The sequence below is a fragment of the Martes martes genome, assembly GCF_963455335.1.
Source record: "Martes martes genome assembly, chromosome: 15".
Classification (NCBI taxonomy): Eukaryota; Metazoa; Chordata; class Mammalia; order Carnivora; family Mustelidae; genus Martes; species Martes martes.
The window spans coordinates 3,874,333-4,018,511 of record NC_137903.1 but is presented as its reverse complement, the minus strand read 5'-3'; the positions used below and the strand labels follow the sequence as shown (position 1 = coordinate 4,018,511).

The 144,179-nt window shown below is 45.4% G+C and overlaps 4 protein-coding genes and 1 long non-coding RNA gene across 5 annotated transcripts; 4 read left to right on the top strand and 1 right to left on the bottom strand.

The window, feature by feature from the left end:
* The first annotated feature begins 1,453 nt into the window (after positions 1 to 1,453).
* Positions 1,454 to 11,065, top strand: LOC308355734. Its single transcript, XR_013967994.1, has 4 exons — positions 1,454 to 1,867; positions 7,293 to 7,376; positions 8,729 to 8,930; positions 10,579 to 11,065. It is a non-coding gene; the product is annotated as an uncharacterized lncRNA (long non-coding RNA).
* A 27,409-nt stretch (positions 11,066 to 38,474) lies between these two features.
* Positions 38,475 to 41,381, top strand: AIM2 (absent in melanoma 2; the record flags this gene model as incomplete). The annotated part of the gene is given in 5 exon segments (XM_080823911.1): positions 38,475 to 38,596; positions 40,667 to 40,743; positions 40,746 to 40,771; positions 40,775 to 40,846; positions 41,328 to 41,381. Coding segments are annotated over 5 exon segments (351 nt in total).
* Positions 41,382 to 50,151: 8,770 nt separating this feature from the next.
* LOC308355592 (gamma-interferon-inducible protein 16-like) lies at positions 50,152 to 107,710 on the bottom strand. Its single transcript, XM_080823910.1, has 15 exons — positions 104,982 to 107,710; positions 99,734 to 100,018; positions 98,508 to 98,641; positions 97,898 to 98,065; positions 96,509 to 96,931; positions 94,936 to 95,124; positions 93,586 to 93,712; positions 67,240 to 67,524; positions 65,938 to 66,068; positions 65,182 to 65,349; positions 61,025 to 61,192; positions 57,512 to 57,679; positions 53,025 to 53,444; positions 51,482 to 51,667; positions 50,152 to 50,475 (listed from the first exon to the last, which is right to left on the bottom strand). The coding sequence occupies exons 2-15, from the start codon at positions 99,996 to 99,998 to the stop codon at positions 50,407 to 50,409; spliced, it is 2,901 nt and encodes a 966-aa protein (XP_080680036.1). The 5' UTR covers positions 99,999 to 100,018; positions 104,982 to 107,710; the 3' UTR covers positions 50,152 to 50,406.
* A 23,084-nt stretch (positions 107,711 to 130,794) lies between these two features.
* LOC308355720 (olfactory receptor 10C1-like) lies at positions 130,795 to 131,739 on the top strand (the record flags this gene model as incomplete). The annotated part of the gene is made up of 1 exon (XM_080824161.1): positions 130,795 to 131,739. One exon carries the CDS (start codon positions 130,795 to 130,797, stop codon positions 131,737 to 131,739), a length of 945 nt encoding a protein of 314 aa, XP_080680287.1.
* A 6,159-nt stretch (positions 131,740 to 137,898) lies between these two features.
* On the top strand, positions 137,899 to 138,849 carry LOC308355715 (olfactory receptor 10C1-like; the record flags this gene model as incomplete). The annotated part of the gene is made up of 1 exon (XM_080824156.1): positions 137,899 to 138,849. The coding sequence occupies one exon, from the start codon at positions 137,899 to 137,901 to the stop codon at positions 138,847 to 138,849; it is 951 nt and encodes a 316-aa protein (XP_080680282.1).
* Positions 138,850 to 144,179: the final 5,330 nt, after the last annotated feature.

Sequence of the window (144,179 nt, the reverse complement as noted above, 5' to 3'; positions counted from 1 at the left end):
TGCAATCCACTCTGACATCCTCTGTCAGCCGGCGAGTTCAATTTATGTGTAGGGGAGTGACTGACGTGTTTGGACTTGGTGTTACTATTTGGTTTCATATTATACTTTTCAGTCTAGCTTCGCATCCTTCTTTTTAAAATCCTTTCCTAGGACCAATATTCATACATTTCCCCTGAACCCTGTTTCCTGTGTCTGTGGCGACATGCCATTTTCTTAAAGTCCAAGCAAGTTGTTTCCTGATGTAGCCTTTTTGTCTGAATATCTAGCAACAAGTTCTTTCTCATTTGTAAATTGGGGTGAAATTCACAGACTATAAAATTAACCATTTTAAAGTGAGTAATTCTACAGCATGTTGTACATCCATAATGTACAGCTGTCACCTCTGTCTAGTTCCGGAATATGACATGTTACTTCTTGCCCTGTTCTACGATGTACAGATGGTTCCCAGCTTATGATGGTTTGACTTACAGTGTTTCTGGCTGCATGATGGCCCACAAGCACACCACACATCAAGTGGGAACCGTGCTCTGTGTTTTGAATTTGGGTCTTTTCCTGGGCTAGTGATGTCCAGAGACACCCTCTCATGATGCTGGGCGGTGGGCAGTGGCCGTGGCTCCCAGGCAGCCGCAGGATCCCCAGGGTCAACCACCAACACACTGACCACCAGCCCGTCCCCGTGCAACCATTCCGTTGTTCACTCTCAGTACAGCATTCAGTCAGTTACATGAGCTGCTCAGGACTTTATTATAAAACAGGCTTCGTGGTGGGTGATCCTGCCCCCTCCCCCCGCTCCCACACAGGCTCCTAGAAGCCTTCTGAGCTGAGCGCTCGTCAGGGGGCGCGGCTGAGCTGGGATGTTCAGTAGATTAGGTGTAGGAAATGCACTTTCAACTCATGACGCTTTCCATCTACAGTGGGTTTATCAGGATGCGACACTGCTGTAAGTCGAGGAAGAACTGTGATTTATTAGGCTTTGTGTTGGGTTGTTTTAATTTCATTAAAAAAGAAGAGCTCCGGGCGCCTGGGTGGCTCAGTTGATTGGGCATTTTCCTTTGGCTCAGGTCACGATCCCCGGGTCCTGGGATCAAGTCCCACATCCGGCTCTCTGCTCAGTGGAGAGCCTGCTGCTCTCTCTGCCTCTGGTGCTGCCCCCCGACCCCTGCTTGTGCTCTCTCTGTCAAATAAATAAATAGAACCTTTAAAAAATAAATCCTTAAAAAAAAAAAAGCTCTTTACACACACCCCGCATCTCCCAGAGGAGATGGGGTCTGCCCTCGTCCTCACGTCCTTCCACTGTGCTGTTGGAATAATCGCACGTCTGATCTGATGAATGTGCCCAGTCCTCCATCACCTGGCTGGGGTTGTTGTCCTGAGCTGGTGTCAGCAAGGACACCTTCTTCTAACTGAGTCTTGTCCTACTGACTTTATTTTTTTTTAAAGATTTTATTTATTTATATGAGAGGGACAGAGAAAGACAGAGAGACAGAGAGAGGGAGAAGCAGACTCCCTGCTGAGCAGAGAGTCCGACGTGGGGCTCGATCCCAGGACCCTGGGATCATGACTCAAGACAAAGGTAGATGCTTAACCCACTGAGCCACCCAGGCACCCCTGCCTTATTTTATAATTTTTAAAACTGAGCTGTGACTGACATACAACATTGCACTGGTTTCAGATGTGTGTTTATTACAGACACTGAACGCTGGATCCCAGGAAAACTCCCAGCGAGGGTTGTGGCTGGAGGCTGATGGGCTCCCCGCACCTGCGTGCATTAGGGTGAAGGTGTGTGATCCCCACACACGGAATGGGAGCTGCCAGGGCCCGGCGCCCTCACCCTCGCCCCGCGGTCTCCCCTTGCCTTCCAGACATGGTAAGTCTTGAGCGTATGTGGAAAGGAGGAGGATGAAAATGGATGACTTCTTAGCCACTAAAATATCAACCCACGTGCAGTGAAGGGTCTGACTTCAGTCTTCTGCGTGGTACAGACCCCACTTCTGGAACCTGACGGGGCAGGGATTGGGAGAGGGACAATATGTCTTCCGCATGTTTTGCTTGTAGGTGACGGAGGTGGGTAGGGTCCGCTGGGGCTTCGGACTGCCGTCAGTGAGTGTTTCAGGGAGGCTCCCACACCCTGGCAAAGGGCTGCTGGTGGTGTAAGGGTTGTGCGCTGGTGTCTTTCTCTTCCACTGGAAAGTGGGGGGCAGCTGTGTCAGGAGCTCTGCATAGTTGGTTTTTTTTTTTTTTTTTTTTTTTTAATGATACTTCAAGGCCCATAGACCATGGTACTGACGGCACAATGGAAGGGTCCAGAGGATTGTAGTGTTGGGGCGTTTTGTGAATAAATGGTGCCTGAATGTTTTTGGCAGCTCAGACTCTTGTTCCCAAAGCCTTCATTGGAGAAGGCTTCGTAGGCTGGCTGAAGGCCTCCTTCCTGTGGAGGAAGGGCCACGGTCTTGGTCTCATCCACCTGCTCAGACATCGGGAAGAGACTGAAAGGATAGCTGTCTTGCCCTGTCACTGCCGAGGCCTCTGTTCTGTGGGCTGGTCACTGCACAGCTGTGTCCCATGACTCAGCAAGGTCACGGCCACCCCGGGATGACACACACCGCGGGGTCTGGAAATTCTCTCTTCTTCACAGCTTCTGTGATGGACTTCCCTTCTTCCTTGGCCGTGGGGCTCTCCAGCAGTTGTCTGAGTATTCGGAGGTCTCTTTGAGGTAAATGGACGGAGCACTGAGAGGAGCAGTGGCTCCAATGACCTGAGTTTAATTTATGAGTTCAGTCACTTTATTTCATTTATTTTTTTCATTGATCTTCTTGCCACCTGACGCGTATTTTTTTGTTTGTTTGTTTCTCCCACTAAAATATATTCTGAACTGTATTGTCATTGGTGAGTGCACAGCAAAATAAATTAATAATGAAAAAAATTATATTTGTTGCATTAAGGAGGCTCTTTGGGCCGAGTAAAGGGCAGTAGTGTAGAACTCACTGAGGGAGCTATCAGCCAAGCCTCCCTGTGTCCACCCATGGCCAACCCATCCTGCTCCTTTTCCAAAGGATAGAAGAAGACTCTCTTCTGGGATGCTGGTGGTCTTGTGGGCTCCCGCTCTGTGGAGCCAGAGTCTGTCCTGCCCACGCCTCTAGGAACTTGGCACGAGGTCTGCGCGTACCCTTCCTTCTGACACTGGAATGGTTTCTGAGAACAGGGAGATGTTGCTCTGCATGTGACTTTCCATGTGCTTTAAAGTAAAAGCCAGAGGACTGTTCCGTAGGGTCACCCATCATCCCGGTTTGCCTGGCTTGTGGCTGTTGTCCCAGGGTAATTATTAATGCCCCATTTTTACTCTGAAGTGGGTCCAGTTTGGACAATGCATATGTCTCTTCCTCCCCTAAGGCCCTCCATCACCTGCCCCCATCCCTCTCTGATGTATTTCTCCGTCTTATTATTTCCCCTTCTTGCTCGCCGCAGCCGTCCTCAGCCCCCCACTGTTCCTTGAGCTCATGGTTGTGCTCCTGCCCCCAGAGCTTTCACATGAGCTGTTTCTATTTCTGGAACACTCTTCCATGGCTTATCTGCATAATCAATTTCTTCAAGTCTTTGCTTAAATTTTACCTTCTCAGTGAGACATAGGTTGACCATAGGCCTTGTTTCTGTTCCCTCATGTATCAGAAAAGACCCCAAATGCCTCCCATAGTAAACGTCAGTGCACGTTTGTTGAATGAATGCGTGAAAGAATGAATGAAAACTCAAGTTCTATTTACCCCAAAGACTTTCCAGGTGACTGTCTAGTTGCAAAGATCCAAGGTGTTGGGATGCCTGGGTGGCTCAGTTGGTTAAGCCGCTGCCTTCGGCTCAGGTCATGATACCAGGGTCCTGGGATCGAGTCCCGCATCGGGCTCCTTGCTCGGCAGGGAGCCTGCTTCTCTCGCTGCCTCTGCCTGCCTCTCTGCCTGCTTGTGTGTATTCTCTCTCTCTCTCTGGCAAATAAATAAAATCTTAAAAAAAAAAAAAAAGATCCAAGGTGTTACTAGCTGGTGGTGACTTCCTAGTGTTTCCCTCAACTGGATATCTTTTTCATTTTTATTTCCCAGAGGAGTACTGGAACATTTTACAGCCTTGGACTTGACCATTTTGTCACAGACCAGTTTAAGGGAAACTTGGAAAAGAGGCAAGTGTTTAGAATCCCTAGAAATAATCCCACAGAAGCATCTCTCTATTTTATCTAAAAGATAGGCTAAACCAGCAGAAACGGTTCTAAAAGTAAAAAAGTATCAATGTTGGCATCACACTATGTGGTTTATGGAGCTCTCCAATCCCACTGTCTTATTTAATCCTTATAATAGCACGTTGTATTATCCCTCTTCAGTTTATGAGGAACCATAACCCAGAGAGAATAATGACTTCCCGCAAGATATATGGCTAGTTATGTTTAAGCAGAGTGTTTAAGTGGCAAAGTGACTTCCCATGCCTGGTTTAGTGCCTCACTATGTTTGATGTCCCTTTCTAATGACATCAGGACACCTTTTCATTAGTCGTGCCTTCTGGGGTCTTTGGGGAAAGCATGCAGGAGATAGAATGTCATGACCCACAGCACATGACAGGATGCCATCCCTGTCCTAAGGCACAGCTGAATAGACACTAAAGGAGAAAGGCCAGGGGCATTTTCCATCCAGATCCAAATGGACACTTCATGAAAGGCTTTCATAAGAAACAGAAAAAATCTCTTCCTTATGATATTTCACAGTCCCATCCCAGGGTCCCTCTACTCTTACAACCAAGACAACTGTACACATAACAATAGTGATAATCGTTACCCTGTACTAGACACACTCCGTGTCATGAACTATTCTAAGTGCGTGTGGTAATTCACTGACATCTCACGTCAGCTCTACATAGCAGACATTATTATTTGCCCATTTCCACAAAGGTCCTAAAAGCACATTTGAGCCCATCTCACAGTTAGAGATTGGAAGAAAGGGAATTTGAACCCATGTGGCCCAGAAAAGTGCTCCAGAAAAGTGCTGTCCAATAGAAATATAAGCCCCATGTGGTTTTTAATCTTCCAGTAGTTACATTAAAAAGCGAAAAGATGGGGCGTCTGGGTGGCTCAGTGGGTTAAGCCTCTGCCTTCTGCTCAGGTCCTTATCTCAGGGTCCTGGGATCAAGTCCCAAATTGGGCTCTCTGCTCAACAGGAAGCCTGCTTCCCCCTCTCTCTCTGCCTGCTGCTCTATCTACTTGTGATCTCTCTCTGTGTCAAATAAATAAACTAAATCTTTAAAAAAAAAGTGAAAAGAAACATCCATGTAATCTAGAGGATATTATGCTACATGAAGTAAGTCAGATGGAGAAAGACAAATATGATATGACAAATACAAAAGACAAATATGATTTCACTTATATGTGGAACCTAAAAAGCAAAAACAAAGGCAGAAACAAACCCATCAATACAAAGGGCAAACTGGTGGTTACCCCAGGGGTGGGGGAGTGGGAAGAGGGACAAAATAGGTGAAGGGGAGTGGGAGGTACAGGCTTCTAGTTATGGAATGAGTAATTCCCAGGGATGAAAGGCACAGCGTAGGGAACATAGTCAATGGTGCTGCAATGCCATCATCTTGGGACAGATGGCAGCTACATTCGTGGTGAGAAGACCATAAGATACATAAGGTGTGCAATCACTATGTTGTAAACCCGAGACTAATGTAGCATTGGGCATCAGCTATAGTTCAATAAGAAACAAATGTAAAAAGAAATGAATGAAGTGAATTTTAAAGATGTGTTCAATTTTAACCCAATATATCAAAACTTGAATTCTTCAATATGCAACCATATAAAAATTATTAATATAATAGTTCACAGTTTGGTAGTAAGTTTTCTAAGTGCAGTGTGCATTTTATTCTTTGAGCACATCTCAATTTGGATTCTAAATCTTTATTAGGGAGGGCACGTGTTGCATGGAGCAGTGGGTGTGGCGCAAAAACAATGAATACTGTTACGCTGAAAATTAAAAAAAAGAAATACTTAATCTATATTGAGATTTCATTAAATGCGTATAGTTGAAAAAGTAGATTTCCATATTCAAATTATTTCAATCATATCTAAAGTTTTCCAGCAACTGAATTGTGTGAGTTTTTTTCTTTTTAAGGTTTTATTTATTTGACAGAGAGAGATGGTGAGGGGGGAACACAGCAGGGGAGTGGGAGAGGGAGAAGCAGACTTCCCACCCAGCAGGGGGCCCGATGCAGGACTCGATCCCAGAACCCTGGGATCATGATCTGAGTTGAAGGCAGACGCTTAACAACTGAGCCACCCAGGCGCCCCCGAGTATGAGTTTTTAAATTAAAATTAAATGCAGTGTATAATTCAGTCCCTCTCTGGTACGTTCTGAGTGCCCAGAGCCCCCTGTGGCTGGTGGCCGCTGTGCAGGGGGCTCTGAAGCCCATGCCCGTGCCCATGACGCCAGCCTGCTCTGGTTTCTGGGAGCGGCCCCTTGCCATCTTGGCTTGGCCCCATTTGCCCCATTCCTGAGTGTTCTTATGATCTTCTTCTCCTGAGCCTTCCGGATCTTCAGACATTCAGCCCATAAGTCCCGTCTTCATCTTTAGCATTAACGTCAAATGTCCTGAATTACACAGATCCCACATCATGCTTGGAGAAATGTAAACAACGTCATAAAACTAATAAATAACTATGTGGGTTTTCCTTACTCGCTCTGCTTAACATACAGGAGAATTCCGGGGAGATCGGATTATCTCTTAGCCGTCTGGGGTGGAGATAATAGCCAGATTAGATTGCATGCCAGAGCCTTTGCTTGACGAGGCTCTGGAATCACTCCTTTGATGTCCCCCGAAAGCCCTGCACATCCCCCTTGAGTTGGTGTGGGTGGACTCGGGAGAGGGAGAGGATTGGTAAGAAACGGAAGAGAGGAAACTAGCTCCCCTAGAATTCCCGTCCCTGCTTCCGACCTGGCCCTCGGGGAGGACGTTCTTCTTCCCTCTGCAGCTAAGAGGGCAGAGGAGAGGAGCGATCCGTCCAGCGCCAGCAGTGTGGCTGATGTAACTGATAAAAGATTTGCTTTGATTTGGTTTTACCCAGTTTTAAATTTAAACAGCCACCTGTGGTGGGGGGCATGCATTTTGGAGGGCACACAGGCCTTGCGAGGCGGGGGACCGTGGCCCCTCTTCTGTCCCAGTCCCCGGCACAGGTGCCCGGGAACACTGTAGACGGTGCGACTCTTACGGGCTGATCCCTGCTGTGCTGAGATGGAGGCTAACTGCGAAGGAATTCTGTTTCACAGGGCTTGGGGGTCTGTGCTGAGGAGCTCAAGAGACTGAAGTTTCTACCGTGTGTGTAGAGGGCGTTCAGACGTGCGAGGCTCCAGGTAGGGGAGTTCCTGACAGAAAATGCTGCTTCTGCCTCTGCTCTGAACATTCTTTAAAATGCATGTTCATGAGTAGTCTGAAGCTCTACAAAATAAGAAAAATGAAGGCTATTCTCCCTGGGCATGGACGACTACCTCTTAGTGATGTGAGCCAACAGGGTTTGAGCCCTACGACGAGCATCCATCTAAGTGACTTATACGCATTAATTTACACGACCCTCAAGTTCCACCATTCTCTCCATTTTACAAATTAGGAAATTAAAACCTGGGACAAGTGCTTTGCTTGTGGTCACTGTGCTGAGTCAGTGAAATGCAGGAACGGGATTTGAACCCCTGCATTGAGGCTCTGCTCTCGCTGTGTTGCCTTGACAATCAGTAGTTCGCCCTCACCGTGCTCATCCTTCCTACCGCGGGTGTGCAATGGGCTGTGGCCTCGTGTGCATGCCTGTGGGGTGAGCGTCCCAAACTCTGTGGTTTCGTGCTCAGCCTGGCAGGTGAGGGGCTGAATGACTAAGGCGTGGGGTGACACACAGTCTGGAGGGATAATAATTCACCTTGGAATTAGAGCCTTTGGTTTCTTACTGATGAAGTTTTGGGAAATATTACTTACTTCATTTGGTTTTCAAAATTACATAAAACATGTGGGTGGAAGGACTTTATAAAGCACGGAGTAGGATGCGTAGTGAAGAACCTAAAATGCGGGCACATCGGCCGTTAAGCAGTGCCAGAGCTCAGAGATTACACAATTACAGAACTTAGGGGGTCACCGAAGATTTGGGGGGAATTAAGACCTTTCTATACCCTGCAGTTCGAGGATTCATCTTCCTCTAACGTGAAAGAGAGGCCTGAGGTCTTTATTGCAATTTCAGATTTTCTGCGTCTTAGAGTTGCCTTAATATCAGAGGAACCAAATGTCTGGGAGATAACCCAGATCACAAGCACAGAATAGGTTAAAGGATGAGGGGAGACCTTTGTTTATGTCGGTAAAGGCCAGGGCAGCCCCTTCCAGGAGATGAGTCACCCACAGTCCACGTATATGGCCGGTGCGCTCATGGCTGCGTCCATCCCCGAGGCTCCCAGCCTTCCTGGTGACCGGCTCCGGCTCTGACCTCAGCGAGGAGCCCTGCGTGTGTCTCCGTGAAAACACCACCTGCTGTTCTGGTTGTGCTCACCCCGCACGGAAGAGCCAGGAGGCCACGGGCATGACGCAAAGTGTGGAGAGGCTGCCCAGCAAAGCAATAACTTAAAAATGTCTCTGAAAGCTGGAAAAGGAAGTGATGGATGAACAGCATTGGAATCCACAAAACATTTGCAGTGAAAATAAATGGCAAAATTGATTTGTTAAATCCTAGGTGATTCTTCGCCGGCTTTACATGCGTGGCCCAGCCAGCAACCACTGAGCTAGCCTGGGGGGCCGGGTGACGGTGGCACGTTGACCTGTTCCTCTTCACAACATTCCTGCAAGGTGGACGAAACACCTTTCTTTTCTGATAAGACTCAGAGAGGCTCAGCCATACGCCAGAAGCCAAGCGCTGGTGCCTGGAGGATATGAAGGTATGTTGACATTGTACCGACCCTGCTCCTGTCCCTGCACCGGCGCGCCAGCCTTGAGTCCCAAGTGAGACGTCTTGGGTGACAAGCTAAAGGGGGTGTCCCCAGCATGCAGTGACACCGTGGGTGCACAGCAGAGGCGGCACACCAGGTTCTAAAGACAGGGTGTTCCAGGAACCAGCACCCTCTCTTTTGGTGGTAGACCCTTCTTAGAGCCAAGACCTATTCCACCGAGATGAGTTACAGTCTAGTTTATGGTACCGGGGAGATTTTATGAAAATGCACGGGTGTGATGTGATGGCTTCAATTTCATTGAGATTTAATATGTGAAACCGTGGTCCAAGTCCATACTGTCTGCAGTCCCTTCTCTGGTTGGCTCCTCCCATCACCAGCGTGGCCTTGACTTGAACAGAAACTTCTATACTCATCAGTACAAAGGACAAATTCAGGCTGCGATGTTTTCTTTTCAGTGTTCTTACCTCCTCTTTGGGGAATTCTTGCTGGTATGCAATGTACAGTGTTGCCAGTTAGGTCATTAAAATTTTAAGTGTTTCTGACCACTGCGGATTTCCGGGCATCCATGATGGTGCTTCAAGAATGGGTCTTTCCACCTCAAGGCAAGGGTGGTACTTAGAGAGCTCAAGTTACAGACACTTGGGCTATTAGACGAACTAGGCTCCTTTCTTTTTTTTTTTTTTTTTAAGATTTAATTTATTTATTTGACAGAGAGAGATCACAAGTAGGCAGAGAGGCAGGCATAGAGAGAGGAGGAAGCAGGCTCCGCGCTGAGCAGAGAGCTCGATGCGGGGCTCGATCCCAGGACCCTGAGATCATGACCTGAGCCGAAGGCAGAGGCTTTAACCTACTGAGCCACCCAGGCACCCCTACGCTCGTTTCAATACAGGCTGTGACGTAGGAAATAAACAAGGGGAGGTGACTGGAGAGTTTTCTAGAGCACTGAGCTCGGGGGAAGACAGAGACAGCAGAGGTAGCTGGTGTGAACAGAGGGCTGCAGGCTCGGCTGAGCTCCCTTGTTCTGCCTCTCCCTGCCATGGGCACGGATGGAGCCCAGAGCCTGAGGCTCAGCTGCATCCCTACCCAGTGAGTCAAAACAGAACCCAGGCAACCGCCACTGGCCGACTGACGTCCATGCTAATGGCGCAAACTACTCTCCATCCCGACTCCAGCGTGTCCTGCCCTGGGGAAAGGATCGAGTCCCTTAGGATGCAGAGGAGAAAGAGAGAGGACAATCCAGACGTGTCTACACTTCGAATTAGATTATGTTAGATTATATTATGTTAGATTGTATTGTGTTAGACTATATTATGTTAGACTGTATTATGTTAGATTATAAAACATGTACAACAAAACACTTCTCTTCCCATAACTATGCTGACTCGTAGCCAGTGAGGAAGATGGTCTGAAAGGCTCGTCCCAGAAGGGTCAGGGATCCTGTCTCTCTGGATGGTGGATTATGAGGGTTGGCTTTTTTCTGCATTTGTTTGGCTACACTTTCTGATTATCGGTCATGATTTCAATTGCTTTTGTAACAACAACAAAAAGAAAACGGCATGAGCTTAATGAAAGGAAAAGTAAAATAAATTTTCGTATTCATTGTTTTACTTTTTTTTTTTCTTGCATCAACGCCTAGAACAGGAACAACTGGCTGAAAATAAGTTGAACAACGAAACAAAAAGGTGGAACAAAATCCTGAACTTTGGAAAAAATAATTTTAAAAATGAAAATCTTTATAAGTAGTTGCAGAGGAGTTTGTGCTGTGCCTAGCTGCGGAGACTTAAAAAAACCATTGAGAACATTTGACTCTTCAAAATTATTAGATACGGCGTGGATAAACACGGCTCCTGTTTCAGATGCAAATAGTATGACACAGCAGAACGGATTCCTTCGCGCCAGTCACCCAACTCATAAAATACCGTATTCCTGTCACTTCTGAAACACCCAGGTGGCTCTCCAGTCCCAGCCGCTTCTTGCTCCCCGGAAATAACTACGATCCTGAATTTTGTGGGTCTTTATCTTTCTCCTTTTCTTTCAAGTTTTGTATCAACAAACAGTTTGTTATTTGATACGTTCACTTTGATGTGTCAAATAAATGGAATCATATTGTGCAATTCTTCTGCAGCTCGGTGAGACGGATTTGTGTTATTATCAGGACTGTTGCCACAGGTCACAGTTGTGTGATACCCCAGTGCACGAATCTATGAATATACCACAATTTATCTGTTCACTTGGCAGTTGGTTACTTTTTTTTTTTTTAATCGCTTTAACAAACTGCTTCTAAAAATCCTCTAGGACTTGGAGTGCTGTGTCATAGGATAGGTGTATCTTTTTTTTTTTTTTTTAAGATTTTACTTATTTATTTGGCAGAGAGAGACACAGTGAGAGAGGGAACACCAGCAGGGGGAGTGGAAGAGGGAGAAGCAGGTTTCCCACTCAGCCGGGAGCCCGATGCGGGGCTCGATCCCAGGACCCTGGGATCATGACCTGAGCTGAAGGCAGAGGCTTAACGACTGAGCCACCCAGGCGCCCCATGGATAGGTGTATCTTTAAAATTAGTAAGCAGCGTGTATTTGTAAACTGCACATCTGGTAAGGGTTAATATCCAAAATAAATAAGAAGCTCATATACAACTCAATAGCAAAACACCCCACAAACACTCCAATTTCAAAATGGGCAAAGAACCTGAATTGAGACTTTTCCTAAGAAGACACTCAGATGGCCAACAGGTACATGGAACGATGCTCAACATCACCAACTATTAGGAAAATGCAAATTAAGCCATGGTAAGATATCGCGTCACACCTGTTAGAATGACCATCTTCAAGAAGACAAGAAATAACAGGTGTTGGCAGAGGCATGGCGGAAAGAGAGCCCTCGTGCACCGGTGGCAGGAATGCAGATCGGCGCAGCCTCTGTGGAAAACAGGAGGGAGGTTCCTCAAAAAATTAAAAACAGAACCACACCCGAACCAGCAATTCTATTTCTGGGTCTAACTCTGAGAGAAACAAAATCACTGCCCTGGGCAGATACGTGCACCCCTGTGTTCACTGCAGCTTTACTCGCAGTAGCTGAGACAGGAACACAAACCAAGTGACCATCGGTAGACGAGTGGGTAACGGAGACGTGGCGTATCTGCGATGGTATTATCCAGCCACACGAGAGGGCATTCTAGCTGAGATGAACCTGGAAAGCATTGTGCCGAGTGAAATAAGTCAGAGAAAGACAAATACTATGTGACCTCACTTCCAGGTGGAATCAGAAAAAAGCCAAACTTGAAGCAACAGAGGTCAGGTTTGTGATTGTTAGGCGGGGAGTCGGCTGGGGGACTTGGGCAAAGGGGGTCAGAACGGTACGAACATGTAAGATAAAAACATTTGAAGGATGTGATGTCCCGCATAGTGACTGCAGGTGACAATACCGTATCATAGACTTGAAAGTCGAGAAGAGAGCAGATCTTAAAAGTTCTCATCACTAGGGAAAGGACTGCGACTCTGGATGTTGGTGGACCTTAACTGGGTTTACTGTGGTGATCTTTTCACAATACATACAGATGTTGAATCATTGTCGTGGGCATTACCCTCGTAGGTCAATCATATCTCAAAAATTGGTGTTAACAGGTAACGCCACATTATGCTCCAAACACTGTGCCCCCCACCAGGCTTCTGCCCGCAGTGATAAGATTTCCTGTTTGGCCTCACGCTCGCCAGGGTTTGGATCCGTCAGACCTGCAAGTGCTTCCCTGCGAATCGTGAAACTCGGTCTCACCGCGGTTGATGTGCTGATTTCCTGGATGCCCTGTGAGGAGGGTAAGCGGCCTCTGCCGTGTTCGCCTGTGCCGACTGGCGCCCACGACCGTTGCTCGTTTGTCTGCTGCGGGGCTTTCGTCCCTCTCGCAGATTTACCGCTTGGCACGTTCTGCACACGGATGTCATTCAGTTATGGGCCTGCACGCACCTTCTCCCTGTTTCTGGCATGTTCTTTACACTTTCTCTGATATGTTTTAATTAACAGAGGGTCTCTATTGTAATGTAATATAATTTATCAACATCTTTCCCTCTGGTTTCCATCCTGGATCCTGTACCCCTCCACGGCCGTGAAGCTGTTGTTTTATGTTTTCACCTAAAAGCGTTATGATTTTGTCTTTCTCACTTCGGTTTTCAATCAACTTGAAATGGATTTACGGGTATCGTTTCCTTTTTATTTTGTATGGAAATATGCAATGTACGATTAACACAGTTCTTCCTGGTCAAATATGCGCGGACACATTTTGCGTTTTTTCTGTTCCATAACTTAACTTGATGAAAATTAATTCTGCCAATTTCTGGTGTATGAATTTTCTGGTGCTTTTAGGTTATCTGAGATCTCGGTGGTGCCAACCAACATCTGTAAGCTTCCACTTCCGTCCCTAGGTTTTCAAGACACCTGCCCAGGGTTCTCTGAGGCTCTGAGGGAATGATCAACAGCTAGATCACAACAGAATCCTGGTACCCCCCCCCCCACACACATATTGTTTCTCTAGTTCTCTAGGCTGAATTCTATCTACAAATCAGTATTCTAGATGTGCACATTTCAAAGTACCTGCAAAGGCACTAATCAGTATCAATAATTTTTTTTTTTCTTGGTAACCTGTTGCAAGGATTAAATCCAGTTTCCCCCCAGCATCTCACCTGCCTGGCTACATCATCCCTCCAACCCGAAGGAGCTGCAGATGCCTTTGAATATTCGCAGAGCCAGGGAGGAGAGCTGCAGGAACCCGCCAGGACTCGGCAATTTTGTGTGCTGCCGCCAATGCTTTTTCTATTTGTAAATGTCATGGGGGTGTGTGTGTGTGTTTGTGTGAGCATCTCTGTAATATTTTTTATTTATGCAGAAACAGATTGGTATTTGGTTAAGATTTTAGGCTCTGGAGAAAAACTTCCTGGAATCAAATTCTGACTCGTCTACTATGTCCTTGTGACCTTGGGCAGGTAACTACCCTCTGCACCCTTCGTTTCTCTAGCTGAACAATGGACACCAGAATTGTTCCCATCCGCAGGGCTGTGGTTGGGCCTGGAGAATCCCCGAAAAGTCATGAGGATGCCCCACCTCCCTCTCCGCTTCCCCACACGGGCTGTCTGTGTCCCCAGGCCCCATGTGCCCCCCTCCCCCAGAAGAGAACATCGGCCTGTTCCCGTCTGAGGCTGTGGGGCTGGCGTGTCGCTAATCTGTGTCATGGTGGGGCATGTTCGTGGAGCTTAATTTCTGCCTAGTTAGGACGGAAACGGTTACGTGCCGTCAAACGCTCGCAGCATATGTATGCGCGGAATGTATGGCAGGTGGTGACTTCCCGTTTCCAGATCACACAGTACACGGGCCCCTGTGTCACGTTCCTCTTCAGTGACCTTCGGTGGCTGGACTCGCCATTCTGCAGGTCGTGTTTCAGTTTTTACTGTTCGGCTTGGGTTAGGATGAATGGTCACTTACGGTAAGTCTGAGTTCACTCGCGCGCTTCCTACGTTAGGTGCCGGCAAGTGCGTCGCTGCGTTAGGACCACTTGCTCTTTTCCAGAATCTTTAAGTGGTCGTAAGATTCCAGCAAATCTAAGGCCTTCACATCGACTGTGTCCTTCCTTCGTGTGTGAGCAGAAACAAGGGTCTCTTGAGACTGTGCGCGGCTTCGGACAAAACACCCTCTTTGCCTCCTCTGCCCCCGTGACCTTGAAAACCTCCAAGGCCACCATTCGCCTCCTGTTCTATGTGTCCCATGTGTCCTTGAAGCCCCCTTCATGACAGAACGTCTCTGTAGATGAGATGGGTTTAGATATCCACTCCTTTACAATGGGTTCTCCAATGGAGAGGGACAAAGACACTTCTTTTGGTTTGGAAACTGCAGGCATTTTGATGAAAACACACACACACACACACACACACACACACACACACACACGGCATTTAGCAACACTTCATTTGCATTGCAGCCCTCCCAAATTACTTTCCGAGTGAAAAAGGTACCCAGAGAGGAAAACCTTGAGCTGATTGCCTTGATTCATGCTATCCTCCAGGCTGCTCCCGCGACAGAGATAATGAGGATGCATGTGACGCAGGTTTCTCCCGTGTGTACAGTGTTGTTCATTGTCCTCGGCGACACGCTGTCTGCGCTCAACCATATAGGGTGGCCTCGTAACTCATGAGTCCTCAGGGATCACAGGAGTTCCTCCTCTCCTTCCCCAGAGGGCACATGGGAAGGAACCCAACCTATAAAATGAAAATGGAAAGACAGGGTCCCCCCAGGCCCATGTGACAAGTGTGTCACTGTGCACCGACTTAGCCCCGCTCTTTTCAGGGGCCTTCCAAGCACGCATGGTAATAATCCCATTGAAGTCCCGTCCTCCATGCTTGTGAGTAAAGTTTATCTCACAAATTTTTTCAACTGTGTTATTTACATTACTTTATCTTTTCCTGAGTTTTTTTCCTGCTCTCCTAGGGCAGAAGAGGACCTCACGAGCGGAGTTCTATGAAGCTTTGGATTGAAATTTCTCACTCAGCTGATTCGTCCTTCCCCCCCTTCCAGCCTGTGTTTCCATTTGAAGAAGAAGCTAGAGGGAAGGAAGGTCGGTGGGAAGTTACCCCAGAAGAGCTTGAGTCTTTGAAGCCGAGACCCTTCCCGCTAACGTGGTTGAGCAGAGCATTTCCTAGTGAACATCTTCAGCATCCCCTGAAAAGAGAGCTTTACCCCAAAAGGGGATCAAAACTCGCTGGCTCAGAGGTTTCCTCGAGCCGCCGCTACGCCTTACCCACATCTGATGCTGACACTGGCGGGAAGATCCCAGACCCTCATCACACCTGAGAACATCAGACACTCAGCTCAGGGCAAAAACGAAACAAAAGTAACCTTCATAAGACCTTGTAGGAAAGACAGAGGTTTCACTAGGAAGACTTAAGATGAAGTTTTGGACTCAGCCTAGAGTGCTCATAGAGAATATCTAAGTAATCTAGAGATGAGACGCCTGGAGGCCAGGGAGTTCAAGGGGCACAGGGGCCATGACAAAGTGCTGAAACGTGAGGTCAGGGTCCCCTCCGGTGGGGGGAGGCAGGGGCAGGGCTCCTTGCCTGACTTCCAGTTCATGAGTTCTCTCTACCTCAGGCAGGTGCTCTTCTGGTAAAGACCTTCCCCGGGGCCCCTGGGCTCCACGTAAAGGGGCAGCGTTTGTCACACGCCTGAGGTGGGGGCTGAGTGTTGTCTCAGGTTGGCTCCCCAAGAAACAGACAAGATTGGCCTGTGGGCTGGCTCTGGGAGGGTGCACTTGGGAGCCCCTGAAAGGAGCCAGGGGCAGGGCAGACCGGGCAAAGGGTGAAGGTGGACATAAGGAGCGGGGGGCCTCAGCCCATCTCCCGGGGTCCCTGGTGTCGGGTAGCCCGCAGTTGTCCCCAGCCGGGTGAGCGGGCTGGGACTGTGAGCCTCCGCTAGACCCGCGGCTGTAAGTCGTCTCCAGAGAGGGCGCACCCTAGAGTCGGCAGCCCCCTTCGGCTCTCTGGGCAGCCACTGTACCGAGCGCCGTGGCTAGGGGCTCCGGCACCCGGGGGGCGCTCTGCAGCCTCCAGACAGGCGCAGTTGGGATTTGGGATTTGGAGGCTCGGGGAAATGCCCTTGGGCTGCTCCAGACCCTGAAGAACCGAGCTGAGTGGCCCCGCGCTTTGTGCGGCATTCCAGCTGTCTCAAGAGCAAAGGAATGAAACTAGGAGGTGTCTTTGTGAGGGAAGAACCAGAGAGAGAGACTGAGTAGTTCGAAGCCGAATGCAGCTGGGTGGGACAAACAGCCCCAGATAGAAGCCTCCGGAACTCAGAGGCGCCTCTGCGTCTCCCACCTGCTCTTGCTGGTTAGAGTGTAGTTGTGCGCGCTGCCGCCGGGCGGCAGTGTTGTGTCACCCGCAGGGCCGGGGTTGGCAGGCTGGAGAGGACACTGCTTGCAGCGTCCTTCCCAGAACGCTAATCTGCCTGACGGGGTCCCTAACCTCTGCTTCCTCACCTACAGGAGCGGGTGCAGCTACTGCTCCCTTGGCACGGGGTTAGCAGCCTTAACGGAAACCATACGTGAAGCACCTGGGCAGGTGGCCGGTCACCCAGGCCGGGAGCTGCTGTGCAAACCTGTCCACCTCCCACGCAGGACCGTCCTTTCTTAGCAAGGCCACCGTGCTTTCTCTGAGTAAAAGACAGAGGAGGGGAGAGAGACTCAGTGGGTTGGATGACGATGAAAATCCAGCTGATGAATGGAGATAGCAGCTCAAGAACAGCTACTCCGAGCCGCGCACACGAGGGAAAAGCGCCAGAGCACGTGTGGAGCCCACAGTGTCCAGGCGTCCGGGCTCCGTCGAAGACCAGCAGTTGCCTCCTCGGGGGCGTATGCTTTGGGATGTCACTGGGAAAACCAGACCGAAGCTGTAGGTCGTGCCCAGACCCAGGCCTGCGTGACTCCCGGGGCTCCCGGAGTCTGCCCGCCTCCACCCAGGAAGCAAGGTCCTGGCCCTGTGGTCAGGAGAGGGACGGTCCAGGTGTCCCAGACACAACTTCTGAGTCTGCCATACACAGACGTGACACCGTGCCGCCAATTCCATCACCCCCGACAGTCCGTGGGCTGAGGACGATAAGGTCAAAATCCCCAGTGCTGTTCTGTCCCTCTACTGCCCACCTGGTGTCCCCAATGTCCGGCTCTCCCAGCTGGTCGCAGGCTGCCTTCCCGCTGGTAAATGAGAAACAGGTAAGTTTCTGATGACCCAGAAAGCCTGAGGGAGCCAAGAGCCCTTTAGCTCTGCAGGCATCTCCCCGACGGTACGACTTGTCACAATGAAATTCAAAACTGAGCTCTGCAGAAGGAAGGAGCCGCCTGCGGTGGCCTTTCATAACACACATGGTGTGACAGACAACCGTCATTAAAAATCCATTAACACATGATTGATACAGATGTTGAGATTTAAATACCCACATCGCCGTCCCGGTCCCCCCTCCTCCCTTCTTAAGTCAGGGCTGCCCCCGCCACTCCTTGCGAGGGTGGGTTCCTTCAGGGGGCTTCCCGGTGGTGGTGTTGGAAGGGTAACCAAGCTTCAGGTATGGTGGTCACCCCAAGTTTTCATCACAGTGTCGCCTGGCTGCTGGCATTCCTGCCCTACCCCTGCCCTCCCCACCCCCGTCTCAGCCGAGTGGCTAGTTTTCCAAGGACCGACATTGGCCAGCAGTGGGGGCCCAGGAGGGGCGAGGCCGTGGGGTGGGAGACTTGCTCCCTGTGGGAAGGGAGGCTCCACCCGCCGGGTCAGGAGGCGAAGGCTGGGAGAGGCTCGGCCATGCTGGTTCAGGGTGCACCGAGGCTGGGTTTTCATCCTCCGCTGGAGGGAAATGGGCAGGGTGAGGTGGGCACGCAGGCCCGGAGTTTCAGGCCAGCCGGTGGGGGAATCTTGGTCATTTGGGTGAATCCTTCTTTACACACAGCACGAGAGAATCGAGTATCTAACCCGTGACAGTCTTACTACATTCCGGTGTCTGTGCTGAGTTTCTACTCGTGTTTTTCAACACGATAGATTCAGCTTCTGCCCCTACAGAGTTTCCGTTTCGGCGGATGCGGCAGACAAGACATAGGGCCTCATAAATCGGTACATGACAGTGACAGTGCAGATGTCCCTAAGAGTGTGTGGTGGCTGTGCGGTGCCTGCTCTCTCCGATCCTTCGCTTCGTGCTTTAAGTGCACCGACTCTTGTAATACCGTGTGGAGTCGGCGCTCTCGGCCTTGGACGGGTTAAGGGACTGGCCCAAGGTCACACGGTGGGTGGTGTGGGGCTTTGCACCCCCGCGGCAGGTGTCAGAGCCCGTGCCCTTCTTGGCACAGGATCGGCCTTGGAGAAGTCCTGGGTGGGATGGGAATGAACTGTAGGAGCCCAGAACCTGGACTCAGGCCGGCAGGATTTGAAAATACTTTTGGAGAAAGTGAACTATGAAGAGTGAGCGGAAATTTGTGCAATGCGGGAGGGCGAAGGGTGCGGAGTGGCCTGGAGCTTAGTGCCCAGAGGCGGAGGGAGGTGGGGAAAGGCCTGACCGCTGCACTCAGAGAAGGCGGCGACCACACCCCCCCAGCCAGGGCCCGCGCTGGCCAGGAAGAGGCACGAGAACACACGCAGTCACGTGTGTGGTCCAGGGGCTGGGGAGGCTTGACGATCGGCTTCCAGGCCCTATGCCGTCCTTCACCGGCTCTGCGTCGGTAGGTGGTGAGGCAGCGGCCACAGAGCAAACCAGACGGAATCACGGCAGGTGGGTGACATTCGGAGAAAATGAACAATTCTCTAGTGACTCCTGGAAGGATTTCTAGGTCTGAACCTTATCTTCTTGAAAGTCTGTCTGGCCTTCCGGGACTCCCCCAGCTCCTGCTCCTTTTCTGTCCACTCTGGCCTTTCTCTGCAAGTCCCCCTCGCCGACTCTTCGTCCTCAGCCCAGCTGCAAACTGTCCCAGCACCTGTGGCTCCCAGGCCTGCCCCCTCCTTACTGGTGAGCCCGGTCCTGGCACGCTCCCCTGCTCTACGCCATCGACTACCGTCTGTATTCTGATGGAACCCATGGCATTACCTGGAGTGTCACCCTTTCATCCCAGCTCCAGGCTCCTGGATGCCATGAAGCGTCTCCATTACACACCTCCCAGGGACCTGACTCCCAAGGCTTCCAGCACGGAAGCCACGTGCTCCCCGACCCCCGGAGACTCCTGCACGCCCCCTTTCTCGGCAATGACCCCATCATTCGCCTACTTTCCTGAGCCAGAAAGCTGAGAGTGATTCTTGACTCCTTATCTCTTGGAATGTGTTTATAGCAGACACGTGTCATGTTTGTGGGTGGCCAACGTCTTTGAAATAACTCCCATGTAGAAGTTCACCTCCGCTTTCAGAAGTCGAGTTCTCTGTTCCTCTGGCGGCCAGAAGCACGCTCACACTCATGGGCTTGCCGGGTCCTTCCTGCCTTCCGAGGGAGGCTGGGCCTGGAGGTCTTCGCCATGAGAACCAGGCTCCATGTGGGGTTTCCAGCTGGCTGATGTGCCTGGTTTCAGACACGCCTGGCTTTTAGGGGACAGCAGCGATGGCAAGGTCAGATCCCTGCTCTGGAGGTGCGTTAGGACACGTTTCAGGTTAAAGAGAAGAGTGTGCAGTAGGAGACGCAGGGGGCTTGTTCATTCCGCTTTGCTGCCTGGTTTGGAGCATCCTTGCAGATCGGGGGCAGGTGAGATGATAGAGGCATAGTGGTAGGTGAGGTGGGAAACGAAGGTGGAAGAAAAATTATTAAATTTCCTTACTACCTATAGTCCATTGCTAAGTCCTTGAAACAGGCAGAGTGACCTTCCTCTAGGGACTCAACTGCCTCAATGTTAATACTTCGTTAAGGGCAAAAGACAATCCTAGCCTGAGCCGTTCCCCCCAACCCCCAGGATCCTGTAAGTCTACTTTAACATATAAAATTTCCTTTGGAAACTTCCTTTTTCCCTACCCATTAAGATACATGTTAGCAACCCTCCTCCAGGCATGTGGCCCACCGATACACACCTGAAGGGTCTCATGACTCAGGTTTTATTAGACGGTAATAAACGCCCTTTCCCAACAACAGCTCGCCCCCTCAAGACCCTGGAAACCTTGCTTCCCAATTCCTTGGAGACTTACGCTCTCCCTAACCCCCTCCTGAATTGAAAGTATATAATGGGCCATCTCTCACGACCCCAGTGCCGCTCTTTCTGCCCACGGGCCCTGTCCCCATGCTTTAATAAAACCCCCTTTACGCAGCAAAGACGTCTCAAGAATTCTTTCTTGGCCATTGTCTTCGAACCCTAACATTCTTTCCTACATCAGTGGGTTTCTCTGAGTTTGGACTTGACTGTGCTTCAGGCGTTCCCGGGATCAGAGAGGTGAAGAGTTTCTAATGACGCTGCTTCGTATATACGCATTAAATCACATTATACACATTTTTAAAAAATGACAAAGGGAATTTTTTTTTAAATAAAATAAAAATTTGAAGTAGATCTATGTTTTGCAGTAGAATCTCGCGCTGTTTGAGATCTTTGCTTCCTCTCTGGTGCAGAGTTGAGCTAAGCTCGAAAGGGCCAATTTAATTCCGTTTTACTGTCACTTTAAGCTGTGTCTCTGAGCCCATGTTGTCCTTAAGCCTCAGCTTCCCTGGCGGTTTCCCTACGCTGGATTTATGACACGGTTCTTTATGCCACAGTTCCCCTGGTGGGGTCCCCATGCTGCCTTATGGGGCAGTGACCCAGTTTACATGACTGAAGCCCCACCTAGTGATGTGGTTTTGGAATATAGGTGAGGTTTGGTGGGGTGAGGTCTGCAGCCCATGGCCAAGAAAGAAGTCTTGAGGCGTCTTCCATGCAGAATGGTGGTTTATTAAAGCAGGAGGACGGGACCCGTGGGCAGAAAGAGCTGTTGCCCCAGGATTGTGAGGGGTGACTGATTATATTCTTGGGAGTTGGGGGTAAGGAAAAAGGGAGGTTTTCAAGTTTTTGTATGTTTTCAAGTTTTTGTATGTTAAAGAGGACCTACAAGATATTGGAGGCCTTGAACTGTCAAGGATGATCTTCCCTCTAGGAGAGCATTAACATGAAGACAGTTGGGAGTTTCCTTCTGGAAATTAAGTTATTGATAAGAATGCTTTTTTCTTGTAAATCACGAAGACATTTTGTAAACCGAGGGAGACTCCTGTCTGGCTGGACTGTGATCTCTGTAAGCGAACCATTTGTATTTCCTTACCTTAGCGTTTGGGCAGCTGAGAGGGACAGGAATGTCACAGGTGCCCCGCCTGGGAGTTGGGCGTCGGGTCTCTGGGTGTCCGCTTGGGCTCTGTCCTCAGCTTGCCTTCTGCTCCCACATTCACAGCGCTTGAGGGCCTTTCGATAAAGAACGTCTGTGGGCACAGAGTGCAGGTCTGGGCTTCCCGACCTCAGGCCCGCGGCTGCTCCCGTGTGACTTAAGGCCGCACCATTTCTTTGTCACTCAGTACTCATGTTTCCGACCAGCAAAGCCTCTCCACTCCCACCCCTCGCACCCACCTCCCCGTACTCCTCGTGTCTCCGTCCTCCGGGAAAGCATTTTTTTTTTTTTTTAAAGATTGTATTTATTTATTTGACAGACAGAGATCACAAGTAGGCAGAGAGGCAGGTAGAGAGAGAGGAGGAAGCAGGTTCCCCGCGGAGCAGAGAGCCCGATGCGGGGCTCGATCCCAGGACCCTGAGATCATGACCTGAGCTGAAGGCAGAGGCTTTAACCCACTGAGCCACCCAGGTGCCCCCGGGAAAACATTTTTAATGGCTGTCCATGCACATTGTCTTTTAAATTTTGGATCCGGGTTACTGCCTCCTATCCCAGGTAAACTGTTACTTGCCACAAAGTATCGCGACTATATACTACTTGGGGCACATTGTGCACTGGCCGCTAACTTGGAACGGTGTTCTTTGCAAGACTGGATTATACACTTTTGACTTACGTGCATGGACTCCCCTTGTTCTACCGGTGTCCTTCAGTATGGATTGATAGCATTTTCCCCATTTCATGGTTGAGGATATAGACACTTTCAGGGAGGTTGTGATTTTCCAGATGTCACGCATGTATGTAAAAGGCAGAGCCAGGGTTTGGGTCTGTGTCTGTCTGTGTCTGTGTCTGTCAGCCTTTGGGAGCAGGTCATCAGCCTGAAACTCTCAGGGATTCAGAAATCCCGGTGTGAGGAAGGCAGGCTCAGTCCCTCCACGGAAGGTGCCACATGGAAACGCTGGGTGGGCTCCTTCCATACGCAGGGAGGGTCTCCAAAAGAACCCTCTAAGGCAGCACTTCTGAAGCAATTTTCATTTGTTCTTATGCGTCACCGATTTTCCCCTGGTCATTCGCATCAGCATGAAAACAATCTGTCGTGTTTCTCCTGGGCTGGAAAAGCCCGCAGACACTCAGAGGACCTCCCCGCACCTGCACCGCCCTCCGGCTTCAGCCCCTTGCAGCCGCAGGACTGACTTTGCTTAGTCTCTCATTTCCCTTCTCTCTCCTCAAATCTGCCCTCACTAACGGCACCAGGGAGGCCGCGCGGCCAAGGGGGCATTTCTGCAGCCATCTTCTTGCCTGGCGTATCAGAAATACGTGACCCAGTCGATCCCTTTATCTTCTTAAGAACTATCTTAACACTTTGGTGCTGATTTTCATTCTCCGTCCTGAGCTGCTGCTCCCTTACCGTCCCTGGGGCTGGTCATCCTTCACCCCTGATGCGCTAAACGCCAGAGTGGTCCGGGGCTGGGCTCTACTGACTGCTCCCCCTGTGCTGATGACTCCCAGACGGCTATCTCCAGGCTAGCATTCTCTGGGAACCCAGCCTGCATCCCTGCAACACGGTCCCAAAGCTCGAGTAGGCATCTCACAGTTCACCTTTCCAAGCCCCAGGGCCTGAACAGCCCCCAGCGCACTCCGGACCTGCTCCTCTAACATCCTTCTTAGCGTCAAGTCTGACTTGATTCCTCTGGTGCTCAGTCCTGAAATCTGAGTGTTTTCCTTAAGTCCTCTTTGATGCTCCATATCCAACCTATCAGCAAACCCCATGAGGAACGAATCAAATACATACAAAACCCCACCGCTCCTTGTATCTCCACTGCCCAGCTCCTGGACCAGCATACCTCCGTCTCTCACCGGCATCATGACAGCCTGGAACTGGCCGTGCTGCTCCCATCCATCCCTGCTGCCCCCCAGCACATCCTCCAGCGGGCAGCGGGACGGAGGAACAGGAGATGCGTGTCATATGCTCCACCTCTCTGCTCACAAACATCTGATTTCACCCGGAGACTAAGTTGCTCACAGAGCTTTACATGATCTGGTCTAACTCTACCTCTGCCTTCATCTCCGTCTGTTCTTCCTCTTGTCCCTCCTGCCCACACTGATTGAACATCCCTGGAATGTTCCAGAGACACACTTGTCCCAGGTCCCTGCACTTTCTGGTCTCTGTTCCGGAGCCCTGGTCCCTGGGAAGCTGCGGCTTGACCTCCTCTCCCCAGTCCTCTGCTTACCTTTTGCTGTTTCACTCTCTCGTCCCCACCTTTAATGAGCTCTGTACCAATGTTATCAACTGCACCCTGTTCCTGCACCCTCTGCCCACCCCCTTTCAATCCACCACCCAGTCATGGACTTAGCACCATCCAAGGTATTTTTTAAAATTATTTTTATTAACATATAATGTATTATTTGCCCCAGGTGTGCAGGTCTGTGAATCATCAGGCTTACACATTTCACAACACTCACCATAGCACATACCCTCCCCAATGTCCATCTCCCAGCCACCCTATCCCTGCTCCCCCAACCCCCAGCAAGCCTCAGTTTGTTTCGTGAGATTGAGAGTCTCTTATGGTTTGTCTCCCTCCCGATTCCATCTTATTTCATTTTATCCTTCCCTACAACCCCCACCATGCCTCTTAAAATCCTCATATCAGGGAGATCATATGATAATTGTCTTTCTCTGATTGACTTATTTTGCTCAGCATAATTCCCTCTAGTTCCATCCATGTCATTGAAAATGGCAAGATTTCATTTTTTGATGGCTGCATAACATTCCGCTGTATATATATACCACATCTTCTTTATCCATTCATCTGTTAATGGACATCTGGGTTCTTTCCATAGTTTGGCTATTGTGGATATTGCTGCTATAAACATTTGGGTACATGTTCCCCTTCGGATCACTACATTTGTATCTTTAGGGTAAATACCCAGTAGTGCGATTGCTGGGTCGTTGGGTAGCTCTATTTTCAACTTTTTGAGGAATCCCCATCCTGTTTTCCAGAGTGGTTGCACCAGCCTGCATTCCCACCAACAGTGTAGGAGGGTTCCCCTTTCTCTACATCCTTGCCAATACCTGTTGTTTCCTGGCTTGTTAATTTTAGCCATTCTGACTGGTGTGAGGTGGTACCTCATTGTGGTTTTGATTTATATTTCCCTGAGGCCGAGTGATGTGGAGCATTTTTTCATGTGTCTGTTGGCCATCTGGCTGTCTTCTTTGCAGAAATGTCTGTTCACGTCTTCTGCCCATTTCTTGATTGGATTATTTGTTCTTTGGGTGTTGAGTTTGGTAAGTTCTTTATAGATTTTGGACACTAGCCCTTTATCTGATATGTCATTTGCGAATATCTTCTCCCACTCTGTCAGTTGTCTTTTGGTTTTGTTGACTGTTTCCTTTGCTGTGCAAAAGCTTTTGATCTTGATGAAGTCCCAACAGTTCAGTTTTGCCCTTCCTAGATGTTTCTAGGAAGAAGTTGCTGCCTGTGTTCTCCTCAAGGATTTTGATGGATTCCTGTCTCACATTGGGGCATTTCATCCATTTTGAGTCTATTTGTGTGTGTGGTGTAAGGAAATAACCCAGTTTCATTTTTCTGCATGTGGCTGTCCAGTTTTCCCAAAACCAGTTGTTGAAGAAACTGTCTTTTCCATTGGACATTTTTTCCTGCTTTGGCAAAGATTAGTGGACCATAGAGTTGAGGGTCTATTTCTGGGCTCTCTATTCTGTTCCATTGATCTGCGTGTCTGTTTTGTTCCAGTACCATACTGTCTTGATGATGACAGCTTTGTAATAGAGCTTGAAGTCTGGAATTGTGATGCCACCAACTTTGGCTTTCTTTTTCAACATTATTCTGGCTATTCAGGATCTTTTCTGGTTCCATATGAATTTTAGGATTATTTGTTCCATTTCTTTGGGAAAAAAATGATGGTATTTTAATAGAGATTGCATTAAATGTGTAGATTGCTCTAGGTAGCATAGACATCTTAGCAATATTTGTTCTTCCAATCCATGAGCATGGAGCATTTTTCCATTTTTTTTTTGTGTCTTCCTTAATTTCTTTCATGAGTACTTTATAATTTTCTGAGTACAGATTCTTTGCCTCTTTGGTTAGGTTTATTCCTAGGTATCTTATGGTGTATAGAAATGCAACTGGTTTCTGAATATTGATTTTATATCCTGGCACTTTACTGAATTCCTGTATGAGTTCTAGCAGTTTTGGAGTAGAGTCTTTTGGGTTTTCCACATAAAGTATCATATCATCTGCAAAGAGTAAGAGTTTGACTTCTTTGCTGATTCGGATGTCTTTTCTTTCTTTTTGTTATCTGACTGCCAAGGCTAAGACTTCTAGTACTATGTTTAGTAGCAGTGGTGATAGTGGACACCCCTGCTATTTTCCTGACCTTAGGGGAATAGCTCTCAGTTTTTCCCCATTAAGAATGATATTCACTGTGGGTTTTTCATAGATGGCTTTGATGGTATTGAGGTATGTACCCTATATACCTATACTTTGAAGAGTTTTGATCAAAAGGATGCTATACTTTTTCAAATGCTTTTTCAGCATCTATCGAGATTATTATATAGTTCTTATTCTTTCTTTTATTAATGTATTGTATCATATTGATGTGCAGATGTGGAAACGCCCTTGCAGCCCAGGAACAAATCCCACTTGGTCGTGGTGAATAATCCTTTTAATGTGCTGTTGCATCCTATTGGCTAGTATTTTGGTGAGAATTTTTGCATCCATGTTCATCAAGGATATTGATCTGTTATTCTTCTTTTTGATGGGGTCTTTGTCTGGTTTTGGGATCAAAGTAATGCTGGCCTCACAAAATGAGTTTGGAAGTTTTCTTCCCATTTTTATTTTTTGGAACTGTTTCAGGAGAATAGGTATTAATTCTTCTTTAAATGTTTGGTAGAATTCCCCTGGGAAGCCATCTGGCCCTGGGCTCTTGTTTTTTGGGAGATTTTTGATGACGGCTACAATCTTCTTACTGGTTATGGGTCTGTTTAGGTTTTCTATATCTTCCTGGTTCAGTTTTGGTAGTTTCTATGTCTCTAGGAATGCATCAATTTCTTCCAGATTGTCAAATTTGCTCGTGTATAGTTGCTCATAATATGTTCTTATAGTTGTTTGTATTTCTTTGGTGTTGGTTGTGATCTCTCCTCTTTCATTCATGATTTTTTTTTTTTTTTTTTTTTTAGGCCGTTTCTCTTTTCTTTTTGCTAAGTCTGGCCAGGGGTTTAATAAATCTTTTTAGTGCTTTCAAAGAACCAGCTCCTAGTCTTGTTGATTTGTTCTACTGTTCTTTTGGTTTCTATTTCATTGTTTTCTGTTGGATCTTTCTGATTTCTCTTCTCCTGCTGGGTTAGGCTCTCTTTGCTGTTCTTTCTCCAGGTCCTTTAGGTGTAGGGTTAGGTTGTGTACTTGAGACCTTTCTTATTTCTTGAGAAAGGCTTGTATCACTATATACTTTCCTCTCAGAACCGCCTTTGCTGTGTCCCAAAGATTTTGAACAGTTGTGTTTTCATTTTCATTTGTCTCCATGAATTTTCTCAATTCTTATTTAATTTCCTGGTTGGCCCATTCTTTCTTTAGTAGGATGCTCTTTAGCCTCCATGTATTTGAGTTCTTTCCAATTTTCCTCTTGTGATCGAGTTCTAGCTTCAGAGCATTGTGGTCTGAAAATATGCAGGGAATGATCCCAGTCTTTTGGTACTGGTTGAGACCTGATTTGTGACCCAGGATGTGATCTATTCTGGAGAATGTTCTATGTGCACTGGAGAAGAATGTGTATTCTGTTGCTTTGGGATGGAATGTTCTAAATATATTTGTGATGTCCATCTGGTCCAGTGTGTCATTTAAAGCCTTTGTTTCCTTGTTAATCTTTTGCTTAGATGATCTGTCCATTTCAGTGAGGGGGGGTGTTAAAGTCCCCTACTATTATTGTATTATTGTCTATGGGTTTCTTTGATTTTGTTATTAATTGGTTTACATAATTGGCTGCTCCCATGTTAGGGGCATAGATATTTGAAATTGTTAGATCTTCTTATTGGACAGAACCCTTAAGTATGATATAGTGTCCTTCTTCATCTCTTATTATAGTCCTTGGCTTAAAATCTAATTTATCTGATATAAGGATTGCCACCCCAGCTTTCTCTGTGGATAAGTCTGCTCTCAGTGTAATATTTCTACCATTGTATGTTACAGACCTTTTGTCCCGAGCTGTTTTCAGGATTTTCTCTTTGTCATTAAGACTTGTAAGTTTTAGTATTAGATGATGGCGTGTGGACCTATTTTTATTGACTTGGGGGGGGGTTCTCTGTGCCTTCTGGATTTTGATGCTTGTTCCTTTTGCCAAATTAGGGCAATTTTCTATTAAAATTTTCTTCAATGTACCTTCTGCTCTTCTCTCTCTTTCTTCTTCTTCTGGGATCCCAATTATTCTAACATTGTTTCATCTTATGGTATCACTTATCTCTCAAATTCTCCCCTCGTGGTCCAGTAGTTGTTTGTCTCTCTTTTGCTCAGCTTCTTTACTCTCCATCATTTGGTCTTCTATATCACTAATTCTCTTTTCTGCCTCATTAACCTAGCAGTAAGAGCCTCCATTTTTTGATTTACCTTATTAATAGCTTGTTTTTATTTCAACTTGGTTAGATTTTAGTTCTTTTATTTCTCCAGAAAGGAATTTTATTTCTCCAGAAAGGGGTTCTCTAATATCTTTCATGTCTTTTTCAAGCCCAGCTAGCACCTTGATAATCATCATTCTGAACTCTAGTTCTGACATATTGCCAATATCTGTATTGATTAGGTCCTAGCTGTTGGTACTGTCTCTTGTTTTTTTTTTTTGTTTTTTTTTTTGTGGTGTTTTTCCACCTTGTCATTTTATCCAGATAAGAATATATGAATGAGAGAGTAAAATACTAAAAGGTTGGCAAAGACCCCAGAAAACTATATGCTAACCAAATCACAAGAGACCCAAAACTGGGGGGAGAAGAAAGGGGGAAAAAGTTAAATAAATAAATAAATAAATAAATAAGTACTCTCTCTCTATATATATATACACACACACACATAATACATAAAAATATAAAATATATATATATATTATGTCTAATATATATATATATATTAGACTGGTGAATAGAATAGAGCCACGCACTTGATTTTGGGTGTATTCTGGTCTCTTAGAAGGAACTACCTCCCAAAATTTTAAAGAAAGAAAAACTTATTTATATATGTACATGTGTGTGTGTATATATATATATATATATTTAAAATATTTTAAAATATATATATTTATATATATATATAAATAAGTTTTTCTTTCTTTAAAATTTTGGGAGGTAGTATATATATACACACACACACACAAATAATATATATATACACACATATATGTATATATATATTATTTTTGTGTGTGTGTGTGTATATATATATATACACACACACAAAAATAAAGGTAAACAAGATAAAGGGATGGAATTTGACTGTAAAGATGAAAATTTAAAAAAATTCTAAAAAGGGAAATGATATGATAAGTTGGTTGGAAAAAAAAAATAAAGAGAGAATGTGATCAGGCTGGAACTAGATTTAGGATATATTTTGATCTATTAGAAGAAATTATATCCCAAAATTTTAAAGGAAAAAAACCCTATATGTATACAAAAAATAAGGTTAAATACAATGAAGCAATAAAATATGACTATAACAATGAGAATTTAAAAAGATTTTTTAAAAAAGCTATTAATAAGATAAAATAGTTAAAAAAATTAAAAGAGGAAAGAGGAAAAGTTAAAAAAATAGAATAAGAAAAAATAAAATAAAAAAAATTAACTTTGCAAGACTATAGGATCATGGAAAAATAGCCATGAATTCTATGTGTTGCTTTCCCCTAGCTCTGGATTTCCAGTTCTCTCCGATTGATGAACTTGGTCTTGGCTGGATGTTCTTGCTGATCTTCTGGGGGAGGGCCCTGCTGCTCTGATTCTCAAATGTCTTTGCCTGAAGCAGAATTGTACCGCCCTTGCCAGGCATCAGGCTAAGTAATCTGCACAGTTTTGGTCTTGCTTCCCATACCACTTTGGAGGACAGAAATGAAGATCGTGACCTCCCAGTCTCCAGCCCGTAAGAGCTGAGAGCTCAGGGCCCCACTCCTCAGTGCGCCCTCAGAGAAAAGCAGTTAATCCCTCCCATCTCCCTGGTCTCTGGCCGCACTCTGAGCTCACCCAGCCTGTGACCCTAGTATTTCTATCTCTAGTGCACAGCCCCATTTGGAATCTCCAAACCCAGCAGATATCTGCAGTGCACTCCTGTGCTGTTCCTCCTGGTGGGAGAAGGTGAGTCTCCCCACATCTTCCACTTGTGGAATCTCTGCTTGAAGACCAGTGGCCTAGCTGTGCCTTGGACCACGGTTTAGGGTAGCCCTGAGCCAACAGTGCCTCCTTGGCTCCATCTCTGCCACTGGCTTCCCTGCTCTGATACCTGGCATTTCTGCCACACTCAGACATCCCTGGTCTTTCTGTGACCATGCTGGTCCTGAGCCCACACTGTCCTGAGACTGCACGTCCCCATGAGGGCTCCAGCCCCTGCTGAGCTCCCTCCGTGGAGCTGACTTCAAAAAGTTCTGATTTTGTGCTCTACTGCTCCCCTGCTTGCCAGGAGCCAGCCACCCCGCCCTCCCCACCATGGTCTACCTTCCCCTCACTTCAGATTCACTTCTCACGTCCTACCTTCCAGAAAGTGGTTGGTTTTTTGTTCCTAGAATTGCTGCTCTTCTTCTCTTCTATCTCCTGTTGAGTTTGTAGGTGTTCAGAATGGTGTGATGACTATCTAGCTGGTCTCCTGGGACCTGATGCTATTTCAGTGTCCTACTCCTCTACCATTTTGCTTCCTCCAAGAGGAGTGTTTTAACTTGTGCATTTCCATCCAAGGTATTTTTATATCCTTGTTCATGTGTTTATTTTCAGTTCCTCTTCCAGCAAAGAGACTGTAAGCAGAGATTCTCTTTTCTCCCTTTGCTTATTTACTTATTCACAGTGTCCCAAACAATATCATAGATATGGTGTTTGTTAAATATTTGTTGAATTTAAGAATAAAAAAAAAAAGAAAAAGAAAAGATTGAGAAATGAGCCTCTCTTCGAAGCTTGCAGAAACAGGCAATGATTGAATGTCTTGAGTGATGTGTGAGTAATAAAAGCCGGACTTAAAGGTTGGAGAGAATATTTTTCAGCTCCGTCACCGAAGGAAGACTGACATTCACTTGCAAATTCCAGCCTTTGTTATTGTCATTTGCTCCAGATGCTAAAACCCACTGAATCTCTTAGCCTGTCATGGCCTATGGCATGAAGAACCAAACTTGCAGGAGTCTAAAATGTGTCTTGATGACACAGAGCCAGTAAGACACATGTAACTGGACATTTTCTGCTCCCTCCTTATACCCCCTGTCACTGAATTGCCTGGGTTTGTAGCACAGACTGCTGCCTCTGTTTCCTGATGGACATTTCATCCTCCTGAGAGTGAGATTCTCCGAAGCTTAACTTGCTTGGCAAGTTCTACACTCCAACCCCCTCACCCACAGCCTGGACTCTCATACACCTGCTGCTAAGTAAGGTCTTTCCACGAAAGCTCAGATGGCCTGAAGCCTGGCTCTGATTTCCACCTGACCCTGAGTTCTCCATCCTGTGTAAACTCTTTTTTTTTTTTTTTAAGATTTTATTTATTTATTTGACAGAGAGAGATCACAAGTAGAGGGGCAGGCGGGGGTGGGGGGTGGGGGGAGGGGAAGCAGGCTCCCCACTGAGCAGAGAGCCCGATGCGGGGCTCGATCCCAGAACCCTGGGATCATGACCTGAGCCGAAGGCAGAGGCTTTAATCCACTGAGCCACCCAGGCGCCCTCTGTGTAAACTCTTGGTTTAAATCACCATGACTTCCTGCCACATGGGATTGTCTCAGTTACTGATATATCCTGAGCCAAACTGCTTTTTACTGAGGGGAGATTGAGCTTAGTAGAGGACAAGGGCCCCGAACGCTAAATAGACTGAAGTGGCAGGCTGGGCAGACGTTCCAGGTAAGAGGTAGATGGTTCAGGCAAAGAAAAGAATGGCTAATAATGATCTCGGAGACTGTAGGACCTATCCCTCGGGCCCCTGAGGGCACAGCGGTATTCTGTTGGCAAGACCACTCCAAAGCAGTCAGTCAGCCCAGTCTCACTAGATTCCCAGACCCTAGGAAATGCCAAGATCTCAAGGAAAAGTCTTTTATTAGGTGCGAGGCAAAAAGAGTAGCTGTTCTTTTCAAAGAGGTAACTTCACAAGTCAATCCTTCTATCTGAGTACTTTGACTCTTTTTTATATTTGTTAAGTGTTTATGAGGATCAAAAACTGTCAAAAAGTGTTCATATATTTAGTTTTGAATCACAGGGGTGTTTTCTAGAGACACACTGCATATTTGCGAACATAAGCCTCCTTAAATATACATTCATGTTTATGTAAATACATGTATGCAATCAGAAATCATTTTATTGTGTCATCTATTTATGACCCAACATATTGTCATATATTGTGACAGTATTACCAAGTCATTCTCCAATACACGACCATAATTTATATGCTGTTTATGAGTCCCATTTCATCATATCCTAACCCAAACTTTATATTATAAAACCTTTATATACAGTCTTTAAAACTGAAAGGATGACAAGTGATGAACTCACTGTTGTCTTACTTTGTATTCCTCTGAATGAGAATAAACATCTTTGTACACATTTAAAAAAATGGCAGAATTTGAAGAGGGCTAGATGTTGTGTGTGTGTGTGTGTGTGTGTGTGTGTGTGTGCAGTTTCCTTCCAAATCACAGCCAATAGCACCAGCTTTTTAATATATATATATTTTATACAAGGGATCATTTTGAGGTAGAAGAGGGAGGTTCTTGTCTCATGGAGTTGAAGAACGAATCTATGAATCTTGTGGACAAAGGAGAATGAGTAAAGCGGTATTTTATCAGCAAGGATACAGAAAAAACTCAGGAGTGAGAGAGGTCCTGACAGGGTTGCCCCTGAGGGCTTTTAGGGTTGGTCTGTTATTGAAGGCAAGCCAGGGAACATCTCTACTGATAAATAGCATCTATTGGGTAAAGAGTAGTGATAACACCTTTAATGGGTTACTTCCTTTTTAGGGCCTGGTAATGCTTTGTTGGTCACAAGTGACTCTTAGAACAAGACCCCACCTCTGACACCTGGGGCAGGGTAGTCTGGTTTGTTCCCTTATCTCTGGTTTCTTTACTCCTCTGCCTTTTTGGGATTTCCATGAACCTGATCCCAAAGCTCCCACCTATCTCTCCCTACCTAGCCCTGCCTGTCCCTTACTCAGTTTGACACTTTTTGCCCAATAAAAAAGTAGTTGCCGGTAGAAAGCGGAGAGCGCCTGGATTAAGAAAACTTGGATGTTATGTCCTTGTACTTTACTGTCTGTGTGGCCTTGGGTCAGTCATTCCACTTCAGACACCAAATTTAATCTGTAGTAACTGGTGTAATCAATGAAACTGGGTATCAGGCACACCACGATGAGTATTTATAGTCCCTGTTTTCCAAGCAACCCTGAAAGGTAGGAATTAACATCCCCATCTCAGAGGGAAGCAGCAGGTTGTCCTCCTACCCACCTGCCAGACGCTGTGTGAAAGGGTTCTGGGGATGGAAAGGCGCCAGTGTGATCAGCCACATGCGGGGCACGGTGCTAGCATGTGCCCCCCTGAAGTCCTGGGGCTGTAAGAGAAGAGATCGGAATGCGATTTCTTAGGGCATAAATGTTACCATGTGACAAATACTTTAAAACATTCTTTAGGTCAACAGATCCTCTGCAGTCAAATGCAGATTTTACATTTACAAGATAAAAGCAGATCTTCTGAGAAGCAGTCAAGCCTTTATTTTCCTTTACGGTATGTAAAATGTATCAAAATGCCATTGTCGTTATGTACGTGGCTTATACAAGAAGAAATTCTTATAAAGTGGTGGGAAGCATGCTGACTGGACTGCTTACATGTTGTAGATACTCAGCCAGTATCAGCAACCCTTCCTCCTTCCCTAGACAGGACGGGGAGCACTTGGGTGACTTTGCTACTCCTAGAATTTCCGATGGATTTGTTCATTGGAAAGTAGTTCAGATAAGAGCTTGAGTTTTCACTTATGAACACAACACATGGGGGTAGTTTCTCCCGTCATTACCAGTCTGCAGGAAAAACACCCCGAGGCTACAGTGATAGTGGCCTCTGGGGCCTCTCAGCTCTGACCCCACTGGCGGGGGCACTTGGGCTCCCCCCACATGCCCTCGGTTGTTCTCAGCTCATGACTGCTCTTTTGTTCTTTGGCTTATGGCTTCCACCCCACAGACTTGCTCTGAAAGTCACTCTCGCCTAGTGAGGACAGACATCCTCTTTTTAACGTTTATCAGACATGTGAATAAATGGCTTATCCATGTCTTCTGTGCACTTTTCAGACAGACTGATTATCTTTTTCCTTATTAACCGGCGGTTCAGCATGGGTTCTGAATTTGAAACTTTTATTAGTTCTACACATTGCGCACATTTTCTCCACTTGGGCCGTGCACTTTCACTTTGAGTGCGTGTGTGCGTTTCTTCCCACAAAGAGCGTCAGAATTCACACGCAGTTGCATGTGACCAAATATCTCGCTCTGGCTTGTCCTTTTGTACCTTGTTTGAGAAGTCCTCCCCACCCCAGTGAGAGATTCTGCTGTGAGTTTCTCTGCAGCACACTTTCCTATTTAGGTGGTTGATAGATGTATTTCTGCATGATGTGGGTTAAGGCTTCCATGTTATCTGTCTCCGCATGGATTGCCATTTGTCTCAACACTTCCAGCTGCTTGTTCTTTCCTTGGGATGGGTACCACCACTTTGTTATAGACCATGTTCATGAACATGTGATTCTAGTCTCAGCTTCTCTATTTATTAGTTGACTTTTCTCTGTGCCACTATCAAATTACTTTAAGTGTCATGTATTCATAGAAAGTGTTGATATCTACTAGGGATGGTCCTTCCTAACACATCTCTTCAACTTGGAGTATTTTTTTTTTAAGAATTTATTTATTTATTTGACAGACAGAGATCACAAGTAGGCAGACAGGCAGGCAGAGAGAGGAGGAAGCAGGCTCCCTGATGAGCAGAGAGCCCGATGTGGGGCTCGATCCCAGGACCCCGGGATCATGACCTGAGCTGAAGGCAGAGGCTTAACCCACTGAATCACCCAGGTGCCCCTCACCACAAGTTCTTAAAGCACCATTTAAAGCAAGTATTTAGTGTTCTGAACCTTTGCCACAGGCCTGACATAATAGCATAATGAGACGATAGCCCCAAACACCGCAGCCTGAGTTGTAAACCCATTTCCCCTCCACATGCCCTGGCTGCCCCCTTCCTGATCCCCAGCCTGTGTGTGACCTTTCCCTTCTGACTCAGGGGTTCCTTCTTCTATCTCCTGCCACTGATGACCAATATCCCCAATATCCCACAAGAGACTCCCTTTTTTTTTTTTTTTAATTTTATTTGTTTATTTGAGATAGCACAAGAGAGAGTGAAAGCACAAGGAGGGGAGGGGCAGAGGGAGACAGAGAAGCAGGCTCTCCACTGAGCAGGGAGCCTCGCAGGGGGTGGGACTCAATCTCAGGCTCTGGGATCCTCACCTGAGCCGAAGGCAGATGCTTAGCCGGCTGAGCCACCCAGGTGCCCCAACACTTTTTATATCATTCAGAAAATCACGAACGTCTCCATCTCAAGTACCTACAGTTCTTTACATTCCTGATTTTGTCCCTAAGAGCAGTGGATATATCTGGCTTTATATCTGGATGAGGATGAGAGCCAGCAAAGGAGCTTCTCACCCAAGGACCTCTCCCAAGGAGAGTCTCCGAATGCAGTGATTCTAGGATTCTACACACAACGTCCAGAGCAAAAATCACAACAGCTTTTGTATAATATTCGTGTGTGTGCAGGATTCTCCAGTGGGTGCACGGTGAATTGAGATGATGATGTCGGCACATGGGGCTACCCAGGTAAATGCTGCGGCACCAGGGACACTTAACTGAAGTCTCTCTGTGTCCTGCATTTTCTTCTCCCTGGCCCTACGAGGTTAGAAGGTGTAGCTCTTACAGTTGGCCCCAAGAGGGCAGTAACTACACGTAATTGCTCCCAGAAGCGAGCGCGCCAGGTTTTTCTGATTCTGAGCTGGGTATCTAGAAGTTTGGACGGTCATAGGTTGACAACATTTAGAACGGTCTTTCACTTTTTCTCTCAAATCAAGAATTCCTTCTTCTCTCTGTCTGGGATAGCACCCAATTTCCCCTCCTGCAGCCTTTCGCAATTCTGCTGAGGTGATAAGGACCCTAGGATTTTATTACCCCAACTAAGGAAAAGGGGTCCAGTTTGGGACCAGGTGGGGAACAGGGATGACTGGTAACTCTGTAGCCCCTAGAAGAACTCAGCTAGCTTCCTATTTTGTAACTCTAAAATTCCTTCCTAGGTCATTCTTAGGCCAACTTTGGGTGGGAACATTTATCCAAGTTGCCCTGAACTATTCTGGTAGGAAAACAGGTTTTGTTCTGCTTCCCGTGGGTTTCACTTTTCCTTCGTGGAATGTTCTCCCTGCCTAGCCACTGCCTGTCCACACTCAGAGTGCTGCGTGCTCTTCTCCCACGACCTCACCTCGGGGAAGGTAGAGAAGACCTGGGTGAACCGTGAGTGGAGTCAGAGTCGATAAGTCAGCAGAGGGGACAGACCGCTACGGGAAGGGAGATGAAAAACAGGAGGGCGCGGCGCTCAGAGGAGACCTGATCAGGGTCTGCGAGAGTCTGTAGGGGGAGGGCAAGAGGCTGGAAATGATAAACGAGATCACGCAGGGAAATGTACACCTGACTGATTGTCAAGGAGAGTGAGATCCTTGGTACCATGAATGCTCCCTTGGTACTGCTGTGCGTGACCGACAACGGCTGCCGTGCTGGGGGTCACGTGGTGGTGATGCTCTCCTCTCTCTCGAGTCTGTGTCTCTCCCATGCTCTCCACACGGAAGGGAGACTTGCTCTGCGTACCTCCCGAGACACCTGTTTCCTGGACCTAACTTCCCTGGGGAGGACAAGTTTCTCTTCTTCGGAGGGCGGAGATCTCTCTGTATTCTCCTGACAGAGAGCCAGCCACTTTCTACTCTGAGAGGTAGTGACAGAGAGCACACTGCCCCTTGAGACAGCTCATTCTACTCTTAACAGCTCTAATAGCTAAATCATTCTTCTTTCTAGAAAATTCAGTTTAAATTCAAAGATTGTTATGTTTAGCCCAGAACTACTCATTTTTAAAAAATATTTTATTTATTTACTGAGAGAGAGAGAGAGAGAGAGCGAGCATGAGGGGGGAGAGGGTCAGAGGGACAAGCAGACTCCCCACTAAGCAGGGAGCCCGATGCAGGACTCGATCCTGGGGCTCCAGGGTCATGACCTGAGCCGAAGGCAGTCGCTTAACCAACTGAGACACCCAGGCGCCCAGAACTACTCATTTCTATTAGAAATAACATTGAATAACTTTTCACCCCTTCTGTGTGAGAGTATCTCAAATAACTGACCATGACCATCTCGGTATTTTAAAAATCATGACTGAACTTTGGTGTTTCATGATGAAGTAGAACTTGGCCATCGGCCTGGGGTACCCAAGCCAGATTTTACAGCTGCATTATGGCAGCCTTGGTGAGAAGCCAGCATGTCATCCATCCACCTATCCATGTGTCCTTTCAGTAAACATGCATTGAGCTCCTAAGAGACAACAGGAACTCTTTTCTGGTGATCCAACAGGGAATCAAAAAGAAATCCAAGTTTTGGAGAGCTTATACTCTAATGAGGGATGTAGATATTTTTCTGATTAATGGAGATTAATGAATTAATAAGTCGAGATACAGACTTGAATGAAGGAGATAGTCCTTTGCGAGCAAGTGTCAAGGGAACGAAACAAAATCCAGGAGTGAGTGGTGGAGTCAGATGAGGCTTCTTGGGACAGGCGAACCTTGAGCTCAACTCTGAGAAGTGAATAGGAGTGGACAGTGCCTTCAGTCAGAGGGAACGCGGCGTGGCAAAGCTCTGTGGTAGACATCATCATCTTACTTAAGGACTTGAGAGAAAACCAGTGTGGCTGGAGCACAGAGTATCATGAGGGTGATGGAGGTACCCTTTGAGAGACACCCGAGGGCTGGCTGCGTGGAGCGTACCAAAATCTCTTTGGTTGAAGAGAAATCAGACCTGATCAAAAGGATTTAAGCAGGGGAATGACAGCAGGTTTGCTTTTTGAGGCCATGCTTCTGATACTGTTGGGGAAAATGCGATGGGCCAGTTTGACTGTGGGAAGAATAATTGTAAGTCAGGAAGAGTAAGTCCTAGCTTTGGTTAGGTTATAAAATGGAAACGGAGGAAAATACACTGAACTGAAGGAGATTTGGGAAGAAGGATTAGGGTTTGTGACAGACTGGGAGTGGGAGGCTAACAGACGCGGCCGCTCAGAGAGGCTGCTTTGGTGTCACTCAAACAATTCGGTTTTCCAGGGTGAAATGTACACGTGCCGCAAGAGGCTGCAGGCAGTCAGGTCTCTTTTGTGGACGTTTTTGTAAGAGCTAAAAATAAATTCACTCCCAAAATAATTATAATATCCAGATATTATTGATGCTGTCGTTTCCTGGAAGAGAATGGTGCCTCATTTGTGTCTGATGCAGATCCGTGTCCCAAAGCACATTATCAGAGACGCTGGTGAAGCCCCAAAGATCAACGAGCTTCAAACTCAGCCCCTTGGAATAACTGCGAACGGGCTGTTTGCAGTCCCGAAGGCACGTTTTTATGTATGATTTTATATTGCTTACTAAGACTAGCTTATTCTCCACTAGGAGCTTGCAGAGGATTTAGAAATCATTCATTTCAAAGTCTCTTAATATAAAATAAAACCAAAAGTAATAACCTCTCTTCCAGAACCAAGAGCTGCAGCGTGAATATGCTAAAACCACAATACATTAGAAGAGTTTTTATTCTCAAGAGGCTGTCACAATCCTCTTCCAACTTCCTTTCATCCTCGTAGCCTCTGAAAGAGGGATTACTTCATACACAAACAGTGTTTGCCCTCTGGGTGATTTTTGCACCTTATATATACACGATCTGTATTTTAGGTAACTTTTGTGAATACAAAGTCACTGAAGTGGAGTGATGAACCAGATTAATTGACTGGGAAGACCAAGTAGAGCAGGCCACAGAGCGAGGAAAAGAAGGAGAGGGAGAAGGGGAGGGGGAGGAGAATGAAGGGGGGAGGGGGAAATAGCAGGGGGAGGGGGAGGAGGGGGAAAGAAGAGGAGGAGGGGGAGGAGGGGGAAACAGCAGGAGGAGAGGAAGAGCAGAAGAGACAGTGCAAGGAGAGCACTGGATGTGAGGACTAATCACCTATTTGCCTCGGAGCCTCAGAGGGACTGGCTGTGACTGCTTCCCTGGTCTGGGGTCAGACCTGAAGGACCGCAGGAAGGGACCCCACTTACCCTGCCTCCAGGAACCTTAGATGAGCCCTGCTGTCTTGGGGTTATTGGCAGAGGAACTGATAGGGTGAATCTGTCCTCCTGGAAAATTCAAGCCAAAAATGACCTTGGATAAGAAGACCATATTCTCCATCCCAGTTTTGAGCCTTCAATCTGGCCAACCACTCACAAACATACTCATTTCACCCATTAAATTAAACCAACATACTACGATCTTCTGCGTAAGCGATCAACTCCCCTCTGACTTGTACTTGATTGTGATTATCTCTTGTCGTCGATTCTGTAGGAGTAGCAGACTTTCCCCTTCTTCCCTTCTAGGTTCCCTTTGGCTGATCTAATAATTAAATTGACATAAGACAGATAAATAGGAGAAAAACTTAATTTTGTATGAACTGGGGCCCCATAAAAAACATGAGACTCAGAGACTGTCAGGCAGTTGAGGCTTATATAGCATCGGGAGCTAAGGAGAAAGGGACAGGGGTCTGGGGCTCTGGAGAGGGGCAAGGTGGTTCACAGGAAGATGAGAAGATCCAATGTTTGGTACACAGATGTTTGCCCTGCCATGCCACCAAGTCTGTCTTATATAAACAGCTATTTTGGGTAATAGCTCTTTACTGGCTCACTGGCCATCTTGGCCTCCCAAAAGAGGGGATCTCTGGACTGGAAAGATGGACACAGGAGGGAACTCTTCTAAGTAAGACAGTTATGTCTACCTGAATTTGCTAACATCTCTTATGTATGTACCTGACTCTTTCAAAGCTGAATTTGTTCCCTTCTACAGACCTATGATGGTTCGACTTAGCATTTTTAGACTTTATGATGATGCAAAACCCATATGCATTCAGTAGAAACTGTACTTCGAGTTTTGAATTTGGATCTTTTCCTGGGATAGTGATGTGCAGATGGTCCCCTCTCATGATGCTCGGTAGCAGCCGTGGCCCCCTGGGCAGCCCTGTGATCACCAGGGTCAATGATTGACAAACAACCCTTCTGCCCATATAACGACCCCATTTTTCACTTTCAGGATGGGATTCAATAAATTGCATGAGATATGCGACACTTTACTATCAATCAGGCTTTATGTTTAATGATTTTACCCAACTATAGGTTCTGAATGTTCTGAGCACAATTAAGGTAAGTGTGGCTAAGCTGTGATATTTCATAACTTAGATGTATGAAATGCATTTTCAACCTATGATGTTTTCAACTTATGTTGGATTTATCAGGATGTAAACCCCCATGATAAGCAGAGCAAGATCTGAATTTCCTTCTGGAGGCTGTTGTTGGCACTTCTGGTATCTGATTGATGTGGCATTTCTTAATTAGACTCTCAACGGTTGGGTGTTGATTTATTTTTGCTGCAGACAGAAGAATCATATGTTATTTGACCTAAATGACAACACAGGGAGCATGGAGGCATTGGTGTTTGGAAAACAGAACAAAGCCAATGTGAGGAAGGGGATAAACTTTGACTTACATTCTTCAGGCTGTCAAAAACTGGAGAAAAAGTATTGTTGAAATCTGGGGATCACAGTTTCATTAAGGTGGGTGTTCCATGGAGACAAGTCTCCCCTCTGAGGAGATAATATTTTGTATTTATATTCAGAAAGCTGGACAGGTACTCTAGAACAGGATATGGTGTGAAATTCCATGATATTTAGTACATCTGCATCTCACAGAACTTAGGAACCTCCCTTTTCTGAAACACACATCCTACACACACAGTCAAGAGGACATGGATTTCATAAGGCAGAGACATACATGAAGGTACCCACATAGTCCCACAAAGTTTGTTGATGACACTGTAAGTTTAATGCAGACAGTTTGCCCAAATTTGGAAAAATCATTCTGAGTGATGTACATAAAAGTAGGCACAGTCCAAGACATCTTGAGGACACATTTTTTCAGAGTCAATCCAGACATCTCTGCACTTACCATACTCCAGGGCAATTGAGTCAGGATAAACACCCTCCCTCTTCCTGTCCTTTGCCTCTCTTTCATACTGGTGCATGCTGCTGCCACCAGTTGGTGCTCTTCCCCATGCCCCAACAGTGTTTCCACTGGCTCCTGTCTTTGTAATGGGAGTGCAGACAGGAGACAGTGGCATGGTCTTGTTAAGCAGGGTTGTGCATCTAAGTCCAGATATACCTTAAGGAGAGAGACTCAAGAGTGAAAAAACGTACTAGAAGGAAGGGAAGGAGAAAATTTTATGAGAAGTAAAAGAAAGATACACTTTACTAGGATGGAGTCCTACAAGCAGCAGAGGGCTAAAGGATCAACTCCTTCTAAGAATATAGGTATTTTTTTTCTTCATGCAGGTTTTTAAGCCCAAAAATTGCAATGAAAGGAGCAATTCAGATCAACTGGTCTAAACAGCATTTAACTGAAGAGTCTCTGATTTACCCTCTTCAGCCAGACTGAGCTGCCTGAGAACAGCAGTGTGCAGACTCCCCCACATCTCCGGATTTGCTAGGAGGGGGTCGCTGCTGAATAAATAACTACAAAATCACAACATATTATCAATAAAAGTTTATTTATCATTCACTGCAGCCCTGTGTCAGGTTCAGTTTGGGGTAAGGGTAGGACTTTACTCTACGTGGACATTCAGGGAGATTGTTGTTCAATAAATACCCATTGAATGACTAAAATTGAAGCAAAATTCTGCCATCTTTAGGACACGGATGAAACATTTGGCAAAATGATCTTAAAACAGAGGGAAGAAAAAGTTGTTCTACTTCTGTGGAAAGAGTAGGGATTGGTTCTGGGAGCAGAATATAATGGGTTCTCTTACATCTGAGGGAGGATCAGGGGTGAAAATCTCACCCAGAAAACTAAGGATATAATGCTTGCCAAAGGCCAATGCTGAGTGAGGAACTCCCCCATCACTCCACAACCTGCTAATGACGTCAAGACTAAACAAGCACCAGATAACAAGCCCATTGCTAGGGGATGATCAAAAGCATGTAAAAAAATATATCTTTCTAGTTTCAGGTGTGAAGGGAAGACCCAAAGCTAAAGGTGTAGCACTGGGGGAAATTTAAATATGCAGTGTCCTGAGAGCAAATATTACCAGTAAATCTCAAAGCCAGCTCTACTCCTGACCAGATTAATTCAACCACTATGGTAAAGTCATAGCAAAAGATAATCTGTGCTCATTTCCAGGTAGAAATGCTGTTTACCTTGGTCTCTACCACCATGGATAGCTTTTGATAAAATGTGTGAGACAAATAAAGAAGTAGAAGAAAAAAGATCTGTCAAGAGACAAATCAGTCTTGGGGCACCTAGGTGGCTCAGTTGGTTAAGCCTCTGATTTTAGCTGAGGTCATGTTCTCAGGGTCCTGGGACTGGGTCCCATGTCAGTCTCCATGCTCAGTGGGGAGACTGCTTCTCCCTCTCCCCCTCCCCCTGCTCTCTCTCTCTCTTACCCCCTCTCTCTTCCACATAAGTAAATAATATCTTTTTTTTTCTTTTATTATTTTTTTTATTTTAATTTTTTTTATTTGACAGAGAGAGAAATCACAAGTAGGCAGAGAGGCAGGCAGATAGGAAGGGAGAAGCAGGCTCCCCGCTGAGCAGAGAGCCCGATGTGGGGCTCGATCCCAGGACCCCGGGATCACGACCTGAGCCGAAGGCAGAGGCCTAACCCACTGAGCCACCCAGGTGCCCCTTTTTTTTTCTTTTAAAGACACAAATAAACCAAAACAAACAAAGACAGATAGGACTCAGATGTTGAAATGATCAGGTTGAGTATTTAAAATAGATGGAAAACATGAATCATTAGATGGACAATTTCAGTACAAAAAATGGAAAATAAGAAAAAGAATGAATTAGAAATACTAGAAACGAAAAACACAGTTATAGAGGTGATGAAACCCTAGAATAGAATCATCAGTAAATTTGACACAGCATAAGAAAGAGTCAATATCCTAGAGATGGATTAAAAAAATACATGGAAACATCATAAAGAAAAAAAGAAGGAAAAAAAAAAAAGAAAAGAAAAGATTAGAGTATCTAAGAGATGTGGGACAATATCAAGCAGTTTAAAATACCAGCAGTTAGAATCCCATAAGGAGAACAGAGATTGAGGCATAAGGAATACATGAAAATAGATGAAGGCAAAGAATTTTTTAAAAATTTTTTAAAACTAAAATTACAGAAAAATTACCGCAGATCCAAGAATCTCAGAGAACATCAGGCAGAATAAACAATAATAATGAGATATTAGTAATGAACCACACACACTTAGGTATACTATATTCAAATGGTTAAAAGACAAAACAAAAATCCTCAAGGCAGCACAGGCAAAGGAGAAAATAGACACCGGCAGAAGAATGACAGCAGATTTTTCTTCAGAAACTATCGAAGCCACAAGCCCATGTACTGACATCTTTAAAGTTCCGAAAGATAAAGACAGCTGTCAAATCAGAATTCTAAACCAGCAAAAATATCCAAACATGGAGGAGAAATAGAAATTTTCAGACCCATGACACTGAGATAATTTATGCAGAGTGGGACTGAATTAGAGGAAACATTAAGAAATGTTAGGCAAAGGAATTTATTTATTATTATTTTTAAAAGATTTATTTATGAGAGAGAGAGAGCATGAGGGAGAGAATGAGAGACAGCATAAGTGGGGTGGAGGGGCAGAGGGAGGAGCAGACTCCCTACTGAGCAGGGAGACCAACGCAGGACCCAGTCCCAGGACCCCAGGATCGTGACCAGAGCTGAAGGCAGACGCTTAATCAACTGAGTCACCCAGATGTCCCAGGCAAAGGAACTTGTGGGAATTTAAATCTATACAAAGAAAAGTACCCTAAAGGTATTATAAAATTTGCTTTTCTTATTTTTAAGTACTCTGAAAGATAATGGATATTCAAAATGTGGAGTTGGCAAAATGTTCTGTAAAGGGCCAAACATTTATTTTAAACTACACATTCCCTACAGTCTCTGTCAAAGCTGCTGACGTCTGCACTGGCCACAAAACTATTCTTGGACAATTTGTCAATGAACGAACAAGCTTATGTTCCAGTAAAACTGTATTATGGATGCTGAAATTGGAATTTTTTATAATTTTCATGTGTCATATAATCTTCTTTTGATCTCCCCCCAAACATCAAAAACATGTACAGACCATCCTTTGCTTGAGGGCTACACAAAAACAGATGGATTCTCAACAAAAACAGGTAATGGGCTGGATGAAGTCTATGGGCCTATCATTTGTCAATTCTGAGTCTAAAGCAAAAATATTAGCAAAGTATTATGTGTTCATAGAATCAGTAAAAGTGAAATATTTGGCATCAAAAGCACAAAATAGGAGAAGGAGGAATTAGGAGCATACTACTGGAATTAGGAGCATACTACTGGAAGATCCTTACACAACATGCCAAGTAGCATAATGATATTAGAAGAGACATTCTGATTGAAGACATGTGTTGTAAACTCTAAGACACGGGATGAAGAAATATTTTTAAGAGACATAAATAATAAGACAGCTTGTCATATCAGAGAATGGATAGGCACACAGATCCAACGGAAATGACAGTTCAGAAATAGACCCACACATACACAATCTGTTGATTTTCTACAAAAGTACAACCACAATTCAATGGAGAAAGGATCATTTTTGAAAAAATAGTACCAGAATGAAATATTCATATTTTAAAAAATGAACCTGATTCATACCTTGCTCTCTGCATAAAAATTAACTCAAATGGATCCTTGACTTAAATGCAGAAACTAAAACTATAAAATTAGATGAAACACAAGAGAAAATCAGTAATGTTAGCTTAGGCAAAGATTTCTTAGATATAACTCCAAAAGCACAGAGGATACCTTTGTTGATAACTTTATCAACATAAAAAAATTCTCTTGAAAAGTTACCTTTAAGGCATAGAAAAGTATGTCATAATTTGAGGCTTAGTATTTGATAATCACACAGCTGTTAACGATCCTGTTCCCAGAACTTATAAAGAACTCTCAGAACTCCGTAAGTAAGAACAAACAGCTGAATTTTTAAAAGGAAAAAAAAAAAAAAGGTACACAGGTGGAAAATGAGCACCTAACAAACTGCTCAAAATAATTCGTCTTTAGGGAAATTCACATTAAAGTGCAGTGAGATGCCAGTATGCACCAACTCAATGGGCTGAAATTGAAAAAGACTGGCCACACCAAGGACTGACGGGGTCAGGAAAGAACTGGAATTGTGGGAGCGTCCAATGCCACAAACACTTAGCAAATTGTTCTGCAGGCTTGTTAAGAAGTTAACATGTATGTGCAAGGCAGAGCCTGTGGAAGGTGTAGGGCCAGTGAGACGTTCACACACTGCTGCTGGGAATAGACAAAACAGTGTGGTGATTTCTTGTAAATTTAAGCATATGCTTGTATAAACCATCTTGATCCAAGCTTTTCCATGTGAAATACTAACCTGTGTCGACACAAACATCTGTATGTGAATATTTATAGAAGTTTGATGTGTATTAGGCAAAAATGTACACAACTCAGTGTTCCTTACCTGGGGAATGGATAAGCAAGCTTGGTAGATCCACACAATTGAATTCCATACAACAAAACAAGAGTAAACTACAGATACCCACAACTGCAGATGAATCCTAAATGCATCTGACTAAGTGAAAGAAGCAGACTTAGAATTCTATACACATTTTTATTTTATCTTATTTTTTTTAAAGACTTTATTTATTTATTTGACAGACAGAGATCACAAGTAGGCAGAGAGGCAGGCAGAGAGAGTGAGAGGAGGAAGCAGGCTCCCTGCTAAGCCAAGAGCCCGATGTGGGGCTCGATCCCAGGACCCTGGGATCATGACCTGAGCTGAAGGTAGAGGCTTTAACCCACTGAGCCACCCAGGTGCCCCTTTATCTTATTTTTTTTAAAGAGAGAGAGAGAGTGCTCACAAGCCAGGAGTGGGGCAGAGAGAGAGAGGGAATCTCAAGCAGGCTTCATGACCCATGGGGAGCCCATTGCAGGGCTCGATCTCATGATGATGAGGTTATGACCTGAGCCAAAGTCAAGGGTAGGCCGCTTAACCAACTGAGCCACACAGGTGCCCCATGTATACATTTTTAGTTCCACTTTGTGAAATTCTGGAACAGGCAAAATTATGAAATAATAAGTCATGGAGATGGAAAGTGCAGTGCAGGGGACACAGTTGATAACACTAACCACGTATGGTGACGGAGGCGGGCTGCACTTCTGGTGGGTACTGAATGATGGACAGAATCGCTGAATCAGTATATTGTACACCTAAAACTAATATAACATCATACATTGATAATACTTTAATAATAAATTTAACTTAAATTTAACTTAAAAAACAGAAATTGTATCAGTGGTTGTCAGGAGCCTGGAATGGGGAAAGAGTTCATAATAAGGTTGCATGAAGGAAATTTTGGCTACAGTGGAACTGTTCTAGATCTTGATTTTGTGGTGGTTAAACTGCATGCATGTGTACAAACTCAAAGAACGTTGGGTGCCTGGTGGCTCAGTTGGTTAAAACATCCGACCCTTGATTTGGGCTCAGGTCATGATCATGAGACTGAGCCCCGTGTCGGGCTCCTCAGTCAGCAGGGAGTCTGCTTCAGATTCTTACTCTTTCCCCCTGTCACTTTACCCCTTTCCCTGCTCATGCATGTTCTATAAATAAATTAAATCTTTAAAAAAAAAAAAGCCTCAAAGAACTTTGCACTAGTAATTCTTTTTGCACTTTGCACTAGTGAATTCTACTGTATGTGTATTATACCTTAATTTAAAAAATGGAAAATTTGTATACCACATAGGAAGAAAAATTGTAGCTGTTTTTAATACTCTTTTTAAAATTTTATTTAATTAAATTAATTTATTTGTCAGAGAGAGAGAGAGGGAGAATGCAAGCAGGCAGAGCAGCAGGCAGAGGCAGAAAGAGAAGCAGCTCCCTGCTGAGCAAGGAGCCCGATGCGGGACTTGATCCCAGGACGCTGGGATCATGACCTGAGCTGAAGGCAGCGGCTTAACCAACTGAGCCACCCAGGCGTCCCTGTTTTTAATACTCTTGATTGTGCTTTTTGATCTCTGTAGAATAAACATCCATTGCTTCTATAATTAATAAGATAAAACTATTTTTTAAAAGATTCACAAAAACTGGATCAAGGATTTTATTATTACTTTTATTATTATTATTTTAATGATCTCTATGCCCAGTGTGGGGCTTGAGCTCATAGCTCCAAGATCAAGAAGTCATATGACTGAGACAGCTAGGTGACCCTGGATCAAGGATTTTAAAACAATTAGTGTTTCTTATCCATTTGATTAATAATATTCAGTTTGTAAATGTGATAATGATATAATTACTAAGAATAGTGTTCTTAGAAGTACTTAATTGGGACATCAATTTGGCAATATTATTAACACATATATTCATATTCCTTGATCCAAAAACCCCACTTATAGGTATTTAACCTAGAAAAATGTTGACTTATGGGCATTACATAAATATTGCTTTAAATAACAAATAATTCAAAATAATTGAAGTAAACAATGAATTAAATTAGTCATGATAAATTTGTTATTGAATATGACTAGATATAATTATGACTATGTTCTGACACATAAAGATTTATAACACATACCGTTAAATAAGAAATGTAAGTTACAAACAGCAGTGTAATAGCTTTCTTTACTAAGTATTATAGGCTAGCTAATTATTAAGTGCTTTATATAGATGCCTTGTTTAATGGCCACCACAGATATAACTGTTATATTTTCACCATTATTAGCTCTGTTTTTATAAATGAAGAAAATGAGGCATTCAGTTTGGATGGACATCTTCTAATCAGAGCCATATGGCAACACTTTGAGATCCCTGGAGATACTTCTCCTCGGCCTCTTGCATACCTTAAGACCACTTGGCACAACTATAGCAATGAGGTGTTTGTGATGAGAGATGCATCTCTGAGTTGTGAATTTCTCTTGGATACCACCCTTCAGATCTAGGGGAAGTTCTTGCTTATCACCTACTTCATGCTGGGGTAGAAGAGGAACTCCAAAAGGTACAAAGTGCAAAAATAGAAGATAGACAAGGTCTATGGTGTTAGAGGATGAAGCTATTTATGTCAACACAAAATCAAAGACCCAAATTCTTTTGTGTCCCTCAAGTTCACCTCCTTTGGAGACACAGTATGCTTGGAAAGAATAAGCTCAAGACGGAATCAGGACTACAGTAAGGGAAGTCAAGTCAAGTCATGGACTGGGCAGGTGACTGGAAGAGCTCATTCTTTAACTCTTAATCACCATTGTCTACATACCATAGAATAGTCAGTTACAGAAAGTTTCTATAAAGTAATAAGAGTATGAAGTCATAAGAGTAAAAACATGAAGACTATGAGTATGTAGCTCAGAATACGCATCATTTCTGTGTGTCGCCACGTATATCCTGAGGGTCCACTAATCAAGTCTGATTTGGAGGAAGTTTTAGCAGTCAGTGACATCTTCTCGGCGTGGAGTCTGTTCCCTAACTAGCTGAGTTATGATCTTGACGACTTTCCTCAATTTCTCTAAACTTCACTTTTTTCATTGCAGATGAAGAAACTGGACTCGGTATTTGTATGTGCCCTCACTGTCCGGTTTCCCACAATGATCAAAATTACCTTGAATGTATATCTATACTTAAATACTATGTATATACTGTATTTAATATATATTATAGATCTATCCTAATAATATATATTATTAATATATTAATGCATATTATTATTTATATATGTTATTGGAATGGTATCAGGCAAGGAGAAAAAAATAAGTCTCTATTTTACTCTTGGCATCTAAGCCTCCGGAATAAAAGATACACCATCAGAAAGGAAGCAGTGCAAGTGAGAACAACTCATTCTTTTTCCATGGACCCTGGCCCTGAACTGTGAAGGCAGATCTGTAACGCCGCTTTTCCTTAGGTTAGTTGCACATGAGCGGCCTTGGACCTTCCCAGGGGGAGACATCCCATTCATCCTTCACAACTTCCTCCTCATCCTCTTCCATCCCCCTCACACACCTACCCCAAAGCAGGGCCACAGCCTGATCTCAACCGAGGACTGGGATTGACCATTTGAGTATCACGAGGAAAGTGATTTCACCTTTCTGTTCCTTGCTTTTTTCATAGTAGGAGAGTAAAGAGGAGAAAACTATCAACCATCTCCAGCAAGGCTGGAGACTGATACGAGGTAAACGCAAAACACCAGGTAGTAAATATGGGATTGGTAAATATACTGTAAATGTCAGCTTGGGGATACCTACGTTCTGCCATTGTGCTCTGTAGTAAATTAAGAAATCTTCAGTGCTTGCTTGATGTAGATCTTTGCCTGGGGCAACTTCCTGGTGGAATCCACCTTTGCGCAGCATGAGAACCAGGAAATATGGTTGCACAGCTACAGAGCTGTTGGTGTTTGACTAAAGGAATAGAGCCAGTTATCCCACATTACACAGGGCTAGAATCACAAGCCACACAAAGTGCCTTCATGCAAACCGCCAGAGGTGCCTCATTTGGCAGACCAATGAGCCATTAGGCCCTCTCAGGGACACGATTCTGAATAGATTGTTCTGAGCTAAAGCAATCCTTCCCTAAGACACAGCTCTTGGCAAACAAAGCACAGAGGGTTTCTGGGATGACGTGTGCTCTCAGCTGGCCTTCTCTGAGCAGGGCACAACGCGCCCAACATGCCTATTCTTCACCCCAGCCTTAACTTGTTAAGATCACACCCAGAGTATGAATGCAAATACTGCTTGGGACTTGGGGGGCTCAGCCTGATCTGCAGGCCACAGATGATTTGCTTTGAAGCAACACACCAAAGAGTTAGACTCCTGTTATAGAATTCCTTTACAATAAAAAAAGTTTATTATTTTTTCCAAGTTATAAAAATTATACACGCAAAATATGGTCATAGGCACAGAAAAGTATAAAAAATAAAATAAAAAGTACCCATTACCAATCTATTCGCCAGAATTAAAGCTGGTATATCTATCATTGAACTTCTCTCATAAACATGTGTGTATTTTTTTTTCTGTACTTAGATTTTACCTCCATAGCATCATTGTTAATGGCATCCAGGTTTTTAGAAGGACATTACAGTGAGGTTTCCATATGAGAATCAGGACCGAGTGGTTGCTTCTTGTTTTTCCTGGACTTGATGACCTTAAAGAGGAAAGAGATGAAGATAAAACAGTTGAGATGCAACTGATTCTATCTTTCTCCCTGCACTGACTCTCCCAGCCACTGGCTACATTCCTTCTCTTCTTTTCCTATAAAGCTCTTGCTCTCACTTCTCTCCTTCAATGAATTCCTGTCCTTTGAGTCACCTCACCTACCTTGGTTGAGACCATGAAATGAGGTAGTCACTCACATGCAGCATGAGTGCATGTGGACAGGGCAGAAGAGAGGAGGGAGCAGGTGTACTCAAGGCCAAGAGCTGAGGGGAAGGTTCTCACTGGGAAGATGGGTAGGAGGAGAGTGTGAGTCTATGAGAGAAAGGCTGGAAGTTTGAGGGCCTCAGAATTGCAGAGACCTAAGAGTGTAGGAACTGCTGTGTGTCTGGAGGAATCAACTTTTGTATTGTATTTGTATTGTATTTGACTTTTGTATTTCATTCCAGTATTATCCTTTGGTGGTCTTTCCACAATCCCTCATGCATGTGTGTAATGAACAGCATGGACTTAGTCCTGTAGTACCAATGCCCTCTGTCTGTGTAGACCGGTCTGTATATCTCACTAAAGGCAGGTCATTTTGTGTTTTGAGATATTCAGGGGCACTCTTGATCATTAAGTCTGGTATGAGCTCTGTTAAACATCCTCTGGGATAGAGGATATTCTCCCCATATCATAGATGATGAACACGAGGTTCCTGGTATTTAAGTTCATTAGCCAGTTAGGAAATCACAGAGCCAGGATTTGAAACAAGTCTGCCTTAATGAAGCCCAAATTTACTAAATAATCTCCTTGCTTTGATACATTCAACCAACTCTATAATACTTAGCTAATTTTCTCTACTTTGGAGGCCTCTCTGGGGTTTCTCTCTTCAACGTGATTAAAAATCTCTCTCTCTTTCTCTCTCTTTTTAAAGAGAGAATGATGGAAAGGACAGTCAGTCTGGTTTTCTTAAAGTCTTCTATGTTGGAAAATTGATGTTCCCCAAAAGTTCCCACCTTGATGAAACTGTGAATTACAGATCTCAGTTGTCTCGGATCTGCGCTGAGTTCAAAGCAGATGAGTTTGAGTTTATCGCCTTCTTCACAGTTGATGTTGGTCAGTCGTCCGTACACCAAGACCTCTATCTTCCCTGTATTATCTTGTATTTCATACAAAATGATGTGTTCATTCAACACGTTTTTCTACAAAAGAAAAGCAATGCCCTTCTCCTGAGAACTGGATCAGATTTCCACATCTATGAGAAACACAGGGTGTGGTGTATACTTTTGTCTCTGACAGGTTAATATGATCTGGGGGTCAGGATTAGGGGTAAAAAATAGCTTAAAATATTTTGTTCAGAGAATTCTCCTTATGAGTCTGAGGATTGCCACTAATCATCATTAAGCAGATTATGTCATTTCTGTAATTCTTCTCCATTCTCTATTTATTCACTCCTCCAATTCTTCCCGAATCCTGAATCTAGATCATCTAGTCCCATTGTTATAGTTTTCTTCTCACTCACTACTCACTAATTCTGCATATGCACCTGTGTGCACAGCCACTTACACAGAAGGCACAGGAAAGAACAGGGGTAGAAGGAAAGAGCCACCCTAGAAGACACCTTTAATAGAATATGGAATAAAACTTCCCATAGAAAAGTAAGGTTGGATCCACTTAGTATTTCCATGTGTTGAGACAGAAATACCTTCACTAATTCTAAGAATAAACCCAAATTATGAATTTTATTGACCATATTAATAAACTGAGTAGTTTAAAAAAATTTTTTTTGGGGGGGAGGGACCCTCAGAGAGGGAGAGAGAGAATCTTAAGCATACTCCACACTCAGCATGGAGCCCAATGTGGGGCCCAATCTCACAATCCTGAGATCATGACCTGAGCTGAAATCAAAAGTTGGACGCTTAACCACCCAGGTGCCCCATAAATTGAGTATTAAACAACATGACTTCTCTAGTGTTTTCAATATCCATAATTCCCATTAGATAATGCCAAAATCAGTTGCCCAACAATATTTTGATGAGTGATTGTGAAGAGAAGAGTACTTTAAGATTCAGATGATCAGAATCTGAGCTAACTATTGGAAACAGCTGCATTTTAGGGCGGACTCATCTCTTTATTTTTTACTCTGGTTGTCACAACTAGCATCCAAGTTTGAGAGGATAACTATTCACAGTTAACTTAAGCTGCTACTGAAATGGGTGAAACAGAACTTAAACAAAATCATAAGAATATGTATACTAATAGAAAGTCTGCACTCTACTGGACCAGGATACTTATGACCGGATCATTATATCTGATAAATGCCAAGGATTCTGGGAAATATCTTTCTGTAGAGTTTGCATGGCATTACCTCGGGAAGCAGATCATGAAGAGTTTTTCTGGCCCATATCCTGAAGTGGAAAGCTTCTACCCAACTACACTGGTCAGTGGGCCCTTGAGTTTGTATATTTCAGAAGTTAACCAGACTCTACTTGGCAAATCCAGATCTTCAAACTCTGGGGTTGCAGAAGAAATAGTACAAAATAATGGTGTTGGGCTTACCTTATGCACCTGATATATCCCACTCACAAATGTTCCTGGCTTTTGTGAGTAAAGAGTATTGATTTTAGGAGTTGCATTTGCATTTTGGATTAGTCTGCTTGAGATTTCCATCTTTTGGTCAGAATTGACATCAGACACACAAGCGGCATCATACAGCTCCAGGAACCCATTGCGACCATAGTAATCTGATATGGCGATGATATTCTTTGGGATGAACTTATTCTTCAGGCTTACTTGAAAAACCTTTACTTGGAAGAATTGGCTCTCAGTAGCCACGGTGGCGTGGAACATCTTTTTCTCTGCTTCCATGAGATCATATGTAAATGGTTCTGTTGCTTTCAACACCATCACTTCCTTGGGACCCTTCTGGAAACCCTCTTCTATGGAAGCTTCTGTGGGTACAACCTTCAATCTTGGTTTCTACTTGGAAGTACACACCAAAAAGAGGCACCATTAGGAAAGGGAAAACAGTCACTTTCTAGTGAGAACCACCTACGCTCAATCTTGAGACTCCAGAAATACCTGATTGGATGGGTTTGGGAGAAAAATGAGCTAGGCAGAAATAGCTGACCTGGTATGATGTAGCCCATGAAAGATATGGAGAAGAGTTAAACATAATTTTATTTTTTTTTCATTCTTTTATGAGTTTGAGAGGAATAATATTTTTCTCTAAAAGTGATTAACTCAAGATAAAATGTATTTCTCCTAGGAGAGCTCTGTCATATGTAGAGGAAGTGGGCAATAGCCACGTTGTCATGAAGGGATTCCCTGTAGAGATGAGGATGAATATATCATCTTAATTTACTAATCAACTCATTTTAATGAGCACAGTAAGCTATAAATAGGAAAGAAAATAAATCATCTTAACAGCACTGACAGTGGGAAGGGCACTAGTCAGAAACCACTGATTTCATCTGGAATCAATTCCAGTAGATGTCGCAATAAAAGACAGAAACCACTAACCCTTTTCCAAGAAGTGCTGTGCTAAAACGAGATTAAACAAGTACTGGAGAATCTCATGAACTTTCCTAATTTGGAAATGTCCTGGCTCCAGGCTCTTCAAGAGTAGCAGAATGAGCCATCTGAAAATATGCTTCCTTGGCATAGAATTATATTGAACTGATTATTTAGAAAAATAGCAGATTCAGGAAAAGCTCTACAAAGAGAATAGAAATTGCCCTTCTGTAAGGAACATGCATTCATACGAGTGTCCCTCTCTCCACCAGGAAGAGAAGGACACCTCTAATCACAAGAAAATCTTATGATGAAGAACCACTGACTGAAATCTGCATAACAAACACCCTTGTTTATCCCCTTTTCCTGGTAACCTCCCTAAGTGGCCTCCACACTTTCCTTTCTCTTGTCTTTAGCTGAAGACGGGTAGTTTCGGCTACCTCAGGGAGTTACTAATTTTTCCCTGGTTTCTCCCAGGTATATGTTAAGCATATTTATTATAACAAACTTCTGCTTGCTTTTCTCTTATTAATCTGTCTCCTACTAAAGGGGTCTCAGCCAAGCACTTAGAAGGGTAAAGCAGGAGAATAATTGCCCCCCCGTACCACACTGTTGTGTTGGAATCATGGCAGGACCTGGAGGTCCATGTCAGTGGAGAAGCCAAGTGTCCGGGGAATTTCGCTGACATCCTGTCTCCCGAGTGGCCTGAATCACGTCAGAGTTTCAGGAGAGCACTTGGAATTAGAGGGTATTATCGATCTGTAAAAGGAAGTATGAAGGCAAGGACAAAGGTAGAAGTGCCAGGATTGAGTACAAAGCCACAAGCTGGCTGTATCACAGACCAGCAATGCTTCTTGTAATTTGACCTGGAAAACTATTATGGATCTACCCTGAGGCTCATGCATATCTGATGGACACGTGTTCTTTTGCTCATTGCAGGTCTGAGAAATACTGAAAATAACCTAAAGTCAAATAATAGTTATTTTTCTAATTTATGGAATAACCGTGTCATTTTTCTTACACATTAAAATAAGAATTTAAATCTACATTCATTGAGTTAAATAGCACTTTAAAGCATATTAAGTGACAAAGAAACTCCTCAAATTGGATTATAGAAAAACATATGTCATGTGACAAAATGATATTCTTTGTGCATACATAACAAAGGGTAAAATCAGAACGAATATTTTCAAAATGTGACATATGATGTAAGAGAGATCAGATAATAAAATTTTACTTATTTTTGTCTGTGTATCTCCATTTCTTAAATTTCCTAAGATAATATTATTTATGTAATAAAAATGGGAGAGGAAGAATGGGTGATAGTGCTCTGTTTGACTCTGTATTTCCACACTCTCTTCCACAATAAGTGGTCTCTGTTATGGATTGAGGAAAACACCAAAATAAAATCAAACAAATGACCAATTATATCCCATGTGGAATAAGGATTATTAGCTGTCCACTGGCTCTTAGGTTATTTTAATGCAGAGGGGGACCATATTAAGAGTTGGAATTTGAATTTAGGTGGGATCTTAAAATATACACTCAGTGAATAAGTAAATAAATGAGTGATTTAAATAAAGAAGTAATTGTATGCAGTTGGGGCTTACTAAGAAGCCCTTCCTCGGTTCTGTTGATCCTTGTCATTAGGTAACAAGGAAAATACTAGAAACAGGCACCGGATACTTTGGTTAATTAAGGAACTGCTGGTGGGGTTTTTGGCAGCATCTGCGGAATGCAGGGAGGACTTGCATTTGGGCCTGGGCTGGTTGCTGAAGGTTCTAGAAGCCGACTTTGTGAGCTTTTCTCAAAAAACAGTTAAACTGATAGCTTCTATCTTAATAATAGCATTTGCATGCTGACATAGACTTTCTGATTGGATGATATTTAATCATAACTGATCATTTTCCCAGAGATTATGTCCCTTATCTCCATGAACCATTCAGCACACAGGATGGTCTGTCCAAAGCTGTTTGCTTCAGGAGAGTCATACCAATAGGTCTCAAGGGTAATATTAGTCGGTGTCTGCTTTTAAGGCAACAGAACAAACAGAGCCCACACCGTGGAGGAAATCCTTGGGAGACCCCATGACGAGCCAGAGCAAGGCTTTCCCGCTCCCCTAGTGAAGCACAGAGTGAAGAGAAGGACCCTTTTTTGAAGCATACCATGCAGGTGGCCAGATCCCAGAGGAGGGATGACAGGTCAGGGGTGTGTAGATTTAAGAGGGTGAGAGGGTGGAGGAGCCTCCCTGGGGTTTCTGTGCTCCAAGGATGTTTCAAGGCAGCAGAAGTATTCATATGTGAGAAGAAATGACCATGTCACCTGTACAGGCAGATGGGGACATAGAAAGTATCTCTTCCAAGCCAGTATGCATGGCGAGATTAGAGTTGTCCTGAGAAGGAGGCCTATGTCACTGTCATACCAGAGAAACAGGGGGGAGATGCCAACAACCAGATACGGTCGCAGGCATGGCCGCCTGGCCTGGAGACAAACAGGCACGGGTTACTAGCTCCATCCCATAAATGAGTCTCGGAGATACTGTGGAGGGAATATGAGTTATGGGTGCTGACAACAGCAGGATTAAGAAGACAGACTTGAGGGACACCTGGGTGTCTTAGGCAGTTAAGGATAAACCTTTGGCTTAGTTCATGATCCCAGGGTCCTGGGATTGAGCCCCTACATGGTCCCTGTTCAGTGGGGAGACTGCATCTCCCTTTACCCCTGTTGTTCCCACTTCTTAACACACTCTCTCTCAAATAAATACATAAAATCTTAAAAAAAGAAAAAGAAGACAGAAGTTGAGAAACTGTGTCCATAGGAAGCTGCCTTTAGCTGCTATGTGTGTACTGGGGGCAAGGTACAGCCTGGGTCAGGGGACAGCTTGGGAGGGATAATAAATCATACTAGAGGTCAGTGATCGATATGCTGCTGTGCCCATCCTTTAGGTTGCCTATGTATTCGACACAGAATGGGCATTGTACCCCTGAGTGCTGGCAGCCACTGGGGCCATGTCAGGGCAGCACACAGGCAGGCCAGGAAAGAAGTGATGCTCTCACGTCTCCACCTGCCTTTCCCTATCATCCGAGGTTATTGTCCAAGATGAAAGGAGAGCACAGGCTCATTATAATATTTTCAAAAGCTGGGCAGGAAAAATAAAGGGATTCATGAAAGGGAGCCGTGGGAAGATGTGATATATTGTCATCAGGGCCTCAGGGAAGGCTTGCCAGAGGAAAGCAGTCAGGCTGGTGTCTAAAGAGTGGGTGTCTCTGGGCCAGTAAAAAGATAGGAAGAATGAATTCCAAATCTCAGAAATAGCATGTGGTCACACAGCTGACATGGGAGGGAGCACTGAAGGCTGGACATGAATTCAGAATAGTGGTCAGTACGCTAAGAGGAATGGTTGAATGGAGAATTTAGGGGATAAACATCCTCTTATACTCATCTCCAATTGTCTGAGAAGGTCTCTCAAGGTCATGGTGAGTCTTGTAGCATGTTGTGGAGGGGTACAGGTGGTGGGAAGAGGGTGGTGGTACCTTGGTTGTGGAACTGCTGCCTGGGGTTGGTGCGGGCATCTGCGGAGTCGGAGGGTAGCTACAAGTTGACTGTGTGCTGGTTGCAGAAGGTCCTGGAGGCTGACTCTGTCCCTGGGTTGGCTGGGTCCTCGCAGATTCATTATTTTGTGTGGTTTCCATTTTCTTTTTCTGAAAGTGGATTTTTTCCCCCATGCTTAATGGTTTTCAGTATCAGATAAATCAGAACATCTCTCTCTCTCCCTCTGTTCCTGTCTCTCCCTCCCTCACGTTCCCTCCTTCTCTTTCTGTCTCTCCCCTTCTCTGCCTAGTGCAGACCAGGATCTTCACTCTGGAATTAAAGCACATAGGCAGATATCTCCAACGTCCCCCCCCAGCTCAGACACCGACAAAGATTACCAATGTCACTCTGCAAATTTTAACAAGTCAGATAATTCAAATTTCATTGCTCTGTTGTGGAATTATGTTCTACTTCTGCTGCAGACTGGCCTAGGCCTCTTCCTCAGGAGAACACTGGATTCATGGACTGATAGAAAGTCCTCCCAGGTTCTAAGGGAAGCAGGTCTCAGAAGAACATCGGCTGGGGTGAAGGATGTTTTATTAGCCAGGTCTTTATCTCCTTGCACCTGTTGTAGATAAGCATATTGGTTTCCATCCCCTGTTCTTTGGGTCTAGAAAACCCCATCTTCATCCATTTGGATGCTTTTTTTTTTTTTTTAATCATCCCAAGAGATTCCCTCGGATTCATATTTCTAGAGGCAGGATCCTGACCAAGCAACCAAATCCCTCAGAGATCTCAACAACACAAGGTTGATGCAGGAATTCACTCAGGCTGTTCCCAGGACCTGGGTTTTCATAATTGTTTAGCAAGTGCAGGAAGTGTCAGTAAAATCTTTGCTCTTGACTACCACTATTTTTGCTAATGAAAGCCCTTTTGTACCATTCTACGTCCAATGTAAGTTTGCCACATTCTGCCACTTCTGGGATTCACTTGTCTAATTCATAAGGCGTCACTTGTTGATGAAGCTGTGGGTGAGGGAGCTCTTGGAAATAGCTTCCTCTTCCGTTAAGCTTCCTGATTAGAGCAAACGCGGACCCCCTGCCCCACCTCCCTGAACCTCGTTCTTCAGTAGAAGGCGTTCAGAGCCTGGGCTCTGGAAACAACATCCAACCATGACAGCGTCTATTCATCAATTTAAAAAACACAAGTTAAAAAACATTATAACATCCACACACCTACCATGTACTCAGTTCCCAATAAGTGTTCAAGTGTAGAATTCTGAATTTCACTCTTGGGGTGACCCTTGCAGAAAGCTGTGAACCTTTGCAAACCTCACTTTTCTCATTGGTGAAGAGGGACTAGCAATAGTGTCTGAGTGACACATGACAAGTGGTTTTATGAGGAAGGATGGGGCCACATACACGAAGCACACGGACTTCAGAATCCAGTCCCTAAATGTTCGATACACAGAAATGTCGTTACTGTTATTAGCATTTCATGTCTGTGCAGGGAGCTTGTATTTCCACTCTGATGTGCACATGTTTCAGCCTGTGTGTGTGACCCTCTCGATGGCATGGGGACTGCTTTACTAAAGAAGCTGCTCTATTTCTTTCTGCCACATGCAGTCTTTTAAACTCTTTGTGAGAATATTGTGAGCTTCTCCCAAAGTCAGTTAAATTGAATGCTTCTATCTTAATAGCAAGATTTGGATGCTTAAATATTCTTTATGATTGGATATGTTTAAAAATCATAACTGATTATTTTCTCAGAGATTACTTCCCTCATCTCTCTGACCCCTTTGGCACACAGGATGGTCTGAGCTGTTTGCTTCAGGAGAGTCATACCAACAGGTCTCAAAGGTAATATTAGTTTGTGTCTGCTTTTAAGGCAACAGAACAAACAGAGCCCACACCTTAAAGAAAATCCTTGGGACACCCCGTGATGAGCCAGAGCAAGGCTTTCCCGGTCACCTAATGAAGCATAGAGTGAACAGTCAGACACGCTTTTTACAGTTGTCCCTTGCAGGTGGCCGGATCCCAGAAGAGGAATGGCAGCTCAGGGGTGTGTAGGTGTAAGAGGCTGAGGGGGTGGAGGAGACTCAATGAGGTCCCTGTTCTCCAAGGATGTTTCAGGGCAGCAGAAGGATTCTTATGTGAGAAGATATGACCATGTCACCTGTACAGGCAGATGGGGACATAGAAAGTGTCACTTCTAATCCAGTATGCATGGCCAAAGTGGAGTTTTCCTGAAATGGACAGCTATGCCATTGTCATAGCAGAGAGATGGGGGCTGAAGTTTCAAGGACCAGATAAGGTGTCAGGCATTGCCCCCTGGCCTGGAGGCCAACGGGCACTGGTTGCTAGCCTCATCCCACAAATGTGCCTCAGAAAGACTGTGGAGGGAATATGAGTTATGGATGCTGACATCAGGAAGAATAAGAAGAGCGAACTTGAGAGAAACCTTGTCCCTAGAGAGTCTGTTCTCAACTGCTATGTGTGTGTGTTGGGGACGGGTTATAGTCTGGGTCAGGGGGCACTTGGGTGGGGGACCATACAATACTAGAGGACAGACGGTGAGTAATATGCTGCGTTGTCATCCCTCAGGTTGTCTGTGTGTTCACCACAGAATGGACATTGTACCCTAGATCTCTGGCAGCCTCTAAGTCCAAGTCATGGTGCCACAGAGGCACCATGAAGGAGTTGATTCACTCATATCTCCACTTGTCTTTCTCTATCAACTCTTATACAGCCAATCTGGGGTTTTTGTCCCGGAAGAAAGGAGAACATAGGCTCATTATAGTGGCTGAAAGTGGAGGGAGGGAAAATAAAGGGACCCATGAAAGGGAGAAGTGAGAAGAAGTGATGTATTGTGGTTGGGGTGTCGGAGTGGACTTGCCGGAGGAAAGCAGTCAGGCTGGTGTCTGAAGGGGGTGTCACTTGGCCCGTGTAAAGATAGGAGCAATGAATTCCAAATCACAGAAATAGCATATATTCACACAGCTGACACGGCAGGGAGCACCGAAGGCCGGACATGGATCCAGAAGAGGGGTCAGTAAGTCAAGAAGAAAGAGATGAATGGAAGGCCATGTAGGGGACATTAAGGAGGGCTCCTGTTGGGGTAAGCACTAGGTTTTTTACACAACAAATGAATCACTTAACAGTGTATCAAAAACTAATGATGTACTCTATGTTGGTTAACCAACATAACAATCACTTTAAAAAACTATTCTCTTATGTTCTTCTCCAATTGTCTGTCCACTTCCCACCCCTACTCCTGGACCAAGCTGGTAGACCTCCTGAGATGAGGAATTATGTCAAAATGCATACCTTGCAAGTAGCAAAGGATGAGTAATACAACAAAATCTCAGTGTCTGCATTTGATAAACTAATGAGTAGTTATTGTTATTTAGGGAATTTATACACAGTACAGAAGTACTGAGAAGGTCTCTCAAGGTCATGGTGAGTCTTGTAGCATGTTGTGGAGGGGTACAGGTGGTGGGAAGAGGGTGGTGGTACCTTGGTTGTGGAACTGCTGCCTGGGGTTGGTGCGGGCATCTGCGGAGTCGGAGGGTAGCTACAAGTTGACTGTGTGCTGGTTGCAGAAGGTCCTGGAGGCTGACTCTGTCCCTGGGTTGGCTGGGTCCTCGCAGATTCATTATTTTGTATGGTTTTCATTTTCTTTTTCTGAAAGTAGATTTTTCCCTCCTGGTTAATGGTTTTCAGTATCAGATAACCCAGAACATCTCTCTCTCTCTCTCTGTTCCTGTCTCTCCCTCCCTCACGTTCCCTCCTTCTCTTTCTGTCTGTCTCTCCCCTTCTCTGCCTAACGCAGACCAGGATCTTCACTCTGGAATTAAAGCACATAGGCAGATATCTCCAACGTCCCCCCCCAGCTCAGACACCGACAAGGATTACCAATGTTACTCTGCAAATTTTAACAAGTCAGATAATTCAAATTTCATTGCTCTGTTGTGGAATTCTGTCCTACTTCTGCTGCAGACTGGCCTATGCCTCTTCCTCAGGAGAACACTGGATTCATGGACTGATAGAAAGTCCTCCCAGGTTCTAAGGAAGCAGGTCTCAGAAGAACATCGGCTGGGGTGAAGGATGTTTTATTAGCCAGGTCTTTATCTCCTTGCACCTGTTGTAGATAAGCATATTGGTTTCCATCCCCTGTTCTTTGGGTCTAGAACATCCCAACTTCCTCCATTTAGATGCTTTGTTTATCATCCCAGAAAGAGTCCCTTGGATTCATAATTCTAGAGGCAGGATCCTGACCAAGCAACCAAATCCCTCAGAGATCTCAACAACACAAGGCTGATGCAGGAATTCACCCAGGCCGTTCCCAGGACCTGGGTTTTCATAATTGTTTAGCAAGTGCAGGAAGTGTCAGTAAAATCTTTGCCCTTGACTACCATTACTTTTACTAATGAAAGCCCTTTTGTACTATTCTGCATCTAATATAAGTTTGCCACATTTCTGCCACTTTTAGGATTCATTTGTCTAATTCATAAGGCGTCACTAGTTGATGAAGCTGTGGGTGAGGGAGCTCTTGGAAATAGCTTCCTCTTCCATGCAGCTTCCTGATTAGAAAAACCTCAGACCATCCACTATCCACAACCAGCCTTTCCCCCATGCCATCAAGACCTCTTTCCTCATTAGAAGGCGTTCAGAGCCTGGGCTATGGAAACAATGTCCATACATGCCCCTGTCTATTCATCAATTTAAAAAAATAACTTCAAAAATATTGTAACACCCACCCACCTACCATGGGCTCAGTCGTGACCACTAAGTGTTCAAGTGTTGAGTTTTGACATTCACTGCCTGGGTGGCCCTTGCAGAAAGCTGTGAACCTCTACAATCCTCATTTTTCCCATTGGTGAATCGGGACTAGCAATAGCATCCGAGTGACAAATGCTAAGTGGCCCATCAAAGAAAGATGAGTTCACATACAGGAAGCACAATTTCTAGAATCCAGTCACTAAATTTTCAATACAACGATGTGTCAAGATTGTCATTAGCACTTCATGTCTATGCAGGGAGCTTGTATTTCCACTGAGATCCGCAAATTTTTCATGCTGTGTGTGTGACCCTCTCGATGCATGAGAAATGCTTTCCTAATACAAATAAAACCCCAAAGAGATATTACCTCATACCAGTGCAAATGGCTAAAATTAACAAGTCAGGAAACAAGTGTTGGTGAGGATGTGAAGAAAGGGAAACCCTCGTGCACTGTTGAGGGGAATGCAAGCTGGTGCAGCCACTCTGGAAAACAGTCTGGAGGTTCCTCCAGAAGTTGAAAATAGAGCTACCCTATGACCCAGCAATTGCACTCCTAGGTGTTCACCCCAACGATACAAATGTAGTGATCTGTAGGGGAACCTGCACCCCAATGTTTATAGAAACAATATCCACAATAGCCAACCTGTGGAAAGAGCCAAGATATCCATCAACAGATAAATGGATAAAGAAGATGTGGCATAGATATATACAATGGAATATTATTCAGCCATCACAAAGGATGAATTCTTAACGTTTACATCAAAATGGATGGAATGGGTGGGTATTATGCTGAACAAAATAAGTCAATCAAAAAAGGGCAAGTATCATATGGTTTCATTCATATGTGGGATACAGGAAACAGCACAGATGACCATAGTGGAAGGGGGGTGGGTAATGGAATGGGAAAAAAGTAGAGAGGGAATCAAACCATGAGATGCTGTTAACTATAGGAAAGAAACTGAGGGTTGCTGTAAAGGAGGTGGGTGGAGGGATGGGGAGCACTGGGTGATGGGCATGAAGGAAGGCATGAGATGTGATGAGTACTTGTTGTTAGGTACAATTGATGAACTGTTGAAGTCTACACATGAAAGTAATGAGGTTGGAAACGTTGGCTAATCAAATTTAAATTAAAAAAGAAGCTTCTCTATTTCTGCCACATGTAGTAATTTAAATTCATGGAGAAGAACTTTTGGAAGCTTCTCCCAAAATTATTTATACTGAAAACTTCTATCTGAATAATAGATTTGGATGCTGAAATATACTTTCTGATTGGACAATGTTTAAAAATCATAACTGGTCATTTTCCCAGAACTTACTTCCCTCATCTCCCTGTCCAATTCAGCAGAGAACATGGTCTGAGCTGTTTGCTTCAGGAGAGACAGAGCAGCAGGTCTCAAGGGCAATATTGGTATGGGTCTTGTTTTGAGGCAACAGAACAAACAGAGCCCACACCTTAGAGAAAATCCTTGGGACACCCCATGATGAGCCACAGCAAGACTTTCCTGCTCACCTAGTGAAGCATAGAGTGAAAAGTCAGACACCTTTTTACCGGTGTCCCGGGAAGGTGGCTGGACCCCAGAGGAGGAATGGCAGCTCTAGGGTGTATAGATGTAAGAGCCTGAGGGGGTGGAGGAGCCCCCCTGGGGTCCCTGCGCTCCAAGGTGGTTTCAGGGCAGCAGGAGGATTCTTATGTAGTGAAGAAATGGCCATGTCACCTGTATAGGCAGATGGGGACATAGAAAGTGTCCTTTCCAAGCCAACATGCATGGCCAAAGTGGAGTTGTCCTAAGATGGGTACCTATGTCATTGTCATAGCAGAGAAAATGGGGGGCTGAGGTTCCAATGACTTGATAAGGTCCCAGGCACAAGTGTCTAGCTCCATCTCGTACGTTAGATGTGGAGAGACTGTAGGGGGGTATGCGATACAGGGGCTGACAACAGCAAGAATAAGAAGATAGAATTTGAGAAATCTTGTCCATAGGGAGTCTGCCCTCCACTGCTATGTGTGTGTATTGGGGGCGGGCTACAACCTGGGTCGGGGAAAGCTTGGGGCCAGGTAACAAACTATACTAGAGGACAGTGATTACAATGCTACTTTGTCCATCCCTCAGGCTGGGTGTGCACTTGTCACAGAATGGACATTGTACATCTGAGTGCTGGCATCCATAGGGGCCATGTCATGGCGGCACGGAGGCAGGATACAGAGGAGGGGATGCATGTTTGTAGCACTCACCTGCCTACCCTTGCCCTGTGTTTCTGAGGTTATTGTCCGGGAAGAAAAGAGAGCTTAAGACTCATATAATAATTGCAAATGCTGGGTAGGAAAGATAAAAGGACCCATGAAAGGGAGCAGTGGGAAGATGTGATGTATTGTCATCAGGCATTGGGGAAGTCTTGCCAGAGGAAAGCAGTCAGGCTGGTGTCTGAAGGGAGCTGTTCCTGGGCTAGTGAAAAGATAGGAGCAATGAATTCCAAATCACAGAAGTAGCATGTATTCACACAGCTAACATGGGAAGGAGCACCGCGTGCAGGACACAAGTCCAGAAGAATGGCCAGTAAATCAAGAAGAAATGGTTGAATGAAGAACACAAGGGATAAACATCCTCTAATGTTCATCTCCAATTGTCTGTCCACTTCCCACCCCTACTACTGGACCAAGCCAGTAGACCTCTTGAGATTCGGAATTATGTCAAAATGCATACCTTGCAAGTAGCAAAGGATGTGTAATACAACAAAATCTCAGTGGCTGCATTTGGTAAACTAATGGGTGGTTTTTGGTATTTAGGGAATTTATACATAGTAGAGAATTACTGAGAAGGTCTCTCAAGCTCATGGAGAGTCCTGTAGCATGTTGTGAAGGGGTATAAGCAGTGAGAAGAGGGAGATGGTACCTTAGTTGCAGAACTGCTGCCTGGGGTCGGTGGGGGCATCTGCAGAGTCGGAGGGTAGCTACAAGTTGACTGTGTGCTGGTTGCAGAAGGTCCTGGAAGCTGACTCTGTTCCTGGGTTGGCTGGGTCCTCGCAGATTCATCTTCTTGTGTTGTTCTGATTTTCTTTTTCTGAAAGTAAGTTTCACCCCTGGTTAATGGTTTCCAATATTAGATGAAACACATCATTACTACTGAGCAAATCAAGTTTTTATTACTAGTTTCTAATTATGTCAAAAGTCCTGTGTTCATGAAATCCAGGAGGTACATGGATTCAATCCCATTAAGAGATGACGGTAAAGCAGGCAGCCCACACACATAATTGATTCACACAAGAGCCTGGGAACTCTATTCATCCTTGGGAAGAATGCTGTACCGGAATTTATAAAATCTATGTTTGAATTTTTGTCTCTTTGAGCAGGCTTGGCAAGCTACTCTCCTAGTGTGACTTCCAATTTTGTGCACATGTAAGGAGGGGTCATGACTCCACATGTCCTTCATGGGGACTTAGACACACTTGTGATGTGCACACAGTTCCAAAACATCCTAACTATGGGCGTGCTGACTCTGAACCTCATTTTCACTCTGCTCCTGGGATCCCTTTTTCCCGATTCTTGTATTTGCAGGTTGAGGAATGAGTAAAGCATTTGGCGTACATAAGAAGGTAATAAGTGATAGAGCCTAGAAGAAGCTTCTTCCGCAGGACCTTCTCCAGCCTACCTTGGATATAACTGTGTCATGGACTGATCCCGAAGCTTCATTCATGGTAGATGTGGATTCGTCAGTCCTGGGTGGATCCTGCCTTCTTTTCTTCATGGGCTCTTTCCCTCTTACTCTGCTTTGCCTCATAACTGAAGCAGTTAAAAACAACATGATGAATCCCAGGGGCTGGTCTAGGGCAGCTATAGCACTTCCATTACTGTGTCCTCTCAGCTCCTGTTTGTGGGTCTGGGAATGCTGGTGTGCTCCCCTCCTGCATCAGCCCGCCGACCAGAGCACAGGCGCGGACTCACAAGACCAGTTCCCCTTCTCCCCCAGGGACATGAGCGCACCCCTCCAATCCCCTGCACTCCCAAGTACCTCAGCCAAACCCTTTTCCCACCCACTTATCCTATATGTTCTTTTTTAAGAATCTGTAGTTTTAGGACACCTGGGTGGCTCAGTCGGTTAAGCGTCTGTCTTTGGCTCAGGTCATGGTCCCAGGGTCCTGAGATCCAGCCCCTCAACAGGTTCCCTGCTCAGCGGGAAGCCCGCTTCTCCCTCTGCTCCTTTCCCTGCTTTGCTCTCTCTCTCATTGTCAAATAAATACATAAAATCTTGAAAAAAAAAAAAAAGAATCTGCAGTTTTCATGATGCATGTGGTGGGTTAACTCCTATGGAAGGTCTTTTTGAATTACAGAAACCAGAGAAGGAAAATCTGATCTAATTGGTGATATGACAAGTTGGTGATACTGGACTTAACATTTTAAAATGTTTTTAGGATCCAGTGATTTTAGAGGAGGCAAATTCTTCACATCTCTGAGAATTAGTTTTTTCTTTTAAAAAAAAGTTATGTTCTCTTAAAAAAAAGTTATGTTCTTTAGCAAGAAAGTTTTAGTCATGTTTCATAACTTTGGGTAACTTTTAGTCATGTTTCTTGCTAAAGAACATAAGTAATGACAGAGTAAATAATGTAATAGAGCACCATATGGACTGAATGAAGAATTTTTAAATCTTACGATTTTTCTTAATTTTTCCTTGTCCCTCTTCAACCTTTGTAATATGTAGAAACCTCTGCCTTTCTCATCAACTTTTTCTGCTTTTTTCTTCACCCACACCCCCAAAATACACCCTGTAAAGTATAGTGGGCCTCTTTATAGTAAAGGAATTGTCTAAACCGTCAACTTGTTGGTGTCTGAAGGGCTACCTCATCTCAGCTACCCAGTTGGAAACTGGGAAAGGGAAGACTCAAATGTGCCAATTCCAGGGCTCCCTCCGATGTGGGGGGCCCGGACCCTAACAGTGAGGGCTCCTGTCCATTACCTTTTTTCTTCTCATTTTTAAGAGTTTTAACAATGTCTCCAAGCCCTTCAATGTCTTTGAACAGATTCACTAGCTTGTCCACACAGGCAGGCCCTGGGAACTTCTTTTCCATCAGGTCAGCAATCTGGACCTTGTTATATTCTTCTTGCATCTTTGTGGTGAGTCTCAGATCGCGGGCCAGCAGGGACTTGACTATGCTGAACTGGTACTCGTTGATGACCTCCAGTCCCTTCAGCAGAATAATCCTCTTGTACTCACTCCCCATCTCTCCGGGTGTGGCTGAGCCTGAAAGAGAAAAATACCGTACGGCGTTATACCTTCATCCGGATGATTTAGAAGTTCGTTTGTGTCTATGTGAGGGAGGCACCCATGCCAAGGTGTCGTCCTTGCGTGTGTGTGACAAAGAGGAACTTAATTTCCAGGTGTGTCACTGTGGGAAATGGGTTGAGAACTGCTATATTCGGGACTTCTAAGAAATTCTTTCCTTTTAGTAATGATAGTTGAGTCGGGTTGGGTTGGGGGTGGGTGTGGTGGCAGGAGGTCTGGAAAGAGGCAGTTGATGCCCTGTGTGGAGTGTGGGCTGTAGGGGTTCAGAGTCCCCGCTGCCTCCTGCCATCCCGTGTCGGGGCTGCAGTCTGCCCCTGGATGTCTGCCGGCTGGCTCCTGACTCTGCAGCCTCTCGCTCCCAGTGACCGTCTTCCCCCCCCGTTCCGCACTGGGTATCTGCCCAGAACACCTGACTCTCCCCTAGTCAGCCCTTCTCACATCCTCTCTCCCTGGGGCTGGGGCCGTGTTCTCTGTGTCCTCTGTGCCCTGGCCCCCTGCTCTCTCGTGCAGAATCACAGTCCTAATAGACCAGGACTACTTAGTAGTTGTTTTGCTGGAGTTCTACTTTCTTGCTAGAGCAGGAACCCAGCACTTATTACCTGAAGTTAATTCAACAGTTGCTTGATTTTACCCTTCTAGGCTGAATTCCTCTTATTAGTTTTTTTTGGAGAGCCAGCTCTCCCTCTATGGAGCCACATTTCTACCCCACTTGACGTCCTCCAATAGTTCCCCATTTTGGTTTTGAAAAATTTCTTGCTTTTTAGCCGAGCTTGGAAAGCCTTGAATAATCTGCATCATTTTTACATCTGTATCTTCTGTATTTTGTATGTCATATGTTTCAGAAATATACAATACACCTTGTCTTTCCAAGTTTCATGACTTTGCTAATTCCCTCCCTGCTTCCCAGAGAGCCAGTCTCACTTTTCCTTCTCCCACCACCTCCTTGCAGCTTCAAGACACCACTGAGGCTTTGTCTTCTGAAAACCACCAGTCCCCTTTCGGGCCTGGGTGTCACTCCTCGGGGCCTCTTTATCACCTTATGTACTTCCTCCGTGGCACTCAGTTCATGGTAGGGATTCCCATTTTCTGTTCAAAGTCATAAATTCTTTTCATTTAGGGACAGCGTGTTTGTGTGATTTTTGTATAATTATCATGTTCAAATTCCCAGGGCTAAGATTTATTCCTCCTTGAGAGAATGTGAGCATTTCCAGATTCATCAGTCCCATAGAGTGAAGGATAAAACCTCAAGATATATTATGGGGGAATTGGAGATTATTAAAAACAAAGTTAAAAACTCTGAAAGCTTCCAGAGATAAAGAGTGGGTCACCTGTAAAGACTCAAGGATGAGATTGAAACTGATGCTCAAAGCAAAGCTGCCCCAGCACAGGAAAATAAGGTCAATTTTCACGTAGTACTCATCCAAATTCCATTATCTATTTCAAAATCAAGTAGTTTTTAAAATGAAATTTTTGTGTTCTGTGTGTGTGTGTGTGTGTGTGTGACAACATAATTTATTTGCAAAATAAAACCAGATATAAGGTGACAGGAGGCTATGTTTAATCTTTATTCATTCCACTTAACTGTGAACATTCCTAAGTTTTACTGCTAAAATATTAGTGTGTTCGGGGCACCTGGGTGGCTCAGTGGGTTAAGCCTCTGCCTTCGGCTCAGATCATGGTCTCAGGGTCCTGGGATCGAGCCCCACATAGGGCTCTCTGCACAGCGGGGAGCCTGCTTCCTCCTCTCTCTCTACCTGCCTCTGCCTGCTTGTGATCTCTCTCTTAAAAAAAAAAATATATATATATATATATATATATATGTATGTATATATATGTATATTTATTTATTTATTTATTTATTTATAAGTGTGTTTGATTTTAGAGTAATGATCCAAATCCCACTATGGTGTCTAGTATTACAGTATTTAAAGTAGGTGTGTTAAATAGCCTTTCCTTTCTAAAATGCCCCAATTCTGAATTTCAAAACATATGTAGCCCCGAGGGTATCAGAAGAGGTACTGTCTACATATCTTGAGGGCAAAATAATTTTAAGAGGTGAATTTTAAGCCAGCCAAAATCATATTAAATGTGAGGGCCTCAGAAACAATTCTCTGATATTCAAGGCCTTGGTAGTTTAGAAGATAAAGTCCTATACAGCGACATCTATTGGAGGAAATATTCGACACCAAAAATAACACATAGAGCCAAGAAATACCGCAAGCCCAAAGGTAAGTAAGAGCAGGAACCGAGCCTTATCGGTGTGCCTAGGCCTTCCGCATGAATACAGCCCTGACCGAAGACAAGAGAGACAGCATATCCATAAATGGCCTACCCAGGTAAGTGACAAATTTAGTCAAATTGCATTTGTGGGGGAAAATGCATTTATGCAATCTGCCCATAGAGTGTTAACAAAAGATCACTTAAAGGTGGGAAAATGAAAGAAAAATACTTTATCATGCAAAAAGTAACTAAAAGAAAACCAGTTTATCTATACTAGTGTTGCTTGAAATAGACCTGAAGATGAAAAGTATCCCCAGAGTGCAACACAACCATAAAGGCCGACCTCCTAGGGAAACAAAATAGTTGTCATTATACATTTACCTGCTAATAGTAAATATATATTATTGCTACTTTATATTCCTTTATGATGCTGCAAATATTACATATTGTATCTTATAACGTGATTGACATATTATAATACAGAAATTGCATTTGTAGTATTATGTAGCATGTTTCTCCTCACACATCCACACACACTTTTATATACATGAGTATATCTACACATAATTACGTATGTAATGTACATTGTGTTATTGTATATATAAATTTGGGAGAACTACAGGACAAAAACCTCACAATTTAATGGTAGGAGCTTTTTTTTTAAAAGATTTTATTTATTTATTTGACAGAGATCAAAAGTAGGCAGAGAGGCAGGCAGAGAGAGAGAGGGAAGCAGGGTCCCCACAGAGCAGAGAGCCCGATGCGGGGCTCGATCCCAGGACCCTGAGATCATGACCTGAGCTGAGGGCAGAGGCTTTAACCCATGGAGCCACTCAGAAGCCCCTATGGTAGGAGATTTTAACATATCTCTTAATTACTAAATAAACAAGGTAAAAAATTCAGTAGAGACTTGGGAAATAGGACTGACATTATTAATAAGCATAATCACCAAGTTTATGTAACATACATAGGATTCCAAAATCAGCATTAAAAATCTCACACTCTGATCAAGCACATAGGAAATACTGTTATACAGGCCGTACAGACAGTCGCTCAACGGTTCTGAAACTCTGTTTGTAGCTAACTCTCCTCCTCTCTCCCCTACACTTTGCCACTAGGAAAAAAATCAGTAATTTTTAGGAAGGCAGACAGTAATGCTAAAAGGAACTGGAAAAACAGCTCTGGTGGTGCAATCTGGAGTATAATATAAAAATTAAACTGCCTTACGAGAGGTAAACATGTTTTTGCATAACTGTCTGGGGAAGTGAAACTTTTTCTGCTCTGTGCATGTATATGTGTGTGTGTGAGTGTTTTCTAAAATCAGGGTAAGACCACAATGCAGCTTTTTTTTTTTTAAAGATTTTATTTATTTATTTAACAGAGATCACAAGTAGGCAGAGAGGCAGGCAGAGAGAGAGGAGGAAGCAGGCTCCCCGCAGAGCAGAGATACCGCTGCGGGGCTCGATCCCAGAACCCCGGGATCATGACCCAAGCTGAAAGCAGAGGCTTAACCCACTGAGCCACCCAGGTGCCCCCACAATGCAGCTTTAAATCCAGATGTATTTTTTTTTACTTATTATTATGTTCTGATAGTTTCCTTGTGCCCCTAACTTGACTTCTGCCCAGAACTCTACCACGGCTACCAAGAACTTCCTGAACACCACTGAGGGAAGAAAACCAGACCCTTTTTCTAATGTAACTGGTGCCAATAGTCACCTGCAGAATAAATTTTAAAGTTTTCCACAGTCAAAAGGCACCTCCCTTTGTTCAGGTGTCAGCTGTGGTGGGATAAACATGCCTGTTCCTTGTCTAGGTAGTAAAGGATTACAATCCAGCTACTAATGTTTTCACGTCCCCAACTATAGTTGATACCAGCACCCCCTACCCCAATTCTTCATACACTAACCGCTGCCCACTCCCCAGTTGTTTTGTGTTCAGCCAGCAGGTGCCCACAGCTGTCTGCAGAAAGCCACAAGCCTCACCTTGCTGAAAATCTCCACAAGTCTGGATCCTGAAGTCTTCTTCAGAAACTCAGGAATCTCTGCTTATGTTGTTTGAGGAGGAAGATAAGTCGACAAAGGCTTCAGAGGATGAACTGCAGGGTGTGATGACCTCTGGGAGGCCGGAGGGAAAAGAGGTATTTGGAAAGCTAGCAAGTGCAGATGGCGCTAAGTAGAGTCCCAGAAAACTCGATGGGCGGGGGTTTCCTCACACGGTGCTGCCCCTGGATGGAGAAGTTGCAGCACAATGTAGAGACTCCTCCCTCTGAGGCTGTTAGCTTTCGATTTCCTTAGTCAGAGAAAATCAAGAGTTTCCTTCCTGTATGTGCCTAATCAAAATGAAAGATTATAGCAAAGGTATAATTGAGTGTTTTGTTACAAATGTCAGTAGATGGCCGAGTTCCAACATTACAACTCCAGCACACTTGCGGGTGGGTCCTTAGAGACCTGTATTCCCGTGGATGATGCTCAAATGTAAGAAGAGTTAGGATGAGTCACCGGACTGCTTATCCCTCACTTCCTGTTCTCAGAGTGGCAGGAGGAGATGTTGGAAGAGGCGTCTCTCTCTGCTCACCCTTGACTGTACCTCCTGGAAGAGGGTAGGTCGGCTATGAAATCACTCTCGGTTTAACTAGTGCCTGAAGCATTCACCCAGCTAGTAACTGACATAGCCGGAGCTTGACAGAAGTAGAAGGTCATTACCGATGTGTGAGTTCTTCGTCAGAAAGGCAGCCCTCTCAGCTGTGTCTTGGCTACATTACCTCACTGGTCAAATTAATGATCACTCACACTTCCTGCACTATTCGTGGAAAAGACACAGGTGGGTAGTCAGCTCCTATCTCGACAGCATAAGCCTTTGCTGTTTCTGGAAAACACTGAACCTCTGCACTGAGGGAGCTTGATAAACCTCTCACTCTGCAGTGTTGTTTCCATGAAGGACAGTGGATGGACTCCAGAGTACCGTAAACCCTCACATGTCGAATAACCGGCACCAGTTGGCTGACCTGATGGTTGTAACCCACCAGCTGATCTGCAAGTAGTATGGAGCCATGGCTGGAAAAGGGTCCCAAAGGACAGCTGGTTCTGGTGGGTGATCCAAGGTCATCTAAGGGGAAGAAAGCTGATTGTTTTAATTCAAATGATAGTCATGGAGTGGATAGGTGAAGTCTAGAGGTGGGAGCGTCTGAAAACTCCACCAAAGTATGAGTAAGTCGTGGGAAGGCAAGGGGAATCTGGCGAGATGTCCACAAACACATGTGGGTGTTCCCTCCTTCTTTGCTGTAGGTTGTAGCTTTTATGGATCCATGGAGTTGCTCTTAAGGTAATGGGTGGAGAGGGACATTAGGGAGGTCAGAGAGGTCCCCATCCCAGAGATCAGAGATCATATGGGAATGACCATATCAGGGTATTTCCCTGATCCTTTTCTTGTCATCAGGTGGAATAATGTCCTTGGTTGGGACTCCAGCGTGCAAACACGGATTACTGTCTTCAATAAGGACAATTCAGAGCAATGCCCCATAATTCATACAGTGCAGTTGGAATTTTTTTTTAATATTTTATTTATTTATTTGGCAGACAGAGATCACAAGTAGGCAGAGAGGCAGGCAGAGAGAGGAGGAAGCAGGCTCCCCACTGAGCAGAAAGCCCGATGCGATGTGGGGCTCGATCCCAGAACCCTGGGATTATGACCTGAGGCGAAGGCAGAGGCTTAACCAGAGCCACCCAGGCGCCCCACAGTTGGAATTTTAATAGATGAAACAAAGGAATGCTAAAAATGTGCATTTTCCCTAATAGGCAGTAGTCAAACAATTGGTGATTTGTGCTGTCATGCAGAAAGCTCCCTAGTAGAACATAGAAGAACTCTTGATACAGAGAACAGATACACTTACATGACTCTTCATTACCCAAAGTATTAATTCACATAGTCAAAATCTTCAGGAGAAGTCCCCACTGGATTGGTGTCCTGTGCGCCAAAGCTAACACACTCTCTGTTTTTGTGAGTAAAGCTTTATTGCAATACCGACATGCTTATTTTCTTATGCATTGTCTATGCCTGTCTTCACGGTGCCGCTGTGGAGTAGACCAGCCACAGAGCCTAGAGTTTCACTCTATGGCTCTTTATAGAAAAAAAAAAAAAAATGTTAGTCAACCTGCACCCTAAGCCGCCAGTCTAGGAGACAGCAGAGAGAATCTAGGTAGAGAAGCAGAAGTAAGTAAAAGAACAATCACATCAGGAAGCCACGATTAGGCCTTCTCAAATCCACATTGGGCTCACGGAGGAAAGCTTAGTGACAAAGTTTGCGTCTGAGAGAAAGAAACAGAAAGGGAGGATGTAGGCTGAACTGTGCTCCCCCAAATTCATGTGTTGAAGCCCCAGGCCCCTCCCCCCCGCCCCCCCCCCCCCCCCCGTGACTGTAGATCAGAGATCATGCTTTTAAGGAGGCAAGTAAGTTAAGGTGATGTCCTAAGGGAGGGGCATTAACCCAACGTGACTGGTGCTTTTCTAAAAAGAGGAGGTTTTAACCTACCCAGAGAGCAGGGAACACCGCGTGAGGACACAGTGAGAAGGTGACAGCCTGCGAACTGGAACTCAGGAGAAAGCAAACCTTTGACAGTTCGATATTGGATTTCTAGCCTCAAGAACACTGAGAAAATAGATTTCTGCTGTGTAAGCAGCCCCCCACCCCCACCCCCCAGTCTGTATATTTTGTTAGGGCAGCTGTAGCAACGGAGTCTGGGAAGAGTGGCAAAATCCTTATCTTCAAGAGCTGGAAGGAAGCCTACCAGAGTGGAAGGCTTGGCCGGCTCAATTTATGAATTCACAGGACCACTGGTCACCCAAACAGCTTGGTGTCCTGGGGCAGTCAACGTCTCCTTCCACGGAAACGCAAAGCATGATAGAGGTTTACATGTGGAATCAGTGTTGCATCCCTGAGTTCAAGCACAGGGTCCCAGGGCTCGCTATTGCTTATCACATATTGCTAGATTCAATTTTTAAGGATTTAAGAAAGTATGTTTACATTTACTTTCATGAGGGATGTTGGCCTCTATGTCTCTTTTTGTTTGATCTTTATCTGATTGGATATGATGGTGATGTTGGCATTTCTAAAAGCATGTGTCTAAGATCAGTAATACTTCCTCCTTAGTCGCTTGATAGAATCATCAAGGGTTTATTCTCAGAGCTTTTACTGTGGAAAGATTTTTATTACAAATGAATTTCCTTGTGTAGATATAGGGACATTCCGATGTTCCATTTCTTTATGAGGCAGTTTCGGTAAGTTGTGTTTTATAGGAATTTCGGCCATTGGATCTTAGTAACCAAATCTACTGTCCTTAAGTTGTTTAAGTGTTTTTTTTTTATTATATTTTAAGTATCTGTAGGAGCTGCAGTGTCCCTGGAAAGTGGTCATTTCCATCATCTCTGTATTGGACACCATGAGCAGTCCCACTAGACAGACCATCTTTGAGGAAGGATATGCAGGAAAGCCTCACTACCTCACTACCGGAGCAGAAGACAAGAGTCTGGCGCTTAACCAGCTGGGCCATCCAGGCGTCCCCAAATAATTTCTTTTACAGAAAACCTCTCAGTTATTTACCCACTTTTTACAGTGAAGACCCAATTTCTTTCTGATGTAAAGTAGGTTACTATGAAACACGTTTTTTTTCCTCTGCAGCCTAATTTCCCCATACCCTCTCACATGCCTCAAGCTTCCAGGGTAGGGACCCATTCACACTGCCTCATGCTTCGAGCATCTGCACGTGATGCTTCCTCTACCTACCAACAGCTCCCATCCCTCCACTCTGCCAAGAACGATACTACTGTGCACTGATGAGCCACGAGGACTGTGATAAGTAATGTGTATGAATTCTCTCACTTACCTTTCCAATCAACCTGTGAGCGAGAGACTTTCTCCACGTGAGAGAAGTCCGTTCAAGCTCTTTTCCCCACACAACACAACGAGGGATTGATGGAGCCAGATCTGAGCCAGGCCTATCGGACTCCAGAGCCCTCGCTTTTAACCACCCAGCAAAGTCCTTTCCGACACTGCTCATGTCTACCAATCTTCTATCACTTAGCACAAGTTTCATATCCTTTTAAAACGTAATATTAACAACTCTGGAAATAACATGTTGGCAAATATGCAGAGAAAGAGGAACCCTTGTACACTGTTGGTGGGAAAGCAAACTGGTGAGCCACTTCTCAAAACGTTCCTCAAAAAGTTAAAAAGAGAACTACCCTATGACCCAGCAATAGCACTACTATGTATTTATCTAAAGGATACAAACATAGTGGTTCGAAGGGGCACCTGCGCCTTGAAGCATATAGCAGCAGTGGCCACAATCGCTAAAATATAGAAAGAGTCCGGATGTCCATTGACAGACGAATGAGTAAAGAAGATGTGAGATATATATATATATATCTCAGCCATCAAAAAGAATGAAATCTTGCCATTTGCAACAATGTAGATTAAACTACAGTGTATTATGCTAAGTGAAATAAGTCACTCAGAGAAAGACAAATACCATATGATTTCACTTATATGTGGAATTTAAGAAACAAAATAGATGAACATAGGGGAAGGGAAGGAAAAAGAAATAAGATGAAATCAAAGAGGGAGGGAAACTCTAAGAGATTCTTAACTATAGGGACTCTTAATTGAGGGTTGCTGGAGGGGAGATGGGTGGGGGGATGGAGTAAATGGGTGATGGGCATTAAGCAGGACACTTGTGATGAAAATGTGTGTTGTATGTAAGTGATGAATCACTAAAGTCTACCGCTGAAACCAGTGCTACACTAGATGTTAACTAACTAGAATTTAAATAAAATCTTGAGGGAAAAAAATAAAGTCTATATGAAGGTAAGCTTACATATCCCTACTTAATATATCCTAATAAAATTCTTCATCTAATTTATTAGCACGTTGTTGACACTCTCATACTTCTGGTGTCAGCTGAACTTAATGTGTAAAACCACAGGAATATAGTTTTCCCAAAGTCTACACCTTTTTTTTTTTTGTCTCTTTGGAAAACTAATGTTGGTCTATATGGCTCCCATCTGTATGGAACTATAAATTCCATATATAAGCTTTGACCTCTGGCTTGTTACTTTCAGTTAAAAGCAAAAGAGGGGATAATGATCTACTACATCACACTCGATATTGTACCATTTTCCTTCCCCCACTCCATATATCTTTTCTGTATTATTCTCCATTTCATAGTGTTCTTATTCCTCTACAAAATATGACTATCTTGATATATAATATGGCTACAGGAAAATTAGATGTTATAGACACATTAGGACAAGGGGAATTTGGGGCACAAGCACCAAGTAGGAATTCATTTGAATTATCAGGTGACGTTCTTTCCTCTCCAACCTGAATTCTTCTTCCACGGAGCTCTTCTTCCCTGGCATTTGCAATCCGTGTCTCCGTTTTAACTTGCTGTGTTCTTTCTTTTGCCCCCAAACAATGCCATAACACGCAAACAAATTCTGGTGGCAGAAAGGGCATCTGTATCCCTGTGGGTGATTTTTCTACTTTGACTGGAATAAAAATGAGACTCTGTGGAGCAGGAGGAAGGAGTGATCTGTCCTGTACGTGCCTGAAACGAAAGTTCCTTTACTCTGCTTTATTTGCAGGCTTCACTTTGCTCTCAAGATCTTCCTGATACGATTCCATTCTAATATTGGAGATGAGATTCTTTACTGTTGCTAATATTGAGCTTCCAATCCACCATAAATACCTAATTTTGGGAGATTCTTTTTTTTTTTTTTTTGAGAGGGAGACGTGACTTTATTTTTTTTTTTTAAGATTTTATTTATTTATTTGACAGATAGATCACAAGTAGGCAAAGAGGGAGAGAGAGAGGAGGAAGCAGGCTCCCTGCTGAGCAGAGAGCCCGATGCGGGGCTCGATCCCAGGACCCTGAGATCATGACCTGAGCTGAAGGCAGAGGCCTTAACCCGCTGAGCCACCCAGGTGCCCCTAATTTTGGGAGATTCTTACCACAAATTACTAAAACCACAATTTACGCACATTTACTTAGCAATAAGGACAAAATGAATTGGAACTTTGAGAAGAGAATAATAATTAACAACTGATGGAAAGGTTTGACCTCAGAGTTGTGTTCCCTTTTAGTTTCAGGTTAGGGCTTAAGACTCTTTGGCCCAAGAGAAGAAGCTCTATGTACCCAAATAAATGTTTCTGTGTTCTTAAAATGTTTAAGATATCACCTCATGAGCATCAGAAGGAAAAGAAACAAAAGAAATTATTGACGTGCAAGATGGTAGAAAGTTTGTGGGTGAAATACTTCCTAGCATGGTCTCTCTCCTTCCCCAGCCAATGACAAATGCTAACAAGTTTAAGATTCTGAGTTCAGTTCTAAATTACAGCAAAAACCGTGACCAATTTTATATAGTACTCTGTGTGTGTGTCTGTGTGTCTGTGTGTGTGTGCGGGAGCATGTGTGTCTGTGCGTGTTCTCTGTGTGTATGTCTCTGTGTGGGGGGGGTGGGAGCGTGTGTATCTTTGTGCATGTCTGTGTGTGTGTCTCTCTGTGTATGTCTCTGTGTAGGGGGGGTGGGAGCGTGTGTATCTGTGTGCATGTCTGTGTGTGGATCTCTCTGCGTGTGCCTCTGTGTGGGGGGGGTGGGAGTGTGTGTATCTGTGTGTGTGTCTGTGTGTCTGTCTCTCTGTGTATCTGTGTGGGTGAGTGTGTGTCTATGTATGGCCTGAATAATGTGGCTTCTCTCTGATGATTTCTATGAAGGTCAAATGAAACCATGTAAGTGATGGTATAAGCCCATGGTGCTGTGCACCTGTAGACGCCTCACAGTATCTAAGGCACTTTAGAGAAGGAACCAATTGTGTGTTGCACTGTATTTCCTACCTGAAGTTAGAAGTTGTAGCTCTTAGAGATGGTTTCAGGGTGGCAGTAATTACACATAACTGCACAAAGTTACCAACATCCATGTACAGGAAGTCAATTACATTTCTACATGGCACTAAAATTCCTTCCTAGGTCATTCTTAGGCCAACTTTGGGTGGGAACATTTATCCAAATTGCCCTGAACTATTCTGGTAGGAAACCAGGTTTTGTTCTGCTTCCCGTGGGTTTCACTTTTCCTTCATGGAATGTTCTCCCCGCCTAGCCACTGCCTGTCCACACTCAGAGTGCTGCGTGCTCTTCTCCCACGACCTCACCTCCTGGAAGGTAGAGGAGACCTGGGCGAACCGTGAGTGGAGTCAGAGTCGATAGTCAGCAGAGGGGACAGACCGCTACGGGAAGGGAGATGAATAAAAGGAGGGCGCGGCGCTCAGAGGAGACCTGATCAGGGTCTGCGGGAGTCTGTAGGGGGAGGACAAGAGGCTGGAAATGATAAACGAGATCACGCAGGGAAATATGCACCTGACTGATTGTCAAGGAGAGTGAGATCCTTGGTACCACGAATGCTCCCTTGGTACCGCTGTGCGTGACCGACAACGGCTGCCGTGCTGGGGGTCACGTGGTGGTGATGCTCTCCTCTCTCTCGAGTCTGTGTCTCTCCCATGCTCTCCACACGGAAGGGAGACTTGCTCTGCGTACCTCCCGAGACACCTATTTCCTGGACCTAACTTCCCTGGGGAGGACAAGTTTCTCTTCTTCAGAGGGCGGAGATCTCTCTGTATTCTCCTGACAGAGAGCCAGCCACTTTCTACTCTGAGAGGTAGTGACAGAGAGCACACTGCCCCTTGAGACAGCTCATTCTACTCTTAACAGCTCTAATAGCTAAATCATTCTTCTTTCTAGAAAATTCAGTTTAAATTCAAAGATTGTTATGTTTAGCACAGAACTACTCATTTTTAAAAAATATTTTATTTATTTACTGAGAGAGAGAGAGAGAGAGAGTGAGCCTGAGAGGGGAGAGGGTCAGAGGGACAAGCAGACTCCCCACTAAGCAGGGAGCCCGATGCAGGACTCGATCCTGGGACTCCAGGGTCATGACCTGAGCTGAAGGCAGACGCTTAACCAACTGAGCCACCCAGGTACCCAGGACTACTCATTTCTATCAGAAAAAACATTGAATAACTTTTCACCCCTTCCTCTGTACGAGAGTATCTCAAATAACTGACAATGACCATCTTGGTATTTTAAATATTTAAATATATTTTAAATATACTTTGGTGTTTCATGATGAAGTAGAACTTGGCCATCAGCCTGGGGCACCCAAGCCAGATTTTACAACTGCATTATGGCGGCCTTGGTGAGAAGCCAGCACATCATCCATCCACCTATCCATGCGTCCTTCAGTAAATACGCATTGAGCTCCTAAGAGGCAACAGCAAATCTTCTAGTGGTGCGAAACGGCAGCAACAATAGAGTGCTAATGCGGACATGTAATGAAGAAAAAAACGAGGTGTGTAAAAAAAGAACACTGGTCTTGGAGTTCTCCCCCTCCCCCACCTTAGATGCTCAATAAATGCAAATGACATTATTGTCATTGTCATTTTACAGTCTGATAGGAGTTTGTGTGTCTTGTCTGATGTACAGTGTTTTATGGTTTATGATGACCCCATTGACAGAAATCCCAGAATCACCTTATAAAAAGAAGTCTTTGTATTCACATCAGTCATCTGTAGTAATGCAATCCCATCAACAGGAATGGCTTGATTATTACCCTTTAAAAATCAGTTAAATAAAATGTTTCCATCACAGCAATAGAATTTAGAGATCTCAAAGATAAAGTTTGGTTGCATAATATTTCAGAATGACAACTGATTATTTTTCCCTCCAGCTTGAAGCCTTGTAGACTACCATCCCTTGTTCTGTGTTTGTTCATGCCCTTCTGTGCTCTTGGTTTGAAGGGAGACACGGCAGAACAGATAAAAGGTACAGGTGGTCTGCTTTCAGTTCCGAATACAAAGCATCAAGAACCCACATCATAGACACAATCTTCGGCAGAACCCAGGAAGAATAAGAGCAAGGATTTCCTGTGCATCTGGCAGGTCGTGTGGAAGATATCCTGGTCTTATCCTGCAGGCCTCCTGTGCAGGTGCCGGGACACTTAAGAAGAAATGGTGGTGTGGTGTGTTTTGACGTACGTCTGTGGTGTGTCATGGAGGAACATCACTCTTCCTTTCTGTGCTCAAGTGGTTCGAGGAAAACAGAAACATTCTTGTGTCGCCCACTCAGGCAGGTGGGATCCTAGCGGGGAGACAGGGGCCCTTCCGAGCCAGTGTGCATGAGAAAGGTGGAGTTGTCCTAACATGCTCAGAAGTCATTAAAGTAGCAAGTGAAGTGGTAATGACCAGACATGGACTCCATCTTTGGTTCCTGGTGCTGGGATGATAAAAAGACACAGGATGCTTGCTTGGTCCCACAAATAAAACTTTTAAAACTGTTAAGAGAAATACAGATTCTTGGAACTAACAACAAAATAAAAATACACATTTTTTAAACTGAGAAAGCCCATATACCAGCAGTCTGTCTTCAGCTGGGATATGTGGGGTGGTGGAGGCTGGCAGCTTGAGTCAGAGAGCAGCGTGGGTGTGGGTTAGAAACTAGATTATATGACAGTGACTTAGCGCCCTTCCTGCCTGTCTCTCAAGTCCCCTGCCAGTTCACTCCGGACACAGGCTTCTGTGCCCTGCATGGAGGTAACTGCAGGGTCAATAGCATCGCCCAGCAGAATATTGGCTGGAACAGGATTTAATGCACACAGGAGTGAACTCACTCTTCCAACGTGCCTTCTGTTGCCTCTGCACAAGATATCCATAATCTGAATTTATTTCTAATAGGAGAGAAAACCATAGATTTATTATTTGTGACAAATCCCGTACCAGAAAATAAAGAGGCCAATGAAAGGAGGCAGTAAGAGGATCGGAGCTGGGGCTTCGGGGTGGCTCCATCAATGACGTGTCTGACTCTTGATTTGGACTCAGGTCATGATCTCTGCCTGAGTCAGGCTCCATGCTCAGTGGAATCAGCTTGGGGATTTTCTATCCCTCTGTCCCTCCCTCTGCTTGTACACATTCTCTCTCTCTAAAATAAATATGTAAAAAAAAAAAAAAAAAAAAGGCTCTGAGCTCTTCTGGGTGGGGTATCAGGGAGGAATTAACCCAAAATGGATTGGATCAGCCTTGGAAAAGACTGGGACAAAGAACAGATAAGAGAAAGGGATTCCAAGCAAAAGAAACATAGTAAAGTAGCACACGTCAAAATTCATGGTGTGGGAAGGACCAACCAAGGACAAGAATCATCTTGAGGTCAGGAGTCACTTAATAAACACATACCTTGTAAATAGCAAAAGTTGTAGAATCTGGTGGTGTGTCCAACTGCGTGTTTGATAAAGGAACGAGAGATGGGGTAAATGAATCATATTCAGTCCAAGACTAGATGAGAAGCTCTTTCAGGATTTGATTGCACCTGTCATTAATTTTAGGGAGGTGTAGGAGCGGGGACATAAAGAGGGCACTTTGTCGAAGCAAGTGATGTGTGGGGTTTGTGTAAGTATCTGAAAGCATGGGGGGCGGTGACCTAGCTGGGAATGCACTGATTGCCACCATCCCCAGAGGCTGGCTCTGCTCCTCGACACACTCCATTGTTCTGTCATGTTTGTATGATAGTGTCTGCCATTGTTGGGAGGAAAGTAGATTTTTCCCCTGGTTTTCAATACAAGATGACACTTACTTGTCCTTTATTAGCTGTGCTGACTCTTCTCTTAGTACTCGATTTTTATTTCTTCATTGGGTAAATATGCTTATTGAGAGTCCCTATAAGGCAGGCACGGAACTAGACTCCGGGTTTCTTTGCTCTGGCAACCCTACCAAGGTAATAAACTGGATGTTGGACCCCGTTCTCTGTGTCCGTGTGCCCACAACATTGTTCTCTTGCTGGACTCCTTGCTCCCAAGAGCAGGATTGCAGTATTTATGGAACGGGATTACTTTAGTGGCTTTATATGTTTTGTTGTACAAGTATCAGCACATTCGATTTGGGGTCATAACCTAGACCCCACTGAGCCATCGACATCATACACTACGTATAGTGTATGAATTAAATACCCCTTCTTAAGTTACTCAAAATATGAATTCCAAACCCTATGAAACCCTAATGGCTTCAGGGAGGTGTCCCCAACCTACGTCAAAGAAAAAATAATTTTGAAAAACTAGAGTTTTACATCTAGCCAAAATTATATTTTAATGTGAGGACCTAAAAAGTGATTGTCTGGTATTAACCAGCACAGTTAACAACCAGGAGATTTGGGGGAAAAAAAAACAAACCAAAAAAAAAAAACAAAAAAAAGACACCCACCAAAACACTATTTTGGAAATCACATTCAATAAGAAAACACATAAATAAAGCCAGGAAATGATTCGGGATAAAAGGTAAGTAAGAATGAACAACCACCTTAATGAGGTCTGTCACTGTCTCAAAAAAACCCACACCTGGACTGAAGAGAAATGAAATGGAGAGGAGACTAACCGCGGCTGAGGAGTGAGGAGAGAACGCTGATGAGCTCCTCAAGTTACCTGTCCTTAGGGGACGATGGGAACACACATGTGAAAGTATTGACAGAAAAGGAAAGTAGGAAACATAGACTAAAGGTTCAAATTGAAATAATGATTTCCACAGAGACTGCATCATTAACTAACTGGAATTAAAGTGAAAACTTAATAGGGGGCACCTGGGAGGCTCAGTTGGTTGAACGTCTGTCTGACTCTTGATTTCGGCTCAGATCATGATCTCAGGGTCGTGCAATCCAGCCCTGCGTCAGGCTCTGCACTGGGCATGGAGTCTGCTCAAGATTCTCTCTCTCTCTCTCTCTCTCTCGCCCTCTGCCCCTCGCCCTGCTCACGTTCTCTCTCTTTCTCTCCCAAAAAATAAGTAAGTAAATAAATAAATAAATAAACTTAACTAAAAAAACAAAAAAACAAAAAAAAAGAAAGAAAGATGGCCTAAGTTAGCCAAAATAAAGCATTCAAAGAAAACACATAAAGGGCAAAACCTAGACTCGAAGTATTTTCTCTTAATCTACCTACACGTTGTTGACAAAAGGTCTTTTGAGTGTTGAAGGAGAGTTGGGGAGGTTTTGTCCTGCGAACTGTAATCTAATCGGACAAGTCCATCTCAGTCGGTTAATTAGAATTTGACTGTAAGACAGAGAGCCTCGGCAGAAGGGGGATTTCATTGCTGAAGGTCAGCGGGATGCCCACCCCCCATGGGCCACTTTGCCTTGTGTGGAGCTGGAGCTGCTCAGGAACGTCCTTTTCCTCCCTTCTACCTGCCTAGACGAATTTAGAGAGCAGGCCTGCGCCAGGGGGAGAGATGACCAGAGATAAACGGGACACTCACCTGCCAACAGGGCGAAGCTTGGGTACCGAACATCTCGGCTCATCCGCCTGTGAATCACCTGCTGGCCTTTGGGACCTCAGACCTCTGCCCCTGTCCATACCTCAGAATGGTCTAGAAGCCTCGGGCTGCCTCTGTGGCTCGTTTCTTGGTGGGGTCCTCATACTGTGCACCGAAAGTTGTTCTGCTTCTGTTAATCTGTCTTTCGATCAGGGGTCCTCAGCCTAAAAATTTGAAGACCCTGAAATGTACAATAGTTGTAATTATGTATTTCCTGATAGTAATAAAAATCTATTATTTGTTATCATTTTATATTCCTTCATATTACTATAAATAGCTGTAGCTTATTTTTCTCTCTGTATATACATATATGTAAATACGCACACACATATATACATGTGCAATATTTATATTAGAAATCGGGAAAACTGAATGGAAAATTGGACAAATTCCTCCTTACGTTTCAAGATTTTAGCATTTTTCACTTATTAAACAGACAAAATAAAGGAACAATCTCAGAAAGCATTTTTTTAAGCTGACCCCAGACTTAAAGAGGTTAAATAAAAAACTTCATGTACTACTTGGGAAATTCCAAAACCTACATTTCAATGTTACCTTCCTCTCAAGCGCACCTGGAACCGTTGTGTACCAGACTCTACAGGAAGACTAGAGCGTTTCAGCACGTGGGTAACAGATTGAACTCCCGCCACTTCCTTCCTGTAAACCTTCATCACCAGACTTGCCTTCGCCTCTGAGGAGCCCGGGGAGCCCGTCTGCCATGACCTGAAATGCTGTCCGCCACCCGTGGTAGAGCGGACCCACGGCACTTAGGACAATGCTAGGGCACCATGCGCTTGAGTGAGCGTGCCCGTGAACTTGAGAAATGTTCTGCTGTGTGTGCGTGTATGTGCGTGTGTTCTCCTGTTTTGTGAAACTGGGATAATACCACAGAATACAGTTTGTGTCCAGATGTGTTTTCTTACTTCATATCGTAGCCTAATATTTTTTTCATCCCACCCCCCTGTGCCCTACCCCAGCGCCCACCACAGCCGGCAAGTTCCCTGGGCCCCCTCCAGGCAAGAAAGCCAAAGCCCACTTCTAAACGTCAGCTTGTGCTGTGAGCGCCCACAGGGTGGATTCTAAAATCTGCAACAGCCAAATGCTGCCTTCAGGCCTCAGTGGTGGTGCAATACAGGGTGTCTCTTCTATTCCCACGTAAACGAAGGATTAGGATGAAACCACTGTGGTTTCCACTTTCCTGAACACAGTCGGTCCCCTCTCCCCCACCCCAAGAACCAGACTGAATTCTGCCCCTTGTGAACTTAGGGTGACAAGCTAAGCACTGGGTTCCGTCCATTCGGAGAACGTCCCAGGACACAACCAAGGCTAATCCGCGACCCTGGTATGTAGCTCCGGAGGCCTCCAGGAAAAATAGAGAATCACCGCTTGTAGCAGCGAGAGAGAAATCAGTAAAGATCTCACACTCAGACCTACAGGATGTTAGGGTCGCCTGAAGGGCAGAGGAGAATGAAATGTTTTGAAAGATGACAAGGCAAAGGCAACGGCTAGAGCCACTCGACGAGAGTCACTCGACGAGGCCCGCTGTGTCCAGCTTTGCTGTCCTTCAGGCCACGATTGTGTCTCTATGAAATAATTCGAGACTCCTCCTCCCATCCACATCTCTAACTTTCAGTTTCATCAGCCAGAGAAACTGAACAGTTTCCTTCCTGTAAACATCTGAGTCACAAAGAAAAATTACAGCCAAATTTTTTTTTCTTAATTTTTTTTTGTTGTTGTTATTGTTTAAAAAAAAAAATGGTCTGTAGCCGCCAGGAGTTGCGGCACTGAACTTTCTTACCCGGGGGGCAGACTTAAACGTGGATCAGCAGATGCCAACACCCTTAACCGGGCTCCAATTTCAAAGGGGAGCCGTGAGTCCCCCAGCCACTTCTCCCCCTTTCTTTCTCCTTCGAGCCCCGGTGGCAGCGGGAGAGGACGGTAGAGGCCTGTCATTAGCAGCACTCGAGTGCACCTCCTGGATGGAGGAAGGTCCTTTGAATTCAATGCCAGGGACACACGGACCAGGGGCCTGATGAAGGGACAGAATCATCACAAGCACGGGAATCCTTCCCGGAGCATTTGTAAATGAATCGGGCACTGCGTATCTCCCCACCCCTGCCTGGGATCCTTGCCTTCAGCGACTGGATTCCAGTTTTAGTCTTGCCCTTCTCAGTTATAGAGAGAACAACTGTGTAAAGGGTGCAATCGGCTTCTCTAAGTATGACAATGAAGACTTCCAGAATTTGAAAAAACACCAGCCTCTAAAAGGGTTGAAATCTGAAAAAATACTTTTCCTTGTTTTTTTTTGTTTTTGTTTTTGTTTTTTTTTTTTAATTTATTCTGTGAAGGGCACGGGAGACCCTGGAGAATCTCAGGATGTCAAATAAATGGAAGGAATCCAGACGCATTATTGTTATAACCTGCTCTGTGGTCTTCAGGGAGGAGGCGGCCCTGGCTAGAAGGGAGGTGCTCAGAGACCAGCTGCATTTGGCATATGATGTGAAGTCATCTAAAGGAGAAAAAACTTACTGCACTGACCTGCACTAGGGGGGTGGAGAAGTTGCAGCCTGAATTTGGAAACCGTCTGGATAATTCCACCAAAGCAGCAGTAAGTCAGCAAAAACCAAGGAAGACCTGCCAGGGAGACACAGACCTCTGTGGGTTTCCACGGTTCCTTACGGCAGACTTTAACCCTGCTGAGATGGGTGCATTGGACTGGTCTTCAGGTCAGGGTAGAGAGGAACCCTCAGGAGCCTATCCCTCAGCAGTGAGAGCATTGCCCTGTATGAAGGATCTCCGTGAGAGACCGCACACAGAGTAATAAAGGTAAAGTGGAGCGACTATCTCAGGAGACCAGTATGGCAGGGTCATGAAGCTGCTGATTATATAAGAGTCAGCTGAGATGACAGCAGTGTGCAAATAGTTTTATGAATTGAAATATTCCTTCCAACTATAATTAAGCAGCAGCAACAGCCCTGAATATTTAATCATTTGCTTAACTGTTGAATGTACTTCCAACCCAGGCAATAGCAGCCAGTCTATTTCTTATTCTGACAGCACGTCACAACCAGAATCCAAGCTTGGTTGGAAATGCATTTTTTAAATGAAAATAAAATGACTATTGATACAGTTCAGTTGGGCTTGAGAAGATTGTATCTCACAGACACAAATATCGACTGTTCTTCTTTTGCCATTGATCATTGTGGCAAAAAATAGATAATCATAGCTGATTAAATTCCAGGGTTGCCTAATGAATCTTTTTCTGTAGAACTTTCAGAGCGATATCTTGAGAGAATGTGTATTAAGAGGGCCTCCAATCCATACCCTGCCAAGTGGGAAGACTTCACCACCATCGAGAGAGTGTCAGCAGATAGTCCTGGTTTTTTGTATTCAATTACCAGCCAAAGCTCCCTCTGGCAAGTCAAGACTTCTAATTCCATGTGTTGGAGAAGACAACTGAGCAAACATTGGACGGCTCGCCTTATGAACTTGAACAACCCGTTCACAATTGTCCCTGAAGTTTATAATATTGATCTTGGAAATCTTGTTGGCTCTCTAGATAAAAGAATAATACATTTAAGTATACTTTAACCACTTGAGTGGCCAAGGAAAATAAAAACAGTAAAAAATAAATAACTAAATAAATAAGGAAAGAAAGAAAGAAAGAAAAAAGCCCACCTTGCATAGCATTGAAACTGGAGACTGAAGACCACAGCAAGACACAAACAGCAACTGCTTTTCACTGTCACGCGTGTGCACGGGCAGAGAGGTCAACTCGCAGTGTCCATTTCCAAACAACGAGCGCTGTGTTGCAAGGAGTGAGAAAGACGTGCCGGCAGACCGCCACGCGGCCCCGAATGCCTCAGTCTCAGGGCTGTTCTTACAGCGTGGCCTTGAGCGTGAGCGTGGCGTGAGCGTGAGCCGGGGCTGTAGGAGCCAGCGTGCCAACAGACAGCCTGGGAGCAGACCGGCTCGTCTTCCTCGTCCTTTCTCCACAGTGGCCTCGGGTCACACGAGCTGCGTCACGATGCTCTATGAAGAGAAAGTCGCCTCATCTTTAGAAGGAAGTGTGAGCAGCAAGGTTGGGAAATAAGCCCACGGAGACGGCAGGCCACCTCCTCAGACCAGAGATACTTAGGAGTGCTGTGAGCTCGGGGCGCCCGGGGGGTGCGGTCTGTTCAGCATCCGACTCTTGGTTTCAGCTCAGGCTGTGATCTCAGGGTCCTGAGATCGAGCCCCGCGTCGGGCTCTGCGCTCAACATGGGTCTGACTGAGTTTCTCTCTCTCTCTCTCCCTCTGCCCCTCCTGCTCATTCTCTCTCTCTCTAATAAATAAATCTTCAAGAAAAGAAAAAAAAAAAAAAGAGTGGTGGGAGCTGGACACCACACGGGGCAGTCACCTGTGTGGTTGGACCTTACTTGTGTCTGACTGCTCATCGATGTGACCCATCTACCAGGACCCAGGAAAGCACTTTCCCAGGGAAGTGAATCAGCAGTACTGATTTCTGTATGAAAGTAACAAGAGTAACAGTGGAGTGCAGCCTGGAAGAAATTGTACAGCTCCTCAGGGTGACGGAATAGGACAGTGGAGAATGTCAGTATGTGCATGACAGACATAACTGTAACACAGGGTTTGAAAAGTCATATTCCATGAGATTACCATCGTTCCAAATGCACTTCAAGACATCCATGCATTTTACATTTTACTCCTTAAATCTTTTGCTCCCTCTCCAGTGCACTCGTAAGATGATCATAAGGTCTTAAAAAATAAAATAGGCTACAGATTATTGATTAACGTAGGATGCCATTTTCAGAAAAAGTTATGTGTATCCTATGCAGTGAAAATTGGAAAGGGCGCACATGAGGTTACCTAGATGTTGGGATTTCAGGTAAGTTACATTTTGCTTCAGTGACTTGTGGTCTGGATTTAGTCATTTTTTGCTAAGATAATTATGTGTTAATCACAAAGAAAGAAAGTAAAAAAAAAAAAAAAGAAGAAAAGATAAAAAAAACTGTAGCTAATACAGTTTTGCCATTCTGGCCCATGTAAGCTCGTCCCTTTTTCTTATGTGGAATACAACACTGTCCTTTTACACGAGGGGCCATTGGTATTTCCATGACCTATTAGACCGGCTTTTGTATTTATGGGACAGAGCAAGAGTCTGGCAAATCCAGGTTTCAGGGCAACATAATCAGAACAAATAAAATCATGCAAGCATAAAATGTAGCTTACTCTTTTTCATTTCCAGGTGTTTGTGTGTGGTTTTCCTTCTGTTTACCTTTCCCTAGACCCTTAAATGCTTGTCTTTTCCCCTGTACTTTCCTGTATGTCTCCGGGTATGTGGGTGGACATCTTTGATCTCAGCTTCTATATTACTTCTTGCCTCAATTAGATGACCCTCACGGATGCTCCATTGGACCCTGTGAAATTCTTAGCTTGGTATGTGGTGCTATTTTGTTGGGCAACTGTATTTATTGAGAACATACTCTGAGGAGGTCCTGAGTTGGTCACTTGGATAAACCTACCTTAAAAGACAGAAAGGGCATGTCTGCTCTTGAAGCTTATAGTGTAGGCGAAATGACAACTAATAATGGCAGTTGTCACAAGTGGTAGAAAAGGGGAAAGAAAGATCCGATGCCAGTAAATACAAAGAAGACATCTCCTAGCCCAACACGGGACCTACAGGAGGATTTCCTGAGAAGGAGACATTAAATTGGGAACCAGGGGATGAAAAAGGTTGTGTGAGTCCTTCAGTAGAAGGAAGTAGTGTATTGAAGAGACTCTGGGTAGAAAGCAAAGAGAAAACCTTCGAGAGACTGAGTCAGTAGACAACGAACCCAGTGCTGTGTTCACATGTATTCTTGGGAAAGCTGCATAGTTCTCTCCTTCTGCCAGGAAAGCCAAAGACAGAAAACTTCTTGAGGTCAGAAATGTCAAATTCACCAAGGGATGATACTCAGTATATGCATTTGATTAAAATGACAGTTCGAGTTATTTTAGTGGAAGACAAAATGAGGTGCTATTTTAAGACGCAAACACAGTAATATGTTTTAACAAAAATGGAGCAAAGAAGGAACGAGAAGAAAATATCTTATTTACGAGAAAATGCCCTTTTGTACATGTGATCTTTAACCCGGATCTTTCTCTACAAAATCCCTAATGGTCTTACTGCACGGAACTTCCTATAGGTGTCTAGACCTTGAGATAGTCTTTAGAAATGGCAGAAATCGCTGTTTGCTTTTAAGAGTAGAAAGTTAAATTAGTGAAAACCTCTGGAAACTGAAGTGCAGAATGTTAAAATCTTGTGAAATCCTAAGCAAATGAAGTATTTTGAAAGATTACAATGGAAAATCATACTAGTTGGGCTGATTTAAAGTCTGCTAGTGCTGGCTCTGTCATAGAGTGCCGTGAGATCGCTTTCTCCCCTTTTTGCTTTTTCTCCCAGAAAAAGAGTTTTGATCTTTTAGTTTTGATCTTTTAGGAGGTGATTTGGAGACTCTACCCACCAATGTTCACAATTTTAGATATTATTAGGAAAACCCCAATTTCCTTCCTGCAAGTATCTTGTTCAAAATGAATGAAATGATAGCAGAAATACCCTCTTTTGTCTTGAGATATATTCATAGCTGAAAAGAGTTACATTAGACCTTTCTCATCCAGGAACCTTAAATGTGAGTCAGTAGAAACCAAGTCCCTTATATTAGACCCAAATGGGAAGGTGAGTCACCCAGTTGCTTGTCTCTCCTTCCTTGTTCTCAGAGTGGCTGTGGCAGGAGGAGATGTCGGGAGAAGCGCGTGTCATCGTCCTCCCTTGATGGCACCTCCTGGGTAGAGGAAGGTCTGCTCTGAACTCCTTGAGGTTTCAGTAATGTGTGACACATTCTCCTAATTATTAACAGCTGGCATTCCTGGAAAACTAACAGAGGCACAGCGCCATGAACATGTGAACCTTCCTGGAATATTTATAAATGTCTTTTTCACATTTCACATTTATAAATGTCTTTTGCCTTCTTGACTATGCCTCGGATCCATTATTTCAGTGATTGAATTTCATTATTAGTCTTGCTTTTCTCAATTACACACAGAAAACACAAGTGAGTAATGAGCTCATATGACCACAACGATAAAGCTTTCATATTCCCAAAGAGCACTGAGCTTGTGAGAGGGCTGAGGCTCTGATAAACACTTTCCTTCTCTGTCAGGGATAAGGAATGCACTTCGGTGAACCGTAAGCCAAGAAGTCAAGTGAACGGAGCCCACCGGGAGTAGGTATTGTAGTGAGCTGTTATCTGGGCTACAGGGATGAGGCCACGACTGGAAATAGGGTCCCCACATAACAGCGAATCACAGAGACTGCGGTCATCTGAAGGAAGAAACTGTGTTAATTCAGGCCCGTGACGTGGAAGAGAAGGTGAAGTCTGTATTTGCAAACGGTTTTACTTCACTAGAGCGTGGACAAGTCAGCAGAAATCAAGGGCGATCGGCACGAGTCCTACAAAAATCTGTGAGTTTTCATGATTCTTTATCACAGACTTTAGTATTCCTTATGAGGATGCACTGGGCCAGTCCTAAGAGTAGAGAGGAATAGGGCTGTCTGGTGACTCGGTGTGTTAAGCGTCTGACCCTTGATTTGAGCTCAGGTCATGATCTCAGGGTCGTGAGACTGAGCCCTGAGTAGGGCTCCAAACTCAGTGAGGGGAGCCTCTGCTCGATATTCTCTCTTTCCATCTCCCCCTGCCCCTCTGCACCGCTCCCCCACCCCTGTTATCTCTCCAAAATATACAGATCTTTAAAAAAAAGAAAAAGAATAGAGAGGAACATTAAGGACCTCAGAGAGGGTCCAGTGAAAAGACCTATTCAATCAGGTTGAGGCTTGGGTTCAGTCTTGGCAGGATGGGTCTAGAGCCGTCCACTCTGCTGTTCACCCCTAATATGCAGCCTCCTTGTCTGGTTAGTTGGTTGTCCAGTTTGGAAAGATAGGTCTTACTGGGTAACACTCACCAGCCGGCACGGTGTCATCCTTCTGCTCTGGGCTCAACCCCACAGCAGCTGCTGGGCCTCCCTCGATCCCAGCCCCAGTGAGAGCAACCAGGGCTCAGCCGGTCAGTGAGGCCCCCTGTGCGGAGCTCTCGTCACTCCGGACGCCAGCTGCGTAGGTGCCACGCAAAGTGATGTTTACCATGTGGCCGGTGTGGCTCCCAGGCTCGGCTCTGACACCTGCTCCCTGGCTGCGGTCAGGAAACCCTCCCAGGTAAGCCCCTCACCCCCGGGGCCTCTGTGGTACTTACCTGCCGAGTCTGCTTTCCCTCACCCCCATCCCGGGAGGGAGTCACGCTGTTGCGCCTGGGGGGAGGCTACTCGGCAATCCCCAGAAACCGAGTCAACTGTGTACTTACATGTGGATTTTAGGAATTTAATTTCTTTAGGTGATATGTGCCGGCACTTAGAGTAGATGCCAGTCACTATTTTATAACTTTTTGTTCTTTGTATGTCCCTCCTTGGGTCCCATGGTCTGGAATCCACACACTTAAAATGTGAGAATAAGAAAACAGCACTGAGGGCGCCTGGGTGGCTCAGTGGGTTAAGCCGCTGCCTTCGGCTCAGGTCATGATCTCAGGGTCCTGGGATCGAGTCCCGCATCGGGCTCTCTGCTCGGCAGGGAGCCTGCTTCCCTCTCTCTCCGCCTGCCTCTCTGTCTACTTGTGATCTCTGTCTGTCAAATAAATAAATAAAAAAAATCTTTAAAAAAAAAAAAAAAAAAAAAAAAAAAGAAAACAGCACTGAAGGGTAACAGCGTGGTGTACCTCCAGGTCGGGGGAGGGGACCCGGCACCTCCCCACAGCTGGAGATGGGGAAGCGTCTTGAAAATATTGGCCTCTCCGTATAAATCAGCAATCGTGCTTCTTTCCGAGAAACCAGTGACACAAATGCTCCCCTTCAGAGAGCATAAAGGCAGAAAGGAGTTATTTATTGCGGGGGGAGGAAACTGAATAAACCTTTCTCCGGGGCACAGGATTCACTGATCTTCAGATAGGCTGTGGGACCGACCTGTGTCACCTAAGGTGATCCCAGTGAGGGCCTTGCCCTCTGGAAGTCACAGTCTGCACGCAGACCCCCAGTTTGGTGAGGTCCAGAGCCGCGCCCCGCGCCCCGGTGGCTCACAGCACACAGACCCACCCCCGTCACACAGCTCACTGATGGTTTAGAGAGAATTCGGCAGACGATGCCCTTTGTAAAAGGAAGTTTTATTTTTTTTTGCACTATAACTGTGTTAGATACAAAATGTAATATTCCCAGAAAATACAGAAAAATACAAGTAAATTTTATGAAATAAAGAAATATAATCTACAACACAGATATAAAAAGCCCTGATGTGCTGGGCTACTCCTGCCGCGTCTCTCTTTAATAGAAATCCTCAGTCTTAACCAGACCGCTGTTAAAGCCCATGAACTGATCCAGGGGTGAGTTCATCATATCAAATTCCACCTTTACATCACAATTGGCGGGTTCCTTCTTGCTTTTCCTAGCCTTGACGACCTTAGAGGAGAGAGGAGAAAGATGCGGTGAGACCCTAGGGGCTGCAGCGAAGGTGTGCAGCTCTTCCTCCCACCTGCATTGAGTTTCCTGCTCTGTCAACGGCCCCTGTCCCCTTGGAGCCTCCTTCTCTCTCTCCTGCGTCCTGCACTGTACCAAGGAGGGCTGTCGCCTGCCTTTCAATGATAACGACAGTCAGGGCCTCTATCAAAGAAACGGGAAGAATGGCTGTGTCTTCGTCACTGTCTCAGTTCCCAGCACACAGTAAGCCCTCAGCCAGGCGGTTTCTTGTTCGTATGAATATACACTTATTATAGTATTATTTCTCTTGTGCAATATCCTTCACACCCATGACTTTAAGAATTATCCTTAAACTGGCAAGTGCTGCTGCTGCTTGCTGCTCCTGCCTCCAAACCCGGCCTCTCCCTAATGCATCTCTCCAGAGAGTTACTAGAATACTTTTGCTAACATGTCAAAGTCATCAGGCATTCTTCTGCATGAAATTTGTCAAGTGGTTACTTACTTTCACAATGAATGTTCCATTTCTGTTTATTCCTCACAAAAGAAAGACACCATCTGCTTCCTGACCCCTGTTTTTACTCCCCGGCCTCATCTTGCCACCGTCTCCACATCATGGCATTTCGGTTGCACAGAAACTGTGTTGTCTCTCAGTTTTGAGGATATGTGTCCCTCATTGCCTTTGCCTAGAACTCTTTCCAGTGTCTACTTTGCTGCGGAAAACTACCTAGTGTAGACGGATTTCCATTATTGTGTTGGGCAGTTAGATAACGTATATGGTCTCCCCTAACCATGTATGGTCTTACATCAACCCTGTGACGCAGAGACTGTGACCCTTTCAGAGGACCTCAAGCTCCTTCCCCAGCATCAGGCAGGTGGTGACTCCCGAAGCCAGGACTCTAATCACGTCCGTCCTATTCAAAGCTCTGCTCTCAACCGTGATGAGAAGTTGCCTCCCTGCCTTCCTAACGTCTTCAAATATTTCCTTATTTAACCTAAGCGCCCTCTCTTTTTGCAATCTGTGTGAATGTCATTTCCTCACAGCCTTTTAAAAATCCTCCACTTAAAAATGAACGCAAGGCATGGCTGTGTTCTCCTCCCACCTGCGGGACCCTGTGTGTCCGAAAACAGGAACCTGGTGCCCTCAAAACCTGAACAGAATCATTTGCCTCTTTCGGCAAGCCAGCGTTCCTCTGTACGGTTCCCACCTGGATGAGGCTGTGAGTTCCGCACGTCAGTTTCAGCTTCTGATCAATTGTCTTCAGCTGAAGGCAGAAGAGTCGAAGCTTGTCTCCTTCCTCACACTTGATGTTGTGCCACCTCTCGGTCCCCACAACCTCCATCATTCCTGTGCTATCCTGTATCTCGTACACTGTCGTCTTCCGATTCACTTTTTTCTGTAACAGAAACGCAACGTTCAGTTTCTGAAGTCACAGTAGTGACTTTCACATGTACGAAGAAGCCCCTGGTGGCACAGGAAATGCTGGACGTGAGAAAGCAACCACAGGCGCGATGCACACACCGCTGTGGCAAGGTCTTCTCGGAGAACTTGCCTTTTATTGTCCTGCTTTCGTACGTTCTTCCCCTTTCTCGTTCTAGATATTTTCTCTCTGCGATTCTAGAACAATGAGGTTTCTTCCTATTTTCTACTGCTTCACCACAAGGGAAGCGTTGATTGCTAAAGAAAACGGGAATCAGAGGAGCTGAACTCTGGCGGACTCCTTTAGCTCCTGTCCTTAGGCAGAAAGGAACGGACACGACCATGACTATTCGTTCAGTCCGTTTTAAGAAACTGATGTAACAAGTCAGTTTCCAGTAACTCACTCTTTTTTTGAACCTTCCTCCTGTACCCACTCTAATCCAAATCTTATCTCCACTGACTACGATCGCAGTTCACAATCTATGGCTTCTCATTTTCTTAAGATATAACTTCTCAATTCTATAAATGCATTTCTATGGTCTCTTAAAGACAGTGTAAGAAAGGAATGGGAGTAAATTGAGGGGCCATCTCGAAAGAGAGGCATTTAGGATCATGAAGCGTATAAGATCGTATGAGATCCTCTGGGATACCAGGGGAGCTCAGGACAGTTCGTAAATTCTGGGGATTATTGAATGCGTCATACCAAGGAGTACTCATGGACATGGTATAGCAGTAAAACTCTCCAGCCATCCCTCCGCCTTTTGGGGAAATAATGGAATTAGACTGTCACGTCTTCCAAATATCATGCAATAGGAAAGCTTAGTCTTCAACTCTTCATAAATAATGTATTAAATAAACAGGTTAGAGGACACAGCCTTGAATGATTATATTATTTGCCTACATGTTGAAAGTATTCCCGTTCAGGAGAATAGAAGCCAATAATATTTATCGCTCTGAATGTGTGTTACAGCCAGAATTAATCTTGGTTAGGGCAATCTGCTATTCAAAGTAAAAAGTAAAAGAAAAAAAAAGATTTATAGTCATGGAGGAGCTCAGCAATATAATTATGATTTATACCCTGTGCTGTCCTTGCTCATGGAGGGTGAAAATAATTACCACTGGTGAAATGACAGATTTCTAGGGACTCTTTTTCAAAGAACTTGCATGAAGGTATCTCGGTTAGCAGACGAGCAGGGCCCTAGTCCTGTTTCCTGCCACGTGGCACACTCGACCTCCTATCTGCAGTCGGGTCACAGGCCAGAGCCAGGCTCCACCCCCGGGCCCATGTGCAGAGCCTGGCCAGCGAAAACACTCAATTTCAGGTGCGGATGGAGAGAATAAAAACCATTTTAAGGGATTACCTCATGCAGCAGAAATAATCCATACACAAACGTTCCTGATGCTTGCTTGTAAAGATTATCGATCTTGGGGGTTTCGTTTGCTCGTTTGATGATGCTGTTTGGGACCACGATCAGCTGGAAAGGGTCTGCTTCGTACACGGACGAGGTTTTGTTTATCTCCAGGATTCCTTTGCACTCATAGTAATCTAATATGGTAATGATATTCTCTTTTGTGAATTTCTCCTTCAGGCTGTTGTTCAAAACCTTCACATGGAAAAACTGAGTGGGAGTGGCCACCGTAGCATGAAACATTCTGGTTTTGCCCTCTTCTGGGGACTCGTATTCGAATGGCTCCGTTGCCTTCAGTACCAGGACCGTCAGGGGGCCCTGCTGAAGGACACGTCCTCTAGGAGCAGCGTGATGTGGGCCCTTCACCATCTGGTTCTGTGTCGGACAGAAACAGGGAAACAGACTTACAAGTCTGGGCAAGGAATTCCAAGCAGGTCACTTTCTTACATGCGAAGCCTTCATGGTAGCAGGGGGACCACAGCAACCCTCAGGGAATTGCCTGACAGAAAGGAAAAGCTGACGAACCAGTAGCTTCTCTAGCAGACGCACGAGGTAGCAGACAGTGGCCCAGGAGCCCAAACACCTGCATTTTGACAGAATCTTTCTGAATGAAAGCCTGATCCTCGTGGAATCGGGGATGACCAGAGCCTCGCCCAGAAGGAAGATTCAAGTATTTTATTCAAATATATCCCCCACCCATTTAGTGTTCAACGACTAAAGAAAACGAAGTGTGAAAAACAAACAACGGGACGGCCCTGGAGGGGGGGACTGACGCCCACACAAGCCACGGAGACGCGGGGTTCTCGGTGTATCTGGGGCCCTACTGAGGCTCCAGCTCATGTCATCCCCGCTCGAGAGACAGGGCTGTTAGGGGCTCCCGATTGCCCATTCTCCTTGGCTCCGGGGGGGGGGGGGATATGTGGCTGGAACCATGAGTCCACAGCAGTGCTGGGTGGCAACAGGAGGACAGCTGTGTTCACCGCTAGACCCCTCGTCCCCCGTGGCCTGGCCTGCATGAGGACCCGGCGAATCGTGTCATGAAGAGGAAACCACCTTGTCTGTGCCGTGAGTGTGGCGGGCAAGGATGGGCCTTGGGTTCGTGGAACCTGGAGCCGAACCATTCACCCCCACCGTCCCGAAGTACTTAGACTGGTCTGGCCCGGGGCAGGCCGCACGGCGACCGCCATCGTACTTTCCGTGGCTGTGGCGTCTCCTCATGGGGCCAATCTACCCATAACAAGGGGAGCCCCTTTGCCCAAGCAAGCTGGGAGGCCTGCGACGGACAGCGGCGGTGGCTCCTGCCTGCGGGAACGCTTGGCAAGGGTAAGCGGGGCGCGGTACCTGGGGAGGGGCGGGGAAGAACGGAGCTGACGCTGAGGCCTGGGGCTGTGCAAGATGGGCGGCGGCTGCGGACGTGGGGCCTCCCGGACGGCAGATGGGCCCAGTCTGCGGCGGGGCCACCTTATTCTTTTTGGTCGCGGCCGTCCCTTTGGTGGCAGTTTTTCTTTTCTGAAAGAAGTTTAATGCTCCTGTTAGCGGTTTTCAGTATTAAAAGAAGCACAACACAGTTTCATTACTTTGCTGCAGATTCTTCTTACAGGGAGCGTGGTGTCCTGAGAAACGCCAGGCGTCCCCGGCTGTCACCTAGAGAGACAGGCAGTGGGTGAGGGCGGGCAGAGCTGACAGCCCAGCAGGGCGACGCTCACGGATGCAGACGTGTCGCTCCTGGGGCCACCCCCGAGTCGGGAAGGGAAAAGCTCCAGACTCCAGAAAATCTGCATGAACGAGGTGACGCCATCACATTTATGTGCCTCCCTTTGCCGGCCCGAGGCGCGAAGCCCGTGACCCATAACGCCTCCATTGGGCGAATCGGCGCTGTCAGGACACTGACGGAGTCCCGTGGCAGAGCTCCCGCCTGGGCCCGGGAGCCCGTGGTCCTCCTCCGGCTTACCTGAGACTCGGCGCTCCCCTCCTGCGTCTCGCACCTGCCAGCGCGGCTCGTGGTGGCGGCCGCCGGACAGAGGCCCGCTCCCCCCTGCTGCTTCTTTTTCTTGGGAGTTTCTTCTGTTCTCGTTTTCTTTGCAACTGATACAAAAAACAAGGAGGACACCCTGAACCCGGAGCTGAAGCAGTTTCAAAGCCAAGTCCTCTCAGCTCCCGCTTGGGATCTGGGTACCCTCGAGTGTGTCCGCCCTGCAGGAGCCAGCCTGGCCCAGGGGGACCGACGGCCACACCGCAGGCCGGGAGCCTGCGTCCCGCTCCGTGGTGGTTTCCGAACTCACTCCCCACGCCCTGAGCACGTCCTCCCCGTCCTCTGGCTTCCCGTGTGCCTCCACCCCACCCTTTCCCAGGCCTGGTCTCCCATCATTTCCTTAAAAGTCCTGCTTGGTCATGTTCTTCAAAGGATCTAATAAAATAACAGAAACCAATGAAAGGACATAAGATACAGGTTGGTGAGGCGACAAAATGGCGACATTGACCTTTGGATTTTTAAAAAAAGTTTTGTTTCACTGTGTTGTCTACCAGAGGCAAGTTGTCCATCTCTCTAAGAAGTAGGTTTTATGTTAAGGACACTGCACCCTTGTTACCGGAGGGGAGATGATCACGTGGCAAACAGTGTTAGTAGAAGAGGCACATTCAGGGGCACCTGGGTGGCTCAGTGGGTTAAAGCCTCTGCCTTTGGCTCAGGTCATGATCCCAGGGTCCTGGGATCGAATCCCGCATCGGGCTCTCTGCTCAACGCGGAGCCTGCTTCCCCCTCTCTCTCTGCCTGCCTCTCTGCCCACTTGTGATCTCTCTCTCTGTCAAATAAATAAATAAAAATCTTAAAAAAAAAAAAGACATATTCATTGGTCGAATGTAATTATTTTAAAATTAGTGATTATTTTGTGATTTGCCAACGTTTCCAAGGCCGTGGAAGCCTCGCGCTCTCACGTTCTCCCTCCACCTTTCACTCTCGTCCTAACACAGCCTCCAGCGCAGATCGATCAATCCGTCCCCTTCCCGGGAAAGGGGACACCCAGGGCTGTCAGCATGTTGGTCCCCACGTCCTGTGTGGTCCCAGTCGCTGAGTCATGCCCTAGGAAAGGGTATGCCAGCCTCAACCAAGTACTCTTCTACTCGATTTGGGGAAGGGGGACCAGGGGGAGCAGTCAGGTGCGGGGTCTTCCTTGTTACCTTTCATCTTCTCATTTCTAAGTTGCTTAACAACGTCCTTAAGTGGTGGCATGTCCTTGAATAGGTCGATTAGCTTGTCCACACAGGCAGGCCCTGGGAACTTCTTTTCCATCAGGTCAGCAATCTTGACCTTGTTATATTCTTCTTGCATGTTGGTGGTGAGTCCCAGATCATGGGCCAGCAGGGACTTGACTATGCTGAACTGGTACTCGTTGATGACCTCCAGTCCCTTCAGTAGAATAATTTTCTTGTACTCACTCCCCATCTCTCCGGGTGTGGCTGAGCCTGAAAGAGAAAAATACCGTACGGTGTTATACCTTCATCCGGATGATTTAAAAGTTCGTTTGTGTCTATGTGAGGGAGGCACCCATGCCAAGGTGTCGTCCTTGCGTGTGTGTGACAAAGAGGAACTTAATTTCCAGGTGTGTCACTGTGGGAAATGGGTTGAGAACTGCTATATTCGGGACTTCTAAGAAATTCTTTCCTTTTAGTAATGATAGTTGAGTTGGGTTGGGTTGGGGGTGGGTGTGGCGGCAGGAGGTCTGGAAAGAGGCAGTTGATGCCCTGTGTGGAGTGTGGGCTGTAGGGGTTCAGAGTCCCCGCTGCCTCCTGCCATCCCGTGTCGGGGCTGCAGTCTGCCCCTGGATGTCTGCCGGCTGGCTCCTGACTCTGCAGCCTCTCGCTCCCAGTGACCGTCTTCCCCCCCCCCCCGTTCCGCACTGGGTATCTGCCCAGCGCACCTGACTCTCCCCTAGTCAGCCCTTCTCACATCCTCCCTCCCTGGGGCTGGGGCCGTGTTCTCCGTGTCCTCTGTGCCCTGGTCCCGGGCTCTCTCGTGCAGAATCACAGATTGGCCAGAATAACGTAAGAGTTGCTTGAATTTCCTCCTGTTGGGCTACTTTGTCTACTCAGTTATCTCTCCATACGCCACACTTCTAGCCGTCTTGAAATCCTTCAGTAGTTCTCTGTTTTCTTTGGGAAGTATTCCTTGGTCTTTAGCCTGGGTTGGAGGCCTTGAATACTGTCTCTTCCTGACTTCCCTCCTTTCCAGTTTTCATATTTAAGCTCCAGAAATTTGCATGGCATTGTGCTATGTCAGGCTCTCTGCATGAATCGTACTTCTTACCTTTTCTTTGTTTCTTCTTCTTCTTCTTTATTTTTTTCCTGAAAGGTAAATCTAGAGAATATATGGTCTTCACGAAACTAGTATAATGCAACTTCAAATTCTGCCAAGTTATGTGCATGTGCAGACATGTTCAGCCTGAATCCAATCGTATTCTTATGCTGGGTATTTTTACATAGTGTCCTAAACTCGGAATCTAACTCAGCTTATGAAAATCACTATGTGTGAAAAATGCCGCTTTTGTCATTATTTTTTTTTCTCTCATATCTTCCCTCAACACATGACTCTGTAAGCAGAAGACGATTGTTAACAGCTTAGACTTGGGAGTTCAGAAGACTTAGCTCCTAGATCATAATCATGCGACCACACACTTCAACAGATAAACTCGAATGTGAGTGAGCGATTTGTACGATGAGATTGAAGCCTGTCCCACAAGAAGACAGAACGAATTCAGAAATAGAAGATAGAAAACGCATGTGAGACTTCTCAGGGTACAAGGTCAAAGTGTCCAAGAATAAAATATAAAATGAAAAGGAGAAAATATTTAAAGAAATAATGAGGTACACTTCTTGGGATTAAAATAACATGAACATCCTTGAGGAACTGGCCAGCAGAGAGCCAACTAGGAAAGGACAGGAAAAACCCACATCAGGACATAATGTAGAGAAACTGAAAAATATCCAAAATAGCAAGAAAAATTTGACGTCCAGAGGAAAAGAGTGGATCATTTACAAAGTTTCAGATTCACATTTTCAACGGCAAACTGGCATGGAGTACCTACGTAGAGTATTTCACCCAAATTCTATATCTACACTTTTGAAATTTCCCAAAATCGTGAAAACAAAAAGTTGTGTGGATGCGTGTCAATTTGATGACAAAATTTGTTAGAAAAATATCTGATGTGAGATCTCAGGAGCCTATGCAGATTTTTTTTTCTTTTTTAAAAAATTCTACCTTAGAGCAGGTGCTCACGTGTCCTGCCGGCGTGGTTTTGAGTGGCATCGTTGGGGCTTGCAGCTGAGGGCCAAGAAAGAATTCTCGAGACATCTTTGGTGCAAAAAGGCGGTTTTATTAAAGCTCGGGGCCAGGAGGACTCAGGGGCAGAAAGAGCTGCTCCTGCACTGGGGTTGAGGGGTGACCGAAGGCAAACTTTGGGTTTGTGGGAAGTAAAGATAAGGGAAGTTCGAAAAGGACTTTCATATGCTAAAGAAGAGGCACAGGCTACTGAAGGCTTAGCTTTTGCCAAACTAAGGTTGTTTTTGCCTCTGGCAAAGCGTTACCACTAAGACAGCAAGGAGCTTAAAAAGAACAAAAACAAAAACAGAAACAAAAACCCAGACAGCTGGGAGCTTCCTGGAGGAAGGTTATCCCCTGCCGGCCTCAAGTCCGGCTCCCCGGGCTGCAGGCTGCAAGCACCTTTAATCCTATCTACATTTCTTTTTGTCCTGGTTTCCCACAGCATTGCCCTACAACTGGCAGTGCCTGTCCGCTGAGAGCTGGGACTCAGGTCTTACTACAAAATCCACGAGCTGTATGTGCCCCAGACAGCCTTCCTAAGTCACTCAAATTCCAAATTCAAAACATATGTGAACCCAAATGTTTCAGAGAGGTGTTGCCAACCTAAATTGGAGAAAAAATAATTTTGAAACCAGAATTCTGTGTCTGGGTCCAATGGCACTGAAATGCAATACAACAAGATGAATCTGTGATACTGACCAACACAATAGACAGAAGATTTGCAACAAGAAGACAGCCAAGCAAGCAGTGTTTTGGAAACAGTGTTCCCCAAGAAAATACATGAGGTCAGGAAAAAAGAAAGAAAGAAAAAAAAAAGCTGCCAACTAAAAAGAGAGAACAAGACCTTGGTAGACACTCCCAATATTTTAAAAATAAATAAGGCCCCAACCGAAGAGAAACAAAACAGGAAGTAGGTCAACATGGTGGGGTGGGTAGGGAAGAAAGAGGATGTGCTATGGCCTGTTAGGCGGGGTGGAAGATATAAATTTGAAAGTATTGCAAAGAAGAAGAGAGCACAGAATGAACAGTATAGATGAGTGTTACAACGTTGTTAACACACAGCAGTTCACCTGATGCACATCAAGTGATAAACCCACTAAAAGGCAACATGTCTAAACTGGTTTTAAAAAAAATCTACATACGTGTCATTGACAAAAAGTAACTAAAGGTTTGTTAAAAAGTTGCTGCTAGAAGCTGTAGGTGGAAACATTTAAGACAGCAATGGATCTGTCAGGGCAGCCTTCAACAGACCTTACCAAAGATTTCAATCAGAACTGGAGTTTCAGGGCATGACAAAAGCTCTACCTTCCAGAAAGACGCAGCAGTTTTAGTTACGTATTGGCCTAACAGTCATAATATATACTTTTTATTAGGAGCTTCTATTATTCATATTATAAATAGTGTCATGGAGCGTATTTCTCACTATATATCCATATACATGTGTTAACAATTGAGAGAACTACAAGGAAGAAATGGACAAAATTGTGATTATAGTTTGATCCTAGCATATGTTAGTGACTGAACAAAGCAAGAAAAAAAGCGGAAAATACCTAGAAAAGTTGACCAACACTGCTCTGCTTAAATAAAAAGCTGATCTAACACTCAGGAAATTCCGAAACTTGTATTTAAGATGTTACATTTCTCTCCAATGTACATGAAATGTCTGTGTACTTGATGAGGGAGCAGGAGGCTGGCTGAGGACAAAACAAAAGCTGGCACCTTGCACCCCCTCTCCACCCACTCCCCTGGGTATTGTGTGTGACATTCCTCAGGTACCCCTGACTGCCCTAAGAGAAAAACAAATAGTTAACTTGCAGAGATCACAATCCTGCAAGGCAGGAGTCTTCCTTGGTTTACAAATGTCCTGGACATCTACAAACAAAGAAGTTACCTTATCAATAGCACAATTTCCAGAGGCAAATAACTCATTTCCTCAAGCCCTAAATAAAGTTAAATTTCTTCTAAACCCAAATCTCACTAACAAGGACACTTGATAGGAGAGATGTGAAACTTTATCTCTGGATCTCCAAGATAGTGTCGAGAATCATTCCCAAGCGTATGGCCCACTAATATACATCTAAAGGGTCTCACAAGAAGATTTTTACTACTAGTAATAAATAACCTTTCTCCCAACAATAGCTAGCCCCTCAAAGTCCTGGAGACCTTGCTTCCAAAATTCCTTAGAGACTAACATCACCCCCTTTGTTCTCACCTACCCAACTCCTGTGTATTTAACCAGCCACTCCTCACATCCCCGGGGCAGCCGCTCTTCCTGCCCATGGGTCCTGTCCCCGTGCTTTAATAAACCACCATTTTGCACCAAAGATGTCTCAAGAATTCTTTCTTGGTCATCGGCTCCGGACCTCAGCCCACCGAACCTCACCTAGGTTCTAGAACTTCATCATACTGAGCCCTACAGAACGACCAAAGCATCTTCCAAAATGTGGCTACAGATTTGTCTCCAACCACCTGTTTTCCACAAACTCCACCATTTCCACAAACTGGACCATTTGCCTCTGCCTCGGAGGAGCCCGGGGAGCCCATCTGCCACCACGACCTGAAATGCTGTCCGCCACCCCTGGGAGAGCGAACCCGCAGCACACGCTAGGGCGCCATGCGCTTGAGCGACCGCGCCCGTGAACTTGAGAAACGTTCTGCTGTGTGTGTGTGCGTGTGTTCTCCTGTTTTGTGCAAGTGGGATAATACCACAGAATATAGTTTGTGTCCAGATGTGTTTTCTTGCTTCGTATCATTGCCTAATTCTTTTTTCATCCCACCCCCCTGTGCCCTACCCCAGCGCCCACCACAGCCGGCAAGTTCCCTGGGCCCCCTCCAGGCAAGAAAGCCAAAGCCCACTTCCAAACGTCAGCTCGTGCTGTGGGCGCCCGCAGGGTGGATTCTGAAATCTGCACCAGCCCGAGATACCTACTGTCCCAGGTGGTGGACGCATTAGGATGAAGGCTCTGAGATCCTCACTTTGCAGCACACGGTTGCTGCCGTCCCTCCCCCCTGCCCAAAGTTTCAAACACTCCCTGCCTGGCCTCCCGTGATCCTGTGAGACGGAGGGAGGACCCACGTGTCCTCCGCACAAAGCCTGCCCGGACTCACCTCACTGAGGATTCTCCCGTATTCCAGACCCCGAGATCTTCCTCGGAAACGTAGCAGTTAGTATTCGTTGGGCTTGAGGAAGAAGGTAACTCAGCCAAGCTCTCAGAATCCGAACTTCAGGGCGCTGCAAACTCCCGAAAGCTGAGAAAATAATTTCTGAGAGGAGAAAATGGCGGTGGGGAGCATCACAGAGGAGCCGCCTCGGCTGCCTCCCCGGAGCTCGGCCCCCAGAGGCCGCGAACACGAAACTGAGTCTGAGACTCCTCCCTTTCAGGCCCTCAGCTCTGTTTCCCTATCAGAGGGGCTGAACGGCTTTCTCATCAACGTCCTAGTCTGAGGTAAATGATCACTTATTTTATTTAATTGTATCTTTTTTTTACAACGTCTGAAAGGAATTGCAACATTATAACTTTCTTAACCGGCAGACTTCGGTGTGGGTCAGAAGACACCAGAGCCCGCTCGGCGAGCCTCAGAGACCGGGAAGGAAGAGTGAGTCACCAACCCAACTTCCTCTCCGTTCACATAGCAACCGGGGCAGGAGGCGATCGCGGGGGATTTTTCATGAGTAAACAAGAGTGACTAACAGGCTCATGTCGCAGCAATAACTGCTTTGATTTTTCGCGGGCCAGGAAGCTTCTAGAAGAGTTGAGGGCCCGATAAAGACTGTTGTCTACAGAGTTTTTTTCTGTATCTGACAACGGATACCGTTCGGAGAATTGTACTCCTGAGACATCGGATAAATGGAGCCGTCGGCACCTCGTGCGGTGGTGACCTGCTGTCTGACTTGCAAGGAGGAAGGGGCCAGGAAACGAAAAGGGGTCCCGAAGACCAGGGCATGCGAAGGGAGAAGAAAACTGATTGAGTTCATTGGAACCAAGTCTGCGAAGCAGGAGTGTTGCAGTCTGGGTTTGAAAACCTTTGAATATGCAGGAGTGAGTCAGGCGAAATCAAGGGGGGTCTGGCTGGTGCCCAGAATATCAGCCTGTTGTCATGACTCCTTATTACAGACTTAAGTTCTGCTTACGTGGGTGCATTGGGTGCTCTTAACATGAGGAGTGGAGGGATGCTAGGGAGGTCAGAGGGCCCCAAACCAGAGGCCAGGAGGCAGAGGACAGGAATATCCATAATTCAGGATGTTTCCTTTTCCCCGTACTAGAAACTAACTTCCGTGGGGGTGATGCCCTCCATTGTTTCTCCAGTGAAAACACACAGGCTACTGGCCCAAAGGGAAGTCAGAACAAGGCGCCTACATCCTTGTGATGTAAGTTTAGGATCCTGGTAAGCTCTGAAAGCCACGACCGGGAAAGGATTCTGGAGACGTCTTTGGAGCAAAAAGGTGATTTTTATTAAAGTGCAGGGCCGGGACCCCTGGGCAGAAGAGCCGTGCCCTGGGGTTGTGAGGATTGGCGGATTATATACTTGGGAGTTGGGGGAGGTAAGGAAAAAGGGAGGCGTCCAAAAGGACTTTGAAATGTTAAAGACCCTCAGGATACTGGCCTGGCTGTTGTCAAGCTAAGGCAGTTTTCCCCGTCTAGCAAAGCAGTAACATTGAGGCGGTTGGGAGTTTCCTAGTGGAACCGTTTTACCCTCTCCCATCTCTAGTCCTTGTCTGTAGGCTACAGGTCAGGAAGAAATTTAACTTTGTTTACATTTCCTTCTGCCTCAGTTTCCCACATCACTCGTGGAAGGGAGGGTGACGTTAGGGCTCCAAGAAATTGAGTTAAGGGTCTCTGAAACTTAGCCTATTGATTTGTAAATCGGTAAGACATCCGTAAGACTGAGGGAGCCTCCTGTCTTGCTAGACTGTGATCTCTGTTAGTTAACCAGTTTTTCCCCCTTCCCTGAGCTTTAGGGCAGCTGGGAGTGCCTGAGGAATGTCACACATATCCAGGGGTGGGGGTGGGGTGGTCCGGGGTGTCCGCTTGTGCGCTGTCCTCAGCTTGCCTTTTGCTCCCTCATCACATCTGTGCACTTAGAAGTGTAAAAGGCAAACCAAAGAGTGAAAAACAGATACGCCTTTTCCCTGACTCCTAGTCAGTGGTCCAACAATCGGTGACTTGGGTCATTCTAGAAATACACCTTGGCTTATCAGGCCCTCAACAAAGTAAAAGACCAGTGTTCCAGAATTTGCAAGGCTTCCTTGTTGTAATGATATCAACCCACTGGGAGATGGAAGAACTCTTAATATTGGGGGTGGGAATGTCTGGGAAATGTGCGTGATCTCCTGTCCTCTCAAGTCCTGTTCCCAAGTGCTGACGGAGAGGACCTCTTCAGTCAAGAGTCACCACCAGGTTGATGCCCTTTGTCTGTGTCGCTGATAGAGACGTCTCCTACGGGGAGGAGCTAGAGCAGGGAGAGGGCATCCATACCGAGAAATAACAGGCAGGTCCTTAAATTCCGTCTTAGACCTTGGGCTCCAGATGAAGGTCTAGAGAGCTGTAGTTTCAGAGAAGAAAACTGGGGGGCGGACATCGGGCCGAGTACTGTCCAATCGGAACTCCCCACCTCTGGTACTTCAGGGCCTGAACAAAACCTGTTCCTGAGCCAACCAAGCTATTTACACGTTTACCAAGTTATCCGGCACCGGAATTAGTATCTTACAAGAACCGACACTTGGCTGTATTAATTTTCTTTGTGTTTTTTGTCTATTTTACTGTTTGTCTGTTTGCTGTTTACTCTTTTGTTTTGTCTGTTGACCTCCGTTTCACAATATACAAAATCAAATTTGTGTATCGACTTCTGTTTATAACTTTGTTATTTCTATATGCTAATCATTTGCTTTGCTCCTTTTTTCCCCTAATGTTGGAAGACGTCAATTTATATCAATTATATTAGTACTCTCTTTTTTAAAATTAAAACACTTAAAGTGATGTTTTTTCCTCTTAGCAGTACTTTTGCCTGGCTCCCTAGGTCTTAAGAGGTGTGATTTTATCACTCCCAATCATCTTTGGCATTAAGTAATGGCTTATTATAAAATGTGTTACATGATTTAAAGCACGTTGAAAATGTTCTAGATACCGTATTGTTGATTTCTAATTTAGTCTTGTTGTGGTCATGAAATATGCTCTAAGTTTTCAGAGGTGAGTTTTACTGAGACTCACTTTAAGTCCCTGCCTACGTCTTACTTTGGTGAGCAGAAAGGTGTTTTTTCTTCTTGTTCTATCAATTACTGTGTCAGAGGTTTTAGGTATCCATGATTGTTGATTTATCTTATACTGTATTAACGCTATTAAGTTTTGCTTTATAATTTGAAGCTTTAATTAGATGCATTTTGTGAATGGCTATAAATTTCTGATAAATTGGCCAAGGTAATTCTCGAGCTTCTCTTTTTGTCTTGTCTCTAACCAGCTTTCTCTGACTCATGTCAGAGCTTGGCTTAGCCTTAGTTCAAGTGGATTTGTGTAACTCCCACGCTGTTTTCCTGCTCCTGCTTATTTGTCATGACTCAAACTCAGACTCATGTCAGGGATTGGTCTGGGTTTTCTTGGGGTGTGTTTCATAACAGCCCCTACTCCGGTGCTCGGGCCTTCTTCCCAGGATTCAGGCTTTCTGGTGTCAAGCTGGACGACAAGAGTTTCTGTCTCCACTTCAGCCATCTGCACTGTCCCCCAGCACTGTTTGCTGTCTTGTGCCTCTACAGTTTTTCAGCTTTATTGACATGTCACGGACACATAATACTGTGTCCCTTTAAGGCATGTGTGTTGATTTGATACACTTACATGTTGCAAAATGATTGACCTGAGCCTTAGCTAATACCTCCTTCATATCACTTAATTGCCATCCTCTCTTGTGCTGAGAACATTTGAGGTCTGTTCTCTCAAATATGTGATCCGTGTTGTTGACTACAATCACGATGCTGTGTATCACACCCCCAGAACCCGCTCCGTTTATACCTGCCGGTTTGAGACTTTGACCAACATCTCCTCATTTCCCTGCACCTGCCTAGCTCCTGGTAAGCTACACTCTGCTCTGTTTCAGGGAGTTCAGCTTTTTTTGCATTCTACGTAGAAGTGAGATCATCCAGTATTTGTCTTCCTCTGTCTGAATTATTTCACTTAGCTTAATGCTTTCTAAATCCATCCATGTTGTCACAGATAGCAAGATTTCCTTCTTCATGGCTGACTAATATTCTACTGTGCATAGACACCGCATTTTCTTTATCCATACACCACTGATGGACACATAGGTTGTTTCCATATTTTACCTATTGTGAATAATGCTCCAGTAAACATGGAGGTGAACTTTTATCTCTTTGATATCCTGTTATCCCCTTTGGATATATACCCAGAAGTCTGATTGCTGGGTCATATAGTAGTTCCATTTTCAGGTTTTTGAGGAACCTCTATCCTGTTTCCGACCGACAGTTTGCATTCCCACTGAGAGTGCACGAAGATTCCCTTTTCTACAACTTTGCCAGCATGATTATCTCTCGTGTCTTTGATAAAGGCCATTCTAACAGGTGTGAGGGGGTGTCTCATTGTAGCTTTGGTTTGTGTTCCCTGATGATGAATGATATTGACCACCTTTTCATGTACCTGTTGGTTATTAATATGTGTCCCTTGGAAAAATGTCTATTTAGTTTAACTGCCCATTTTTGAATGGGCGGATCGGGGGATGGGACTCGGTATTTCACTGCGGCTGGAGATAGGGAAACGTCTTGAAAATATCGGCCTCTCTGTATAAATCAGCGATTGTGCTTCTTCCAGAAAAACCAATGACACGAATGCTCCCCTTTGAAGAGCATAAGTGCAGAAAGGAGTTATTTTTTTGCAGGGGAGGGAGCTGAATAAACCTTTCTCCGGGGCACAGGATTCACTGATCTTCAGATAGGCTGTGGGACCGACCTGCATCACCTAAGGTGACCCCAGTGAGAGCCTTGCCCTCTGGAAACCACAGTCTGCATGCAGACCCCCATGTTGGTGAGGTCCAGAGCCGCCTCCCCACCCCCCCACCGGTGGCTCACAGCGCACAGATCCACCACTGTCACACAGCTCACTGTTGGTTTAGAGAGACTTCGGCAGACAATGCCCTTTATAAAAGGAAGTTTTATATTTTTGCAGTATAACTGTTTAAGATGCAAAATATAATATTCTTAGCAAATGCAGAAAAATATAAATTTTATAAAATTTTACTTATTTACTTTTTGGATGTTATAGATAAACTGTAGTGTTCCAGAGAACAGGACACTGTAAGATGAAATTTTTATTTAAAAAGCAAACTAGGGGGAGGAGTCAAGATGGCGGAGAAGTAGCAGGCTGAGACGACATCGGGTAGCAGGAGATCAGCTAGACGGCTTATCTAACCATTGTGAACACCTATAAATCCAACGGGAAATCGAAGAGAAGAAGAGCAACAATCCCAGAAACAGAAAATCGATCACTTTCTGAAAGGTAGGACCTGCGGAGAAGTGAATCCAAAGCGACGGGAAGATAGACCCCGGGGGGAGGGGCCGGCACCAGGCAAGCGGCGGAGCGACGGGAGCACAAAATCGGGACTTTTAAAAGTCGGCTCCACTGGGAGACATCGCTCCAGAGGCTAAACCGGGGGGAAACCCAGGCGGGGTCAGCATAACGCCAGGACCCGCGGGGTCACAGAAGGACTGGGGGTGTCTGAGTGCCGCAGAGCTCGCAGGTATTGGAGCGGGGAAGCCAGCTACAGGGACAAAGCCGAGGAGTGAGCTCTCAGCCCGGGGTTACCTTGTGCCGGTCGCAGGCTGGGTGGGCTCGGAGCGCGGCCGCAGGCCGCGGAGACAAAAGCGACCCGGCGCTTTTCTCCAGCTCCAGCAATTGACTGCTTTCCTCAAGGTGTGACCGCAGGCCAGGGAGGCGGGGCTATTGGGCGCTTTGCTCTGAGAGCGCACTGAGGAGCGGGACCCCGAGCTCTCGGCTCCTCCGGGCCGGAGACTGGGCGGCCGCCATCTTCATTCCCGTCCTCCAGAACTCTACGGAAAGCGCTCAGGGAACAAAAGCTCCCAAAAGCGAACCCGAGCGGATTACTTAGCCCGGCCCCTGGCAAGGGCGGTGCAATTCCGCCTGCGGCAAAGACACTTGAGAATCACTACAACAGGCCCCTCCCCCAGAAGATCAACAAGAAACCATCCAAAACCAACTTCAGTCACCAAGAACAGCGGAATTCCACAGCAGGAGAAAGCAAATCCTACCTGGACAAAATGACAAGGCGGAAAAACTCACCTCAAAAAAAAGAACAAGAGGCCGTACCGAAGGCTGGAGACCTAATCAATACAGACATAGGTAGCATGACAGATCTAGAGTTCAGAATGACAATTCTCAAGGTTCTAGCCGGGCTCGAAAAAGGCATAGAAGATATTAGAGAAACCCTCTCCGGAGAGATAAAAGCCCTTTCTGGAGAAATAAAAGAACTAAAATCTAACCAAGTTGAAATCAAAAAAGCTATTCATGAGGTGCAATCAAAAATGGAAGCTCTCACTGCCAGGATAAATGAGGCAGAAGAAAGAATTAGTGACATAGAAGACCAAATGACAGAGAATAAAGAAGCTGAGCAAAAGAGAGACAAACAACTACTGGAACACGAGGAGAGGATTCGAGAGATAAGTGACACCATAAGACGACACAACATTAGAATAATTGGGATTCCAGAAGAAGAAGAAAGAGAGAGGGGAGCAGAAGGTATATTGGAGACAATTATTGGAGAGAATTTCCCTAATATGGCAAAGGGAACAAACATCAAAATCCAGGAGATGCTAAGAACGCCCCTCAAAATCAATAAAAATAGGTCCACACCTCGTCACCTGATAGTAAAATTTACAAGTCTTAGCGACAAAGAGAAAATCCTGAAAGCAGCCCGGGAAAAGAAGTCTGTAACATACAAGGGTAAAAACATTAGATTGGCAGCGGACCTATCCACAGAGACCTGGCAGGCCAGAAAGAACTGGCATGATATATTCAGAGCACTAAACGAGAAAAACATGCAGCCAAGAATACTATATCCGGCTAGGCTATCATTGAAAATAGAAGGAGAGATAAAGAGCTTCCAGGACAAACAAAAGCTGAAAGAATTTGCAAACACCAAACCAGCTCTACAGGAAATATTGAAAGGGGTCCTCTAAGCAAAGAGAGACCCTAAAAGTAGTAGATCAGAAAGAAACAGAAACAATATACAGTAACAATCATCTTACAGGCAATACAATGGCACTCAATTCATATCTCTCAATAGTTACCCTGAATGTTAATGGGCTAAATGCCCCAATCAAAAGACACAGGGTATCAGAATGGATAAAAAAACAAAACCCATCCATATGCTGCCTACAAGAAACTCATTTTAGACCCGAAGACACCTCCAGATTTAAAGTGAGGGGGTGGAAAACAATGTACCATGCTAATGGACATCAGAAGAAAGCTGGGGTGGCAATCCTTATATCAAATCAATTAGATTTTAAGCCAAAGACTATAATAAGAGATGAGGAAGGACACTATATCATACTCAAAGGGTCTGTCCAACAAGAAGATCTAACAATCTTAAATATCTATGCCCCTAACATGGGAGCAGCCAACTATATAAACCAATTAATAACAAAATCAAAGAAATACATCGACAGTAATACAATAATAGCAGGGGACTTTAACACTCCCCTCACTGAAATGGACAGATCATCTAAGCAAAAGATCAACAAGGAAATAAAGGTCTTAAATGACACACTGGACCAAATGGACATCACAGATATATTCAGAACATTCCATCCCAAAGCAACAGAATATACATTCTTCTCTAGTGCACATGGAACATTCTCCAGAATAGACCACATCCTGGGTCATAAATCAGGTCTCAATCAGTACCAAAAGATCGAGATCATTCCCTGCATATTTTCAGACCACAATGCTCTGAAGCTCGAACTCAATCACAAGAGGAAATTTGGAAAGAACGCAAATACATGGAGACTAAACAGCATCCTTCTAAAAAATGAATGGGTCAACCAGGAAATTAAAGAAGAATTGAAAAAATTCATGGAAACAAATGATAATGAAAACACAACAGTTCAAAATCTGTGGGACACAACAAAGGCAGTCCTGAGAGGAAAATATATAGCAGTGCAAGCCTTTCTCAAGAAACAAGAAAGGTCTCAAATACACAACCTAACCCTACACCTAAAGGAGCTGGAGAGAGAACAACAAAGAAAGCCCAAACCCAGCAGGAGAAGAGAAATCATAAAGATCAGAGCAGAAATCAATGAAATAGAAACTAAAAAAACAATAGAACAAATCAACAAAACTAGGAGCTGGTTCTTTGAAAGAATTAATAAGATTGATAAGCCCCTGGCCAGACTTATCAAAAAGAAAAGAGAAAGGACACAAATAAATAAAATCATGAATGAAAGAGGAGAGATCACAACCAACACCAAAGAAATACAAACAATTATAAGAACATACTACGAGCAACTCTATGGCAACAAATTTGACAACCTGGAAGAAATGGATACATTTCTAGAGATGTATAAACTACCACAACTGAACCAGGAAGAAATAGATAACCTGAACAGACCCATAACCAGTAAGGAGATTGAAACAGTCATCAAAAATCTCCAAACAAACAAAAGTCCAGGACCAGACGGCTTCCCAGGGGAATTCTACCAAACATTTAAAGAAGAATTAATTCCTATTCTCCTGAAACTGTTCCAAAAAATAGAAATGGAAGGAAAACTTCCAAACTCATTCTATGAGGCCAGCATCACCTTGATCCCAAAACCAGACAAGGATCCCACCAAAAAAGAGAATTACAGACCAATATCCTTGATGAACACAGATGCGAAAATTCTCACCAAAATACTGGCCAATAGGATCCAACAGTACATTAAAAGGATTATTCACCACGACCAAGTGGGATTTATTCCAGGGCTGCAAGGTTGGTTCAACATCCGCAAATCCATCAATGTGGTACAATACATTAATAAAAGAAAGAGTAAGAACCATATGATACTCTCAATAGATGCTGAAAAAGCGTTTGACAAAGTGCAGCATCCCTTCCTGATTAAAACTCTTCAAAGTGTAGGGATAGAAGGCACATACCTCAACATCATCAAAGCCATCTATGAAAAACCCACCGCAAATATCATTCTCAATGGAGAAAAACTGAAAGCTTTTCCGCTAAGGTCAGGAACACGGCAGGGATGTCCGTGATCACCACTGCTGTTCAATATAGTACTAGAAGTCCTAGCCTCAGCAATCAGACAACAAAAAGAAATTAAAGGCATCCAAATCGGCAAAGAAGAAGTCAAACTATCACTCTTTGCAGATGATATGATACTATATGTGGAAAACCCAAAAAGCTCCACTCCAAAACTGCTAGAACTTATACAGGAATTCAGTAAAGTGTCAGGATATAAAGTCAATGCACAGAAATCAGTCGCATTTCTTTACACTAACAACAAGACAGAAGAAAGAGAAATTGAGGAGTCAGTCCCATTTACAATCGCACCCAAAACCATAAGATACCTAGGAATAAATCTAACCAAAGAGGCAAAGAATCTATACTCAGAAAACTATAAAGTACTCATGAAAGAAATTGAGGAAGACACAAAGAAATGGAAAAATATTCCATGCTCATGGATTGGAAGAACAAATATTGTGAAAATGTCTATTTTACCTAAAGCAATCTACACATTTAATGCAATCCCTATCAAAATCCCATCTATTTTTTTTAAAGAAATAGAACAAATAATCCTAAAATTTATATGGAACCAGAAAAGACCTCGAATAGCCAAAGGAATATTGAAAAAGAAAGCCAAAGTCGGTGGTATCACAATTCCAGACTTCAAGCTCTATTACAAAGCTGTCATCATCAAGACAGTATGGTACTGGCACAAAAACAGACATATAGACCAATGGAACAGAATAGAGAGCCCAGAAATAGACCCTCAACTCTATGGTCAACTAATCTTCGACAAAGCAGGAAAGAATATCCAATGGAAAAAAGACAGCCTCTTCAACAAATGGTGCTGGGAAAATTGGACAGCCACATGCAGAAAAATGAAATTGGACTATTTCCTTACACCACACACGAAAATAGACTCAAAGTGGATGAAGGACCTCAATGTGCGAAAGGAATCTATCAAAATCCTTGAGGAGAATGCAGGCAGCAACCTCTTTGACCTCCACCGCAGCAACTTCTTCCTAGGAACATCGCCAAAGGCGACAGAAGCAAGGGCAAAAATGAACTATTGGGATTTCATCAAGATCAAAAGCTTTTGCACAGCAAAGGAAACAGTTAACAAAACCAAAAGACAACTGACAGAATGGGAGAAGATATTTGCAAACGACATATCAGATAAAGGGCTCGTATCCAGAATCTATAAAGAGCTTATCAAACTCAATACCCAAAGAACAAATAATCCAGTCAAGAAATGGGCAGAGGACATGAACAGACATTTCTGCAAGGAAGACATCCAGATGGCCAACAGACACATGAAAAAATGCTCCACATCACTCGGCATCAGGGAAATACAAATCAAAACCACAATGAGATACCACCTCACACCAGTCAGAATGGCTAAAATTAACAAGTCAAGAAATGACAGATGCTGGCGAGGATGCGGAGAGAGGGGAACCCTCCTACACTGTTGGTGGGAATGCAAGCTGGTGCAACCACTCTGGAAAACAGTGTGGAGGTTCCTCAAAAAACTGAAAATAGAGCTACCCTACGACCCAGCAATTGCACTCCTGGGTATATATCCTAAAGATACAAACGTGGTGCTCCGAAGGGGCACGTGCACCCGAATGTTTATAGCAGCAATGTCCACAATAGCCAAACTGTGGAAAGCGCCTAGATGTCCATCAACAGATGAATGGATAAAGAAGATGTGGTATATATACACAATGGAATACTATGCAGCCATCAAAAGACATGAAATCTTGCCATTTGCGACGACGTGGATGGAACTAGAGGGTATCATGCTTAGCGAAATAAGTCAATCGGAGAAATATAACTATCATATGATCTCTTTGATATGAGGAAGTGGAGATGCAAGGTGGGGGGGTTTGGGGGGAGGTAGGAAAAGAAAAAATGAAAAGATGGGATTGGGAGGGAGACAAACCATAAAAGACTCAATCTCAAGAAACAGACTGAGGGTTGCGGGGGGGAAGGGGGATGGGAGAGGGTGGTGGGGAAATGGACATTGGGGAGGGTATGTGCTATGATGAGTGCTGTGAAATGTGTAAACCAGACGATTCACAGACCTGTACCCCTGGGGATAAAAATACATTATATGTTTATTAAAATAAAAAAAAAAAAAAAGCAAAAAAAAATAAATAAAAAGCAAACTAACCTACAACTCAGATATAAAAACAAACAACAAAAAAGAGACCAACAAATAAACAAAACAGACCCCTGAATACATACCAGAGGGTCTTCTCACGACATCTGTATCGTTGGGGTTAATACCCTGTAGTATAATTGCTGGGCCATAGGGAAGCTCTATTTTTCATTTTTTGAGGAATCTCTGCACTGTTTTCCATTCATTTCCAAATGAATGACTTGCATTCATACCACCAGCGTAAGAGCGTTCCGGTTCTCCACAGCCTCTGCAATGTTCGCTGTTTCTTGCCTTGTCAATTTTCGCCACTCTAGCTGCCGTAAGGTGGTATCTCAACAGGGGTTTGTAAATCACACTTTTTAAATTGAAGTAGACTTGACATGTGGTGTTTCTTAGTTTCAGGTGTGCAGCAGAGTGATTGGACAACTGTATACATTATGCAGAGCTCACCTCCATGAGGTGCAGTTCCCATCTGTCACCGTATTACTGACCATATTCCCAGTGCTGTACTTATTAACTTTATACCTGGAAGTTTGTGCCATTTAATCCCCATTACCTGGTTCACTGGCAACCATCGGTTCTCAGCACTTCTGAGTCTGTTTCCTTCCCTTCATTTCCTTTTCTTTTCTTTCTTTTTTTTTTTCAAAAATAGTGTTGGGCAGTCAGGACATTCATATGCAAATGAATGAAATTGGACTTAGACCTTATATTAAAATTAACTCAAAAGGATTAAAGATTTAAACACAAGAGCTAAAATGATAAAACTCTCAGAAAACATCAGGGTGGTTTATGACCCTGGAGTTGGTAATGGGACCTTCCGTGTGACACACAGTGTACCGGGAACAGAAGAGACAGGTGACTTGGAGCCCAATCAAAATGAGAAACTTCAGTGCATCAAACTACGAGAGCAACAGAGTGAAAAGGAAACCTTTTTCTTTGGAAAGACAGAAACTGTTTGCGAATTGTGTATCTGCCTGTGAGGGATTAATGCAGAAACACTGCTACTAATCAGTGAAACACAGATGACCGACCTGGTTTAAAAGTGGGCAAAGAATTTGAATAGACTTTTTTTCAAAAACGCTATACGAATGGACAATGATCATAGGAGAAAATGGGCCCTAATATGCGATACTCATTGAACAGTCATTATGGAAATGGAAGTAAACACAGTGAGCTACCGTGGCACTCCCGCCAGGACAGCCGCTCCCAAACAGAAAACAGCAAGAACCATCAGGATTCAGGCAAGTCACAACCCTGTGCGCCGTGGCTGGACACGTAAAACAAGGCAGCCGTTATGCAGAGAATATGAAGCCTCAGAGAAATTAGAAATAGAATCCTTGTGACCCAGGAATGCCATTGCGAGGCTCAGAGCCACAAAGAAGTAAGAGCAGAATCTGAAAGGAACATCGACAGACCCTGGATATCACAGCAGCCTTCGCAGTAACCCAGGCATTGGAGAACGCAAGTGTCGGTGAACGGGTGAGTGGGTTAATAAAGCGTGGTGTGTAATGCAATGGAATATCGACAATTCCACCTTAAAAAGGAAGGAAATTCTCAAGAAAGAAAAAAAAAAAAGGAAGGAAATTCTCATTGCAATCAGTGCATTCCTCATCCCATCCCCAACTTCCCCCATTCCCTTCCCACCTCCCCTCTGACAACCACCACTTTGTTCTTTCTATTTAAGAGTCTCCTTTTTCTTATACATCTGAAACTGCTGTACCACCCTATATTATTATACTTGAATGAAAATGAATAAATAAATAAATAAATGTGATCATTTATAGCAAAAAGAAAAAAAAAAAAAAGAAAGAAAGGAAATTCTGGCACCTGATCAACCTGGATAAACTTTGAGGACATTATGCTAAGTGAAGTATGACAGTCACAAAAAGGCAAATACCGTACGATTGCAGTCATATGAGGTACCAAGAGCATTCCCATTTACAGAGACAGAAAGCAGTGTTTTTTGTGTTTGCTGGGAGCTGCGGGAGGGAGAGTGGGGACCTTGCTCCTTGTCAGGGACAGAGTTTCCATTTTGCAAGGTGCAAAGAGGTCTGGGAGTGGTCACACAACTCTGTCAATGCCCTCCACACTGCTGAGCAGTAGACTTAACAATGGTGAAGATGGTGAATTTTATGTGAGATGTGTTTTTCCACAGTGAAAATTAATCTTGGATTCAAAGCTTCAGCAAGTGGTCAGTGCAAAGACCCACACTGACAACCCTTTGGCAACAACTATTCAATAGAAAAGAGTAAGTCTAAGAAGCACTGGGGTCCCAGAGGGAAGTAAGTGAACAAGTACCTTCATCAGCAGTCTTACAAATACACCCCAGGCAGAACCACAGAGAAGAAAACAGAAGGTCTATCCACATAGTAACAGGAGGTTAGGAGCCAGAGGCTATGAGAGTTTGCTTAAGGCATTTGTCTTTGAGAAGAGAGATAAAAAATTGCTAAAAGAAACTTGGCAAGAAGGGAGAAAAAGAAAACAAACTGAAATGAATGAGGATGGCAGAATCAAATTAAAACATATTCACAGAATGGGTACATAAACAGACCAAATTCCCCAGCTCAGAGACAAGGGTTTTCAATTTGGATTAAAAATACATCCACCTAGGGGCGCCTGGGTGGCTCAGTGGGTTAAAGCCTCTGCCTTCGGCTCAGGTTGTGATCCCAGGGTCCTGGGATCGAGCCCCGCATCGGGCTCTCTGCTAGTCAGGGAGCCTGCTTCTCCCTCTCTCTACCTGCCTCTCTGCCTACTCGTGATCTCTGTCTGTGAAATAAATAAATAAAATCTTTAAAAAAAAAAATACATCCACCTATATGTCCTCGACCAAGTGCACATAAAGCGTTAAGTTGCTTAACAAAAACTTAGAAAAAGTTATATTATTCAAAGCTTAACTTGAAGAAAGCCACTTTAGTAGTGTAGCTTATAATAAAGTTTTAGGGGAAAAAATGTCAGTACGGATGGAGTTCACTACATATTGACAAAATATTCAACCCCCAAGAAAACAAAAGTTAAATTATGTATTTATATAATAATAATAAATGTATATAATTTGTTATCATTTTGCTCAATACGGAACCGCACAGTGAATTTTTCTTTATTTTCACATGTGCACACATAGTATATACACTTGCATAGATATGCAAGCTATATGTAAAATACACCGCTGGAATCAGGAGAATGACAATGAGAAATTGACAAACTCACCCGCAGAAGGGGTGATTTCACCATCTCTCCATTGTTGAAAGAACAAGGTGAAAAATAGTGAAGATCTAGGCTTAGATTCAATCAACACAAGTCACCAGCTTAAGAACCTTTATCTAAACTTACAGGATGTGGAATCCCACGCTCATAAACTCTTCGCAAGCACACACGGAATACTTAAAAACGTTTGCCACGTGCCAGGCCACACAAAACCAAAATGTATCCCCAAGCTAGGTCATGTATTTAAAACTCTTCCTTACCCCTTGGTACCAGTGCAGGTTGTCTGTGACGCAGTAAAGGAGGAACCATCCAAAAAGGGTTGAGATAAAGCCTCTGTTCCTTCCTGTAGAATGAAACTCAAAACAAAATGAAACAGACTCGTGAAAAAGTAAAGAAGCTATATTTTGGTGCAGCTGTGTTTGTGGAAGTGAGAGGCTGTCTCCTGAGGGGCACTCTAAAATTGGGGTAGCCCCTGAGTATTAATGCACACACTACGGCATTGTATCCTGATGACTGGATATTAGCTCATGATGATTTTCTCACGCTACTGTCTTGTCTTTTACCCAGGCCCAACACCAGTCCCCAGATTTCCTTCTCAACCCCCAGTGGACAAAAACAAAGCTTTCCTCTAAATGCCCACTTATGCCAGCAGACATGTGACAATTAATGTTACACTTGGAAGAGTTCAAACGCATTTCCCTTTGCTCAGCCCCAGGGTCGCAGAATGAAAGATGTCTATTTTCCACCTGGATAGGGGAAGGACTAGAATCAGTTTTCACTTTTCCGAGCACGGCTGATATATTCCTTTTCCTCCCAGACAATCCCATAATTAATTCTCCACGGTGATGGTGTAGTTGCCCACTGGGTACTCTGGGGCTTTCCTAAAGAAATTCGCACAGTTCTCACCTCCCCGGCTACATCCTCCACACGGATTCTCGGATATACAGGTATCACCGTCTTGTCTGAGTAGGAAAACCAAAGAAAACAGAAAAGCTCTGCCAAGGCTACTTCACGATGTTATAATCCCATGAAGGGCAGAGCAGATGATGTTTTCTGAAAGATAACAAGGAAAAATGGCAGTGGTTAGAGTCCCTCAAAGAGGTGGTCGTTGACGTCCATCTCACACTGTGCTAACATCTAAGGGGAAAAGAGTTACATATTTAGGGAGCAGTTTTGAGGCCCCACCTCTCAAACTTTAGGTTTCTATTCAGCAGCCCGAGAGACTGAAGTTTCCTGTCTGTAAATAGTAATCTTGCACAAGGAGAAACGAAAGTTAAGTAATCCCTCTTTGCTTTTTTTGGCTTAGAAGTATCAGTGGCTGGGGTGCCTGGGTGGCTCAGGGGGTTAAGGCCTCTGCCTTCGGCTCAGGTCACGATCTCGGGGTCCTGGGATCGAGCCCCACGTTGGGCTCTCTGCTCAGCAGGGAGCCTGCTTCCCTTCCTCTCTCTCTGCCTGCCTCTCTGCCTGCTTGTGATCTCTGTCTGTCAAATAAATAAATAAAATCTTGAAAAAAAAATAAAGTATCAGTGGCTGAAGGGAGTTTGAACGTTAGAATTTTCTTTTTCGGCTCATTTACATGTGGGTCATTAGAAACCTATAGGCCCTTGAATGAGGCTCAGCATATCACACGGGAACGGTGTGCCCCCTAGCTACGTTCCCTAGGCTCCTGTCCACGGACCAGCCATGGCAGGAGAGGTTGGTAGAAGCTTCTCTTTTTGCTAGTGCCTGACGGGATCTTCTAGAATCGGGGTGGGCCTTCTGGGACACTGTTTTTGTTTAAATTGTTCCTAAGTGTTCACCCAGTTTTTAATAATTGGCAAACCTGAAGCTTCACAGAGATAGAAGTTCATTATAAATATACATCCTGACTCAAATTTATGAAAGGGGCTGGACACTGTTGCCTTTGGACTAGGCTGCATTACACCAGTGATTAAAATCATGGTATGCATGCTTTCTGCCTTAGTCAGTACAAATGGGTGATGGGCTTTATATTAAAGCCTCAGAAAGTCTGGAAGAGCACTGAGCTTCTGGAAGGTTAGGGGGCCTGAGAGACCCTTTGCTCTGCAGTGCTTTCCAGAGTGGGTACACTTTGGAGTTCCATACCCCTGAGATGTCAAGTAAAGGGCAGCAGTCAGCCGACGGTATTGTGGTAACCCACCACCTGGTCTGCCAGAAGGAAGAGCCTTCCCCAAAGCTAATGCAGGAGAGTGTTCTGAGGCCGTCTACAGAAACGAAGGAAGCCGATTTGTCTTAATCCAAACCAACATCACCCAGACATTTGGACCATTATTCAATGCTGCAAAGAAACAAGCTTCAAGCCATGAAAAGACACGGAGGTCCCTTAGCTGCACATTATTAAGTAAGAGAAGCCAATCTGAGAAGACCCCAAATGGAGTAATTCCAACTATGTGGCATTCTGGAAAAGGCAAAGGGGTGGTCACAGGAACAAGAGTGGTTGTCAGGGAGTAGGGGAGAAAGTGGTGGAAATCAGGGCTCCCAGGGCAGGGAAACTGGATGGGGTGACACCACATGGACATGTGCCATCACACCTTTGTCCAAACCCATAGAATGTGCAGCCCCCAGACCGAAGCCCCACGCGGCTGCGGACGTTGGGTGGTAACCGTGCGTCAGTCAGTGTGGGCTCATCCGTGGTTGTGAATGGACCCTTTGGTACGGCATGTTGAGGGCAGGGGAAGCAGGGCACGTGTGGGGGCAGGAGGTAGAGGGGAGCTCTGTAATTTCGGCTCAGTTTTGCTGTGAACCTAAAACGACCATAAAAAAATAAAGTCTATTTAAAAAATGAAAAAGGGTGTGTTACAGTGTTTAAAGGCAGCGGAAGCACTTTCTGCACCAGAACGCACGGGAGGACCGAAGCTGGTACAAAGCCCCGTGGGCAAGAGGATGGGCGGCCCCACATTGGGGGCATTTCAGCAGCCGGGGCACTTCTAAAAGGGAAGAAGACAGGGGCTTTCATTAACTAAATGTCTCCCCCGTACCAGGTGTTGGTCAGGTTCCTTTCCCGGGTCCCTTGATTCCTCCCGGTAACTTGTGAAGGCTGGTTTGGCTTAGCTGAGACCTCCCTCCCTTCTAGATGGGATATCTGGTGTGCTTTGCCCCTTGTCAGAAGGAGTTCAGATCCTTGAAGGGAATGGTCTGGCTCAGTGTCCTAAGTGACCACTTCTAATTAGTGCAGACGTGGTCACAGGGCTTCTGAAGGGACACGGGGACTCCACAGACCTACAGCTTGTTCGGGGTTATGCCCTTTCTTGAACCTTTCCGTGGACTGGGGTCCTCTCTTTGGTTCTATTTGGAATTAGGGGCGTCCCTGTAACTGATCACAACAGCCATCAGCGAAGGTAGATTTTATTCTTGAACCACTCACTCTGTGCCAGCAGGAATTAGCTCAATTCTTGCAGCCACCTGAGAAGTAGATGCGATTCACATTTTCAGTTCCGAAAACGGGGCAGGAAGGGCTTAGCTAAACTGCACTACGTCCCCTAACTGCCGATTTGTGGAAGTTAAATTCAAATGCCAGGTGTTCTGACTGATGCGCCAACTCGCCGCTGCCGGCCCTGGCAACCAGGAGACACAGCGCCCCGTACGTGTGGATAGACAGACCCAGACAAGCAGGGATGTGCTGTCAGGCTGGTGATCAGAACACACTTTATTATCTTTTTCTAGAAGGAAATGATCTTTTTTTTTTTTTCTTAAAAAGGAAATGAGAGTTTAAAAAAATAATCTGAAAGAACAAACAATGTGGCAGCACCTTCCTTGTTGGAACTCAGATGGTGTACGCCCCTCTTTGTGGGGGGCTGGGCACACCACTGTCTGTTATCCCCTGTTTCTTCCTCACTTCCTTCACTCTCAAGAACCTTTTTTTTTTTTTTTTTTTTTTAAGGCATACGTTAGTCTACTACTCTAGATCCTTGATGCTGTTTTCCTGGGTACCAGAATGAAAAACACATTATTTATCATAGTTCAAAAAATTGGAGTTCAAGGAAATCATGGAATTCACAAAATCCAATCTCTGTATTTCAGTATTACAAAAACAGGGGCCAGGGAAAGTGTTAGACTGACTCTGAGTCCGTTAGTCGGTGGCAGAGCCTAGATTCATACTCAGGCCTGTTGGCCCAGCCCTGCACACCCACAGCCCCTCCCATGAGCACAGGGAGCAGACAGTGGCTCCGGGGACACTGGGACCCTCCTGTCTCCTGACGGGGCCTGGAGAAGGGACTCTCTCGGAAGTTCGGTGTACTACAGCTGCTTCCTTGACATCCTGGTCTGCATCCCCATGTTCCCAATTAGTACGAAATGAGGCAAGCAGAGAAGACAGGGGCCTCCCCAAAGTGCCTGCTCCCCAAGTCAGGCAGGGGGAGGTCTCTGCAGACGTCATGCTGATAATTACCAAAGTTGAGACTGTGCCTCATTAAGCAGGCAGAGCCCCTGGGAGCAGTACCCTTGCCTCACCCTCTCACTTGCCCAGCTTAATTAAGCAGTGTGTTTGCCTTCTCATTAGCAAACTTGTTAGCGCCTTTCTCAGTCCCCTGAGCAGCTCAGAAGAAAATTTTGCGGGAGGGATTCCTTGGCTGGATGGGTCTGGCCGTCCTGCTTCCCTACGGGAAATCTAGGTTATCCAGGCCCTTCAGACGGGCCCTGTGTGGCATGAAGGTTCAGTGGTGGGTCCAAGGTGCCTCTGTTTGACCCAAGTGGAGTGGAAGCAAAGCCTGGTCTGGTTAAGGATATGACAGTTCAGTCCTACTGTCTGAGATCCACTGAGGACCAGGGTACCAGCTAAGGCTTGTTTTGGACATGCTGTTCAGAGATTGGCAGCACCGTCTTGTGCTGCTGGTGTGAGCTGGGAGTCTCTCCATGCACCCAGGCTCTGTGTTACACATGACAGAAACAGAAGACTCGGTGTATCAGAGGTCTCAGACCCTGCCCCCGGCTCCCCATCCTTGCTGTCCCCCACCATCCGTAGGGATTTTTAACTAACTTAGATCATCACTCCGTCCTTGGACGTTCTCTGGGCTCCCCACCCCCACCCAGAAGGACTCTCTCAGCTCTGTACTGCCCGCCACACATTCCCCCATCTCAGGAGTGCCTCTGCACCAAGCAAGACAGGACAGGACATGTGCTGACTCCCCATGTAGCAAGCAGAGGTCCAGGGCTCTGGGAGTTTACCCAGAAGGGACACTGACTGCGCAAATGGAGGGTTTGTAGCCCTTGTTAAGGAAGGTCATGTGAAATGACGTTCAAAGTTGCCAGATCTTTTAGCCCCCTCAGACCAGCCATCGGTGATTTTATTCAATACCTATATGTCTGCCACCAACAAATTAGTAGGAACAGCAGAAATGTCATTTGAGAGCTCACTGAAGTGGGTATATACACTTACACTAGGGAAACTGAGACTCAGAGTGTTCTAAGACTAGTCTAGGAAAAGGATGGCTCTGGTACTCATGCCCAGGTGAGGTGGGGGAGGGGAGGAGGAGATTTTAGGTGAAGGAGCAATACAGGTAGGGAGGAGGTGGGTTCCATGATTAGGGACAGCCCGGAATGGACGGAGAGGAAAGCACACAAGCAGGGGGTAAGCGGGAGACACAATTAAAGGCAATGGATTCAGAAAATACTGGAGCTCTGCGTTTCTGTGGTTCCACCTGCCCTGACCTGTGGCTCCGGATCGGCTGAAAAAACTCATCCTTGGTCTCTTAACTCGCTCAGGTTCCGTGCCAGGCCTGGCAGAAACAGGAGAGTCATTAGCGTGTCAGAGGTCTCAGACCTGCCTGTCTCCCCATCCTTGCTGCCCCCTGCCAGTAGGAGGATTTTTTAATCCAGTTAGACTATCATCCACCCTTGGTTCCTGGACCCCAATTCAGATGCCTGAGGCCCAAGTCTTGTTTGTTCTGATGGGGACGCTGCATTGTCTCACCGTTCAGGATGCACCCTGGCCTGAGTCCCCCACAGGTGGGCAGGCACCGGGGACCGGGATGCTCATTCCTTCTTCGTGTCTGTTCAGCAATTGTAGCCTCGCCTAGCAAGAAGCAGACCCTCTTGGGGAGTCAGCCAAGACACCCAGGAAATCATCTGGTCCCGTATTTTCAAACAAACAAACAATATTAGAACCATAATATATGAAGCAGATACGCACAACGTAGAAAACAGACTCAGGAGAAAGTAGAAGTGGGAACCAGAAGGCCCGGCCACTCCTGATCCCCGCTCTTCTCCCCGACCCCTCCCTAGTTCCTCCTCCTCTGAGGTCATAGAGTTCTGTCTTCTCATTCTCAGACCAGTGAACTGCGGGCCCGGGAGGTGACGGGCCGTCCTGAGGATGCATGGCTCGTTGGTGACAAAGACAGGACTGCGGCGTGGCAGAACAGGTCTCTGTCCTCAAAAAATTGTTTTTAAGTGTTTTTCTGTAAAGATTAAAAAAAAAATAAACAAAGATTCCTAGAGCTGCTGTGGGGAGACATGGACCCAAACCCAGGTCCTGGTCCACTCCAGCGGGCTTGACCTTGGCGACACCCGTGGCCTCGTCCTCTCTTCTAACCAGAGCCTCAGCGCGCGGCTGCTCATTCCCTCCTGCCCAGGGAGCTTTGATTCTGTAACTGTGACACTTCCTAGAGAAAGCAGGGCCTGAGATCTGCGTATCCAGAACAGAGAGGGGGGAGGTATTGGTCTAAACCCCAGTTTGCCACCTCTATGCCTGTAAAAAATATAACCTCTCTCCAAACACCCATTCTCTCATCATGTTATACATCTGTATAACGATCTCCACACAGTTCTATAAGGATTAAAGGAAACAACACATACAAGGTGCCTAACCCTGAGTGCCCTTGACAGTGCAGAGGTGTTCCATAAATAATAAAGCACCTTACGATCCCGGAGGCAGTGCAGTGGAGTGGTTCCAGGAGGGCCTTTGAAGCCCGGATTCCTGATTTGATCAATCATTATCGCTACCAGTTTCTTGTTCCATGACCTTGCACGAGGTACTCTATCCCATCTGGAAATGAAAATTTCACCACAGTGGAATCTTACTTAAGTAAATCTTGTGAGGGCTCCATTATTTTATACCTGGAAAGCATATAGACTAGTAAACCCTACATATAAGATGGTCGTTGTTATTTCAAATTGGCCACGTAGGTTTCTGCTGTGGGAATTCCTTTCCCTGAGCGAGCCCCGTTTTGCATGAACCTCTCATGGCCATCACGTGTGGGTCAGTGGAATTGGTAAGAATCCAAATCAAGCATCTTCTATGGGTCTAGGTTTCCAAAATCGCCCTGGAGCCTCCTATGGGTTTCTCCCTACCCTTGCAAAATTAACCCTTTGCTCTAATGCATGGCTCTGGGGTCCTTCTCTTTGCCTGCACTGTGCTCTCTCAGTATCTCTTCCTGAGGGGAGCTCACGGATCAGGGCATTCCTCGGTGGCAGGCCAAAGACACCCCCGGTGAATGTCCGGCTCCTACTCTTCAGTACTGCATGGTGAGCCGTAGAGACCGCAGTCCCGCCGTGGGGACAGACGTGCTGACCTAACAACTCGGGAAAGTCCACGTCCCACCCGACTCATCATATGGAGCCTATGTATCTGTCCATTGACAGTAAATGGAAAAGGAATGAATGAATGATTAGAATTCCTGAAGACCCAGTGAGGAGGACGGGGAGGAGGTCCCCTTCCCAACCCCACCAGCAATCATTCCTCTCTTGGACCTCAGGGCAGGGTGCTGGATTCACCCTCCCACTTAATTCATGGGCTTTTCAAGGTCTTTCCATTCTGGTCGTCCCTAGAGCAGGGCTTCCTGCCAGATGCAGGCATGAGGGGAGACACTGACTTCTCTCCCTTTGAGTGGGAAGCGAGAGCCCCAGGAAATCAGCCCCTGGGCCATGTGCATGGGTTCTGTACACCTCATTGCGTCTTACAAATACTGCTTTTTTTCCTCCACTATGAGGCGGAAAGAAGTCAGAAGCCACACATCCATGTGACTCATTGGGTGAATATAAGAGAGGATGTGCAGTGAGCCTAAGTATCGCTAGATTTTCCTCCAAATGGATCAGGCTCTTCTGTCCTCCTATGAGCGATGCACCAGCATGTTTCCCCGCAGCCCCGCCAGCGAAGGGTGTGTTTAAACTTCCGGATCTTTGTCAATCTGAAGGTGAGGAAAGCACCTCAATGTATTTAAATTTGTATGAATCTTACTATGAGTCAGGTTGAATATCTCTTCATACATTTAAGTGCCCCTGTTGTTTTATAAATGCCTATTTTGGGGTGTGTCTTACTCATTCCAAATTAAGCATCTTGAGGAAAGGGATTGTATTTTATACACCTCATACTTTTCTTAATAGTGTGGAAAATAAAAAAAAAACTCTTAATAAAAACATTTAATTCATGAAGAACAGAATCACTGTGGTTTTCCCTCTCTTCATACCATTTAAGCTACTTTTGATAACACCTTTTTTTAACCTTTGGATCCCTTTTTTTTTTTCCCCTTGAAGAACAATATTATATATAAATATGTCCATAATACAGGATATTTAGTTGAATAAAAATGAAAACTCACTTATGCAATTGTTTTTAAAAAATTACTCATCTCTTATTTTGGACTGCTTCCCATACACAGGCTTTTTTTCTCTTCAAATATTAACAATCATATTGCAAAATGTTGACACTTTGGAAATCTTACTTTCTTCACTTAACACCCTGGAATGGTCCTCGTTGCTACATTGTTCCCTTTTGCTACATTGTAAATGCTTGGTGGAGGCATCAGAAGGTACCTCTTGGTCTTGCTCTGGTGCTAATACAGAATAAACGTTAGGTGAGCACACCCGGCCGGTGGAGAATGATGTGGAGAAAACAAGTGTCTTCCTTAGCTGAGCAAAGCGTACACTTGGAACACTCCAACTTCCATATTCTTTCTTCTTGCTACTTTTAACTTGATCACTGCCAAATCTTTAGCACAAATTATTGCATCGATCTGGAATTGTATATAAGCTTCTTATAAACGCATGTGTGTGTCTCACTGATTGCTTTCTGAAGGTGAATGCAGTCAATATAACATACTCCGTTGCCCAGCCAGTAGCTGTAGAATCAGGCACTGCAGCGCATGGGGAAGTCCGTCTCAGAATCTCACAGATCCATAAATGAGGCTGCAAATTCAGGGTGTTGGTGTTTGGGACTGTGGAGGATGCAGCAGTGTTGCCAAATGGCAGTAGCAAACGTCCATCCTGGAGGAAGGGCAGGTGTTCCGGTGACAGGGAGTATAGGGTCAGGGCTAGAAATGACTGAATGGGAACCTCTAACGGTCCAACCATCTGAGAAATGTTTACTCAGGTAGAGATTCTTCTGATCTTGAGGTTACATTGTTTTCTAAAGTAAAATGGTCAAAACCAAGTAAACTACTCTAGCTCTCACAGGAAGATTTTCTCAGTTGACCCGAAGAGATACGATGGTTGGTTCTAAGTCTATATAGTCTATGTGCAAATCTCTCATGGTTAATGTCTTGAGGGCCCATTCAGTTTTGCTACAATCTTATCCCATGTCTCTGATTCCTAAATGTTAAACCACATTTGCATCTACAAGTGAGAATCTGTTATTCTCCAATGGGTTAATGATTTCTGTCTGTTATTTATGTGGACTTTCTATCCACCCAGGGCACATACATGTATGGTGCCCCGTTGAGGTCAGGGTTCAGATGCTGACTGCAGGACCTCCTTGAAGGTGATACTGACGGCCATAACCTGAGAGGGATGCCAGGAAGCTGGACCAGCAGCACATAGGTGTCCCGCCTAGTAGTAATGGTGGTGGTGGTCTAAGGGGGATGGCAGGGGTGGTGGAGGTGGTAGCAGTGGTCTGGGCCAGCACTCGGCATCGGGCAGACATGTGATGATGAGCGCATCGGTGAATGGGCGATGGCGGACGTAGGCAGCCATTGCTGATGGTCGTCATGGTCGTCACGGGCAGGAAGGGAGACAAAGAGGAATGTTGGGGCCATTGACCTTTCTCAAACCACCATGGCAAGACTCATTGTGGACGAACTGATGGTCAGCCTTCCTGGGTCATCCCCATCTTGTCTTTGGTGGAAATGAAGCTGATCAAGAAGTCTTACAGGCCATTTGTAGAAAGATGACACTCGCTTCTGTTGCCATCCACGCGTGCACAGGATTATGTGAGAGGGGCTGTCTCTCCTCAGAGGAAGCTACGGGGAACTCGCACAGACTCGTAGTGGCCCACCGGGGGCAACGTCCCTGAGACTGGATTCTGAGCCCTACAGCCAGGGGTGCAGAGTTGAGAAAAATCGCTTGAGAAACGGAGAAGATCTGCCTCATCCCCCTGCACCCAACTTCCTGCCTCAGAGGAACCCCGGGGGAGATCCAGTCACACCCAGCCACCCCGGGGAGCGCACAGGAAGGAGCCCAGGGAGACGCGTGTGTCTGGGTACATGAGCTATAAGTAGGGGAGAGTCTCGGGGTAGAAAGGATGCTGAGCGTTAATGTCATCCAAACAGCCAGGTAATGGGCAGGGAGGGGGCATCAGAGGTGAACGTAGGGAAGCAGAGGATGAAGGGAAGGCACTGACCTTTCCTAGGAGAGACCATTAGGGTGTCGGGGGTGGGAGGTGAAGTCTGGGACCTTAGTGTAGGTCACTTATCTCCACCCTCACCCCAAAAACCTTTTTCGGTGACTTTAGGGAACCGTACCTTTTCTGTGTTGTAAGAATCTTAGAAAACATCTGCTCAAACTTTTTTTTTTTTTTTTAATTTTGGAGAAGAAGTGGAGCATCCATGAGGAGAAGTTGCTTAGCTCTGTGTGCGTATCCGGCCAGCAACAGAGCACGCGCCAAAGCCAAATCCCCGATTCAGAGACGCCTCTTCTTTCATACCACAGGACTTCTTGCTGGCGACTTTTGACCTCACGGTTTTCCTCCATGAGACTTCCCGGTGCATGTCTCCTGCAGAGATCATCTTCCAAAAGACACAGCGCGCCTGCTGTCTTTCGAAAGAACAGGGCCTGTTCCCAGAGTCCTCGCAGCTCCGTCATTCCCCACCTCTCCCTCCGGAGCTTGTGGGCACAGTCCATAAGCGCCCGCGGGGCTTCCAGAAAGAATCTCTGAGAGTCACATTTGGGGGATGACACCTTTCTTTTCCACATCCCAGTTTGGCTGGTCTTTTCATCATTGGAACGTGTAGGAAGGATACATGTAGAAATTTTCCTGTGTCCTACTTCCTGATGGTGGAATGGATACAAAATCCAGGTGCCTGGCTCTCTAGAACCCAATATTACGAATTAGGAAAGGATTGGGCTGGAACTGGGGGCCTTGGCTTCTAGTTCCTAGGAGACATGGACCCGTTGAACCGCACCTGGACCCCGAGTTTCCTTCTTGCTGGTTTCACAGCACCCAGGACGCTGCGGCCCCTGGCGTTCTTGGGCACCCTGTGCATCTACGTCCTCACGCTGGCCGGGAACTTGTTCATCATCGTGCTGGTGCGGGCAGATGCGGCGCTGTCCACGCCCATGTACTTCTTCCTCAGTGTCCTCTCCTTCCTGGAGCTCTGGTACGTCAGCACCACGGTGCCCATGCTGCTGCACACATGGCTTTATGGGCCCTCGCTCATCCCGGCCGCTGCGTGTTTCATCCAGCTGTACGTCTTCCACTCCTTGGGCATGACCGAGTGCTACCTGCTGGGGGTCATGGCGCTGGACCGCTACCTGGCCATCTGCCGCCCGCTGCACTACCACGCCCTCATGAGCAGAAAGGTGCGGTTGTGGCTGGCGGGGGCCACGTGGGGGGCCGGCTTCTCCGCGGCACTGGTGCCAGCCGGCCTCACGGCCAGTCTGCCTTTCTGCCGGAAGGAGGTGGCCCACTACTTTTGTGACCTGGCCCCGCTGATGCGGCTGGCGTGCGTGGACACAGGCTGGCATGCTCGAGTCCACGGCGCAGTGATTGGTGTGGCCACTGGCTGCAACTTTGTGCTCATTTTAGGACTCTACGGGGGTATCCTGAGGGCTGTGCTGAAGCTGCCGTCAGTGGCCAGCCGGGCCAAGGCCTTCTCCACCTGCTCCTCCCACATGACCATGGTGGCCCTCTTTTATGCCTCTGCCTTCACGGTGTATGTGGGGCCACCTGAGAGCCGCTCCAAGGGCACAGACTCGCATATCGCCCTGGTGTACGCCCTTCTCACCCCTTTCCTCAACCCCATCATCTATACCCTCCGCAACAAGGAGGTGAAGGAGGCCGTCAGAAGGGTCACCCAGAGGATCAGGGCTATGTTGGAGGGACCCTGACGATCTGTATTGTCACAGCCCAGCTGCCTGGCCACAGTGGGAAGCAGCTGATCGCTCAGTCAGTCATCTGGTCAGAGTGACAGTCAACACCAGGGAACAAATCCATCGGTCTATTTGTCAAACATGCAGCCAACGGCTGATTCAGGAGGACGTAGTCCGGGATAATCAGAGTTAGAAGATGTAGAGGGAAGGGAGATGCATCTTTGATTCCATTCCAGTCTCACGGCGGGGGTGGGGGTGGGGGAACACCATGAAAGAGAAGGAGGAAAATGGGGGCTCAATGCAAATGGTTTTGCTGAACTCCTAACCTGGGGAGAGAGCACAGCCCTGGGCGGGGAGACAATCTAAAGCTAAGGGGGGCCGTGTCCCAGAGGAAGGGATTTGCTGCAGAAAACAGCGGCCCGAAGCTCTGACCTCGATGTGAGGCAGTGAGCGCGGGCAGAGCCGGCGGCCCTGTGGGTGAGGCTGGGAGTCGGACGCCAGGGTTTGCTCTCTCCTGGGGCAGGAGTGAGGTGGGGACGATGAGGGTGTTGTTTGCGTTCTCACCGAACATCATGTTTCTAAACAAAAACAGAAACAGAAACAGAAGCAGAAACCAAGCAGCAAAGGGCCTTGCCTGTCCGGTATGCTAGGCACACACGTGCAAAGTAGAAAACAGGTCAAAATAGAAAGTAGGGTTCCATTCTGCACCCTCTTCCCCACCCCAGCCCTTCCCTCCCACCCCCACCCACGTCTTCTGCTGAGCCAAGTTGGAGAAGGAACACTCAGGCTCAGCTTCTGGACTTGGCTGATGCGTGAATTGTTGGTCCTGTGCCTGGCAAAGGGTGTCAGAGGCTTCGGGAGGTAGACGGGGCCCAAACCCTGGTGGAGACGAGGCCACTGAATGGGTCTTGAATACAGTCTCTCCTTTTCAGTTTTATACAAATTACTGCTGAAAACGTCTACCCAATGAGTTTTTGTTACATCTGCCCCGTGTTTTCTTTAATCTTTGTGAGATCACCCTGAAGAAGGAAGAATCACCCCAACACTTATGTGAGGAAGATAGAAATGTTCCCGGAGCTGCTGTGAGGAGTCATAGACCCCACCCAGGTCTGCGGGTCTGAGGGTTGATGGGTCCTCTCTGGTGGGCATGACCTTGACGAGACGGGCGGCCTCATCCTCTCTGACGGGTGAGAACAACAGCGTCTGGCTGCTCACACGCCCTCCTGCTCAGGGAGCTTGGATCCTGGGATTGTGACAATTCCTAGAGACAGGAGGGCCTGAGATCCGCATATCCAGAACGGGGTTGGGGAGGGCGGGGCTGTTGGCCCAAACCCCAGTGTTGCTGGCTTTTTGACTAAGATCCTAAAATTAAAAAAAAAAAAAAAAAAGTAACTGCTCTTGGACTTCTTTTGTTTCCTTTAAAAAAAAAAACCAAAAACCTATAACAAAGAGTTCTGATGAACCTGAGTGGCTCAGTGGGTTAAAGCCTCTGCCTTCGGCTCAGGTCATGATCTCAGGGTCCTGGGCTTGAGCCCCACATTGGGCTCTCTGCTCAGCGGGGAGCCTGCTCCTCCCCACCCCCATCCCCGCCTGCCTTTCTGCCTACTTGTCTCTGTCTTTCAAATAAATAAAATCTTTAAAACAAAACAAACAAAACAAACAAAACAAAACAAAACAAAGAGTTCCTTTACCACCCGTCTGCCTGGGCTTGAACATTAATTCTACCATTTGCTTGCTGTGTGACCTTCGACGATGCACTTAACTTCTCTGTGCCTCAGTTTCCTGATCTGTAATACGAGGACAGTCATAGAACTCTGAGCACTGTATAAACATTGTTATCACTTCAGAGATTTCCCACATCCATTCTGCAGTGGAAATTTCTTTCTGTGAAAAAGCTTCGTTTCACACGTAGCTCCCATTTTTATTTTGTGTGAAGCCAGTAGAACAGGTAACATTCCAAAGGAGGCATCTCCTTTTGACCCGTGTCCAGCGCCCACCGTGCACAACCTGAGGAGCTGCCCCTGCCTGCGTCAAGTCCACGTTGCCTCCCAAATGCGAGGGGCAGCACCCCGCTCTGCTGACGGGCTAAGCCCCACGTCCGTGCTCTGGTCTTTCCTCTCTTCTCGCACCTCTTCTCACTCGGACAGCGTGTGCGGCGTGGTGGCGAGCGCAACGGAAACGACTTTGCTCTCTGTGGGGGCAGCACCAAGGAATGGCGCAGGGTTGCTTGTCCTTGCCATGGCTCGAGTCATACTAAGTCAAAGCCCCGTGGATTCCGTCTCTGTGGGTCTACACTGCGTGGTGCACCTCGGGACTCACCATCCCATTTTGGAGACACAAGTAGTTAATGAACAACTCAATGCAGCCCTGTTGGTTTCTAGTACTTGGTATTCCAGTGGATTTATGAACAAAGACATGAGCAATGAATGAACTCTTGAGACTCAAATGAGTGTCACAGAGGTCGGCGCCCCGCTTATAACCCCAGGAGACAGGATCTTACTTAGGTCTCTTCACTGCTCCAAATTCCCCCTCACCTTCATTTTACAACCTTTCCCCTCTCCCACTCTCCTACACTAGAAAGTTTAGGTCCCCCTTAGTGTAGTTTCCCAATTGATACAAATAACTGGGGTGCTGAGGGGCTGCCTCCCACCCCTGACACCTGCCCAGCAGAAGCAGCCTTTCTGTCCACCGAAGGGCTTTCTACAGATGTTGCCATGTGAGAAACACGGTTGAGAGGCGATGCCTTGCTGGGGTGACGCTCAAGGCAAGGCCTGACGTTGTCTGTTTCTCCCCCGCTGACATACCAGCCATCAGGAGAGACGAGTGGGTGAGAACAAGCCAGCACTTACAGCGTAACCGGGCTGTCGGCTCTGTATGGCATCAAGGCTGACATTCTATCCCGCAGATGGTTTTTCCTACCGGCTAAATGCACCGTAAGGGAAAGGACTGTGTTTCACGCATCTCATTTTGCCAACTTCCTACATGAGGCCTAGGAATTAAGGATGTTTGAGAGATGTATTAAATAAAAGAATACAATGAATGACTGTGATTTCCCAAATTTCTCACATTATTTTTGTGATACTTGACACCGTTTTCCAACTTTTAAATCACGCTTTTTGAGAAGGCCTTATACAGAAATACAGCACATAAAAATGTTTAGACGAATAAACCTTTTAAATCACTTCAATGCCATCACCTTAAAGTGATTATTCATCTGTTCACTTTCGATTTCTAATAAGCAGACACTTTTTCCAAATAGTAACATGACGCTGTGAGTTTTTTTACACATTGAGTCCTACTTTTTTCACTTGTGTTTTAAGCATAAATAACTTTAGAGGTCATCTCCCTGCCTGAATCATGAATGACTTAAGGGAGTCAGGAGTTCTTGTGTCTTTCTCTCGTTCCATCCCAGTGCGGGATGGATGCTGGAGAGGCGCGCCCTACTAGAAGAGGATGACAGGCGGGAGAAGAAACAGCTTTCTTGGCTTGGCAAGGCCAAGTGGAAGCATTTGCCCCTTTCATAGATATTTTTATTTCTTTGCTACTGATTCCAGGTAATGTCTACAAGTCCTATACCTGGGTCCTTACGTCCCACAGATAGTCTTCTATTCCTGAATTAATGCCAAGACATCCAGTTGTACAAGTAGGCTCTGCGAGTGAACATGCACAGTTGGTTTCAGAGTCTGGTTCCTGAAAGGGGACGTAGGGATGCCATTGTGATGTGATACAGAGACAACAAAGAAATAAGTGTTAATAGGACCGCTCTGGGTACAGCAGGATCATTCATTTGAAGAGGCTAGAGAGATGACTGGTCTATATGGACCCATGAAATGAGGGTAACAGTGAAGAGTGTTTTCGTATTGGGACTGCAGAGGAAGCAATGACTTAGTAAAAGGCCAGTTGCAAAACTCTCTACCTGGAGAAAGGTCAGTCCTTCTCATGAAGTGGGACGCTGGTTCCATGCTGGCTGATTGTCCAGATGCTTGAGATTTCCACCCCCCCGCCCCCCCGCCGGAGTCTCTTCCAATCCTGAAATTGCATTACCACTCTCAAAGGCAAATATCTTCCTTTCTTTTTGCTCCAAAGTCTTCGGTCCCAGCAGGAAGCTAGAACATTTGATGGCTCCGTCCTCCTCAGGGTTGATGTCCTTGTTTATCTTCTATGCTTATCTCTTTACCTCACATTTAAATTAACAACTGTCTTGTCCCCACCTTTGATTCCAAATATAAGTACATTTGAATCTATGAATGATTCAAACGCATTGCTTTCATTAGATATACACTGTCCTTCTATGATTGTTCCGAGTTCCATATTCGTTCATGTATATACTCACGGATAGTGCTCAGGTGAGGTCAGGGCTCACATGCTAATCTCAAGGCTTTTGGTGAAAATATTGAGGATATGAACACAAAGTAATCATGAAGGAGTAGATAAGCCTCATGAGGAAGTCCTGGGTAGCCGTAATGGAGTGTAAGTAATGGCGGCAGTACTGGAAACGGAGACCGCGAACGTGCACTCAGGGCAGCGGACTGGGTGTGCAGTGAACCGTGACTGGACCAGTGAGTGACAGGGACACCAAACGTGACAACACAGAGGCGGTGATGCTGGGCACAGAGCGATCGTAGTGCTTGTATTGACTGGACTCATATGGTGCCGAGGTGAGGGGTGGCCGGGAAGAGAGGCTGGATGAGGAATCTTGTTGCACGGAAGATGTGAGAAGACTAAACTTCCGGGGTGCTCAAGGTGTTACCGTTCATGTGTGCACAGGATTATGTGAGACGGGCTGTCTCTCCTCAGAGAAAGCTACGGGGAACTTGCACAGACTTGTGGTGACCCACCGGAGGCAACGCCCCTGAGAATGGATTCCGAGCCCTACAGCCAGGGGTGCAGAGTTGAGAAAAATCGTTTGAGAATCAGAGAAGATCTGCCTCATCCCCCTGCACTCAACTTCCTGCCTCAGAGGAACCCCGGGGGAGATCCAGTCACACCCAGCCACCCTGGGGAGCACACAGGAAGGAGCCCAGGGAGACGCGTGTGTCTGGGTACATGAGCTATAAGTAGGGGAGAGTCTCGGGGTAAAAAGGATGCTGAGGATGATGCTGTGAGCATTGAGAGGTAATGGACAGGGATGGGGCAGCCGAGGTGAAGTAGGTAAGCAGAGGACGAAGAGAAGGCATTGGTCTTTCTGAAGGGAGACTCATTAGGAAGTGGGGTGTGGGAGGAGAACTCTGGGGACCTAAGTGTAGATCACCTAGTTCTACCCTCACCCCAAAAATATTTTTCAGTAGCTTTGTGGGATCACAGATACCAAGGCTGTAAGGTCCTTATAAGACACCTGTTTAAACTTTTTCATTTTAGGGAAGAGGAAGTTGAGGAGAAATGGCCAGGCTCAATGTTCATTTTGAGTTAGTGGCAACACAAGTTTAGAAAGCCAATTCCAAAAAAAGAACGAGTACTATCTTATGCTATAGCTCTTCTAGACCGATACCATAGAGTCCCGACTTCATCTGCTCACACGCACCCGTCTTAGGGACCTCCTGGTACAGAATTCTCTGTGGCAACCCTTCCTCAGAACGCACGGAGTCTACTCACTGATGCCTCTTCTGGCCTCACCATTCTGAGCTCTGGGGGTGCTCTCAGAGAACACGCCTCTCACTGCTTCCTCCTCCAGCCTCTGCTGAGAACATCCCCGAACTCCAGAGAGGTCCCCCCAGCAGACCCAGCAGGCACATTCGAGAAGGTGTGTTCCCTTCTTGCACAGGTTAGCGCAACTGACTGTTGGGTGTGGGGGTCCAGGTGTGGACGCTTTAAAGGATGGAGGGACATTTCATCTGGACCATAAGGGGATGACCTTGAGGATTTCTTGTCTCTCCTGTTTCCTGGTGAGGAAGCCCTGGGTCCTGACTCTAGGGTCACATTCTGTCCATCCGAAAAGCACTGACGGCAGCAGGAACCGGACTCCACTCCAGCTGTCAGCAAGCCTGTGACTGGCAGACTTCTTCCACCTTCCAGCCTTCAGCTCCTCTTTTGAAGAGCGAGGGGTTGAAAAGTGTTCTCGATGACATTTCATTTATTGTCAGGTTTACTCCTTCCATACTTTTGGCTTGGGGAAATTTTTCAAAAGAAGAATTCCAAAATTAGTGAATCTTCTGTCTTTGTCCCTTATTCTTAGGAGTCATGGACCCGTTGAACCGCACCTGGACCCCAAGTTTGAGTTTCCTTCTTGCTGGTTTCACAGCACCCAGGACGCTGCGGCCCCTGGCGTTCTTGGGCACCCTGTGCATCTACGTCCTCACGCTGGCTGGGAACTTGTTCATCATCGTGCTGGTGCGGGCAGATGCGGCGCTGTCCACGCCCATGTACTTCTTCCTCAGTGTCCTCTCCTTCCTGGAGCTCTGGTACGTCAGCACCACGGTGCCCATGCTGCTGCACACATGGCTTTATGGGCCCTCGCTCATCCCGGCCGCTGCGTGTTTCATCCAGCTGTACGTCTTCCACTCCTTGGGCATGACCGAGTGCTACCTGCTGGGGGTCATGGCGCTGGACCGCTACCTGGCCATCTGCCGCCCGCTGCACTACCACGCCCTCATGAGCAGAAAGGTGCGGTTGTGGCTGGCGGGGGCCACGTGGGGGGCCGGCTTCTCCGCGGCACTGGTGCCAGCCGGCCTCACGGCCAGTCTGCCCTTCTGCCGGAAAGAGGTGGCCCACTACTTTTGTGACCTGGCCCCGCTGATGCGGCTGACATGTGTGGACACAGGCTGGCATGCTCGAGTGTGTATTGTAGTGATTGGCACGATCAACATATGCAATCTTGTGCTCATTTTAGGACTCTACGGGGCTATCCTGAGGGCTGTGCTGAAGTTGCCGTCAGCGGCCAGCCAGGCCAAGGCCTTCTCCACCTGCTCCTCCCACATGACCGTGGTGGCCCTCTTCTTTGGTTCTGCCTTTGTTGTCTATGTTGGGTCAGCTGGGAGTCACGCTGAGAACACAGATAAGCGTATTGCCCTGGTGTACACCCTTCTCACCCCTTTCCTCAACCCCATCATCTATACCCTCCGCAACAAGGAGGTGAAAGGGGCTGTCAGAAGGGTCACCCAGAGGATCAGGGCTATGTTGAAGGGACCCTGAGGATCTATAGAGTCATTTGGTGACTGTAGAATTTAGTTGGTTAGTTGATCAAACAATCAATCGAATAATTTTTTCAAACACACTCCATATTCCAATTCAAGTGGACTGATTCTTGGACTGGGAAAAACTGGGAACGTTGTGGAGATCGGAGAGACATGGCCTCTAAACCCGTATCTACCTAACATGGGTGAAAGGATGCAGATGAGAAAAAAATAACCAAAATTAAGGACGTAGATGCAGATATTTGGGCAAACTTAGAGTGATGGAACTGTGTTTGAAAGAATTTGGAAGAACCAAAACTGGCTGTGGAATTATGCTCAGGATGGGATTCCTGGGGAAGCTCTGAGAAAGGAGCGGAATGTCATTAGCTAACAAAAAAATGAAAGGATTCTCTGATGAATGTTCAGATGTGGATTGGAAAACCATGGGAATATGGCTTGTAGAAGCATATCTCCATGTTCCCAGAACCCTACAGTACAAGAAAGTTTGAAGCTGGAGCTGGGAATTTCTTCTTTAAAGGGGAAGATTGGGGGTTAGAGATGAGGGTGCTGGGGTTGCTGATGGTTAGAAGTGAGTCATAGAAATATGCATGGCACTGTAAGTTTGAGATCATCAGTTAGTCATCAGGGCAACATCATGGTTAGAGTCCTGTGAGTCTGGTGCTAGCTCTGGGAAGCAAGAGGAGATAATAAGAAGAAGGCCTGATTTCTGTTTTCAGAGAATTTTTATTTTGTTTTGAAGGTTTGGTCTTCCATTCCTCTCCCTCTCTCCCACCCTCCCCTTCCCCTTCCTGTCAAACCACCACCATCACCACCACCATCACCACGGCCACCACCACCATCACCACCATCACCATCATCATCAATCACCATCACCATCATCATCACCGCCATCATCACCACTGCCATCACCACCATCACCATCATCACCACCACCATCACCACCATCACCATCATCATCAATCACCATCACCATCATCATCACCGCCATCATCACCACTGCCATCACCACCATCACCATCATCACCACCACCATCACCACCACCATCACCACCGTCACCACCACCAGCACCACTGTCACCACCACCATTACCACCTCCATCACTAACAGTGACATACAGACTAATTATCAAGAAATAAACATTTGTGTTTTGCTCTACGTGCCTCTGTGGTGGTGGGAGGTCATGAACGGGAGGGAAGTAGTGCCTGGATTGGCAGAAAGGGACTGAGGGAATGTAAAGTGGCTTCATGGACGTTGATTCTGATATTTTCCCAACCCTCAGACCTCGGAATCCTAATCCCCTGGGGATCTAGATGGGACTTCAGATCAGATGTGGAACTGTAGGATCCTCACAGGAGATGTCTTGTCTCAGTATAACATGGCAGCAGCTCTACTGAAAATACAAAAAGAAAACTTATTTTTAAAATAATCCTGGGGATTTAAAAAACAGTAAGAGTAAATGAGTTTTGGATTTCCTATTTTTTCCTAATGATGTTGAGATACTTTATTTCTAATGCAAGGATGACTTGGTGTTTATTTTAACTTATTTTACCAGAAGGAAAATGTATGTGGGGTGACATATCATAGCACTGACCTCATTCCCTAATCAGTAATCCTCACTAGAGCTATAGAATGTTTAGGAATCCCCACTTAGTAAATGAAGATGGGTGGTCCAACTTGAGGTTTTTCTAAGGACAATGTAACTTTGGTCTCAGGTCAATTTTCCCTGACCATCCAGCCAAATATGGACTACATTTTCTGCTCTGAGCTTTGGGTATGGGGGGCTCCTAAGTAAGAAGAAACTAATTTTAATATTATTAAACCATGAAGGTTAATCTTATAGGAGTTACAACATCAGAAATAGAACCTGTGACCCTATCCCATCCCCAAAGTGATTGTTGCTTTCTTGTGGGAGTGGACTGGGGAGCAGAGGGGTCTATCCTGGTGAGATAAGGAGACAAGGTTCAAGCCCAGGTTAAGTTAACATAGAACGTTTGAAGACTTACTAGGAACAGATATTTCCTGCAAGTAGGTGAACTTCTGGGTTAGGCAGGGCCTAACCCTCCATCTGTCAACATCCCTCTGTCTTTACAGAAGATACAACTGAAGTCAGTAGGTGGGAAATAACCTGACCAAGTTACATGGGAATTTAGAAACAGTCTGGGAATGGACAGTACCAAGGGTTCCTAACCCTTCCCACCATATCACCAGGGTGCAGTCTCTAAGTTGCCATGTTGACCTGAAGCAGAAGGTCTGTGGCCTTGACTGAGTGCCACACTGCAGGAGAAGTGGTTGGTGGCGTGTGAATTTGGTGGGTCGTGGTGGTCAGTGGGGGACCTGCCTGTCTCTCCCACAGAGTAAATGTCCTACTTACAGAGAACGTGGCCTGCCATGGGGCACATACGAAGATTTCTCTGGCCAGATTTCGACCTCAGGCTTCCTGCCACTTCTACTTTCCCTTCCAGAGGTCGGAGTGGGATCCCTCCTCCGTAGAGCTATCCCGGGCTCCTGTCCAAACCCACAGTCTCTTACACGACATGCCATTTTTACTGGCGTATTTTGTCTCTGTTTTCTCATTACATTTCCCATAGCAGGAAAATGAATCCATTTTCTTTCCAAGATCAGTCAGAGGATGAAGAGTCTGAACTCATTTCAAACATGTTACCGCTCCCAAGCAAGAGGAAAGGCACTGCACGGATCGGAAGGGGACTGTCCCTGTGGAGGAAGTCCTACAATCAGGTGGGGGAACCATCAACAACATGATCACACCCACTGCCAAAGCAAGATATCCACCCCCTCCCAAGTAAATAATACTCCAGAGAGAGAAAATCGTAAGTAAGGAACTAAAACATTTAAGGATACTACTTCTCATGGTCCACGCACTGAAGGCACACAAAATACGGATCGACTTGAAGCACGCATGGCATCAAACACATGCTAGGTTGTAAAATAAGGTTCACTGGAGTTGTGTGCCCCTTGTCCCGAAGACCTAACATAGAGTTTGGTGGCCATAGTGAGGATACTGTATCGTCTATTTGACGTTTGCTGAGAGGGTAGATCTTCCGAGTTCTCTCCAAAAAAAAAAAAAAAGAAAGAAAGAAAGAAAGAAAATGAAGTATGTGAGATGGTGGATAGTTTATCAGCTTGATGATGGCAATCATTTCACAGTGAGCCGTTCTCCCCAGAAATCCACGGTTACCCCGGGCTGGAAGCAGAGGCGCCTCCTTCTGACGTATCTCCATGAGGTCAGGGTAGCCTCACACTCCATCCCTCAGCTCCTTCACCCCCCACGCAGGAGTTTTACCATCTCACAAGGAGATGGTATCAGCACAAGGAGAATGAGTGCAGGACAACCAGGTATGCTGAAAGCGGGAGAGAGAGCACACTCACGGAACTTTTACCACAGTATCTCCTCGTAATTCTTCCATTTTAGTATTAGTACTGTCATTTTTTTTTTAAGATTTTACTTAAATGCAAATCAGTCAACATACAGTGTATTATTAGTTTCTGGGGTGGAATTTAGTAATTCGTCCCTTGCATAGAACACCCAGTGCTCATCACATCCCTTGCCCTCCTTAATGCCCATCCCCAGTTACCTCACCCCCCCCGCACACCCCCCTTCCAGCAACCCTCAGTTTTTTCCCTGTAGTTAAGTCTCTTACTGTAATTTGTGAATCGAACTTGTTCATAGGTATGTATGTACCAGAAAAAACATAATACGTATGTATTTCCACAGTTTTGGGCATCCACGGGAGGGCTTGGAACACTTTGCCTACAGACAAGAAGGGACTACTGCGTACGTAAATCACAACATCAAATTGTACAACTTAAATACATAAAATTTCTCTTTGTCAATCATAAGTCAAAATAAAACAAGCCTCAACATGTTAAGAGAATTAATATTGTATAGACTGGCTTTTAATTCATGACGTAATTAAATTTATAATAAATAACTAAATGATAAATTTAAAATGTCCATATTTTGATATTAAAAGAGCACTTCTAAATAATTTATGGATTTAAGAAGAAATTGGAAAGGAAAGTAGAAAACATTTAAACCTGAACAATAATAAAAAATCGCAATTTTGAACTTCTGGGTAAGGCAAAAGTGGTTCTTAGAGAGAAATTCATAACCTTAAATGTTTACATCATTAGAGAAGGAATGTGCAAAATTAATCTAAAGTAGTAACTTAGAAAAATAATATCGAAGAAGTTTGAAGGAAAAAAAAGGATGCATGGGGAACAGAAATTAATATAATAAAAATACAAGAAAGAGGATATAGAAATTATAAAGTTCATCCTACCAAAAAAACCAAACCTCCTTACAAGACTAATAAACAAGAGGAAGACAGGGGTAAGAAATACAAAGAATGAAAAATAAACTATTGGTTTAAGTCGCAAAGTTTAAAATGATAAGATGATAACTGTAAACAATGTATACCAATTAATTAAAATTTAGCTAGCCAGATTCGTTCCCAGGAAATTTAAAGTTATAGTGGAAAGAAGCAGTGGAAAATATTAATAGCAGATTAGTTAAAATTTTTCCTGTAAATAAAACTTTGAGCCCCAATAGCTTAGCAAGTGAGTTCTTGAGTTCTACCAAGTTTTTTTTAATTTAATTTTATTTTTTCAGTGTTCCAAGATTCATTGTTTATACACCACACCCAGTGCTCCATGCAAAACGTCCCCTCCTTAATACCCACCACCAGGCTCTACCAGGTATTAAAGAAAAAGGTGACTCCTGTGTTTAGCCCCTCCAGAGAACAGAATTCCTGGAAATACCACTCAACGATGCATTTTAAGAAGCTCGCCTGATGCTGATTCCAAAATAAATAAAACCAGTGTAAGAAGAAAGACTCGGAGTCCTGTCTCACTCGTTAACATCAATGCAAACGTCGCCCTCCACTTACCCCTTACTCCACTAACAGTCATCTGTATTAAGTGGTTATGACTGAGGTTGGTTTATCTCAGGAATGCAAGATTGACCTAACATTTGAAAAGTGAATAAAACAATTTATCATATTAATAGATTAAAAAATTAAAAAAAAACCCTGATGGTAATCTCTTTTGATGCAGGAATAAAAATACATTCAATAATCATTCATAATTTAAAAATGAGAAACTATAACAAAATTACAAATAGAAAAAAAGCTTCCTGATAAGACATTTTTTTAAAAGATTTTATTTACTTATTTGAGAGAGAGAGAGACAGAAATAGAGAGAACAGGATGGGGGAGGAGAAGGAGCAGGGAGGAGAGGGAGGAGCAGGCTCCCCACTGAGCAGGAGCCAGACATGGGGCTCCCAGGACCCCGGGGATCATGATCTGAGC

What these genes read in the sequence shown, in the direction of transcription:
- LOC308355592 (XM_080823910.1), bottom strand. Translation starts at nt 99,998, where the DNA reads ATGGGGAGTGAGTACAAGAAAATTATTCTACTGAAGGGACTGGAGGTC. An exon ending in AGGGGAGCGCCGAGTCTCAG is followed by an intron (nt 98,066 to 98,507) that starts GTAAGCCGGAGG and finishes AACTTCTTTCAG; the next exon opens with AAAAGAAAAACTGCCACCAA. An exon ending in GAACTCACAGCCTCATCCAG is followed by an intron (nt 93,713 to 94,935) that starts GTGGGAACCGTA and finishes CTCTCCTCTAAG; the next exon opens with GTCGTCAAGGCTAGGAAAAG.